At 51.1% G+C, this 144,179-nt stretch overlaps 4 protein-coding genes across 8 annotated transcripts; 2 read left to right on the forward strand and 2 right to left on the reverse strand.

Moving 5' to 3' along the window:
• The first annotated feature begins 54,094 nt into the window (after window positions 1-54,094).
• Window positions 54,095-56,355, forward strand: LOC103091765 (Blood plasma apolipoprotein LAL2). Its single transcript, XM_032975939.2, has one exon. The coding sequence runs from the start codon at window positions 54,277-54,279 to the stop codon at window positions 54,850-54,852; it is 576 nt and encodes a 191-aa protein (XP_032831830.1). The 5' UTR covers window positions 54,095-54,276; the 3' UTR covers window positions 54,853-56,355.
• Window positions 56,356-65,327: 8,972 nt separating this feature from the next.
• LOC116954943 (small conductance calcium-activated potassium channel protein 3-like) lies at window positions 65,328-119,109 on the reverse strand. 4 transcript variants are annotated; one of them, XM_076052722.1, is made up of 10 exons: window positions 117,346-119,109; window positions 108,088-109,315; window positions 100,173-100,268; window positions 91,767-92,185; window positions 76,494-76,635; window positions 73,918-74,031; window positions 71,519-71,646; window positions 69,928-69,997; window positions 69,054-69,414; window positions 65,328-65,725 (listed from the first exon to the last, which is right to left on the reverse strand). In XM_076052722.1, exons 2-10 carry the CDS (start codon window positions 109,285-109,287, stop codon window positions 65,661-65,663), a joined length of 2,595 nt encoding a protein of 864 aa, XP_075908837.1. In that variant the 5' UTR covers window positions 109,288-109,315; window positions 117,346-119,109; the 3' UTR covers window positions 65,328-65,660. The 4 variants fall into 4 exon arrangements, with proteins under 4 accessions (XP_075908837.1, XP_075908838.1, XP_075908836.1 ...); XM_076052723.1 differs by having other exon boundaries at window positions 73,918-74,028; window positions 118,080-119,108; XM_076052721.1 differs by having other exon boundaries at window positions 65,328-65,721; window positions 118,080-119,108.
• LOC116954969 (uncharacterized) lies at window positions 109,365-111,330 on the reverse strand. The gene has a single exon (XM_032975863.2). The coding sequence runs from the start codon at window positions 111,328-111,330 to the stop codon at window positions 109,801-109,803; it is 1,530 nt and encodes a 509-aa protein (XP_032831754.2). The 3' UTR covers window positions 109,365-109,800.
• Window positions 119,110-132,283: 13,174 nt separating the features above from the next.
• On the forward strand, window positions 132,284-140,745 carry MRPL9 (mitochondrial ribosomal protein L9). Of its 2 annotated transcripts, none has more exons than XM_032975931.2 (7): window positions 132,284-132,455; window positions 135,832-135,988; window positions 136,827-136,948; window positions 138,163-138,216; window positions 138,930-139,031; window positions 139,452-139,535; window positions 140,114-140,745. In XM_032975931.2, exons 1-7 carry the CDS (start codon window positions 132,369-132,371, stop codon window positions 140,192-140,194), a joined length of 687 nt encoding a protein of 228 aa, XP_032831822.1. In that variant the 5' UTR covers window positions 132,284-132,368; the 3' UTR covers window positions 140,195-140,745. The 2 variants fall into 2 exon arrangements, with proteins under 2 accessions (XP_032831822.1, XP_032831823.1); XM_032975932.2 differs by lacking the exon at window positions 132,284-132,455 and adding an exon at window positions 132,794-132,856.
• The last annotated feature ends 3,434 nt before the right edge of the window (window positions 140,746-144,179 follow it).

Genomic DNA, 144,179 nt, shown 5'->3' on the forward strand with positions numbered 1-144,179 from the left:
CCACACCCATCGGTGGTGGTCAGGTGCGGGTCACTTCGGTTCCACCGTGCCACGTGCCGCCCGTCGTTTCATAAGGGGGCGTCCATAAATGACGTCACGCACCTGGGAGGGGGGTTTGAGAAATGTGACGTCACATAAAAATGCGCAACTTTAAATAAATATAGACAACACGTTCTACTTAATAAAATAGACTTTTTTTAATACATGTTTTCTCCTACAACATCAGAGTGCAGCGTCACTTTAAATACGCACAAAAATGACAATAGTTTAAAGCGATTTGAAGCATGTTTTATTTGGGGGGGGGGGGGGGGCAGAGCTTTGTGACGTCATATTTGAGGGGGGGGGATCTGTTTGTGACGCCGTGTGACGAAGGGGGGGGGGGTCAAAAATCGTCCAAAATCGCGTGACGTCATTTATGGACGGCCCCTAACACGATTTTTGTCCCTGGGTAGTAAGTGTTATTTTTTAATTGCTCATGCCTACAAAGTCTAGACAATGGCTAGTATTATTCCCCACAAACTTTGCTTTTGTGACCAGGACTCTACGTGAAGGAGAGACACAAACGCACACCACGTTTTCTCATTGAAAATAGGTAAATTTCAAAATATCACTGTCCTGTTCACAAAAGCAAAGTTTGTGGGTAATAATAGCCAGTTTTCTGTACTTTTGAGGCAAAAGCAATTAGGAAAGAACACTTACTACCTAGGAACAAAAAAAAATTGTTACACAGTGTTATGAATGGAGTGGATTATTAACTTTTCTTTTGTGTCCTGGTCACAAAAGCATGGCCAAAAAAAAGTGTTTTTTGTTACACAGTGTTATCATCCTCGGTAAATCAAATCCGAGCAGCTGCCCGCGATTAAAGCGGGGAAGGCCTCAGCGCCGTTTGCCAATGCCATTTAGGCCTGGTTATGAACTTTATTTGGGTAAGTTCACATACCTGTCAACCCATAAGTGTTACCCCGTATTTTAGGTCCGTTAAAATACGGGCATCAACAAAAAATTGTACCTTTGTGTTTCTGTCCTTGTGATGGTGACTTTGTAGGATGAACGTTGAGATTTATCAGGGGCACGGTGTGACCAATAAGGTCTGAATTGGTCTAGAATAAGGTAGGCACTGATAAGGGGTTGACAGGTTTGTGTGTACTGTATACATCACCCCATGCAGAGTCTTCGAGATTGGAGTGGTAAGTATGGCACAGTAAATTCAGTACCATTTAAAGTATAATATTTATTGTTGTCTCATTAGTATGTTTATTTTTGCTCATTTCACAGAGTAAACACATTTAAAACACTCAAAATACTGTATATACCATCTAAAAACATGTCATACAAGAATGTGCGCAAATAAGCTATTTTAAATAACGATTTAGTGATTATCCTGCGTTTTTTTTTTAAATCCAGCGAACCGTCCCCACAAAGCCGCCAGATAAGCAATGATCTCCTGCATGTGAGTGTATGTTGATCTTCTTTCGCACCGCATGTAGACAACCGTGCTAATGGGAAATGCGGAGGGAAGGACAACTAAACACATGAAGCAGCCGTTTTAAAGCTTTCGTGACTGCAGGGATTCACATTCTTGGTTCTTTCGGTAAAGTCACCACGTAGAAGGGAAACAATAAAATAATAAAACATTTGTTGTTTTATTTTTGTTATTTCCCTTGTACGTGACTTCACCGAAGGAACCAAGAACATAAAGCGGCGCTAAAGAAATGAGTTTGTCAATTTAGATTATTATTTAAAAGTGCATCACAGCTCCAGCGGCTTCCTAATATCAGAAGGAATGAGCGTTCCAGACGGCCGCTGAAGCGCATCTATACGTGCCACGCGATTCGGTGTCTGTCTTTGTTAGATGGCTTACACGAGGAATACGACCCGGAGTTCGCGCGATGATAACTTATGGTCCTTGACGAGATCAGCAATGTTACGTATCGTGGCTCATTGCGGAAAGCACTTTGTGTGGAATGAGGGTGACCTTACGAGTGCGACCGTATAATGTATTAGTTCGGCTAACTTCCAGCTCTGAGAAAGCCATCGGTTTGACTGTTGTGCGTTGAACATTACTCTCAGTGGCAGATCGGGTGGGATGAGCGCTGCCCCCCCCCCGCCATGTGTGTGGATCAGAGGGAACTTAAATGTAGTAATAGGTTTTTACCCTTTTATCTGGCACCAAAATTGACACCTTTATGCAAGGCATCATGTTTGCAATAACCACAACACAAGCAGTCAAAATGCAAACAAAAAGAGACAACTCTGATAATGATATGCACTGTCCTTGAAATTGATTGGTCCACACCCGAGACGGCTTTTCTTAGAGCCCAGTCTCCACTGGTGTTGGACCAGAAGACGCCAAAAGGCGTACAACTCAAAAACAGCACACTATCAGAGTATTGAGAGCTCGGGGTAAGCATTTACAGTATGAGACCTCCTTTGCCAGTAACAAGATATAGTAATAGGTTTTTAAAACCTATTGCTATATCTTACTACTGGCAAAGGAGGTCTCATAGTGTAAACAACTTAAATGTAGCTCTGTGATATCCACTTCCGCGAGACATTCAACAACGGGAAGGGTCACGCTGCTCTGTGAAATCCCAATGGATCCTTCCTTTCCTAGGACATCGAAGCATGAGCGGGATTGAAATGCGGGAAAAATACAAACAAACGAAAAGGTAATCATGTAAATATACAACAAAATGAGAAGGTACAGGTGCAACCAGGGCTTAATGTCTCAATATTTTCCAGAATGCTGCTAGGCTGGCTTGGTGTAGGGAGTATCAGCCTAATGCCATACGGCACTACCACGAGAGTGCACGGTACGCCTCTCCATAATAATCCTACATGATCGTATCATATATTCCTATAATCCTGTGAACAGGTTTAAGGCAAAATAAGGCTAGATGGATGCGGCGCACCCAGAGTAATTCTCGGAACAGCGCCCAGAATGTTCCGGCTGAAATGAAGCACCGGGTGTAACAATACATACACAGGCCCGGGTACATGGACAGAGTTACAACTATACACGTGGAACCATAAACGTATCCGACAAGTGTGCAGATGGGAGGTACAATTAGTCGTACACGTGTAAGACCAGATGCTCCCACGCAAGACTGGGCTGTGGGGAGGGGGGGACGTTATGTGTAAGGGGTCAGGTGAACGTATTCACGTTGTGGAAGACAAGTGCCTGTAAAGCCGTGTTGAGTCAGATGCTATGCTTACAATCCACATACACGCACACCTGGACAGGTGGCTGGACTTTGAGCAGGTGAGATTTCACGCCAGCCACCTCACCACCCCTCTCACACCCTTCACTCTGACACCTAGGACACCTATGACCTACCTAAATCAGCGGCCCAATTCCATTAATAACTAACGAGGGTTCACAAAATCCCGACATAATTATGTAAACTTGGCAAAAACGTGAACACTGATCAGCAAATGTCAGCGGTGGTGGTGGGGAGAAGATGGTGATACTGGAGGTGGGGGGGGGTGGCGGTGGCTGTTAGAACATTTTTGCTTTATCTTAAAAAAACATCGGGCCATTTTAGCAACACTGACTGTTACTGACGCATTTCAGTCAATATTTCATTTGGCCTAAAGTCTACATTCCAATGCAGTTGGTGGCCGTTGGTGGGCCACTCTCTGCAGGCGCCACTGGGCTAATGAAGACTAATTCGTCTCAACAACGAGTAGCGGAACAACTCAACATGTCTGTCAATAACACACAAAAAAAGTTTAACTTATTTCATTTAAATGTTATAATCCCTTGTTGAACTTTTTTTAGTCATACTTTTCATAATACGTGTGCCAATTAAAAAATTGTTCAGGGGAGTAACAAAAAAATCAGGCACTATGGGTGTAAAGTGTAGACTTGTTACCCACTCTGTCTTTTTGGTTTCTCGATTTAAATCCAGATTGAAAACTCATTTCTTTAAAACTGCCTTTTGTGCGTGTAGTTTGTTGTCCTTTCCCCGCACCTCCGACTAGCAGAGTTGCCTACGTACGGTGCGAAAGAAGTTCAACATACATATATACAGTAGCCTATGGCCCGTCCAAGGACGTGCGTATTGCAGTAAATCTGAAACTTGCAAGCGAAAAAAAAGCGCGACGTCATATTCATTGCATCCATTGGTGTGCAATTTATAAGGCCGCTGTGATACAAACTTATTTCATTTGAAGGTTACAATCCCTTGTTTATCATGATGTCCTTTGCACTTCATTGTTTCAATAGTGTTTCTGACATCGCGTGACGTGAGGGTTCTGCCTTTGTAGTGAGGGTTATAAGTTATATTATTTGGGTCTTTTGGTAAAGTCACGTAGATAGGTTCAAAGAAAATAACAAAAAACTACGACGTTTCGATCGCAACACAAGCGTTCGTCATTAGGAAGAGGGGGTTAGCTTCTAAAGGCAAACTGTTTATAAAGGTTTGAAATGGGCGTAGCCCAAATATGAGCAGCCAATGATAGTGTCAGTGGTGGCCAGCGACCGTGACGGTGGTGGGTTTTCCACCAATCAAAGGGCTGCCAAATAAAACACACGAACACAATCACCTCGCTCGCGGTTGCTGCTCTGCCGTCTGCCATTAACATGATAATATCTCACATTAACACGCTAATCTCTCACATTAACATGCCAATATCTCACATTAACATGCTGATCTCGCACAGTAACATGCTAATCTCTCACATTAACATGCTAATCTCTCACATTATCATGCTAATATCTCACATTAACATGCTTATCTCTCACATTAACATGCCGATATCTCACATTAACATGCCAATATCTCACATTAACATGCCAATATCTCACATTAACATGCTAATCTCTCACATTGACGTGCTAATCTCTCACATTAACATGCCAATATCTCACATTAACATGCAATCTCTCACATTAACATGCCAATATCTCACATTAACATGCTAATATCTCACATTAACATGCCAATATCTCACATTAACATGCCAATATCTCACATTAACATGCTAATCTCTCACATTAACATGCCAACATCTCACATTAACATGCTAATCTCTCACATTAACATGCCAAAATCTCACATTAACATGCTAATCTCTCACATTAACATGCTAATCTCTCACATCAACATCAGGGCGCTGGCCGTGGAGGCCACTCAACGATCTTACATTAACATGCTAATTTTACTTGGCAGCCCTAAGGCCTGCATCTTAACAAGGACGTAGGCCCTAAGCCAGGTAGGTAATGAGACGATTCGAGAGATCCTTGACGGGACGCCTCAGCTCATTGTGCATCAGGCCAGATGGCGATGATGCTGAGGCCGCAAGATGAGGGATCTAGACAAAGGAAGCAGCGATGGGCGAGGGGTGGCGGACATCAAGGGCATTGGCCGTGATGACCTCTTGACCTCCTTTCCACGAAAGAAAAGATGGAATCTCTTTGCTATCTTTTTTTTCGCGGGGTGGGTTGAGGTATTGATTTGTGGTGGTGATGTGCTGCGGTGGTGGTTATGTGCGGTGATATTGATTTTGTGGCTTGGTGGCGATGTGGTGCAGTGGTGATGTGGCGTTGTATTTGAGATGTTGTTGGTGATGTGTGTGGTGGTGGTGATATGGTGCTGGTGGTGTTGACATGGACTGGGTTAAGTATGAAACGTGCAGTTATTGTAATTACGTCATACTATAATCATCATCATCCTAATGTATAAAACATCATATTCATCAAATATCCTACATCATCAATCTTAACATCATAAACACCATCATTAAACATCCAATTCATCAATATAACAAACATCATCATCACCATCATAATCACATAGAGTATTAAACATCAAATAACGAATATATCTATATTTTTTTAAACATGAATAAAACACCACACACCATTGTGACCATCACCATTCTCATCGTGGCCACATCGTTTGCACTCCAACCCCCCCCCCCCCAGGTCATAGGTCATGAAGAACACGGTTCACGGCGTTGGTCCAACCCCAGGCGGGCACGAGATAAGCCTTATCAGCATGGCCAGCGATGACAAAGGCTTCGCGTGGACTTTATAGATTCATCAACCGGCGCACGCTCATGGGGGGCCCTCTGTGACTCTGTGTCTGGGGAGCAGTGGCTCAGCGTTAAGAAAACTTTACGACGAACCCCGGTGACCCGAGTTGTATTCCCGGCCAAAGCTTACAGCGGTGGCGAGGGCTATCAGAACCTGTTTTTGGCCTCACGTAGGTTGACTGAGGGCTTAAATGAGTACCTCGCCCCCCCGGGGAATAGTCATCGTCTATTGGGAGACAAAGGCTGACGGATGTGGTGCTGGCCACGCTGCTGCCTAGTGCAGCGCGCTGGCCTTAATAGGTGCTCGCTAACCGCACTCGCCCCAACAGTCTATGTAATGTGTACAGGAGTCTTCGTTTCAATGTGTGTCTGTGTGCATGTCTCTGTGTCCCGTGTATGTGGGTGGATGTCTCTCATTGCGTGCGTCTCACATCCACCACGGTGGCAATTGGGCACAGTGGCAATTGGGCACAGGCGTGCACAATAATGTATCCTGGTGGGAACCCAATTTGGCGGAACCAGTGAACCGAAATTCGCCCCTCGAGGAGTCTTCAGAAACAACAGGGTTTTCCCCAAGCAAATTGCTGAGGGAAAGTGGCGACTTGTGTGTAGTCTGCCTTGCATGACCATAACTGCTTAGTCTACTGGGTGCATGTGACAGCTTATTTTTTTTAAGCATAACCCTTAAATATGGGGGACCACAGTGATGGTGATTATTGGGAGAACTCTCTCGTCAGTGTGCCAGGAAAGGTGCTGCCTGGCACTCTGAGGAGACGCTTGCTCTGGGGAGAGTCTCCAATGTCATTGAGGAAGGGGCAGTCCCCTATACAGATGCCATATCTATCTGCTACAGCTAATTTTTCAACAGGACCTACATCTTTGCTTTATTGACCTGGTCAAGGCCTAGGATACTGATAGGATACTGGGTTATTCTTTGTGCTGTTATGGTCCCTGACCCTCTGCTCACAATAATGAAAGACATTGATGATGTTGGGCACCACGAGTCAGCAAGCCTGCGATACTTCACATGCCCTCCACAGTGCACCTAACCACGCACAATCAGCTTCGTGACACCAACAACTAGTGGCAAATATATATTTTTTAATTTGTGTGTGTATATGGGTCCTTGTTTCTAGTGTATATGTGGGTGTCTGTCTTGGTTTATATCTGTCTGGATGAAGGGATCCCCCACACCGTGTCAGTCATGGGGGTTATTTAACTGCAATCAATGCTGGCTAGAGCAGCCCAGAACCAGGTTCAGATATCACTCTCCACTGATATTTGTCTTGGCCAGGAATGAAACTCAGGTGATGGGGTTTATTAGTGCAGTGCACTATCCAATACGCCACCACTGCATCCCCGGCAACACCTAAGTTAAATCTCAAGGCGCTTTTTCAGGAGGGTCCTACGACATCTTGCAATATTTCTACAATTCCATAAATGAGTGTTTGGCCTAACAATCTCAGCCAAGTAATGCTGGGCACTTTGAGCTACGCGTGGGACTTGAACTTTGGACTCAAAACAACCACGTCAGCCACGTCAGCCACGTCAGCCCACGCTGAACCTTTGCTCAGACTAATTACACTCCGTGCCGCGTGTCCAAGACTTGGGACCTCCACCCGGCCACACGATGCATCGCTGACCTTCGCTCCTCCGCCCACCAGCGATAATGAAACTGCTAATTGCTTGGCACCGCAGACCGTGCATGTATATAAACGGTGGGCGCACCAACAGAGAGACATTCAGACTCAGTGAACCGAGCTGAGCCTACCGAGTGCTCAAAGACCAAGAGACGACAAGCACCAAGCAAAACCATGAAGTCCTCCATCGCTTTGCTGCTGTGCGGCCTCGTGCTGGCCTCCACGGTCACCGCCAACATCCTCTTCGACGACCCACCGCCCAAGACCTACCTGGAGCAGATCCGCGAGCGATTGGTGGGACCGAATGAGGCATCCGAGAGCCTGGTGTCACCGTTGGCCGATGCCGCCCGCGAATACGCCCGCCTCTTTGTCGAAGAGTTCCAGACCAAGGCCGTGCCAGCCGGAGAGAGGGCCCGGGAGCTCGCCGCCCAGCTCACCAAGGAGATGCAGGAGCAGGCGGTGCCGCTGCTCAAGAGCACGCAGGAGATCGTGGAGGAGTACGGCCGCTGGCTGACCAAGATGACGCACGAGCAGCTCGCCATCGTCGCCCAGGAGGCCCAGCCGGCGCTCGAGCAGGCCCGGGACTTCGCCGACACCAAGGGCCAGGAGGCGGCGGCGTACGCGCAGTCCATCATGGAGAAGATGGCGCCCACGGTGGAGAAGGCCAAAGTGCTCGCCGAGGAGTACGCCCGCTCGCTGGCCCAGCGCGCCCAGGAGCAGATCGCCGAGCTGATGGCCGTGGAGGATCCCGAGGAGGCGCTGCGGAGGGCTCGCGAGATGGCCGAGGCCAAGCTGAGCGAGGCGCGCGACTTCACGCAGCGCCTGGCCGAGAGGGCGGCACCCGAGGTGGAGAGGGCTCGCGAGTTCGCCGTGGCCAAGGCCCAGGAGGCGCGGGCGTTCGCCAGCGAGCTCATGGAGCGCGCGGTGGCAGCTGGGAAAGGCGAGGAGGCCAGCACGGTGCGCGACGAGGTGATGCAGGTCGCGGCCGGGATCAGCGAGGAGACCTCGCGTCTGCTCAAGGAGCTCGGAGAGATGGAGCAGAGCCTGGTGGCATAAGTTTGACCCTGGCTGAAGAAGGCAGTGGTGCTGCTGCTGGTGGTGGTTATTGACACTGTGTGGCCCACGTATATTAAATTGTCCGTGCATAGATAGAATGTGATTCACCTGTAGCTTCATTTGAACTCTCATTGGGGCCATGATTGTCCAATGACGAAGGGTCAGTGCCTCCTTTCAATTTACTGTGTGGGAAGAATAAAACATTCATAACATCGTCAACATCATCACCACCGCCATCAGTATCACCATTGTCGTCATTGTGGATGTGATCATTGCTGTCATCATCGTAATTGTTGAGAAAGGTTTTACATCATGAAAGTGGCAGCAATAATAATTAACTGTGATTATCAACGTGATATATCATCATCATCATTGCCATCGCCATCACAATCCATCACTAAGAGGACGCCAAATTTAAGTAAACTCGAATAACGTAGCAAATCACCAACATCTGGTCAGAGTACTGGTTGACGTTGTTGATATTTGTAATGTTCTTAATGTTGAAAGCCAATTAAAAGACCAACTGATGATATCAATGAGTAAAACTGCTTGATGTGTGAGTCAATGTGAAGTTAAACGAATTTGATTCTGCATAGATGCTCTTCATACACAATACATTTCACTGTATCCCTAACCCTAAACTTTACACTTGAGGTTAGATCTAACCATAGCCCGAACCCAGACCCTAACCTTATATTCAGCATACCCTGACCTTAACGCAGGAGACCTAATCCTGAACCTTACCCTGGTCCCAACCGTAACCCTAATCCTAGAAATACAGCAACGGGTTTGCTTGTGAATCTCTCAGATGTCAGTGCACCATAAATGCAAGTTTCGTCGTGAAATGTTATTCCTATTTTATTTTGTTGCGATGTCATTAAAAAAGGTTACATTAATAGCGACTGTGTCTTCATTGTTGTCACTGTCAACGTCGTCGGTATTTATTTATCTGGAATCGTTACCCTTTAGCATCTGCCCCCTCCCCCATTCCATTCTTGATCTGTGATGAGCAAAGTTAATATCAGTCATAAAGATCAGGGATCAGAGTTATTTACTTCAGCCCAGTGCGCAGTTAGGCTCCATTTTTAACAGACGTCACAGATCTTAGTGACAATCGTGGTGTATATAGCTCACGAGAAGAACAGCAAGTATCGGTGTGTGCTTTTACACTTTACAGGAATAAGGAACTGGTAGAAAACACAATATAATTAAAAGCATGACTACATTCTTTTACGGAAATAAAATGTAACTTTCCAAAGCAAACACAATCAGCAACCGGGAACATGAAATCTGATTGACGCAGACTCGGGCTCACGTTTCTCTTCCAATTATTTACTACAACTACATTCTAATAAGGGACTCGAGTTTCAGTAATTAAACAGAGTTTTCTCACGGTCTGGCAATGATTGAATTCCCAAGTTCAATGCGAAAGTACTTCCAAATTGAGGGAGCAGCCACTAAGATAAGGCCTTGGTTTCCCCACAGAGCCCCAGCGACACCACAAAACACGCAACAAATATATCACTAAGTCCAGTGTCAATGTGCCCACCAGCCGAGTGGGTGCTCTCCCATACTCCAGCTCGCATTATCCATCTTCACGGAGGAGTGGAAGCAACCTTGAGGAACCGTTCTCTATCACCGCATATAGATGTGCCAAAGCGTTCAGACCCTGCAGCTTCGTCCATCGCTTTTTCCCGCGTTTTGAAAGTAGGTTTGGTCATCTCCTTTCCAGGTCTTTACAATTACCGATCTGACATCAGCACAATAGGTCTGCAGTAAGCGCACACTCTTGATCTAGTTACATCGTGTTTAGTGTCAAGGTTGTGGAACCACACCTTGGAGGAAGGTGAAATCAATACGCTTCACGCTTGGGTAAAGTGGCAGATCACTTTGTTGTATAGCTCTTGAGACAGTTGGAACACAGCCAGAATGCAATGTGTACATGTTTGTCGAATCACATGGGAGAATCTGGGGCGCCCCGGGTCCAATGTAGGGGTGTATTTTGCACGATGGGCACTTGGATGATATCACCGTAGTGAGTTGGAGATGTGAGTGGAAAGATGGATGGATGGAAGGGAAGGGTAGATGGATGGAGAGAGGTGAAATCTACTGTACGTGAGTATGTTTAACTTCTTTTGCACCGTACGTAGCCAACCGTGCTAATAGGAGGTGCGGGGGAAGGACGACAAAATGAACACAAAAAGCAGTTTGAAAGACATCTGAGGTGGAGAGTTGAGTGGAGAGGTGGATAGAGCAGCAGATGGCGAGGTAAATAATCAAGTGGTGAATGTGCCAGATAATTATTCTGTGCGAGTCTGAGGGAGGGGACGATAATCCCTCAACCGATGAACGCCAAACGGACAACCATTCTTTTTCAGATAGTGGCTTCTTTAATACCTTGTTACACTGTACGACTGTCTATACCCTCAAGTACGAGTTATACTGTAAAAGGTGTGGATAGATGTCTGATACTCGTCGAGATTAGGAGCCAATTTTGGAGGCGATAGGGGTTCCGAAGAACCAGGGATGATGAAGATAAAAGCGAACGCTTGATTATTAAATACAGAGACCAATTATGATTAAGTACATAAAATGAAAGTCTACGCTACTGATAGTGGACCAAGATCACGATCTGATAGTTTTTCAGTCAACCCCACACCTGCGTCTATCCCCTGGGGCCAAATGACACTCTACTTGTCCACCTTAATAGAGGGATTTGCAAAAATTGCAAATGCAGAATGGAGCAGCACTGGAAAACCAACACTATTCCAGATTTCTCTCCAGCCTCTTGGTGTGTGGGACATTGCAAGAACGTTCATTAAAGACCTGGGGGTTTTCAAGTGGAAATTCCACATTCCTATAGCAGGGGTCTGTCTTCCTACAGAACAAACATTGTTGACTTCTCTCAAGGTGGCACAATCATCAGGAGTGCTCTCTGACATAACCTTTGGCCTGAGGAATAGAGCCATAAGCATAAATGGAGAAAAGAATGAACCAGCTCAGATTTTCTGACGATTTGTTAATTTATGACTACCAATGAAAACTAACTTTGCGCAATGATTGAAGAACTTAACAAAGAGAGTTACACAGTTGGCCTCGAGATATATTTGACTAAAAGACAAGTTACATAAACAAGTTTGTTAAACATAATCATATGATTGGAGGGATGAAATGGGAAAACACAACATAATATATATGACTATACTTACCAATGTGTAGTGACTGTACTTGTCACTGTATGGTGCCGGGCTTGCGAAGTCACGGCCGGTAACGTTGGGATTACGGGCAGCCCGGGTTATGGGCTGAAGTACCAACTCTAGCGGTGGTTGGGTGAGCGCTGGTTAGCGCGGAGGCATCGCGAGTAATGTGGGGTGCCGACTCCCAGTGAGGGAGAGAGAGGGAGCGTCAGCCAGCCAGGGTTACTCTGGGGCATGATACTATGGCTGACCTGTTGTCACGTGACCAGACAATACTGGAAGGGGGCCACAGATCGACGGTGTCCGAGGGGCGGTCACGTGGTTCCGAGGGGCTCTCGGGAACATTCGAGAAGGAGCTCGAGAAGCCTGGAAGGTGGGTGGGAGCATATAATGAGAGCTCTGTGAGGAGCTCGAGGTTCTTCAAGTGTTGGTGTTCGAAGATCCACGTTGGGGAGAAGAAACCTCTAGCCACGAGGTCCGGGACCCAGCTTGTGGTCCGGACCGGGATAGCGAACCGTGTCTAGTTCTGCCGTAGCGTGGTTAGATGAGGATTCAAGACCCGAGCGTAGGTTGTGTTATGTTATGTATTGTTACGTGAATAAATGGTGTTATTCCCAAGATAACGTCTGCGACTCATAATCTTTGGTTCTTTCGGTAAAGTCACGTAGGTATAAAAATAAAATTAAAATGAAATAAATAAAATCACGACGTTTCGATTGCAACACAAGCAATCATCATCAGGTGGGAAAACCACAGCAAGAAATGTTTTTTGCTGAAGTGGGAGAGTGATACTGCGACTCAGTTGGAGGGATGAAATGGGAAAACACAACAGAATATATATGACTATACTTATCAATGTACTCCGATCCTCTACCAATGTACACCTATCCCTATGTAGTCCTCTACCAATGTAGACCTATATCTATGTAGACCTATATCTATATATAAAAGGGAAATTTGTGAATATGTGTGTCAGTTCGAAATGTTTAGCATACTTCCCAACAAGCAACAAACTAGAAATTTGGCATGAGGGTAGCTTCCTCAGATATGGATATATTTTTCACGGCAAGTGAGCGGTGACGTCACATCTGTGATGTCACCCGCATGCGGCAGCGTCACGCAGTGTGCCTGCTGACGTCACGCATCCCCCCCCCCCAAACCTCCGCGTTGGCCGAGTATTAATCCAAGACAAGAATCCAAGTCCCGGGCGAAGCCGGGTAGTAAAGCTAGTATTACATATATGCAGACCTATACCTATTTTTTTTCTTTGTTTATCATCAAGTAACTTCAAGCTCAAATGAAATGAGCAGAACTGATTTCTGGTGGCAGCCCTGAGCCCGTGGTGGAAATTCCACGTTCCAATTGCAGGATATCTCTCTTTCGGTACAACAAACCCTGTTTACTTCCCGAAAAGTGGCAATATTCATCTGTGAGTCTCAAGACTCGTGTTCAAGGACGGTCCTGTTACATTGGGATGTTTTTATTAAAAAAGTAGTTTTTAATGTGTAAAACGAGTGTTGGGCTTCGCCATGAAGTATACAAGGGCTTGACACTCAACAATGTGTAACCGGGTACCTCACCAACCGAATTGATGTACTGTCATCCTCTGGCTCAAAGAAAATGTTCATGTTTGGGGTGACAAAACAGGAAAACACAGCGGAATAGTTTACACACGGACATTCATAGCTGTGCACACTTAGTGGAATCATTGAAGATGGACGGGGTCCAACATGATGAAACAAAGAGGTGTATGACAGTGGGAAGGAGTGGTGTTTGGAAAACAGAATGTGATAAGAGCAACGTACTGATGTGCTCCAAGAATACATATTTAGATCGGTGCTCATTGGCCACTCTGACATATGGATCGGAAAACATAGACACTAACAAACTAATGGGAATCTGAACTGAAAAGTGCGTGAAGAAGCGGGGCAAGAGCGTATTTGGAACTAGACTGAGCGACAGGAAGAGAACATATAGCTGAGAGAACATATAGCTGAGAGATGGGATTATGGACAATCTACGAGACGAACAGCCGAAGGAGAGAACGTGCTTGAAAGAACTGTGGAGATGGAGCGATAAAACATTCTTGTGTGCAGCAGCCAGCTCACGTGTACCTTTGATCGGACCAATCACACTCCCTGCCGCGTGTGCAAGACTTGGGACTTCCACTCAGTGACACGACGCATCGGCGACCTTTGCTCCTCCACACACCACCTCTCACACCGGCGATAACGAAACTGCTAATTGCTCGAAACTGCCGAAGCGCGTATATAAACAACGGGAGCTCCGAGAGACATCCAGCCACAGCGACCGGTCAATCCTGCCAAGCGCTCCGAGCCTCACAGACGAAACAACGACGACAAGCACGAAGCAAACCATGAAGTCCTCCGTCGCTCTGCTGCTGTGCGGCCTCGTGCTGGCCTCCACGGCCACCGCCAACATCCTCTTCAACGACCCACCGCCCAAGACCTACCTGGAGCAGATCCGCGAGCGATTTGTGGGCTCCGACGATGGCCTGGTCTCGCCGCTGGCTGAAGCCGCCCAAGAATACGCCCGCCTCTTCGTCGAAGAGTTCCAGACCAAGGCCGTGCCAGCCGGAGAGAGGGCCCGGGAGCTCGCCGCCCAGCTCAGCAAGGAGATGCAGGAGCAGGCGGTGCCGCTGCTCAAGAGCACGCAGGAGATCGTGGAGGAGTACGGCCGCTGGCTGACCAAGATGACGCACGAGCAGCTCGCCATCGTCGCCCAGGAGGCCCAGCCGGCGCTCGAGCAGGCCCGGGACTTCGCCGACACCAAGGGCCAGGAGGCGGCGGCGTACGCGCAGTCCATCATGGAGAAGATGGCGCCCACGGTGGAGAAGGCCAAGGTGCTCGCCGAGGAGTACGCCCGCTCGCTGGCCCAGCGCGCCCAGGAGCAGATCGCCGAGCTGATGGCCGTGGAGGATCCCGAGGAGGCGCTACGGAGGGCTCGCGAGATGGCCGAGGCCAAGCTGAGCGAGGCGCGCGACTTCACGCAGCGCCTGACCGAGAGGGCGGCACCTGAGGTGGAAAGGGCTCGCGAGTTCGCCGTGGCCAAGGCCCAGGAGGCTCGGGCCTTCGCCAGCGAGCTCATGGAGCGCGCCGTGGCGGCCGCGCAGGGGGAGGAGGCCAGCAGGGTGCGCGACGAGGTGATGAAGGTCGCCGCCGGGATCAGCGACGAGACCTCGCGACTGCTCAAGCAGCTCGGAGAGATGGAGCAGAGCCTGGTGGCATAAGTACGACTCTGCCTGAAGAAGGCAGCGGTGCTGCTGCTGGTTATTGACACTGTGTGGCACGCGTAAATAAAATTGTCTGTGCATAGATAGAATGTTATTCATCTGTAGCATCATTTGAACTCTCATTGGGGCCATTATTGCCCAATGACTAAGGTGCAGTTCCTCCTATCGATTTACTGTGTGGGAAGAAGAAAACATATTAATGACATCGTAAACATCATCAACACCACCATCATTATCACCATTGTCTTCATTGTGGTTGTGGTCATTGCTCTCATCATGGTAATTGTTGAGAAAGGTTTTACATCATGAAAGTTTAAGCGATAATATTTAACTGTGATTATCAACACGATATATCTTCATCATCATCATTGCCATCGCCACAACTATCCATCACTAAGCGGATGCCAAGTTGAAGTTAACTAGCATAACGTAGCAAATAACCTATGTGGTCAGAGTACCGGTTGACGTTGTTGATGATATTTGTAATGTTCTTAATGTTGAAAGCAAATATAAAGACCAAATGATGATATCAATAAGTAAAACTGCTTAATGTGTGAGTCAATGTGAAGTTAAGCGAACTTTATTCTGCATAGAAGCACGTAATACACAATACATTTTACTATATCCCTTACCTTAAACTTTACAATTGAGGTTAGACTTAACCCTAGCCGGAACCCAGACCTTAAATTCAGCTTACCCTGACCTTAACGCACGAGACCTAATCCTGAATCTCACCCTGGTCCCAACCGTAACCCTAATCCTAGAGGTACAGCAATAGGTTTGCTGGTGAATCTCTCAGGTGTCAGTGCACCATCAATGCAACTCTCGTCGCGAAATGTTATTTTTTTTGCAATGTCATTAAAAAAAGTGAAATTAATAGCGACCGTGTCTTCATTGTCATCACTGTCAACATTGTCGTTGGTATTTATTAATTCGGAATCGTTAGCATTCGTCATACCCCCATCTATCGCCCTGAGAACGATTGTTCAAGGGCGCTTTACAGATTTAAGTTATTGTTATTGTTATCAAGCCGATTTTAGATACAAGGATTCTTGAAAAGAAAATATCAATTTTCTGAATACCCCCTCCCCATTTCACTTCTTGATCTGTGATGAGCAAAGTTAATATCAGTCATAAAGATCAGAGATCAGAGTTTATTTACTTCAGCCGGAAGCGCCCAGTGTGCCGTTAGGCTCCATTTCTCATGGGCGCCCTGCGACAGTTCAGACGTCACAGATCTTAGTTAGTGACAATCGTGGTGTATATAAGTCACGAGAAGAACAGCGAGTGTCGGTACGTGCAAGCGGGAACAATTAAAATCGGATTCCAGCAGACTCGTGCTCACGTTTCTCTTCCAAATATTTACAACAACTACGTCCAAGAAGGGACTCGAGTTCCAGGATTGAACGGAGTTTCTCAAGGTGTGGCGATGATTGAATTCCCAAGTCCAATGCGAAAGCAATTCCAAAGTGAGGAAGCAGCCACAAAAGGCCTTGTTTTTCCTATAGAACACCGGCGACACCAAAAAACTCCCAACTAATATATCCGTGAGTCTGCTGCCAATGTTACGGAGGGTGTAAATTCGGGGATGAAGCAGGAAGGGGAGGAAAAGGAATAACCAGGGTAACCTGAAGTGCACGTAATGGCGACCCTGTGCCATTGAAAAACTCTATGAAATGTAAAAAATTGTACCTGTTATCATTTATTGTTCTCTTATATGTCTAATACGTATGCTGGGTATATACATATATAGTATACCATAAAAAGAACAGATATGCCTCGCCACCGCATGCCCAAGCAGCTTACATTTGATATAGGGGGCTAAACGGGGCAGCACGGGCTGGAGAAGAGATGGGCTGATGTGGTACAGGAGGACGTGGAGCTGAATGGACTTGCCGATGAACGGTACCAGCGGTGTCAACATCGGCCTCTGTGGAATAGGAGGCTTGTGAAGGACGCTATTGGGCAATTGGAAGCAGTGACCCTCCAACAACAGCTGAGGGTAGAGGAGCAACGTTCACAACAACTAGCGGAGCGGTGGGTGGCCAAAAGGCGGCAATTTGGCACAGCAAGGAGCACAGGTGGCGTATCTGCCCGACATCTAGGTCGAATAACACAAAACAACGTGGCTCTATCTTGTAACCTGAGGGAAAGGTGGATGGATGGAGAGAGGTGACAATATACGTGTGTCTGTTGAACTTCAATCGCACCGTACGTAGCCAACTGTGGCAATCGGAGGTGTGAGGGAAGGACGACAAAATGAACACAAAAAGCAGTTCGAAAGACATCTGAGGTGGAGAGTTGAGTGGAGAGGTGGATAGAGAAGCAGATGGTGAGGTATTAATCAGGTGGTGAATGTGCGAAAGAGTTATTCTGTACAAGTCTGAGGGATGAGGACGATAATCGCTCAACCAATGAACGCCAAACGGACAACCGTTCTTTTTCAGATAGTGGCTTCTTTAATAGCTTGTTACACTGTACGACTGTCTATACCCTCAAGTACGAGTTATACTGTAAAAGTTGTGAATAGATGTCTGATACTCGTCGAGATTAGCAGCCAATTTTGGAGGCGATAGGGGTTCCGAAGAATCAGGGATGATGAAGATAAAAGCGAACGCTTGATTATTAAATAGAGAGACCATTTATGATTAAGTACATAAAATGAAAGTCTACGCTACTGACAGTGGATCAAGATCATGGTCTGATAGATTCCCAGTCAACCCCACACCTGCGTCTATCCCTTGGGGCCAAACTACACCCTACTTGCCCACCTTAATAGAGTGATTTGCAAAAATTGCAAATGCAGAATGAAGTAGCACTGGAAAACCAACACAATTCCAGACTTCCCTCCAGCCTCTCGGTGTGTGCGACATTGCAGGAATGTTCATTGAAGACCTGGGGGTATCCAAGTGGAATTCTCACATTCCTATGGCAGGGGTCTGTCCTCCTACAGAGAAAACACTGTTGAGCTCTCCTATACCTATGGGTTCTATACCTATGAGTTCTCCCAACAGCCAGGGGAGTTCTCTGACGTGACCTTTGGCCAGAGGAATCAAGGCATAAACATGAATGGAGAAAAGGATCAAACAGCTCAGATTTGCTGACAATATATTAATTTATGCCTACCAATGAAAACGAATTTCGCGCAATGATTGAAGAACTTAACAAAGACATTCATATTCTTGGTTCTTTCGGTAATGTCACGTAGAATGAAAATAAAATAATAAAAATAAAACAGAACCAAGAAGATGAGTCCCTGCAGTCACGAAAGCTTTAAATCGAAATGTAACAATGAGAATTAACCAGTTGGCCTCCAGATACATTCGACTAAAAGACAAGTTACGTGAACACGTTTGTTAAACATAATCATATGGTTGGAGGGATGCCATGGGAAAATACAACAGAATATATATGGCCATACTTATCAATGTACACCTATCCTCTACCAATGTAGCCCTCTACCAATGTAGCCCTCTACCAATGTAGATCTATGTCTAATGAGACCTATACCCATTCTTTTCTATATAATTAAGTAACTTCAAGCTCAAATGAACTGAACAGAACTGATCTCTGGCGGCAGCCCTGAGCCCGTGGTGAAAATTCCATGTTCCAATTGCAGGTAATATCTCTTTCGGTACCACAAAACCCTGTTGACTTCTCGCAAAGCGGCAATATTAATCTGTGAGTCTCAAGACTCGTATTCAAGGAGGGTCCTGTTACATTGGGATGTTTTGATTAAAAAAGTAGTTTTTAATGTTTAAAACGAGTGTTGGGCTTCGCCATGAAGTATACAAGGGCTTAACACCCAACAATGTGTGACCGGGTACCTCACCAACCTAATTGCTGTACTGTCATCCTCTGGCTAAAAAAAAAATGTTCATGTTTGGGGTGACAAAAAACAGGAAAACACAGCGGAATACTTTACACACGGACATTCATAGCTGTGCACACTTAGTGGAATTATTGAAGATGGACGGGGTCCAACATGATCAAACAAAGAGGTGTATGACAGTGAGAAGGAGTGGTATTTGGAAAACAGAATGTGATAAGAGCAACGTACTGATGTGCTCCAAGAATACATATTTAGATCGGTGCTCATTGCCCACTCTGACATATGGATCGGAAAACATAGACACTAACAAACTAATGGGAATCTGAACTGAATAGTGCGTGAAGAAGCTGGGGCAGGAGCGTATTTGGAACTAGACTGAGCGACAGGAAGAGAACACATAGCTGAGAGAATGTGGGCAAGTTAGAGACATCCTAATGTAAACTCTTAAGAAAAATAAGTATGGCTTGGGCAGCACGGATCATGGCTAGATGGGATTATGGACAATCTACGAGACGAACAGCAGAAGGAGAGAACGTGCTTGAAAGAACTGCGGAGATGGAGCGATGAAATATTCTTGCGTGCAGCAGCCAGCTCACGTGTACCTTTGATCGGACTAATCACACTCCCTGCCGCGTATGCAAGACTTGGGACTTCCACTCAGTGACACGACGCATCGGCGACCTTCGCTCCTCCACACACCACCTCTCACACCGGCGATAACGAACCTGCTAATTGCTCGAAACTGCCGAAGCGCGTATATAAACAACGGGAGCTCCGATAGACATCCAGCCACAGCGACCGGTCAAGCCTGCCAAGCGCTCCGAGCCTCACAGACGAAACAACGACGACAAGCGCGAAGCAAACCATGAAGTCCTCCGTCGCTCTGCTGCTGTGCGGCCTCGTGCTGGCCTCCACGGCCACCGCCAACATCCTCTTCAACGACCCACCGCCCAAGACCTACCTGGAGCAGATCCGCGAGCGATTTGTGGGCTCCGACGATGGCCTGGTCTCGCCGCTGGCTGAAGCCGCCCAAGAATACGCCCGCCTCTTCGTCGAAGAGTTCCAGACCAAGGCCGTGCCAGCCGGAGAGAGGGCCCGGGAGCTCGCCGCCCAGCTCAGCAAGGAGATGCAGGAGCAGGCGGTGCCGCTGCTCAAGAGCACGCAGGAGATCGTGGAGGAGTACGGCCGCTGGCTGACCAAGATGACGCACGAGCAGCTCGCCATCGTCGCCCAGGAGGCCCAGCCGGCGCTCGAGCAGGCCCGGGACTTCGCCGACACCAAGGGCCAGGAGGCGGCGGCGTACGCGCAGTCCATCATGGAGAAGATGGCGCCCACGGTGGAGAAGGCCAAGGTGCTCGCCGAGGAGTACGCCCGCTCGCTGGCCCAGCGCGCCCAGGAGCAGATCGCCGAGCTGATGGCCGTGGAGGATCCCGAGGAGGCGCTGCGGAGGGCTCGCGAGATGGCCGAGGCCAAGCTGAGCGAGGCGCGCGACTTCACGCAGCGCCTGGCCGAGAGGGCGGCACCCGAGGTGGAGAGGGCTCGCGAATTCGCCGTGGCCAAGGCCCAGGAGGCGCGGGCGTTCGCCAGCGAGCTCATGGAGCGCGCCGTGGCGGCCGCGCAGGGGGAGGAGGCCATCAGGGTGCGCGACGAGGTGATGAAGGTCGCCGCCGGGATCAGCGAGGAGACCTCGCGTCTGCTCAAGCAGCTCGGAGAGATGGAGCAGAGCCTGGTGGCATAAATACGACTCTGGCTGAAGAAGGCAGTGGTGCTGCTGCTGGTCATTGACACTGTGTGGCCCACGTAAATAAAATTGTCTGTGCATAGATAGAATGTTATTCATCTGTAGCATCATTTGAACTTTCATTGGGGCCATTATTGCCCAATGACTAAGGTGCAGTTCCTCCTATCGATTTACTGTGTGGGAAGAACAAAACATATTAATGACAACGTAAACATCATCAACACCACCATCATTATCACCATTGTCTTCATTGTGGTTGTGGTCATTGCTGTCATCATGGTAATTGTTGAGAAAGGTTTTACATCATGAAAGTTTAAGCGATAATATTTAACTGTGATTATCAACACGATATATCTTCATCATCATCATTGCCATCGCCACAACTATCCATCACTAAGCGGACGCCAAGTTGAAGTTAACTAGCATAACGTAGCAAATAACCTATGTGGTCAGAGTACTGGTTGACGTTGTTGATGATATTTGTAATGTTCTTAATGTTGAAAGCAAATATAAAGACCAAATGATGATATCAATAAGTAAAACTGCTTAATGTGTGAGTCAATGTGAAGTTAAGCGAACTTTATTCTGCATAGAAGCACTTAATACACAATACATTTTACTATATCCCTTACCTTAAACTTTACACTTGAGGTTAGACTTAACCCTAGCCCGAACCCAGACCTTATATTCAGCCTACCCTGACCTTAACGCACGAGACCTAATCCTGAATCTCACCCTGGTCCCAACCGTAACCCTAATCCTAGAGGTACAGCAATAGGTTTGCTTGTGAATCTCTCAGGTGTCAGTGCACCATCAATGCAACTCTCTTCGCGAAATGTTATTTTTATTTCATTTTTTTGCAATGTCATTAAAAAAAGTGAAATTAATAGCGACCGTGTCTTCATTGTCATCACTGTCAACATTGCCGTTGGTATTTATTAATCCGGAATCGTTAGCATTCGTCATATCCCCATCTATCGCCCTGAGAACGATTGTTTAAGGTCGCTTTATAGATTGAAGTTATTGTTATTGTTATCGGGAAGCCGATTTTAGATACAAGGATTCTTGAAAAGAAAATATCAATTTTCTGAATACCCCCTCCCCATTTCACTTCTTGATCTGTGATGAGCAAAGTTAATATCAGTCATAAAGATCAGAGATCAGAGTTTATTTACTTCAGCCGGAAGCGCCCAGTGTGCCGTTAGGCTCCATTTCTCATGGGCGCCCTGCGACAGTTCAGACGTCACAGATCTTAGTGACAATCGTGGTGTATATAAGTCACGAGAAGAACAGCGAGTGTCGGTACGTGCAAGCGGGAACAATTAAAATCGGATTCAAGCAGACTCGTGCTCACGTTTCTCTTCCAAATATTTACAACAACTACGTCCTAGAAGGGACTCGAGTTCCAGGATTGAACGGAGTTTCTCAAGGTGTGGCGATGATTGAATTCCCAAGTCCAATGCGAAAGCAATTCCAAAGTGAGGAAGCAGCCACAAAAGGCCTTGTTTTTCCTATAGAACACCGGCGACACCAAAAAACACGCAACTAATATATCCGTGAGTCTGCTGGCAATGTTACGGAGGGTGTAAATTCGGGGATGAAGCAGGAAGTTGGAGGAAAAGGAATAACCATGGTAACCTGAAGTGCACGTAATGGCGACCCTGCGCCATTGAAAAACTCTATCAAATGTAAAAAAGTGTACCTGTTCTCATTTATTGTTCTCTTATATGTCTAATACGTATGCTGGGTATATCCATATACATATATAGTATACCATAAAAAAGAACAGATATGCCTCGCCACCGCATGCCCAAGCAGCTTACATTTGATAGAGGGGGCTAAACAGGGCAGCGCAGGCTGGAGAAGAGATGGGCTGATGTGGTACAGGAGGACGTGGAGCTGAATGGACTTGCAGATGAACGGTACCAGCGGTGTCAACATCGGCCTCTTTGGAATAGGAGGCTTGTGAAGGACGCTATTGGGCAATTGGAAGCAGTGACCCTCCAACAACAGCTGAGGGTAGAGGAGCAACGTTCACAACAACTAGCGGAGCGGTGGGTGGCCAAAAGGCGGCAATTTGGCACAGCAAGGAGCACAGGTGGCGTATCTGCCCGTCATCTAGGTCGAATAACCCAAAACAACGTGGCTCTATCTTGTAACCTGAGGGAAAGGTGGATGGATGGAGAGAGGTGACAATATACGTGTGTCTGTTGAACTTCAATCGCACCGTACGTAGCCAACTGTGGCAATCGGAGGTGTGAGGGAAGGACGACAAAATGAACACAAAAAGCAGTTCGAAAGACATCTGAGGTGGAGAGTTGAGTGCAGAGGTGGATAGAGAAGCAGATGGTGAGGTATTAATCAGGTGGTGAATGTGCGAAAGAGTTATTCTGTACGAGTCTAAGGGATGAGGACGATAATCGCTCAACCAATGAACGCCAAACGGACAACCGTTCTTTTTCAGATAGTGGCTTCTTTAATAGCTTGTTACACTGTACGACTGTCTATGCCCTCAAGTACGAGTTATATAGTAAAAGTTGTGGATAGATGTCTGATACTCGTCGAGATTAGCAGCCAATTTTGGAGGCGATAGGGGTTCCGAAGAATCAGGGATGATGAAGATAAAAGCGAACGCTTGATTATTAAATAGAGAGACCACTTATGATTAAGTACATAAAATGAAAGTCTACGCTACTGACAGTGGATCAAGATCATGGTCTGATAGATTCCCAGTCAACCCCACACCTGCGTCTATCCTTTGGGGCCAAACTACACCCTACTTGCCCACCTTAATAGAGTGATTTGCAAAAATTGCAAATGCAGAATGAAGTAGCACTGGAAAACCAACACAATTCCAGACTTCCCTCCAGCCTCTCGGTGTGTGCGACATTGCAGGAATGTTCATTGAAGACCTGGGGGTATCCAAGTGGAAATCTCACATTCCTATGGCAGGGGTCTGTCCTCCTACAGAGCAAACACTGTTGAGCTCTCCTATTACTATGATTTCTATACCTATGAGTTCTCTCAACAGTCAGGGGAGTTCTCTGACGTGACCTTTGGCCAGAGGAATCAAGGAATAAACATGCATGGATAAAAGGAACAACCAGGTCAGATTTGCTGACAATATATTAATTTTTGCCTACCAATGAAAACGAATTTCGTGCAATGATTGAAGAACTTAAGAAAGACATTCATCTTCTTGGTTCTTTCGGTAAAGTCACGTAGAATGAAAATAAAATGATACGAATAAAACAGAACCAAGAAGATGAATCCCTGCAGTCACGAAAGCTTTAAATCGAAATTTAACAAAGAGAATTAAACAGTTGGCCTCGAGATACATTCGACTAAAAGACAAGTTACATAAACAAGTTTCTTATACATAATCATATGGTTGGAGGGATGCCATGGGAAAACACAACAGAATATATATGACCATACTTATCAATGTACACCTATCCTCTACCAATGTAGCCTTCTACCAATGTAGACCTATGTCTATGATGACCTATACCTATTTTCTTCTATATAATTAAGTAACTTCAAGCTCAAATGAACTGAACAGAACTGATCTCTGGTGGCAGCCCTGAGCCCGTGGTGGAAATTCCACGTTCCAATTGCAGGTGATATCACTTTCGGTACCACAAACCCTGTTGACTTCTCGCAAAGCGGAAATATTAATCCGTGAGTCTCAAGACTCGTATTCAAGGAGGGTCCTGTTACATTGGGATGTTTTGATTAAAAAAGTAATTTGTAATGTTTAAAACGAGTGTTGGGCTTCGCCCTGAAGTATACAAGGGCTTGACACTCAACAAAGTGTGACCGGGTACCTCACCAACCGAATTGATGTACTGTCATCCTCTGGCTCAAAGAAAATGTTTGGGGTGACAAAACAGGAAAACACAGCGGAATAGTTTACACACGGACATTCATAGCTGTGCACACTTAGTGGAATTATTGAAGATGGACGGGGTCCAACATGATGAAACAAAGAGGTGTATGACAGTGGGAAGGAGTGGTGTTTGGAAAACAGAATGTGATAAGAACAACGTACTGATGTGCTCCAAGAATACATATTTAGATCGGTGCTCATTGCCCACTCTGACATATGGATCGGTAAACGTAGACACTAACAAACTTATTGGAATCTGAACTGAATAGTGTGTGAAGAAGCTGGGGCAGGAGCGTATTTGGAACTAGACTGAGCGACAGGAAGAGAACATATAGCTGAGAGGATGTGGGCAAGTTAGAGACATCCTAATGTATACTATTAAGAAAAATGAGTATGGCTTGGGCAGCACGGATCATGGCTAGATGGGATTATGGACAATCTACGAGACGAACAGCCGAAGGAGAGAACGTGCTTGAAAGAACTACGGAGATGGAGCGATGAAATATTCTTGTGTGCAGCAGCCAGCTCACGTGTACCTTTGATCGGACTAATCACACTCCCTGCCGCGTGTGCAAGACTTGGGACTTCCACTCAGTGACACGACGCATCGGCGACCTTCGCTCCTCCACACACCACCTCTCACACCGGCGATAACGAAACTGCTAATTGCTCGAAACTGCCGAAGCGCGTATATAAACAACGGGAGCTCCGAGAGACATCCAGCCACAGCGACCGGTCAAGCCTACCAAGCGCTCCGAGCCTCACAGACGAAACAACGACGACAAGCGCGAAGCAAACCATGAAGTCCTCCGTCGCTCTGCTGCTGTGCGGCCTCGTGCTGGCCTCCACGGCCACCGCCAACATCCTCTTCAACGACCCACCGCCCAAGACCTACCTGGAGCAGATCCGCGAGCGATTTGTGGGCTCCGACGATGGCCTGGTCTCGCCGCTGGCTGAAGCCGCCCAAGAATACGCCCGCCTCTTCGTCGAAGAGTTCCAGACCAAGGCCGTGCCAGCCGGAGAGAGGGCCCGGGAGCTCGCCGCCCAGCTCAGCAAGGAGATGCAGGAGCAGGCGGTGCCGCTGCTCAAGAGCACGCAGGAGATCGTGGAGGAGTACGGCCGCTGGCTGACCAAGATGACGCACGAGCAGCTCGCCATCGTCGCCCAGGAGGCCCAGCCGGCGCTCGAGCAGGCCCGGGACTTCGCCGACACCAAGGGCCAGGAGGCGGCGGCGTACGCGCAGTCCATCATGGAGAAGATGGCGCCCACGGTGGAGAAGGCCAAGGTGCTCGCCGAGGAGTACGCCCGCTCGCTGGCCCAGCGCGCCCAGGAGCAGATCGCCGAGCTGATGGTCGTGGAGGATCCCGAGGAGGCGCTGCGGAGGGCTCGCGAGATGGCCGAGGCCAAGCTGAGCGAGGCGCGCGACTTCACGCAGCGTCTGGCCGAGAGGGCGGCACCCGAGGTGGAGAGGGCTCGCGAGTTCGCCGTGGCCAAGGCCCAGGAGGCGCGGGCGTTCGCCAGCGAGCTCATGGAGCGCGCCGTGGCGGCCGCGCAGGGGGAGGAGGCCAGCAGGGTGCGCGACGAGGTGATGAAGGTCGCCGCCGGGATCAGCGAGGAGACGTCGCGACTGCTCAAGCAGCTCGGAGAGATGGAGCAGAGCCTGGTGGCATAAGTACGACCCTGGCTGAAGAAGGCAGCGGTGCTGCTGCTGGTTATTGACACTGTGTGGCACGCGTAAATTTAATTGTCTGTGCATAGATAGAATGTTATTCATCTGTAGCATCATTTGAACTCTCATTGGGGCCATTATTGCCCAATGACTAAGGTGCAGTTCCTCCTATCGATTTACTGTGTGGGAAGAAGAAAACATATTAATGACAACGTAAACATCATCAACACCACCATCATTATCACCATTGTCTTCATTGTGGTTGTGGTCATTGCTGTCATCATGGTAATTGTTGAGAAAGGTTTTACATCATGAAAGTTTAAGCGATAATATTTAACTGTGATTATCAACACGATATATCTTCATCATCATCATTGCCATCGCCACAACTATCCATCACTAAGCGGACGCCAAGTTGAAGTTAACTAGCATAACGTAGCAAATAACCTATGTGGTCAGAGTACTGGTTGACGTTGTTGATGATATTTGTAATGTTCTTAATGTTGAAAGCCAATTTAAAGACCAAATGATGATATCAATAAGTAAAACTGCTTAATGTGTGAGTCAATGTGAAGTTAAGCGGACTTTATTCAGCATAGAAGCACTTAATACACAATACATTTTACCATATCCCTTACCTTAAACTTTACAATTGAGGTTAGACTTAACCCTAGCCGGAACCCAGACCTTAAATTCAGCTTACCCTGACCTTAACGCACGAGACCTAATCCTGAATCTCACCCTGGTCCCAACCGTAACCCTAATCCTAGAGGTACAGCAATAGGTTTGCTGGTGAATCTCTCAGGTGTCAGTGCACCATCAATGCAACTCTCGTCGCGAAATGTTATTTTTATTTTATTTTTTTGCAATGTCATTAAAAAAAGTGAAATTAATAGCGACCGTGTCTTCATTGTCATCGCTGTCAACATTGTCGTTGGTATTTATTAATTCGGAATCGTTAGCATTCGTCATACCCCCATCTATCGCCCTGAGAACGATTGTTCAAGGGCGCTTTATAGATTTAAGTTATTGTTATCGGGAAGCCGATTTTAGATAGAAGGATTCTTGAAAAGAAAATATCAATTTTCTGAATACCCCCTCCCCATTTCACTTCTTGATCTGTGATGAGCAAAGTTAATATCAGTCATAAAGATCAGAGATCAGAGTTTATTTACTTCAGCCGGAAGCGCCCAGTGTGCCGTTAGGCTCCATTTCTCATGGGCGCCCTGCGACAGTTCAGACGTCACAGATCTTAGTTAGTGACAATCGTGGTGTATATAGGTCACGAGAAGAACAGCGAGTGTCGGTTTGTGCAAGCGGAAACAATTAAAATCGGATTCAAGCAGACTCGTGCTCACGTTTCTCTTCCAAATATTTACAACAACTACGTCCAAGAAGGGACTCGAGTTCCAGGATTGAACGGAGTTTCTCAAGGTGTGGCGATGATTGAATTCCCAAGTCCAATGCGAAAGCAATTCCAAAGTGAGGAAGCAGCCACAAAAGGCCTTGTTTTTCCTATAGAACACCGGCGACACCAAAAAACACGCAACTAATATATCCGTGAGTCTGCTGGCAATGTTACGGAGGGTGTAAATTCGGGGATGAAGCAGGAAGTTGGAGGAAAAGGAATAACCATGGTAACCTGAAGTGCACGTAATGGCGACCCTGCGCCATTGAAAAACTCTATCAAATGTAAAAAAGTGTACCTGTTCTCATTTATTGTTCTCTTATATGTCTAATACGTATGCTGGGTATATCCATATATATGTATAGTATACCATAAAAAAGAACAGATATGCCTCGCCACCGCATGCCCAAGCAGCTTATATTTGATAGAGGGGGCTAAACGGGGCAGCGCAGGCTGGAGAAGAGATGGGCTGATGTGGTACAGGAGGACGTGGAGCTGAATGGACTTGCCGATGATCGGTACCAGTGGTGTCACCATCGGCCTCTTTGGAATAGGAGGCTTGTGAAGGACGCTATTGGGCAATTGGAAGCAGTGACCCTCCAACAACAGCTGAGGGTAGAGGAGCAACGTTCACAACAACTAGCGGAGCGGTGGGTGGCCAAAAGGCGGCAATTTGGCACAGCAAGGAGCACAGGTGGCGTATCTGCCCGTCATCTATGTCGAATAACCCAAAACAACGTGGCTCTATCTTGTAACCTGAGGGAAAGGTGGATGGATGGAGAGAGGTGACAATATACGTGTGTCTGTTGAACTTCAATCGCACCGTACGTAGCCAACTGTGGCAATCGGAGGTGTGAGGGAAGGACGACAAAATGAACACAAAAAGCAGTTCGAAAGACATCTGAGGTGGAGAGTTGAGTGGAGAGGTGGATAGAGAAGCAGATGGTGAGGTATTAATCAGGTGGTGAATGTGCGAAAGAGTTATTCTGTACGAGTCTGAGGGATGAGGACGATAATCGCTCAACCAATGAACGCCAAACGGACAACCGTTCTTTTTCAGATAGTGGCTTCTTTAATAGCTTGTTACACTGTACGACTGTCTATGCCCTCAAGTACGAGTTATACTGTAAAAGTTGTGGATAGATGTCTGATACTCGTCGAGATTAGCAGCCAATTTTGGAGGCGATAGGGGTTCCGAAGAATCAGGGATGATGAAGATAAAAGCGAACGCTTGATTATTAAATAGAGAGACCAATTATGATTAAGTACATAAAATGAAAGTCTACGCTACTGACAGTGGATCAAGATCATGGTCTGATAGATTCCCAGTCAACCCCACACCTGCGTCTATCCCTTGGGGCCAAACTACACCCTACTTGCCCACCTTAATAGAGTGATTTGCAAAAATTGCAAATGCAGAATGAAGTAGCACTGGAAAACCAACACAATTCCAGACTTCCCTCCAGCCTCTCGGTGTGTGCGACATTGCAGGAATGTTCATTGAAGACCTGGGGGTATCCAAGTGGAATTCTCACATTCCTATGGCAGGGGTCTGTCCTCCTACAGAGCAAACACTATTGAGCTCTCCTATACCTATGGGTTCTATACCTATGAGTTCTCCCAACAGCCAGGGGAGTTCTCTGACGTGACCTTTGGCCAGAGGAATCAAGGCATAAACATGAATGGAGAAAAGGATCAAACAGCTCAGATTTGCTGATAATATATTAATTTATGCCTACCAATGAAAACGAATTTCGCGCAATGATTGAAGAACTTAACAAAGACATTCATATTCTTGGTTCTTTCGGTAATGTCACGTAGAATGAAAATAAAATAATAAAAATAAAACAGAACCAAGAAGATGAGTCCCTGCAGTCACGAAAGCTTCAAATCGAAATGTAACAAAGAGAATTAACCAGTTGGCCTCCAGATACATTCGACCAAAAGACAAGTTACGTGAACAAGTTTGTTAAACATAATCATATGGTTGGAGGGATGCCATGGGAAAATACAACAGAATATATATGGCCATACTTATCAATGTACACCTATCCTCTACCAATGTAGCCCTCTACCAATGTAGCCCTCTACCAATGTAGACCTATGTCTATGAAGACCTATACCCATTCTTTTCTATATAATTAAGCAACTTCAAGCTCAAATGAACTGAACAGAACTGATCTCTGGCGGCAGCCCTGAGCCCGTGGTGAAAATTCCATGTTCCAATTGCAGGTGATATCTCTTTCGGTACCACAAACCCTGTTGACTTCTCGCAAAGCGGCAATATTAATCTGTGAGTCTCAAGACTCGTATTCAGGGAGGGTCCTGTTACATTGGGATGTTTTGATTAAAAAAGTAGTTTTTAATGTTTAAAACGAGTGTTGGGCTTTGCCATGAAGTATACAAGGGCTTGACACTCAACAATGTGTGACCGGGTACCTCACCAACCTAATTGCTGTACTGTCATCCTCTGGCTAAAAAAAAAATGTTCATGTTTGGGGTGACAAAAAACAGGAAAACACAGCGGAATACTTTACACACGGACATTCATAGCTGTGCACACTTAGTGGAATTATTGAAGATGGACGGGGTCCAACATGATCAAACAAAGAGGTGTATGACAGTGAGAAGGAGTGGTATTTGGAAAACAGAATGTGATAAGAGCAACGTACTGATGTGCTCCAAGAATACATATTTAGATCGGTGCTCATTGCCTACTCTGACATATGGATCGGAAAACATAGCCACTAACAAACTTATTGGAATCTGAACTGAATAGTGCGTGAAGAAGCTGGGGCAGGAGCGTATTTGGAACTAGACTGAGCGACAGGAAGAGAACACATAGCTGAGAGAATGTGGGCAAGTTAGAGACATCCTAATGTAAACTATTAAGAAAAATAAGTATGGCTTGGGCAGCACGGATCATGGCTGGAGGGGATTATGGACAATCTACGAGACGAACAGCCGAAGGAGAGAACGTGCTTGAAAGAACTGCGGATATGGAGCGAAAAAATATGCTTGTGTGCAGTAGCCAGCTCACGTGTACCTTTGATTGGACTAATCACACTCCCTGCCGCGTGTGCAAGACTTGGGACTTCCACTCAGTGACACGACGCATCGGCGACCTTCGCTCCTCCACACACCACCTCTCACACCGGCGATAACGAAACTGCTAATTGCTCGAAACTGCAGAAGCGCGTATATAAACAACGGGAGCTCCGAGAGACATCCAGCCACAGCGACCGGTCAAGCCTGCCAAGCGCTCCGAGCCTCACAGACGAAACAACGACGACAAGCACGAAGCAAACCATGAAGTCCTCCGTCGCTCTGCTGCTGTGCGGCCTCGTGCTGGCCTCCACGGCCACCGCCAACATCCTCTTCAACGACCCACCGCCCAAGACCTACCTGGAGCAGATCCGCGAGCGATTTGTGAGCTCCGACGATGGCCTGGTCTCGCCGCTGGCTGAAGCCGCCCAAGAATACGCCCGCCTCTTCGTCGAAGAGTTCCAGACCAAGGCCGTGCCAGCCGGAGAGAGGGCCCGGGAGCTCGCCGCCCAGCTCAGCAAGGAGATGCAGGAGCAGGCGGTGCCGCTGCTCAAGAGCACGCAGGAGATCGTGGAGGAGTACGGCCGCTGGCTGACCAAGATGACGCACGAGCAGCTCGCCATCGTCGCCCAGGAGGCCCAGCCGGCGCTCGAGCAGGCCCGGGACTTCGCCGACACCAAGGGCCAGGAGGCGGCGGCGTACGCGCAGTCCATCATGGAGAAGATGGCGCCCACGGTGGAGAAGGCCAAGGTGCTCGCCGAGGAGTACGCCCGCTCGCTGGCCCAGCGCGCCCAGGAGCAGATCGCCGAGCTGATGGCCGTGGAGGATCCCGAGGAGGCGCTGCGGAGGGCTCGCGAGATGGCCGAGGCCAAGCTGAGCGAGGCGCGCGACTTCACGCAGCGTCTGGCCGAGAGGGCGGCACCCGAGGTGGAAAGGGCTCGCGAGTTCGCCGTGGCCAAGGCTCAGGAGGCGCGGGCGTTCGCCAGCGAGCTCATGGAGCGCGCCATGGCGGCCGCGCAGGGGGAGGAGGCCACCAGGGTGCGCGACGAGGTGATGAAGGTCGCCGCCGGGATCAGCGAGGAGACCTCGCGTCTGCTCAAGCAGCTCGGAGAGATGGAGCAGAGCCTGGTGGCATAAGTACGACTTTGGCTGAAGAAGGCAGCGGTGCTGCTGCTGGTTATTGACACTGTGTGGCCCACGTAAATAAAATTGTCTGTGCATAGATAGAATGTTATTCATCTGTAGCATCATTTGAACTCTCATTGGGGCCATTATTGCCCAATGACTAAGGTGCAGTTCCTCCTATCGATTTACTGTGTGGGAAGAAGAAAACATATTAATGACATCGTAAACATCATCAACACCACCATCATTATCACCATTGTCTTCATTGTGGTTGTGGTCATTGCTCTCATCATGGTAATTGTTGAGAAAAGTTTTACATCATGAAAGTTTAAGCGATAATATTTAACTGTGATTATCAACACGATATATCTTCATCATCATCATTGCCATCGCCACAACTATCCATCACTAAGCGGACGCCAAGTTGAAGTTAACTAGCATAACGTAGCAAATAACCTATGTGGTCAGAGTACCGGTTGACGTTGTTGATGATATTTGTAATGTTCTTAATGTTGAAAGCAAATATAAAGACCAAATGATGATATCAATAAGTAAAACTGCTTAATGTGTGAGTCAATGTGAAGTTAAGCGAACTTTATTCTGCATAGAAGCACGTAATACACAATACATTTTACTATATCCCTTACCTTAAACTTTACAATTGAGGTTAGACTTAACCCTAGCCGGAACCCAGACCTTAAATTCAGCTTACCCTGACCTTAACGCACGAGACCTAATCCTGAATCTCACCCTGGTCCCAACCGTAACCCTAATCCTAGAGGTACAGCAATAGGTTTGCTGGTGAATCTCTCAGGTGTCAGTGCACCATCAATGCAACTCTCGTCGCGAAATGTTATTTTTTTTGCAATGTCATTAAAAAAAGTGAAATTAATAGCGACCGTGTCTTCATTGTCATCACTGTCAACATTGTCGTTGGTATTTATTAATTCGGAATCGTTAGCATTCGTCATACCCCCATCTATCGCCCTGAGAACGATTGTTCAAGGGCGCTTTACAGATTTAAGTTATTGTTATTGTTATCAAGCCGATTTTAGATACAAGGATTCTTGAAAAGAAAATATCAATTTTCTGAATACCCCCTCCCCATTTCACTTCTTGATCTGTGATGAGCAAAGTTAATATCAGTCATAAAGATCAGAGATCAGAGTTTATTTACTTCAGCAGGAAGCGCCCAGTGTGCCGTTAGGCTGATTTCTCATGGGCGCCCTGCGACAGTTCAGACGTCACAGATCTTAGTTAGTGACAATCGTGGTGTATATAGGTCACGAGAAGGACAGCGAGTGTCGGTTTGTGCAAGCGGAAACAATTAAAATCGGATTCAAGCAGACTCGTGCTCACGTTTCTCTTCCAAATATTTACTACGACTATGTCCGAGAAGGGACTCGAGTACCAGGATTGAACGGAGTTTCTCAAGGTGTGGCGATGATTGAATTCCCAAGTCCAATGCGAAAGCAATTCCAAAGTGAGGAAGCAGCCACAAAAGGCCTTGTTTTTCCTATAGAACACCGGCGACACCAAAAAACACCCAACTAATATATCCGTGAGTCTGCTGCCAATGTTACGGAGGGTGTAAATTCGGGGATGAAGCAGGAAGTTGGAGGAAAAGGAATAACCATGGTAACCTGAAGTGCACGTAATGGCGACCCTGCACCATTGAAAAACTCTATCAAATGTAAAAAAGTGTACCTGTTCTCATTTATTGTTCTCTTATATGTCTAATACGTATGCTGGGTATATCCATATACATATATAGTATACCATAAAAAAGAACAGATATGCCTCGCCACCGCATGCCCAAGCAGCTTACATTTGATAGAGGGGGCTAAACGGGGCAGCGCAGGCTGGAGAAGAGATGGGCTGATGTGGTACAGGAGGACGTGGAGCTGAATGGACTTGCCGATGAACGGTACCAGCGGTGTCAACATCGGCCTATTTGGAATAGGAGGCTTGTGAAGGACGCTATTGGGCAATTGGAAGCAGTGACCCTCCAACAACAGCTGAGGGTAGAGGAGCAACGTTCACAACAACTAGCGGAGCGGTGGGTGGCCAAAAGGCGGCAATTTGGCACAGCAAGGAGCACAGGTGGCGTATCTGCCCGTCATCTAGGTCGAATAACCCAAAACAACGTGGCTCTATCTTGTAACCTGAGGGAAAGGTGGATGGATGGAGAGAGGTGACAATATACGTGTGTATGTTGAACTTCAATCGCACCGTACGTAGCCAACTGTGGCAATCGGAGGTGCGAGGGAAGGACGACAAAATGAACACAAAAAGCAGTTCGAAAGACATCTGAGGTGGAGAGTTGAGTGGAGAGGTGGATAGAGAAGCAGATGGTGAGGTATTAATCAGGTAGTGAATGTGCGAAAGAGTTATTCTGTACGAGTCTGAGGGATGAGGACGATAATCGCTCAACCAATGAACGCCAAATGGACAACCGTTCTTTTTCAGATAGTGGCTTCTTTAATAGCTTGTTACACTGTTCGACTGTCTATGCCCTCAAGTACGAGTTATACTGTAAAAGTTGTGGATAGATGTCTGATACTCGTCGAGATTAGCAGCCAATTTTGGAGGCGATAGGGGTTCCGAAGAATCAGGGATGATGAAGATAAAAGCGAACGCTTGATTATTAAATAGAGAGACCAATTATGATTAAGTACATAAAATGAAAGTCTACGCTACTGACAGTGGATCAAGATCATGGTCCGATAGATTCCCAGTCAACCCCACACCTGCGTCTATCCTTTGGGGCCAAACTACACCCTACTTGCCCACCTTAATAGAGTGATTTGCAAAAAATTGCAAATGCAGAATGAAGTAGCACTGGAAAACCAACACAATTCCAGACTTCCCTCCAGCCTCTCGGTGTGTGCGACATTGCAGGAATGTTCATTGAAGACCTGGGGGTATCCAAGTGGAAATCTCACATTCCTATGGCAGGGGTCTGTCCTCCTACAGAGCAAACACTGTTGAGCTCTCCTATTACTATGAGTTCTATACCTATGAGTTCTCTCAACAGTCAGGGGAGTTCTCTGACGTGACCTTTGGCCAGAGGAATCAAGGAATAAACATGCATGGAGAAAAGGATCAACCAGGTCAGATTTGCTGACAATATATTAATTTTTGCCTACCAATGCAAACGAATTTCGTGCAATGATTGAAGAACTTAACAAAGACATTCATCTTCTTGGATCTTTCGGTAAAGTCACGTAGAATGAAAATAAAACGATAAAAATAAAACAGAACCAAGAAGATGAATCCCTGCAGTCACGAAAGCTTTAAATCGAAATTTAACAAAGAGAATTAAACAGTTGGCCTCGAGATACATTCGAATAAAAGACAAGTTACGTAAACAAGTTTCTTATACATAATCATATGGTTGGAGGGATGCCATGGGAAAACACAACAGAATATATATGACCATACTTATCAATGTACACCTATCCTCTACCAATGTAGCCTTCTACCAATGTAGACCTATGTCTATGATGACCTATACCTATTTTCTTCTATATAATTAAGTAACTTCAAGCTCAAATGAACTGAACAGAACTGATCTCTGGTGGCAGCCCTGAGCCCGTGGTGGAAATTCCACGTTCCAATTGCAGGTGATATCACTTTCGGTACCACAAACCCTGTTGACTTCTCGCAAAGCGGAAATATTAATCCGTGAGTCTCAAGACTCGTATTCAAGGAGGGTCCTGTTACATTGGGATGTTTTGATTAAAAAAGTAATTTTTAATGTTTAAAACGAGTGTTGGGCTTCGCCCTGAAGTATACAAGGGCTTGACACTCAACAATGTGTGACCGGGTACCTCACCAACCGTATTGATGTACTGTCATCCTCTGGCTCTAAGAAAATGTTTGGGGTGACAAAACAGGAAAACACAGCGGAATAGTTTACACACGGACATTCATAGCTGTGCACACTTAGTGGAATTATTGAAGATGGATGGGGTCCAACATGATGAAACAAAGAGGTGTATGACAGTGGGAAGGAGTGGTGTTTGGAAAACAGAATGTGATGAGAGCAAAATACTGATGTGCTCCAAGAATACATGTTTAGATCGGTGCTCATTGGCCACTCTGACATATGGATTGGAAAACATAGACACTAACAAACTAATGGGAATCTGAACTGAAAAGTGCGTGAAGAAGCGGGGCAAGAGCGTATTTGGAACTAGACTGAGCGACAGGAAGAGAACATATAGCTGAGAGAATGTGGGCAAGTTAGAGACATCCTAATGTAAACTATTAGGGAAAAATAAGCATGACTTGGGCAGCACGGATCATGGCTAGATGGGATTATGGCCAATCTACGAGACGAACAGCCGAAGGAGAGAACGTGCTTGAAAGAACTGCGGAGATGGAGCGATGAAATATTCTTGTGTGCAGTAGCCAGCTCACGTGTACCTTTGATCGGACTAATCACACTCCCTGCCGCGTGTGCAAGACTTGGGACTTCCACTCAGTGACACGACGCATCGGCGACCTTCGCTCCTCCACACACCACCTCTCACACCGGCGATAACGAAACTGCTAATTGCTCGAAACTGCCGAAGCGCGTATATAAACAACGGGAGCTCCGATAGACATCCAGCCACAGCGACCGGTCAAGCCTACCAAGCGCTCCGAGCCTCACAGACGAAACAACGACGACAAGCGCGAAGAAAACCATGAAGGCCTCCATCGCTCTGCTGCTGTGCGGCCTCGTGCTGGCCTCCACGGCCACCGCCAACATCCTCTTCAACGACCCACCGCCCAAGACCTACCTGGAGCAGATCCGCGAGCGATTTGTGGGCTCCGACGATGGCCTGGTCTCGCCGCTGGCTGAGGCCGCCCAAGAATACGCCCGCCTCTTCGTCGAAGAGTTCCAGACCAAGGCCGTGCCAGCCGGAGAGAGGGCCCGGGAGCTCGCCGCCCAGCTCAGCAAGGAGATGCAGGAGCAGGCGGTGCCGCTGCTCAAGAGCACGCAGGAGATCGTGGAGGAGTACGGCCGCTGGCTGACCAAGATGACGCACGAGCAGCTCGCCATCGTCGCCCAGGAGGCCCAGCCGGCGCTCGAGCAGGCCCGGGACTTCGCCGACACCAAGGGCCAGGAGGCGGCGGCGTACGCGCAGTCCATCATGGAGAAGATGGCCCCCACGGTGGAGAAGGCCAAGGTGCTCGCCGAGGAGTACGCCCGCTCGCTGGCCCAGCGCGCCCAGGAGCAGATCGCCGAGCTGATGGCCGTGGAGGATCCCGAGGAGGCGCTGCGGAGGGCTCGCGAGATGGCCGAGGCCAAGCTGAGCGAGGCGCGCGACTTCACTCAGCGCCTGGCCGAGAGGGCGGCACCCGAGGTGGAGAGGGCTCGCGAGTTCGCCGTGGCCAAGGCCCAGGAGGCGCGGGCGTTCGCCAGCGAGCTCATGGAGCGCGCCGTGGCGGCCGCGCAGGGGGAGGAGGCCATCAGGGTGCGCGACGAGGTGATGAAGGTCGCCGCCGGGATCAGCGAGGAGACCTCGCGTCTGCTCAAGCAGCTCGGAGAGATGGAGCAGAGCCTGGTGGCATAAATACGACTCTGGCTGAAGAAGGCAGTGGTGCTGCTGCTGGTCATTGACACTGTGTGGCCCACGTAAATAAAATTGTCTGTGCATAGATAGAATGTTATTCATCTGTAGCATCATTTGAACTCTCATTGGGGCCATTATTGCCCAATGACTAAGGTGCAGTTCCTCCTATCGATTTACTGTGTGGGAAGAACAAAACATATTAATGACAACGTAAACATCATCAACACCACCATCATTATCACCATTGTCTTCATTGTGGTTGTGGTCATTGCTGTCATCATGGTAATTGTTGAGAAAGGTTTTACATCATGAAAGTTTAAGCGATAATATTTAACTGTGATTATCAACACGATATATCTTCATCATCATCATTGCCATCGCCACAACTATCCATCACTAAGCGGACGCCAAGTTGAAGTTAACTAGCATAACGTAGCAAATAACCTATGTGGTCAGAGTACTGGTTGACGTTGTTGATGATATTTGTAATGTTCTTAATGTTGAAAGCAAATATAAAGACCAAATGATGATATCAATAAGTAAAACTGCTTAATGTGTGAGTCAATGTGAAGTTAAGCGAACTTTATTCTGCATAGAAGCACTTAATACACAATACATTTTACTATATCCCTTACCTTAAACTTTACACTTGAGGTTAGACTTAACCCTAGCCCGAACCCAGACCTTATATTCAGCCTACCCTGACCTTAACGCACGAGACCTAATCCTGAATCTCACCCTGGTCCCAACCGTAACCCTAATCCTAGAGGTACAGCAATAGGTTTGCTTGTGAATCTCTCAGGTGTCAGTGCACCATCAATGCAACTCTCTTCGCGAAATGTTATTTTTATTTCATTTTTTTGCAATGTCATTAAAAAAAGTGAAATTAATAGCGACCGTGTCTTCATTGTCATCACTGTCAACATTGCCGTTGGTATTTATTAATCCGGAATCGTTAGCATTCGTCATATCCCCATCTATCGCCCTGAGAACGATTGTTTAAGGTCGCTTTATAGATTGAAGTTATTGTTATTGTTATCGGGAAGCCGATTTTAGATACAAGGATTCTTGAAAAGAAAATATCAATTTTCTGAATACCCCCTCCCCATTTCACTTCTTGATCTGTGATGAGCAAAGTTAATATCAGTCATAAAGATCAGAGATCAGAGTTTATTTACTTCAGCAGGAAGCGCCCAGTGTGCCGTTAGGATCCATTTCTCATGGGCGCTCTGCGACAGTTCAGATTTCACAGATCTTAGTTAGTGACAATCGTGGTGTATATAGGTCACGAGAAGAACAGCGAGTGTCGGTATGTGCAAGCGGGAACAATTAAAATCGGATTCAAGCAGACTCGCGCTCACGTTACTCTTCCAAATATTTACTACAACTACGTCCAAGAAGGGACTCGAGTTCCAGGATTGAACGGAGTTTCTCAAGGTGTGGCGATGATTGAATTCCCAAGTCCAATGCGAAAGCAATTCCAAAGTGAGGAAGCAGCCACAAAAAGGCCTTGTTTTTTCTATAGAACACCGGCGACACCACAAAACACGCAACTAATATATCCGTGAGTCTGCTGGCAATGTTACGGAGGGTGTAAATTTGGGGATGAAGCAGGAAGTGGAGGAAAAGGAATAACCAGGGTAACCTGAAGTGCACGTAATGGCGACCCTGCGCCATTGAAAAGCTCTATCAAATGTAAAAAAGTGTACCTGTTCTCATGTATTGTTCTCTTATATGTCTAATACGTATGCTGGGTATATCCATATACATATATAGTATACCATAAAAAAGAACAGATATGCCTCGCCACCGCATGCCCAAGCTGCTTACATTTGACATAGGGGGCTAAACGGGGCAGCGCGGGCTGGAGAAGAGATGGGCTGATGTGGTACTGGAGGATGTGGAGCTGAATGGACTTGCCGATGAACGGTACCAGCGGTGTCACCATCGGCGTCTGTGGAGGCGGAGGCTCGTGAAGGACGCTATTGGGCAATTCGAAGCAGTGACCCTCCAACAACAACTGAGGGTAGAGGAGCAACGTTCACAACAACTAGCGGAGCACTTGGTGGCCAACACGCCGCAATTTGGCACAGCAAGGAGCACAGGTGGCGTATCTGCCCGTCATCTAGGTCGAATAACCCAAAACAACGTGGCTCTATCTTGTAACCTGAGGGAAAGGTGGATGGATGGAGAGAGGTGACAATATACGTGTGTCTGTTGAACTTCAATCGCACCGTACGTAGCCAACTGTGGCAATCGGAGGTGCGGGGGAAGGACGACAAAATAAACATAAAAACCAGTTCGAAAGACATCTGAGGTGGAGAGTTGAGTGGAGAGGTGGATAGAGAAGCAGATGGTGAGGTAAATAATCAAGTGGTGAATGTGCGAAAGAGTTATTCTTTACGAGTCTGAGGGATGAAGACGATAATCCCTCAACCGATGAACGCCAAACAGACAACCATTCTTTTTCAGAAAGTGGCTCCTTTAATACCTTGTTACACTGTACGACTGTCTATACCCTCAAGTACGAGTTATACTGTAAAAGGTGTGGATAGATGACTGATACTCGTCGAAATGAGGAGCCAATTTTGGAGGCCATAGGGGTTCCGAAGAACCAGGGATGATGAAGATAAAATCGAACGAATGCTTGATTATTAAATACAGAGACCATTTATGATTAAGTACATAAAATGAAAGTCTACGCTACTGACAGTGGATCAAGATCATGGTCTGATAGATTCCCAGTCAACCCCACACCTGCGTCTATCCCCTGGGGCCAAACTACACCCTACTTGTCCACCTTAATAGAGTGATTTGCAAAAATTGCAAATGCAGAATGAAGTAGCACTGGAAAACCAACACAATTGCAGACTTCCCTCCAGCCTCTCGGTGTGTGCGACCCATCGTATCCACTACAACCCATCGTATCCACGATCAACTCCCCTACCTATAAGCTGGCACGTTTTCTGTCGGATACCTTGATACCTTTCACTGGCAAAACCTCCTCAGCAGTACTTAACTCAAACCAATTGGTTTCTATGGTCAAGGACGTTGTACTGTCCCCTGACGATATCCTTGTCAGCTTCGATGTGGTCTCCTTGTTCACCAAGGTCCCGGTACCTGATTCCATTGAAATAATTGAAAATTTGGTACAACATGGACTAAACCCCTAGGTACCTACGCTGGTCAGGCACTGCCTCACCAACACCTACTTTACTTGGAATGGTTCCTTCTACAAGCAAAATGAGGGTACTCCCATGGGTTCCCCCTTGTCACCAGTGATAGCCAATGTTTTCATGGAGAAATTTGAATCAAACGCCATCCAGACTTCCACCCTCAGACCTTCCCTGTGGAAGAGATATGTGGATGACACTTTCGTCATTTGGCCACATGGCCTCCCAGCTCTGAACATTTTCCTACACCACATCAATTCCAGACATCCCGCCATCAAATTCACCATGGAAGTGGAGAAAGATGGCAAGCTACCATTCTTGGATGTTCTGTTTGAGAGGAGACCTGATGGCTCATTTGGGCATTCTGTCTACAGGAAACCCACCCACACAGATTCCTACTTGAAACCTGATTCCCACCACCACCCAGCTCAGAAGAATTCTCTCATCAAAACTTTATACCATAGGGCTCATTGCATTTCGGACCAACACCACCTAACCAGTGAATTAAAACATGTACACCTGGCCCTCAAAAGGAATGGATACTCTGACCGTACCATCCGCCAAGCTGTTTCTCCCTCCATACAAAAACAACCACTTGATACTCCGGTCAAAACCATCACACTACCATATATAGCAGGCGTTACTAAAAAGATTTCTAAAATTCTAAACAAACACAAGATCCAGGTCCGGTTCAATACAGTACACAAAATTCGTGATCTGATCCCATCCGTGAAGGATGTCATTCCTGACTTACAGTACCCCAGGGTTTACAAATTGAGTTGTGCCTGCGGTGATTGCTATATCGGGGAGACGAAGCGACATGTCTCTGACCGAATTCGTGAGCACAAATCAGATTTGAAACACGGCAGAACGAATTCTTCTGCCGTAGCTGATCACTGTTACAACGCTGTGGGTGATCACGATATAATTTTCTCCGATACCAAGGTTCTTTGCAAACCCACAGGTTTTTATCAGAGATTTGTTCATGAGGCAATTCAGATCTACAAACACAGACACAATTTCAACCGAGAAGATGGTTTCAAATTAAGCAACCATTGGAAAGATGTTCTAAATCGAACTAAACATTAAACTAATTTTCAATGGTACAGTATATTTTTTCAAGCAGTGGTACCCCAAACTTTCACAGCTCTTAAAATTCCCTTTTCACACCATCAATATGTAAACTCCCCCTCCCCCCCTCGCTGAACTGCACATGTTCACCCCCTCTACACCGTTCATCATGCTAAGTCCGCCAATTAAATGCAAATTTTGATGCTAATTCCTTTGTCAAGGCACTTTAATTCCTCTCACACAGCTTAAAGGTCGCGGTCTGAGTGTGGCTGTGTTCACTCCAGCGCTGTCCTCGAGACAGTCTGGTCCCTTCACCTGATGAAGGCCACTTGTGTTGTGGCCGAAACAACGTGATTTTTCTTGTTTCATTTTTTACCTACATGACTTTACCGAATAGAACCAAAGAGTATGGATCCTTGCAGTCACGAAAGCTTCAAATCTAGAATTGCAGGAATGTTCATTGAAGACCTGGGGGTATCCAAGTGGAAATCTCACATTCCTATGGCAGGGGTCTGTCCTCCTACAGAGCAAAGACTGTTGAGCTCTCCTATTACTATGAGTTCTATACCTATGAGTTCTCTCAACAGTCAGGGGAGTTCTCTGACGTGACCTTTGGCCAGAGGAATCAAGGAATAAACATGAATGGAGAAAAGGATCAACCAGGTCAGATTTGCTGACAAAATATTAATTTATGCCTACCAATGAAAACGAATTTCACGCAATGATTGAAGAACTTAACAAAGACATTCATCTTCTTGGTTCTTTCGGTAAAGTCACGTAGAATGAAAATAAAATGATAAAAATAAAACAACCAAGAAGATGAATCCCTGCAGTCACGAAAGCTTTAAATCGAAATTTAACAAAGATAATTAAACAGTTGGCCTCGAGATACATTCGACTAAAAGACAAGTTACGTAAACAAGTTTCTTATACATAATGATATGGTTGGAGGGATGCCATGGGAAAACACAACAGAATATATATGACCATACTTATCAATGTACACCTATCTTCTACCAATGTAGCCCTCTACCAATGTAGACCTATGTCAATGAAGACCTAACCTATTTTCTTCTCTATAATTAAGTAACTTCAAGCTCAAATGAACTGAACAGAACTGATCTCTGGTGGCAGCCCTGAGCCCGTGGTGGAAATTCCACGTTCCAATTGCAGGTGATATCTCTTTCGGTACCACAAACCCTGTTGAATTCTCGCAAAGCGGAAATATTAATCCGTGAGTCTCAAGACTCGTATTCAAGGAGGGTCCTGTTACATTGGGATGTTTTGATTAAAAAAGTAGTTTTTAATGTTTAAAACGAGTGTTGGGCTTCGCCCTGAAGTATACAAGGGCTTGACACTCAACAATGTGTGACCGGGTACCTCACCAACCGAATTGATGTACTGTCATCCTCTGGCTCAAAGAAAATGTTTGGGGTGACAAAACAGGAAAACACAGCGGAATAGTTTACACACGGACATTCATAGCTGTGCACACTTGGTGGAATTATTGAAGATGGACGGGGTCCAACATGATGAAACAAAGAGGTGTATGACAGTGGGAAGGAGTGGTGTTTGGAAAACAGAATGTGATAAGAGCAACGTACTGATGTGCTCCAAGAATACAAATTTAGATTGGTGCTCATTGGCCACTCTGACATATGGATCGGAAAACATAGACACTAACAAACTAATGGGAATCTGAACTGAAAAGTGCGTGAAGAAGTGGGGCAAGAGCGTATTTGGAACTAGACTGAGCGACAGGAAGAGAACATATAGCTGAGAGAATATGGGCAAGTTAGAGACATCCTAATGTAAACTATTAAGAAAAATAAGTATGGCTTGGGCAGCACGGATCATGGCTAGATGGGATTATGGCCAATCTACGAGACGAACAGCCGAAGGAGAGAACGTGCTTGAAAGAACTGCGGAGATGGAGCGATGAAATATTCTTGTGTGCAGTAGCCAGCTCACGTGTACCTTTGATCGGACTAATCACACTCCCTGCCGCGTGTGCAAGACTTGGGACTTCCACTCAGTGACACGACGCATCGGCGACCTTCGCTCCTCCACACACCACCTCTCACACCGGCGATAACGAAACTGCTAATTGCTCGAAACTGCCGAAGCGCGTATATAAACAACGGGAGCTCCGAGAGACATCCAGCCACAGCGACCGGTCAAGCCTACCAAGCGCTCCGAGCCTCACAGACGAAACAACGACGACAAGCGCGAAGAAAACCATGAAGTCCTCCGTCGCTCTGCTGCTGTGCGGCCTCGTGCTGGCCTCCACGGCCACCGCCAACATCCTCTTCAACGACCCACCGCCAAAGACCTACCTGGAGCAGATCCGCGAGCGATTTGTGGGCTCCGACGATGGCCTGGTCTCGCCGCTGGCTGAGGCCGCCCAAGAATACACCCGCCTCTTCGTCGAACAGTTCCAGACCAAGGCCGTGCCAGCCGGAGAGAGGGCCCGGGAGCTCGCCGCCCAGCTCAGCAAGGAGATGCAGGAGCAGGCGGTGCCGCTGCTCAAGAGCACGCAGGAGATCGTGGAGGAGTACGGCCGCTGGCTGACCAAGATGACGCACGAGCAGCTCGCCATCGTCGCCCAGGAGGCCCAGCCGGCGCTCGAGCAGGCCCGGGACTTCGCCGACACCAAGGGCCAGGAGGCGGCGGCGTACGCGCAGTCCATCATGGAGAAGATGGCGCCCACGGTGGAGAAGGCCAAGGTGCTCGCCGAGGAGTACGCCCGCTCGCTGGCCCAGCGCGCCCAGGAGCAGATCGCCGAGCTGATGGCCGTGGAGGATCCCGAGGAGGCGCTGCGGAGGGCTCGCGAGATGGCCGAGGCCAAGCTGAGCGAGGCGCGCGACTTCACGCAGCGCCTGGCCGAGAGGGCGGCACCCGAGGTGGAGAGGGCTCGCGAGTTCGCCGTGGCCAAGGCCCAGGAGGCGCGGGCGTTCGCCAGCGAGCTCATGGAGCGCGCCGTGGCGGCCGCGCAGGGGGAGGAGGCCACCAGGGTGCGCGACGAGGTGATGAAGGTCGCCGCCGGGATCAGCGAGGAGACCTCGCGACTGCTCAAGCAGCTCGGAGAGATGGAGCAGAGCCTGGTGGCATAAGTACGACTCTGGCTGAAGAAGGCAGCGGTGCTGCTGTTGCTGGTGGTGGTTGTTGACACTGTGTGGCCCGCGTGAGCCATATTTTCCATGCATTGAGATAATTGCATTTACCTTTAAAATAACACCTTGTTTTAACACACACGTCGGATCATTTTACCACTCATTGGGGTCGGTGCCTCTCACGAAGTCGCGAGAAATTGTTGCGAGAAGAATAAGTGTGTTTATGACATCGCTAACATCACCACCACCACCGCCATCATTATCAGCATCGTCGTCGTCGTGGTCATTACTGTCGTCATCGCAATTGTTGAGAACTATTTAAGAATCATGAAAACGGCACTGATAAAAAATGATACGCGTCGATCAATGTGATGTATCATCATAATCACCATTATTATCATCATCCATAACGAAGAGAAAGGTGTTAAATAGAACAAATCTAGCATATTGTGTAGCACGTGCTCAAGGCATTTGTTGAGACTGTTCATGTTGATGTTTTTAATGATATTGTTGTTCATGATAAAAGCCAATTAAAAGACTTACTGATTAAATCAATGAGTGAAACTGCTTGATGTGTGAGTCACTGTGAAGTATTATTGATTCTGCATCGATGCCCTTGATACACTATTGATTTCGTTTTATTCCAAGCACTAATCCTATCCTGATAATTTAGACCAAACCCTGACCTAACCCTATTACTAGCCCTGATCCAAACCCATGAGATCTCATCCTGGCTCTTAATACAGAATACAATTCATTGTATCCCTAACCCTCAATTTGACACTTACGGTTAGACGTAACTAAAGCGCGAACCCAGACCCTAACCCTATATTCAGCTTACCCTGACCTTAACGCATTAGACCTAATCGTGACCCTTAACCTGGTCCCAAACGTAACCCTAATCCTCGGGGATACAGCAACTGGTTTGCTTGTGAAACTCCAGAATGTTAGTTTACTGGCAATGCCAAGTCATCCGTTAAACTCAAGTCTCGTCGTGAAATGTTATTTCTATTTTATTTAGTTGAAATGTAATAATAATAAAAAAACGGCATGTTAAATGAAAAACTACCTCGCCTTCTTGTGAGTTTCATCGTCAGAGTGGTTGTTTGTGTTTGTGTCCGATCGTTACGATCGACCTCCCCGCATCGTGAGATAGAAATTCATTACAGGGAAACATCAAACAAAACTAAAATATTTATCCAAAGCTGTAAATAAGCAAAGTTATATCAGTACAAGAGGTGAACCTTCTGCAATGCGCATGTCATCCTGATTTTACGTTTGTGTTACATTGTAGTTTTATGCACACGGAGGTATTTGGTAATATACAATCTTTGAAAACATAAAAAGGAACAATATAGATCAGGCAGCGCATACAAAGGTTGAGACATCACGTTGACTATGCACTTGTGTCCATATATGTATTCCTGTATAATTATACTCATCCTGAGAGATTTAAACATTCGTGTTGATTATAATGAAATGCCTACTGCAGTCAACTTAACTTTGTTAACTGAGGCTGGGCTTTGCACAGGTCGTCAACGTGCCCATTCATAGCAGTGAACACACCCGTGATCTTATTGTAACCCTTCGTCGTCGAATAGAATGCATATCAAGTTCAGAGTTCGTATTTTCAGACAAGTAACTATTATCAGCCAAATTGATATTTTCTATAAGCACATCACTAGTGAAGAGCAAAGTAATCACATATCACTCTTTGGTTCTTTCGCTAAAGTCACGTAGAAAGAAAATAAATTAAATAATAGAGTACGACGTTTCGATTGCAACACAAGCAACCGTCATCAGGTAGAACTAAATTTGAGAGAGAGACGAAACACAGACACGGAGACACACAGACAGACTGGCGGAGAGAGACAACACAGAGACAGACAGAGAGAGACACACACAACATAGACACACAAAGACCCAATGCCTCTGTGTCGAGGCTTTAAATAGAGAGAGAGAGGGGGGGGGCAGAGAGAGAGAGAGGTGGGTCTGCTGGAGCAGCTGCTGGAGCAGAGAAATTAGCATGTCAATGAAAGACCCCACAAGACTGGTACATTTTAGAGAGAGTTGTGTGGAAATCCGCCACTATTCAGGTGATCATTACTACACATCTCGCCTCCACTATAGGAAAGGCAGTGTATCCACTATAGGAGTGACAGTATATCTACTATATTCTTAGCTCTTTTGGTAAAGTCACGTTGAAGGGAAACAATAAAATAATAAACTATATATAAAACAATAAAAATTCTCACGACGTTTTGACCATAACACAAACGGTCATCATCAGGTGGATATAGGAGTGTTGTGTTATGGTCGACACGTCGTGAGAATTTTTATTGTTTTATATATATATATTTTTTATTATTTTATTGTTTCCCTTCAACGTGACTTTACCGAAAGAGCTAAGAATATGAATTACTGCAGTCACGAAAGCTTTAAATCAAAAGTATATCTACTATAGGAGTGGCAGTATATCCACTATAGGAGTGGTAGTATATCCACTATAGGAGTGGCAGTTTCTCCACTATAGGAGTGGCAGTATATACACTATAGGAGTGGCAGTATATCCACTATAGGAGTGGCAGTATATACACTATAGGAGTGGCAGTATATCTACTATAGGAGTGGGAGTGCATCCACTATAGGAGTGGCAGTATATCCACTATAGGAGTGGCAGTGTATCCACTATAGGAGTGTTAGTATATCAACTATAGGAGTGACAGTATATCCACTATAGTAGTGGCAGTATATCCATTATAGGAGTGGCAGTGTATGCACTATAGGAGTGGTAGTATATCCACTATAGGAGTGTCAGTATATCTTGAGGATGTGGTTGGGGTGGTAGACCTCTAAAACTCCACTCTGGTTGGGATTATGGATGAGGTTTCCCCCATCATCACATGCCCAGAACGCTAGTCTACGAAAATGCAGCTGGCACACTGCTGAAATTAGGATGGCCTAAACACATGGTGGTTAACTTGAAAGGGTGTGGAGACACTCAGCAAGTGTTGGGGCTACATTAATTTGGCTGAAACGTAAAAGGTGCCTTGGCTGTCAGCTAACATTATACAAGAATGGATCACTATTCTCACATGATCAATTCCCGTAGTAATAGCCCATAGTCCATAATGAAGTTTTTTTGGGTTTGATCGCATGAATATAGATGTGTCGATTGGTCGCAAAGGCTACGTGATAACCTATCGTGATAACCCAAGGATTGCAGCCTCACGAGAATCAGAATCAGAATATGTATTTATACTGGAGGAATCCGATGGACTATAAATCTCTTTTTCACAGATGTCCAGTTGGGGCGGGCAAGAACGTTACAAAAACAAACACTACACAAAAACACGATAGGAGTGCAAAGCACAAGAAAGGTAAAAAAAAATAACCCAAAACACATACAAATGCAACTAAACTCTTCCCATCCTACCCGGCAAAGCCCACTGAGGCATTCACTTTTTTTTCAGAAGCAACCCGGCCACGAATGATAGCTCAACAAAGTGGCCCATCGTTTGGACATTTACAGCACCAAAATCATCAAAATAATCTGAATGCACGTGCCTAAATGTGAAGGGAAAAACCGGAGCACCCGGATAAAAATGCCATGCAATCACGGGGAGAACGTGCAAACTCAAAAATATACAGGCGTCAGGGTCGGGATGGAATACCCGACCTCCTGCATACCAGGCTGGGAAGATAACATCTGCCTCTTTAATAAAAAAATGAAGTATATTAGTTAAAATAGCATAATCAATTCCCAAGCTTCGGAAAGGCAGTAAAACAACAACAAAAAACAGTCCCAGACCACACCGAGACAACGCACAGCAACCTCAATAAAAATTGTACGTTCAAATTGAACTCTCAATACATTTCTATTCTTAGTTTTTTCGGTAAAGTCACGTTGAAGAGAAACAACAAATTATATATATTTTGTTATTTTGTTGTTTCTCTTCAACGTGACTTTACCGAAAAAACTAAGAATATGAATTACTGCAGTCACGAAAGCTTTAAATCAAAATCTCAATACATTGTTAAGGATTAAATGTCAGAGATGGTAACGGTGCGGGGAGACGTTTATCCAGCAGCGGATTTTACAAAGGGCTGTAAATTACGAGTTCAATTTAAGCTCACAACTTGACGATATTTTGTGACCAAATGTCTGCTTTCGAGCCCTTCCAAAAAGATCATGCGAAATTACATCAGACACTCGGCGACGATGATCAATAACTTAGACGTATATGTTGAAAACAGCCGTTGGCGCAGAGGGCAGAATGCTGAGTTGACACTGCTGATGCCTGGGTTCGATTGCATGTCACAGCCACCTGTGTTTAAACTGGCTTCCAGTCACCAACGACCGCACAAAAAAGATGAAACAATCCATCATGCAAACATTTGGTTCCGCCACCAAGTTTGATTCAATTCAAGCTCTGGGAAAACTTTTTTTCAAGTTTGAATGTCACGTGGCGAACATTCCTCCCTGTGGCAAAGTGGGTGGGAAGGTGCTGCCCTCTAGTGCCGTAAAGGAGTTATTTGAGATCTCAGAAGAAGTTCTGCGATATCTACTTCTGCGGATCGCTCTTTAATGTGGATGTGGAGTGATGCGATGCCCCACAATACTTCTACTTCGATTTTTCATCTCAGGACACGACGCCGATAGTACATTCAGATTAAAAGTGTGGAAAAAGACAAAAAATGAAATAAAGTTGGCAACCCTGCGCTGGGTGGTGGAAATTCCCCATTCCTCTGGCAGGGTCTATTGTAGTATAGAACAAACACCGTTGACTTCTCCCAAAGGTGGTATGAGCCTCACTGAGTCTCAAGACTGTTTTTTTCAGGAGGGTTTTGCAACATTGGGAAGTTGAGCCTTTGGCCACCGAAATTCCAGCACCTGTGAAGGGCTTCTCGGCTATTCACGCCTCGCCCATCGCCACCGCTGATGCCCTCCCCCCCACCTCCCACGTGTGCAGATACTACGGACTCTATAGTAGATACTACTGACTCTATAGTAGATACTACGGACTCTATAGTAGATACTACGGACTCTATAGCAGATACTACTGACTCTACAGTAGATAATACGGACTCTATAGTAGATACTACTGACTCTATAGTAGATACTACTGACTCGATAGTAGATACTACGGACTCTATAGTAGATACTACTGACTCTATATCAGATACTACTGACTCTATGGTAGATACTACTGACTCTATAGCAGATACTACTGACTCTATAGTAGACACTACTGACTCTATAGTAGATACTACTGACTCTATAGTAGATACTACTGACTCTACAGTAGATACTACTGACTCTATAGTAGATACTACGGACTCTTTAGTAGACACTACTGACTCTATAGTAGATACTACTGACTCTATAGTAGATACAACGGACTTTATAGCAGATACTACTGACTCTAAAGTAGACACTACTGACTCTATAGTAGACACGACTTACTCTATAGCAGATACTACTGACTCTATAGTAGACACTACTGACTCTATAGTAGACACGACTTACTCTATAGTAGATACTACTGACTCTATAGTAGATACTACGGACTCTATAGTAGATACTACTGACTCTGTAGCAGATACTACTGACTCTATAGCAGATACTACTGACTCTACAGTAGATACTACGGACTCTATAGTAGATACTACGGACTCTATAGTAGATACTACGGACTCTATAGCAGATACTACTGACTCTATAGTAGATACTACTGACTCTATAGTAGATACTACTGACTCTATAGTAGATACTACGGACTCTATAGTAGATACTACGGGCTCTATAGCAGATACTACTGACTCTACAGTAGATAATACGGACTCTATAGTAGATACTACTGACTCTATAGTAGATACTACTGACTCTATAGTAGATACTACTGACTCTATAGTAGATACTACGGACTCTATAGTAGATACTACGGACTCTATAGCAGATACTACTGACTCTACAGTAGATAATACGGACTCTATAGTAGATACTACTGACTCTATAGTAGATACTACTGACTCTATAGTAGATACTACGGACTCTATAGTAGATACTACTGACTCTATAGCAGATACTACTGACTCTATAGTAGATACTACTGACTCTATAGTAGATACTACTGACTCTACAGTAGATACTACGGACTCTACAGTACATACTACGGACTCTATAGTAGATACTACTGACTCTATAGTAGACACTATTGACTCTATAGTAGATACTACTGACTCTATAGCAGATACTACGGACTCTACAGTAGATACTACGGACTCTATAGCAGATACTACTGACTCTCTAGTAGATACTACTGACTCTGACTCTACAGTAGATACTGCTGACTATATAGTAGATACTACTGACTCTATAGTAGATACTACTGACTCTATAGTAGATACTACTGACTCAATAGTAGATACTACTGACTCAATAGTAGATACTACTGAATCTATAGTAGATACTACTGACTCTATAGTATATACTACTGACTCTATGGTAGATACTACTGACTCTACAGTAGATACTACGGACTCCATAGAAGATACTACTGACTCTATAGTAGATACTCCTGACTCTATAGTAGATACTACGGACTTTATAGCAGATACTACGGACTCTATAGTAGATACAACTGACTCTATAGTAGATAATACTGACTCTATAGCAGATACTACGGACTCTATAGTAGATACTGACTCTATAGTAGATACTACTGACTCTATAGTAGATACCACTGACTCTATAGTAGATACTACTGACTCTATAGTAGATACTACTGACTCTATAGTAGATACTACTGACTCTATAGTAGATACTACTGACTCTATAGTAGATAGTACTAATATCTACTATAGAGTTTTTGTGCATCTGTGTGTGTCCGATATAGGTGCTCGCTAATATCACTTGCCCCAACAGTCTGTTAAGGCTATAGGGGGGGATCCTTGTCTTCGTCCGTTATGTATTTACTTGGGGAGTGGTGGTTGTGGTTAGCGCGCCGCGTGACGAATCCAGCAACCTGAGAAAGATTCCCTCTCACAAACGATAACAGTGGCGAATAATGAACCGATCCTGGGCCTCCCCTAGGTCAACTCAGCCTAGAAATATAGTACCTGATGCAGGGTGTAAAGATCAGCACTGGGGAGTCAGTGCCTGTCAAAGGCTGTACGTGCGCACGTGCAGACGCACGCACACGCGCGCGCGCGCGCGTGTGCGTATTTGTCCATGTCAAAATGTTTGTCTATTTGCCCTTTTGTGTGTTTGTCTGGGACAAAATGAAAGGCAGCGAGATTATGCATCTGCCCGTGCCAAAGTCCTTTATTTAACCATGCTAGGGCCCAATGAGATTATCTCGTTTGCAATGGAGGGAACGGTGTGTCCTTGATTACATAAGAACTTGTCAACATTTTATCTCGAATTTTTTTTTTTTACACGCGGCCTTTGGTCAATCCGCTTTTGGATGGAGGCCTCTTCCCCCCATCCCATGCCGCGTCAATCATCGTTGGGGAATCGGGGATTGTTTGACCAGACTTCATCACCCCGGTCAGTGCGGGTGTAGCTGCTGAAAGATGAATGGTTCACCGTGGCCTGCAATTCACCATCGCCCATCGCACCGAAATGTATGCGTTACCTATGAATCAATTAAACCTGCAGCGGCAGGAGTCCATTGGAGCTCTGTCGTCCCGACAGTGTTTTTGTTTCTTCACCTGAAGAAGGCCGCTTGTGTTGTGGCCGAAACGTCGTGAGAATTTTCTTGTTTTATTTTATTCTCATTTTACGTTGACTTTACCGAAAGAACCAAAGAAGAGGAGTCGAACTACATTTTGATTTAAAGCTTTCGTGACTGCAGTAATTCATATTCTTAGCTCTTTCGGTAAAGTCACGTTGAAGGGAAACAATAAAATAAAAAATATATATGAAACAATAAAAAATACTATATATTTTATTATTTTATTGTTTCCCTTCAACGTGACTTTACCGAAAGAGCTAAGAATATGAATAGGAGTCGAACTGTTCGCTTCGTTACACACCTGGTCAGGTGGCAATTGTATGCACATACCTCCAGAGACGCAAAATAAAATGCCTGCAGCCTAAATGTTTGTTTCTGGTCCTTCCCTATGTTGACCCGACCATAAATGAGAACCTGGCTGTGGTAAATTTCGATTTAAAGCTTTCGTGACTGCAATGATTCATCTTCTTTGGTTCTTTCGGTAAAGTCACGTAGAATGAGAATAAAATAATAAATTGATCAAATAAAATAACACAATAATATTCTCACGACGTTTCGGCCACAACACAAGCGGCCTTCATCAGGTGAAGGGACGAGACTGTCTGGTAGGACAGCGCTGGAGTGAAAGAGCCACGTTCAGATCACGGCCTTTAAGCCTCAACTTTAGCACCACGGATATTCACCTGATGAAGGCCGCTTGTGTTGTGGCCGAAACGTCGTGAGAATATTATTGTGTTATTTTATTTTATCAATTAATTATTTTATTCTCATTCTACGTGACTTTACCGAAAGAACTGGCTGTGGTAATTTTAGATCACCTCTGGGCAACACAAAGGAGACCGTGCATGGTGCATGGCCACACACCCGGCCACTCGTGTGCTTTATCCGGGCTTTATCGGTGCTCATGGGAGCTGTACGAACTCGGTGACCCCGAGTTCGTTTCAGGCTTACGGCCAACACCGGTGTGACGATTATCTGAACCGGTCCCGGGCATCCCCTAGGTCGACTCAGCTCCAAACGAGTACCTGGTGCAGTGAGTAAACATCGCCACTCGGGAGACAAAGGCGGCCGGGCGTGGTGCTGGCCACCCAGCCCCTTGTGCTCCAGTGTAGGCCATCATAGGTGCTCACAAACAGCACTTTCCCCAAAAAGGGCTGCCAAGGATATACGGGGGGATCTATGTCTTGCGCCTGTGTATGCCTTTTTTTCTGTTGTTGTTGTGCATGCATGCATGCATGTCTGAGTATGTATGCACGAATGTCAGCGCATGCATGTACGCATTCTGCACTCATGTCCAAATGTACCTTGACCATGTCCTGTCAATGCAATCTCAGCTCCTCGTGTCTCCGTGTCCACAAAAGTCCTGGCTTGCTCCCGCTGGCCGGTATCCAAGCGGCAGGCAGCCAGACCTCTAGCTACCTCCTCTTTGTCTCGGCCCTGTGTGAGGACAATTATGAGGTGGGGGCTTGGGGGTGGAAGGAGGGATTGGTCAACACGTGGAGCTGGTGGACCAGCCGATCCCTATAAAAGCACTCACCACCGCCACCACTCTCCACTCTTGCTCTCCGGCAGCCAACGAGACCCCCCCCCTCCTCTCTCTCTTCTGCACGCAGACAGTTGCCCGCTGTCAAAAAGAAAGGAGGGACCGGAACGCCGCCAACCACCATCACCACCATCACCACCACCAGCAGCAGCCCAAGACCTACGAGCGTGGCCACCATGCTGTCGACGAAGATGACCCACGCAGCGGGGCTCCTCCTGCTCGTGCTGACGGCCTACGTGCAAGCCGACGAGACGCAGCTGGTGCCGGCCACGGGCAAGACGTACCTGGAGACGGCCCTCGAGAGGCTGCATAGCTACGGCGAGGCGGTCAGCGGCGACAAAGCTGACGGCATCATGACCGAGGCCCGCGAGCTCGTGGAGCAATTCATGGAGGAGTTCCAGGCGAAGGCGCTGCCCGAGGGTGTCACGACGCACAAGCTCGCCGAGGAAATGGCCGAGGCGGCCAACGCCAAGCTGGTGCCCATCCTGCAGGCGGCCAAGGCCGGCATCGAGCGCGTCACGGCGCACCTGCACGAGTCGGCGCCGCTCATCATCAAGGTGCGCGGCTTCATCGAGTCCAAGCGCGGCGTGATGTGGGCCTACCTGGCGGCGCTGGCTGAGCGGGCGAAGAAGGCCAAGCTGGACGACACCCTCAAGGGCGTGCGAGATGGCTTGACGGCCCTCACCTTGTCCAGCATTGGACTGATGAAGGAGGTGAAGGAGATCGCGAGCGCGCCGCCACCCGCTCAATGAGAAGTCCCCGCCGAGGAGAGTCGGGGTGGTGGTGGTGGTGGTGGGGTCATGGCAAGCCGTGCGTTGCTGCCAACTCCCGGGGTGGAGAAGGTTTAGTTGGTAGTGGAGCCCTTTCCCTGTTTCTTACGTGCTGCTCTTTAAGACGACAAAAAAAATATATACGTGAGGTCATTTACTGGAGTGTGGGTTGGGGGGCATTTTTTTTTGTTCTTGCCGTAAATGCTTCTTCGGGTTGTTTTGTGGGACAGCTTGAAGTGCAGGCGGGGGGATTGCCCTCCAGAGATGTTATCGAGGTCACCTGGGGAAAAAAAAAATGTTTGAGCGGACTGCCGGGAAAGTTTCGACTGCTTTGAAATATTCTTTAAAAGTCTGCGTGAATCTTTTTTTTTTAATTCAGTTGTCCACAATTTCACCTTCATCACGTGTGTGTGTGTCTGTGTGAGGGGGGGGGTCTTTTTTTTTCTTTCGAGTTTGCATGTTCGATGATAAATTTAACAACGACAAAACAACTTAACGATCCTTTGTCATGGATTTCAGCTCGAGTTCATGCTTGGATTTTGAGATTTATTTTTTCTTTCATCTTTTAAGTTTGCTTTGTTTTTTTTTGGGGGGGGGGGTATCTGCGACTAACATGTGGTGTCATCCTTTGGTAGTAGTAACGAACGAATTGATAATATCTGGTCTGCGGCCTTTGGTGAATATTATGTCCGGCTCCTTGGAACCGGGGGGCAAGAGAGGCGTAGTTGACAAGCGCTTTGTGGGAAGTCGATTTTAGTTTGGTTTTACGAGAATGATTTATAAGAGATCTCTTGCGCTAAACTCGTATTTCTTCTTCCCTTTAAGTACTCGTAAAACGTGCAACGGGACGCTTTCGTGATCGGGTGGCGAGAAAGGGGACAGCTTTACGCCTTTTTTTTGGTGGTCGGAACGTAACACAAATCTACAATTAGATTATTTTAATTAAAAAAATATATGACCGTTTCCCGCCAAAAAAAGATGCTGACCAACCTTCACGCCGCAAATAAGCACCTGTATGTAACATTTTCACCGCTGTATCTGCATACACGTTCGCGCGACTAATAACGAGTTAGTGTAAAATACAGTGCACGTAAAACAAATGATGTGACCAGATAATAAGACGCGGAATTTGCTTTGGCGGTATCTGTAGGAATGCCTCCACTAGAGCTCAAAATGTCACCTTCGCGTTATTCCTGAGGTAACATCGAGTTTATTTTTTTCATTTTACTTTCAAGACTTAACCTTGTTATTAATCGTGCGAAATGACTTGACGGTGTTCGTCCCAAAGGGAATTACGGTATAAAATACATTGTTTTAAAAACAGAAAACGTTTTATTTTACACGAGCATGCATGCCGCCCCATTTACCGTTGTTAGTCAACAAGTCCAATCTCGTGTTTTACTTTTGTCTTGCAGACACAAATAATTGTGGTGTTTAAAGCCATGACTTCATGTTCAATCGAATAAAAAATTGTGATCGGTGAAAGTGAGAGATTTGTATCAATTTCATCATCGTGGGAAAAGAAAAAAAACTAACATTTTATACCCGATTAAATATTTGTTTTTTTATATATATAAAACAAAAATACACAAACAACATACAAAGACAAAGTTCGCCCCTTACAGCCTTAACAACTTGAAACAGGTGAACGCTGTTTCAAGTCCGGCACGGTAACACACGAGCGCCTTTGTCTCCCCCACACGCTGATGTTAATCTACGGACGGGGAAACAGAAACTAAACTAAACATTTTTATTTAAAGCTTTCGTGACTGCAGGGATTCATATTCGTGGTTCTTTTGGTAAAGTCATCACGTAGAAGGGAAACAGTAAAATAATAAAAATATAAAACAATAAAATTCTCACGACGTTTCGACTGCAACACAAGCAATCGTCATCAGGTGTGAAAACCACAGCAAGAAAATTGAAAACCACAGCAAGAACATTTGAAAATTTCAAATTTTCTTGCTGTGGTGTTCACACCTGATGACGATTGCTTGTGTTGCAGTCGAAATGTCGTGAGAATTTTATTGTTTTATATTTTTATTATTATTTTATTCTTTCCCTTCTACGTGATGACTTTACCGAAAGAACCAAGGACATAAACTGAACATATTTAAGGCCGAGTCGACCTAGGAGAGACGCCGCCCTTAGAACCGCGATATCCATCGCCACTGATGTGTGTTTCGCCTTGACCGCTAGCGAAAGTGCCCTAATCACTGCACCACCACTCACCAACCATCCCACTCACACACAAAGGTAAAGGCTCCCTCCCCGCATACTCTTTGGTTATTTTTGCTAAAGTCACGTAGGTATAAAATAAAATACATCACGACGTTTCGGGCGCAACAGCAAGCGTCCGTCATCAGTCTGGACCGCCACGGTCCGCTGCTAGAGGCAGACTGCTTTAAAACGGACGCTTGGTGTTGCGCCCGAAACGTCGTGATTCGTTTGATTCTTCTACCCACGTGACTTTACCGAAAGAACCAAAGAGTATGGATTCCTGCAGTCACGAAAGCTTCAAATCAAGATTGTCGTCACTGGTGGTGGCCGTGAGCGGGAACCGAACTCGGATCGCCGGTGTGAGCAGCACGTTGTGTGGAGAGAGAAAAAAAACGGATGACCTGGAGAAAAATCCACGCCATCACGGTGAGAGAGAGAGACACGCAAACTCCAAATATACAGCAATATACAGCAGCAGCAGGCGTCATGGTCGGGATTGAACCCATGACCTCCTGTACACCAGGCGAGGTAGTTAACATCTCCTAGCCACCGTGATGATGATGATGAGTGAGAGACACGCAAACTCCAAATATACAGCAGCAGGCGTCATGGTCGGGATTGAACCCACGAGCTCCTGTACACCAGGCGAGGTAGTTAACATCTCATAGCCACCCTGATGATGATGAGAGAGAGAGAGACACGCAAACTCCAAATATACAGCAGCAGCAGGCGTCAGGGTCGGGATTGAACCCATGACCTCCTGTACACCAGGCGAGGAAGTTAACATCTCCTAGCCACCGTGATGATGAGAGAGAGACACGCAAACTCCAAATATACAGCAATATACAGCAGCAGCAGGCGTCAGGGTCGGGGTTGAACCCACGAGCTCCTGTAGACCAGGCGAGGTAGTTAACATCTCCTAGCCACCGTGATGATGATGATGAGAGAGAGACACGCAAACACCAAATATACAGCAGCAGCAGGCGTCAGGGTCGGGATCGAACTCACGACCTCCTGTATACCAGGCGAGGTAGTTAACATCTCACCACTCCCGGGAGTACGACCACCGCTGAGATGGAGCGATGAGTTCAGCTCGCGTGCAGGCGCCAGGTGGATCGTCGCATACCCACGCGGAGTCGTGAAGAGATGGCGACGGCCTGGAAGAGACCTTCATCTAGCAGTGGACGATGGATCCCTGATGAATTGAGGCTAATTCATTGTTGGAGGAGCGGCTTGATTGTCAGCGCACCGCGCTACAAGCCTCCGCCACCTGAGTTCGATTATGGCGAGCGGCATCCGCACCGCTCCAGACCCAAACGAGTCCGTTCACCAACCAACCCGTACTGACCGGCGTGGTGAAGTATGGTCAAACTCAAGCAAGCTCCATTCCCCCACGCGCACGGTGTGGTATTCTGGGGGGGGGGGGGGGAGCATTCATCCATCCAGCAGTGGAATGACATCGATAGAGTCTGCGCAATGAATTGCAACAATCGATAAGCCAGTAAATTATTGTAACGACTGGCTCGGTGCACTATTGTCAATGCATTTAATTAGGGCGAGAGCGGTTTCAATTAAGCAACAGCCACATCAGAGCCCCCCAACTCCCCTCCGCTAGCCCCCCCCACTCCCCCCCCCCTGCTAGCCCCCCCCCTTCATTTACCCCCCCCCCCGATCGTGCCGGATAATAAGACGCACCCCAAACACTTGTGCCCGCTTGTCAATGGAGGTCTATGTAACCAAGACAAAGAAACCCCGTATAGCCTCTGAACAGACCGCTGGGGAAAGTGACCTATCAAAGCCAGCACGGCATCCGATGGGGTTATGGGGTCAACATCGCGCCGGGTTCTCAATTGAGTCGACCTCGTGGCCATCAGGAACCTCTCTGAGAGAAGCACACATACACAAACCCTGGGCTTCAACTCACAGCCTCAGTGGTCCAATGGCCCAGTGTCACTGGCAGGCCATTATGAACATCTCTGAGACCCAGGTTTCTAACCCAGCACAGCGGTGGTCACTGGCTTAGTGTCACCGACACGGCCATTATGAACCTCTCTGAGTCACAGGTCTCTAACCCAGCACAGCGGTGGTCACTGGCTCAGTGTCACCGACACGGCCATTATGAACATCTCTGAGTCCCAGGTCTCTAACCCAGCACAGCGGTGGTCACTGGCTCAGTGTCACCGACACGGCCATTATGCACCTCTCTGAGACCCAGGTCTCTAACCCAGCTCAGCGGTGGTCACTGGCTTAGTGTCACCGACACGGCCATTATGAACCTCTCTGAGTCCCAGGTCTCTAACCCAGCACAGCGGTGGTCACTGGCTCAGTGTCACCGACACGGCCATTATGAACATCTCTGAGTCCCAGGTCTCTAACCAAGCACAGCGGTGGTCACTGGCTCAGTGTCACCGACACGGCCATTATGAACCTCTCTGAGACCCAGGTCTCTAACCCAGCACAGCGGTGGTCACTGGCTCAGTGTCACCGACACGGCCATTATGAACCTCTCTGAGTCCCAGGTCTCTAACCCAGCACAGCGGTGGTCACTGGCTCAGTGTCACCGAGACGGCCATTATGAACCTCTCTGAGACCCAGGTCTCTAACCCAGCACAGCGGTGGTCACTGGCTCAGTGTCACCGACACGGCCATTATGAACATCTCTGAGACCCAGGTCTCTAACTCAGCACAGCGGTGGTCACTGGCTCAGTGTCACCGACACGGCCATTATGAACATCTCTGAGACCCAGGTCTCTAACCCAGGACAGCGGTGGTCACTGGCTCAGTGTCACCGACACGGCCATTATGAACATCTCTGAGACCCAGGTCTCTAACCCAGCACAGCGGTGGTCACTGGCTCAGTGTCACCGACACGGCCATTATGAACATCTTTGAGACCCGGGTCTCTAACTCAGCACAGCGGTGGTCACTGGCTCAGTGTCACCGACACGGCCATTATGAACATCTCTGAGACCCAGGTCTCTAACCCAGCACAGCGGTGGTCACTGGCTCAGTGTCACCGAGACGGACATTATGAACCTCTCTGAGACCCAGGTCTCTAACCCAGCACAGCGGTGGTCACTGGCTCAGTGTCACCGACACGGTCATTTCGAATTCCTCTGAGCCCACTTGCCACGGCCAGACAATGGAGCCGCGGCCATTCAGTGATTAATTATGATTAAACGCCAACGAAATGAAAGGGACTGCGTTCCTGCAACCCAGGCCTGCTCACCCCATGCATCACTTGGAGCCCCAGTGGGCGGTGTGTGCCCGAGTCGCGTGATGAATGCTGCATCTAAACAAGGTAAAAGCTGGCTCTAAAAATACACTAATCGATTAAAAACCTCGTTTTCACGTGCGGGTGAGTTGATGGTCTCGATCCGGTCGCCGGCGAATTTCATGGAGACGCGTGTGCGTCTACGTTGACCCGTAGACTCAGAGCAAAATACAGCAGGATATGTATGCCCAATGCCTATGTACCCTCTACCAATGTAAACCTATACCTTTGTATACCTATATACAGTATAAATGTAGACCTGTATCTAAGTATACCTATACTTAGCCAGGATTATGTATTCCCATAACTTGGCAGAGCTCTCCCTTTGTAGACCTATGCCTATTTATTTTACGTTAATGATTAAGTCACTTCAAGGGCATCAAAGTGGCTCTTGTTCAAACTAACGTCGGGGCAGAACCCATCTCCGTTGGTAACCCTGTGCGAGCGGTGGAAATTCCCCATTCCTATGACGGGGCCTTCATTGATTTTTCGACGTACGTTTAACTCGCGTGCAGAAGCTGGATGGACTCATTGCGGAATCGCGAGACCTTTGAGAGACGGGCGACAGCTTGGGAGAGGCCGTCATCCAGCAGCGGATCGATCACGGCCGACGACGAACGCCGCCATGGATGGCGCCGTGGTTTGCGCGCACTGCGCCATGAAGCCGGCGAATTGAGGGGTTGACTTTCGGCCACGGCAGACATCATCAGTGACGGGTGACATCTGAAGCGGTCCTCACGCCCACCACCACAGCTCCCCCACCCCGCCACCAACCCACGCCTTCACCAAAATCGCACTCAAGTACGGTCGAACAACCACTCATGAACCACAAGATGCGAGGAGGTTCTTCCTCAAATGTTTCTTGCCGTTGGTTTTCACACCTGATGATGACCGTTTGTGTTATGGTCGAAACGTCGTGAGAATTTTTATTGTTTTATATTTATTTTATTATTTTATTGTTTCCCTTCAACGTGACTTTACCGAAAGAGCTAAGAATATGAATAAGGGGCAGTAGGTTATCACTTGTCAAAGACGTTCACAGCGTCGCGCGCTTTCAGACGGCCGCTTCTGCGGCCGTCTGGAACGCTCTTCATTCCGATAATTAGGAAGCCACGAGAGCTATGCACTTTGAAGTAATCTGAATTGAAAAGTAATTTATTTAGTACTGCTTTTTGTGTTTAGTTTGTTATCCTTCCCCCGCACCTCCGATTTGCACGGTTGGCTACGTAGGGTGTGAAAGAAATTGCCCCCCTGGGTAACTGAATGTTACATGAGCAGTGTCAAGTTAGTCGAAGGGTCGAAGTTTGAGGAATCTTTTACCGGCGAATTACTCAATTGGGGCACAACACGCAGGAACATCTGAAATGACTCGTCAGGCTCAGCGAGGGTCTCCCTGGGTACCTGAATGTTATAGGAGCACAGTACTGACTTTGCGAATGGAATGACACAACGGAGAAACACGAGTGGAATAACAATTTGAGCAGCAACCAAAAAAAGAAACCAGCCGAGTGTTTTTTTTCTTCAGAAAAGTATTTATTTATTAATTATATAATTAATAACAATTGTAATAATTTATGACATTTATTGTATGAAGTATCGTGGTGTTTAGTGTACAATAAGGCTGCAGTATTTTTTATTTATATATATATAAAACAACAGCTGCCACTCAAACCGGAGGCGCCACGTTCCCGGACAAAAACAATTTCCGCTGGGTTGCAAACCGCGCGCGCGTGCCACCCGTGTCGCGCGCGCGTGCCACCCGCGTGTGCACGTGCCACCCTCTCATGAGCGCGCGTGCCACCCGCGGCGCTTGCGCGCACGCTGATGGGCGCCACGCTCGCTCGTGCCGCTCGGCGGATATGCGTGGCGCCCCCATTCGGGAGGTGCCGCTTGAGCGCTGATTTTTTTGGAGGAGAAAAAAAATTAAACAAAAATAAAAAAAAATATCGAACTTCGCACTTGGGAATGCTCTCGGAACAAACGTCGGCTTGAGCGTCGCGTGGCTTCGACAGGCCGAAGCTGGACGCGCCCGTTCGAACTTTAGACCCTGATCGCTTGCGGGAGACACGAATACACGTTGATAAAGGCGTGAAATCTGGAAAGAGGTGGATTTAATTTCGGCTCGGGCGAGTTCTGCACGATTGTTAGTCTTTCAGTGCCGCTTTGTGGCAAGTCGGCAGCAGATAGGATTGGAGATGAACAGTCCCCCTGCCACGTGAATGTGGATCTTCCACCACTGGCTCCAGGGTCAGCATGATATATTCGCACTGCACCTCCCCCCCTTGAGTTTTTGGATTTTCTAATGAATCCTAAGTGTCTGTAAATCATCCAAGTTTGGCACTGCCCTGACCACCGACCTAGACACCTGCTATAACCACCGATATGGCCGAGAATATCGCCACCAACAGGGCTATCGCAACCTACATGGCCATAAGTATCGCACTTAACATGACCGCCACCAACTGGCACGACTATGGCCACCACCACCAAGATGACCAATAATTTGACCAACAACGTAGCAACAGGCACCAATATGGCCGCCGCCGCCGCCGCCACCACCGATGCGGCCACGGACACGGCGAGTATTGTGCTCAATACCACCAACATGGCCACTGACGCCAACATGGCCACCGACACCAATATGGCCGCCGCCACCACCACGGGCAACGCTGCCATCGGTGTGGCTGTGAGACTGGACGGACGTTTTGATTGCGCGCGCATAATTATATTTGGGTGCATTTTTTTTTAGAAAAGTGATGGAATTGATTCAATGCGGCGTTACTTTCAATTCAAGTAACAAAAGGCCTTGGGTGTATCTCGTCATGGCCGTTACGTTTACACCGGGATCACAAACACAGTACACTACTCAAAACGAAATACATACAGCAAAGTACTGAACACGTGTCTCCATGTGCGTCTCTGTGTTGTGTTCTGTGTTTGTCTATGTGTGCGCGTGCACGTGTATAAGCACATGAAGTCGTGCGTTTCCGTATTACGTAAGTGACATTAGTCTGTGTTGTGATACAGTATGTGCGAGTTCACGTTAGGTAGGTGTACGTGTTCGTAGGTATGTCTGTTGCCAGCACACAGTTGGCACAATCGGGGGCACTGGTGGTCTACCTGCCAGTCATCTCAGTCAACCCGTAACACCTGGGTCTGTCTCATGTCCATCTGCTACAGGCAGATGTGTAGGGAAATTCAACAGGACCTACATCTCTGTTTTATTGACCTGGTCAAGGCCAATGATACCATCATGAGGCCAGGGCTCTGGATTATTTTTCGTACTTTCGGGGTCCATGACCCTCTGCTCACAATCATAAGTATCTTCATGTTGGTAAAGGTGCTTGGCCAAGAATCAGGGCCATATCCTGTTCACCTTGGGGTACGACAGAAATGCCCTCTCTCCCTTACATTATTTAACGTATTTTTTACCATGTAGGTTTAGAACCATTCCATAGCTGTAACAAAGAAATGTCCATCTGGTACGAACACAATGGGAGGCTGATCAATGCCCTGGAGCGGTCACGGGATGGCTCTCTAATGATCAACCAATGTATGCTGATGATCTGGTAATTGAGAAGGCATTGGAGACTCTGCCGCTGAACCTGGAGCATGCTTTAAATGTGCCGACTGGCCTGCCTATGATCCATCCTGGGTTCAACCATGCGGGATTGTGTGAGCTCACAGATCCTTGAAAGATCTGGACAGTTCCATCAGTGAGCTCCTCTGGCGAGCGAGGCTGCGTTGGTTCGGTCATGCTGCCCACACTGGACAGCCAAAGCACCAAGCACTGCGGCGACATCACCACCATTACGTGTCCATGCATGCGTGTACCTATGCGTGTCTCCGTGTGTCTGTAATTGCCCCGACAGCCTACACAGGCTGTATGTTCGTGTTTGTTCATGTATCCGCGCGCGCGTGCGTGCGTCTGCGCACACGACAGATCATTTAAGGCTCTGCGAATGTTGCACGAATGGAGGAACTCAGCGGTGTGTTCTGGTCCACAAGAAACGAGAGACTTTGTAGTCTTCATTTTGGCTCCATTACAGTCCTCCTCCTACTTCTCTTTGCTGCTTGTTAACGACATTTAGTTTGAGGCAATTTCCTCGACGTCTTTTCCATGTCGGGAAAAATACAGTTCTCAAATAACAATGATCAGAACAGTGGTAATAATAACGATGATGATGATGATACTGAGTTGAGCTTTAACGCCATTCCATCTCGCGCGATCCCTCGCGCCGACCACATAACGGAGTCGAACCCGTGGCCTCCTTGCTTGTGCGGTGGAGGGAGTTGCTCGCCTCTGCCCGTCTGGTTGCCCTGGGTCGTTGCGCCTGTTGCCGGTAGATGATGATGATGCGGGAGACGATGCAGGAGACGATGCAGGAGATGTGAAGAGCGTCGCTGTTTCTCACGAGATGCTCTCGTACAGTGGGGGCAACATGGAGTGCGAGGGTGTCGCCGGGCCGCTGCCACCACCGCCAAGATGGCCGCCGCCACTGCCATCAAGATGGCCACCGGTACCAAGATGGCCACGAGCGCCACCACCAAGATGGCCGCGGGCGCCAAGATGGCCACCGGGGCCACCACTGCCACCACTGCCACCAAGATGGCTGCTGGCACCAAGATGGCCGCGGGCGCCGGCGCCTCCACCGACCTGGCCGCCGTCCCCCCGAGCGCCGCGACCGACGACGCCAAAATGGCCGCCGGCACCAAGATGGCGGCCAGAGCCAAGATGGCCGCCAGCGCTGACATCAATGTGGCCGTCGGTGCTGACACCGCCAGCTCTGGTGACGCCACCGTGCCCGGAGTTGATTTCGTCACCTGCACAAACGCAGGCCCACACAAGGGCTCCTCCGTCTGTCTGTCCATCTGTAAGTCCCTGTGTGTATGTGTGTGTGTAAGTCAGTCCATCTCTTTATGGGTCTCTAAGTCCGTGTGTTTGTCTGTCTCCCTGTCCATCTGTAAGTCTGTGTGCGTGTTTCCAATTCAGTTCGTCTGTGTGCCTGTCTGAGTTTCTGTATGTTCCTGTGCATGTTTTATCGTAAACGCGTCAGTCTGGAAATCTGTCTTTAGGTCTGTGTATCTGTCTGTATGTCTGTCAGTACATCTGCCATCTGATTGTCTATATACAGTATGTATTTTTCTCTGTCCGAAACTGTGTTTGTCTACCTATCTGTGTGCCTGTCCATAACTGTGCGTCTAAGTCTGCCAGTGTGTCAGTCAATTCAGTACGGCCGAGTGTTAATATGTTTCTGTAGGTCTGTGTGTGTCTGTCGAAGTCTTGGTCAGTCAGTCACTCTGCCCGTCCATTTGTAAGTCTGTCCCAGGGTATGTACGTCTGTACGTCTGTAAGTCTGTCTGGTCGTCAAAGCCGTGGGATCATTAGAAATGTGGAACATCGTCAGCATCATCTTCACAACAATGAATGACACATATGATTAAATCACTCAGTTGGGATTACACAGAGGGCAGCAATCATCGCCCCCTGCTGGCAGACTAATACCCATAATACAGGTTTTTTGGGTTAGATTGTGTAAATATGTGTCATTAAACCCGCCACCACCCGACACAGCCAACTAGTAAGGGTTGTCACGCAGACAGAATGTGCCAATTCGTCACTAGTACAGCACACCGGTGTGTTGGAGAGCCAAGCCACAACATTTACAATCATGAGTGCGACATTTTGCCAGTCATTTTATAATAATACAACCACGCTTATAACATGACCATTTCTAATGGACACTGTTTCCATCAAAATCCTGCAGTTGTATCGTATTCATGAGAAGTTCCAGAAAGTAAGACGCATTCCAAAGCTGTGCTCGTGGGGCGGTAAAGTCACGCCGCATATTCCTCAAACATTGTCCGTTTCTTCTAGATTTGAAATTTTCGTGACCGCAAAGATCCTTATTCTTTGGTTCTTTCGGTAAAGTCACTGTAGGTGAAAAAATAAAATAAACTTGTCCTTTTACTCTCGAACACTTAGCAGGATCCATCATCGTCAAGCAAAGTCTTTTGAGACTCAGTGAGGCTTTTCTGGGTACATATGCGGAGCGTTAATTATGATAAACACGACGTTTCGTCAGTAATTACAACCGGATTCATCAGGCGACAGCCAGATTTGTGGAGAAATCGTCCTGTTTCGTTGCCTTAAATAGAGGGGTAGATGTGATGACATCACTTGAGCGCTCATCTTGCGCGAAGTGAGGGAGGGGGGGGTTAATGAATGCTTATAAATGACTATGGGGTATCTACTATGGGTATCCATTGCATAATCCATGTGCATTATGCAAGCCCATTCTTGTACCTCTTGTCGATTGTGTGTACTAAAATAGCCGTACCAACGGTAATCCTTATTGAAGTATTGCAGCCTCTCCTCGGTTCTTTCGGTAAAGTCACGTGAAATGGAAATAAAATAATAAAAATAAAACATAATCAAATACAATTCTCGTGACATTTCGGGCCACAACACAAGTAGCCTTCTTCAGGTGAAGAGACAGGACTGTCCAGAAGACAGCGCTCGAGTGAGCACTGCCAAGCTTGGACGGCGCCTTTTAAGCTGTGTGGGAGGAATTAACATATGAATGAGCGTGTTAATATGAGAGACGTGACTCGCAATGGAGGAGGGGGTTGATAAAGAAAAGAGGAGCGTCAAGGTGCGCTGTTCTGTCCTCTGTTGCTTTATAACTATGCTATAAACTGGACTACTATACAATATAATATTATACCTTGGTATAATATCATATCCATAAACAAATTCCACCTTCGAATGCGTTACTACCCTCTACTTAATACATTTCACACGACGGTCAATGGTATGGTTTATAGCATGTTGTATAATAATAAACAGTATAACATTGTAATGTTTAACATAATTCATAAGGCAAAATATAGTATCGTAATTGTATAGTGAATATACAGCAGTGTGGTATACAGTAGGGTTGGTAGAATAATACATAGTGTAATATTACAAGTCTAATATTTTACAGTCTAAAGTAGAGGGTAGTGTATAGTAACGCATTGTATAATTCGAAAGTGGAATTTGTTTATGGATATGATATTATACCAAGGTATAATATTATATTGTATAGTAGTCCAGTTTATAGCATAGTTATAAAGCAACACAGGACAGAAGAACAGCGCATATAATGAGAGACGTGACTCGGAACGAGTCACGTCTCTCATATTAACATGCTAATTCATATGTTAATTCCTCCCACACAGCTTAAAAGGCGCCCGTCCAAGCTTGGCAGTGCTCACTCGAGCGCTGTCTTCTGGACAGTCCTGTCTCTTCACCTGAAGAAGGCTACTTGTGTTGTGGCCCGAAACGTCGTGAGAATTTTATTTTATTATGTTTTATTTTTATTATTTTTCCATTTTACGTGACTTTACCGAAAGAACCAAGCAGATGAATCTCTGCAGTCACGAAAGTATTGCAGCCTGTATAGGCATGCATCTAAACAATGTTTTATTATTTCACGATTCGCTTCCAAGCATCCCTAACTCTGTAGCTATCCAAACAGTTACAATTATTAATTTTTTTATACTCTTTGGTTCTATTCGGTAAAGTCACGTAGGTAAAAAATAAAACAACAAGTGGCCTTCTTCTTGTGTTGTGGCCGAAACGTCGTGATTTTTGTTGTTTTATTTTTTACCTACGTGACTTTACCGAATAGAACCAAAGAGTATGGATCCTTGCAGTCACGAAAACTTCAAATCTAGAATATTTAAATTTTCTAACTTTCGATAGATTCTCTAATTAGTCTTGGCCAGTCGTAACTAGTTTCGCACAAAACTTTAACATTATCAAAATTAATTGAGTGTCCTTGTTGGTATGCGTCTTCTGCTACTGCTGACAGTTGTATTTGGGAGTATTAAATATTTATTTGGTGTTCTTTTAGTCTCGTTTTGATCATTCGTCCTGTTTGCCCAACATAGCATTTGCCACAAGTGCAATTAATCCGGTGCACACCTTCTGTTGATATCTTCGGTAACACATCTTTTGTACCAAAATATTAATTTCTGTATTTTATGTACCGTGCCAAATCTGACTCGGATGTTTTGTTTTTCCAAACATCTGGCTAGTTTATCAGTTACATCCGCAATGTACGGTGTTTCCATAGTTTTAATGACTTTGTCAGTGTCAATGCTCGTGTTATTTGATGAGGTTTTGGCATTCAATGCCCTGTTGATTTGTGCATGATTGTAACCGTTCAATTGGTGCTCTTCTTTAACATGTTTAATTTCACTTCTCAGACTACCACCATCTGATATTTTCTTAGCACCGATGTACGAGTGTCTTGATGAGAGCGGATTTCTGTGCATTTTCTTTCGGTTAACGCTTTGTGTAATTTCACCCTTCCGACCGCGTCCGAGCAGAATATCCAGAAATGGTAGAGTTTTGTCACGATTTTTTAGATGATTTAGAAATTCGTTAAGTATATCTATTCCGTGTGGCCAAGCCACCAATGTGTCATCCACATATCTAAAGCAAGCGGAGGGTTTCAGTGTGCTTCCAGCTATTGCTTTTGTTTCAAAATCTTCCACGTACAAATTCGCTGAGCCGCTCCTTGCATGCTGACCAATACCAGTTTGCCGCCCGCTACACGAGGAACTCTCACGAACAGAGCGAAGTCCGACAACCCCCCCATCCGGGCGTCTCCACCTCACGTTGCCTGGCGTCACTCACCGCTGCCGCTGCTGCTGCTGCTGCCGCTACCGCTGGTGCCGCTGACGTTCCGCGGCGGAGTCGGCTGCTGCTGCTGCTGCTGCTGCCGTTTGCTGATCGGAGCGACGGGGGGCACGGCCGGGGAGGCCCCTCCGCCGGGGACCGCCGCGGCGGTGGGGGCGGTGGGGGCGGTGTTGGCGGTGGGGGCGGTGGGAAGGTGAAAGGGGTATTGAGTGGCCAGGAGCCGGGCGAGCAGCGCGGGAAGCGCGTGGACGCTCTCGGCCAGCGCGTCCACCTTGCCCTCGAGAGCCGCCACGCGCTTCTCCGTGTCCTCGCTGCGTTCGTGCAGCTCCGACACCATGTCGTACATCACGTTCTGCGTCTACGCGGGGACAACGCGGAGACAGCGTGTCGTACATCACGTTGTGTGTCTACACGGGGACAACGTGTCGTACATCACGTTCTGCGTCTACGCGGAGACAGCGTGTCGTACATCACGTTGTGTGTCTACACGGAGACAAGGCAGAGACACCGTGTTGTACATCACGTTCTGCGTCTACACGGGAACAATGCGGAGACACCGTGTTGTACATCACGTTGTGCGTCTACACAGAGACACCACGGAGACAGCGTGTTGTACATCACGTTGTGTGTCTACACGGAGACAAGGCGGAGACAGCGTGTTGTACATCACGTTGTGTGTCTACACGGAGACAAGGCGGAGACACCGTGTCGTACATCACGTTGTGCGTCTACACAGAGACACCACAGAGACAGCGTGTCGTACATCACGTTGTGTGTCTATGCAGAGAAAACAGGTTGTGTGTGTACACGGGGACAACGCTGGAGACACGTGGAGATAGAGTTAGAGAGACACACGGGGACACGGGCTCACCTTGGCCAGGTCGATGAGGGTGTTGGCCTGGTCGTTCAGCTTCCTCTGCTCCATCTTGACGCTGCGCAGTCTGAGATCGACAGAGCCACACACTCACCACTCACTCACTCATACACTCACACACCACACACTCACCACTCACTTACCACTCACTCATACACTCACACACCACACACTCACCACTCACTCACTCACTCACCACACACTCACCACTCACTCACACACTCACTCATACACTCACACACTCACCACTCACTCACCACTCACTCACCACTCACTCACACACTCACACACTCACCACACACTCACCACTCACTCACACACTCACTCACACACTCACCACACACTCACCACTCACTCACCACACACTCACCACTCACTCACACACTCGCTCACACACTCACCACTCACTCATACACTCACCACACTCACCACTCACTCACACACTCACCACTCACTCACCACTCACTTATACACTCACCACTCACTCACCACTCACTCACCACTCACCAGACTCACCACTCACTCACTCATACACTCACTCACTCACCACTCACTCACCACTACCATCAACACCCCACAGTGTCTCACTTACACCGCCCTGGTGAGTTACTCAACACTGGGACTAGTCCTAACACTGGGCCTTGTCCCAACACTGGGACTAGTCTAGCCCTAGCCTGACCATTAGTCCTAGCCCTAGTCTGAGCATTAGTCCTAGCCCCTAGTCTGACCATTAGTCCTAGCCCCTAGTCTGACCATTAGTCCTAGTCGTAGTCTGACCATTAGTCCTAGCCCCTAGTCTGAGCATTAGTCCTAGCCCTAGTCTGACTATTAGTCCTAGCCCTAGTCTGACCATTAGTCCTAGCCCTAGTCTGACCATTAGTCCTAGCCCCTAGTCTAACCATTAGTCCTAGCCCCTAGTCTGACCATTAGTCCTAGCCCCTAGTCTGAGCATTAGTCCTAGCCCCTAGTCTGACCATTAGTCCTAGCCCTAGTCTGACCACTAGTCCTAGCCCCTAGTCTGACCATTAGTCCTAGCCCTAGTCTGACCACTAGTCCTAGCCCCTAGTCTGACCATTAGTCCTAGCCCTAGTCTGACCACTAGTCCTAGCCCCTAGTCTGACTATTAGTCCTAGCCCTAGTCTGAGCATTAGTCCTAGCCCCTAGTCTGACCATTAGTCCTAGCCCCTAGTCTGACCATTAGTCCTAGCCCCTAGTCTGACCATTAGTCCTAGCCCCTAGTCTGACCATTAGTCCTAGCCCCTAGTCTGACCATTAGTCCTAGCCCCTAGTCTGACCAGTAGTCCTAGCCCTAGTCTGACCATTAGTCCTAGCCCCTAGTCTGACCATTAGTCCTAGCCCCTAGTCTGACCATTAGTCCTAGCCCCTAGTCTGAGCATTAGTCCTAGCCCCTAGTCTGACCATTAGTCCTAGCCCCTAGCAGTAGCCCGAGCATTAGTCTTGGGATGAGTTCAAACCATGGCTTCAGCCCTAGCACTCACAACCATCATCATCATTGTTGTCCTCACACCTACCCTTGTACCCCCCCCCAAGCCCCCGCCCCCCCGCCCCCCCCCCGCCCCCCACGTACTGGTGGATCGCCTGCAGGAACTTGCGCTGGTGCTTGCGCACGCGCGAGTGGTCGATCTTCTTCACGAGCTTCGTGTGCTTGTAGATGAGCCACGTCTCGCGCAGCACGTTGGCCGCCGCGTTCTTCACCTGCGTCAGCACGCAGCACGGGGTTCATCGGCACCGGTCGTCGTCGCCGCCGCGGTGAGGCCGCGGCGAAACCCGCGATGCGCGTGGCGAGGTTGTGGCAGGTGTGGGGAGCGGTGGTGCAGCGGTTAGCGCTACGCTGCGCTACGAACCCGGCGACACGGGTTCGATTCCCGCTCACGGCCAACACCCGGTGTGACGATTATCTGAACCGGTCCCGGGCCTCCCCTAGGTCGACTCAGCCTCAAATGAGTACCTGGTGCGGTGTGTAAACATCGCCACTGGGGAGACAAAGGCGGCCGGGCGTGGTGCTGGCCACCCACCCCCTCGTGTGCCGTGCCGGCCTTCATTAGGTGCCGCTCGCTAACAGCACTTGCCCCTACAGTCTGTTAAGGCTATATGGGGGATCTTTATTTTTTCTTTTTTTGTGGTGGTGGTGGTCTCACCCGCCTGGTGAGTGCGGTGAGATTGTGCTGGGGCTGTGGCGAGTGAGGTGGTGGTGGTGGTGCTGAGGTTGTGGTGAGTGGTGGTGAGTGTGGTGGTGAGCTCACGCGCTTGGGTGAGCTGCGTGTCCGTCATGAAGTTGTGCACGTGCTTTCCACGCCATTGACGAACGAGATTGTGGTGAGCATGGCGGTGAGGTTGTGTTGAGCGTGGTGAGTGGTGGTGAGCATGGTGGTGGCGGTGAGCTCACCCACTTGGTGAGCTGCGTGTCCATCATGAAGTTGTGCACGTGCTTCTCCGCCTTGACGAGCGAGGTCGTGGTGAGTGTGGTGGTGGAAGTGGTGAGGTTGTGGTGGGCGTGGTGAGTGGTGGTGGTGGTGAGCTCACCCGCTTGGTGAGCTGCGTGTCCATCATGAAGTTGTGCACGTGCTTCTCCGCCTTGGTGAGCGAGGTTGTGGTGAGTGTGGTGGTGGAAGTGGTGAGGTTGTGGTGGGCGTGGTGAGTGGTGGTAGTGGTGAGCTCACCCGCTTGGTGAGCTGCGTGTCCATCATGAAGTTGTGCACGTGCTTCTCCGCCTTGACGAGCGAGGTTGTGGTGAGTATGGTGGTGGAAGTGGTGAGGTTGTGGTGGGCGTGGTGAGTGGTGGTGGTGAGCTCACCCGCTTGGTGAGCTGCGTGTCCATCATGAAGTTGTGCACGTGCTTCTCCGCCTTGACGAGCGAGGTTGTGGTGAGTGTGGTGGTGAAAGTGGTGAGGTTGTGGTGGGCGTGGTGAGTGGTGGTGGTGAGCTCACCCGCTTGGTGAGCTGCGTGTCCATCATGAAGTTGTGCACGTGCTTCTCCGCCTTGACGAGCGAGGTCGTGGTGAGTGTGGTGGTGGAAGTGGTGAGGTTGTGGTGGGCGTGGTGAATGGTGGTGGTGAGCTCACCCGCTTGGTGAGCTGCGTGTCCATCATGAAGTTGTGCACGTGCTTCTCCGCCTTGACGAGCGAGGTTGTGGTGAGTGTGGTGGTGGAAGCGGTGAGGTTGTGGTGGGCGTGGTGAGTGGTGGTAGTGGTGAGCTCACCCGCTTGGTGAGCTGCGTGTCCATCATGAAGTTGTGCACGTGCTTCTCCGCCTTGACGAGCGAGGTTGTGGTGAGTGTGGTGGTGAAAGTGGTGAGGTTGTGGTGGGCGTGGTGAGTGGTGGTAGTGGTGAGCTCACCCGCTTGGTGAGCTGCGTGTCCATCATGAAGTTGTGCACGTGCTTCTCCACCTTGACGAGCGAGGTTGTGGTGAGTGTGGTGGTGGAAGTGGTGAGGTTGTGGTGGGCGTGGTGAGTGGTGGTGGTGAGCTCACCCGCTTGGTGAGCTGCGTGTCCATCATGAAGTTGTGCACGTGCTTCTCCGCCTTGACGAGCGAGGTTGTGGTGAATGTGGTGGTGGAAGTGGTGAGGTTGTGGTGGGCGTGGTGAGTGGTGGTGGTGAGCTCACCCGCTTGGTGAGCTGCGTGTCCATCATGAAGTTGTGCACGTGCTTCTCCGCCTTGACGAGCGAGGTTGTGGTGAATGTGGTGGTGGGCGTGGTGAGTGGTGGTGGTGAGCTCACCCGCTTGGTGAGCTGCGTGTCCATCATGAAGTTGTGCACGTGCTTCTCCGCCTTGACGAGCGAGGTTGTGGTGAATGTGGTGGTGGGCGTGGTGAGTGGTGGTGGTGAGCTCACCCGCTTGGTGAGCTGCGTGTCCATCATGAAGTTGTGCACGTGCTTCTCCGCCTTGACGAGCGAGGTCGTGGTGAGTGTGGTGGTGGAAGTGGTGAGGTGGTGGTGGGCGTGGTGAGTGGTGGTGGTGAGCTCACCCGCTTGGTGAGCTGCGTGTCCATCATGAAGTTGTGCACGTGCTTCTCCGCCTTGGTGAGCTCCAGCTTGCGGGCAACTACGGCCACGACGAGCGCGGTGCAGCCAGCGCCCTGCTCCATCACCACCACCACCCACGTCACCGTCATCACCGGCGTCGTCGTCATCACCGCCGGCGTCGTCATCACCGCCACCACCACCACCACCACCCACGTCACCGTCATCACCGGCGTCGTCGTCATCACCGCCGGCGTCGTCATCACCGCCACCACCACCACCACCACCCACGTCACCGTCATCACCGCCGTCATAGTCATCACCGCCGGCGTCGTCATCACCGCCACCACCACCACCACCACCACCCACGTCACCGTCATCACCGGCGTCGTCGTCATCACCGCCGGCGTCGTCATCACCGCCACCACCACCACCACCACCACCCACGTCACCGTCATCACCGCCGTCGTCATCACCGCCACCACCACCACCATCACCCACGTCACCGTCATCACCCACGTCACCGTCATCACCGCCGTCATCGTCATCACCGCCACCACCACCACCACCACCACCCACGTCACCGTCATCACCGGCGTCGTCGTCATCACCGCCACCACCACCACCACCCACGTCACCGTCATCACCGGCGTCTTCATCATCACCGCCGTCATCGTCATCACCGCCACCACCACCACCATCACCCACGTCACCGTCATCACCGCCGTCATCGTCATCACCACCACCACCACCCACGTCACCGTCATCATCGGCGTCATCGGCACCACCACCACCCACGTCACGGTCATCACCGGCGTCGTAACCATTGTCATCACTGTCATTTGGATTGGTGAAATCATCATTATCAAAATCAATTTCATCATCAGCGTCATCATCATCATCAATCACCCTCAGCCGGGCGGAAAAGGCCACGCCCGTGGCTGCTGTAACCCAGCGCTGTGGAGGCAGAAAGCCAGGGTTGGTGGATCACCGCAACAGATGTCGAGGAGAAGACGCACCCCTGGATCGCCGGGATAAAGAAGTACAGCAACGTGCAGAGCAATAGCATCTGCCCCTCGTGCATGGGATAGAGCGTTGCCCCCTTGCACGAATAGGTGTTCTCCGGCTCTTCCCGTTTCCTCCGATGTGTATAAACGCTCGTCAATGGACTGAAAAAATCGCACCTCCCGTGTGTCGCGGATTGCGCAGCGGTGTGAGATGCAGTTTGCATGACTGATGCTTCGATGCAAAAATATATCATCATCATCAACAGTATCATATCAACAGTGGTCATCTCTGTCATCGCCAATATCAGTTTAATCATCATTATCACCACCAACATCATCAGCATCAGCATCTGTGTTATAATCAGTGCCATCATAACCATCATTACCACCATCATCATCATGTGTCGAAATGACGATTATCATGAGTTGAGTGTGTGGGTGGGTGAGTGAGGATAGTGAGTGAGTGAATAGGTGAGGTGAGGCGAGTGAGTGGGTGAGTGAGCAAATGGATAAGCAAGGCAGTGAGTGAGTGAGTGAGCGAGCGAGCGAGGTGAGTGAGCAAGTGTGGGGTGAGCAAGGGCGCAGATGGGTGAGTGAGTGAGTGAATAGAAGAGCGAGTGGCCGGGTGAATGGGCGGGTAAGCGGTTGAGTCGGTGAGTGTGCAAGTGATCATGCGAGTGAGCAAGTGGGTAGGCAAGTGAATGGTTGAGCGAGTGCATCGGTGGGTGGGTGAACGGGTGGGCGGGCGGACGGGTGGGTGGGTGAGCGGGTGGGTGAGCGGGTGGGTGGGCATTAGGGCGAGCGGGTGGGTGAGCGGGTGGGTGAGCGGACGGGCGAGAGGGCGAGTGGGTGGGTGGCCGAGCGGGTGGATGAGCGGGTGGGCGGGCAGGCGGGTGGGTGGTTGAGCGGGTGGGTGGGCAGGCGGGTGGGCGGGTGAGCGGGTTGGTGAGCGGGCGGGTGGGAGGGCGAGCTGGTTGGGTGGTCGAACGGGTGGGTGGGTGAACGGGTGGGTGGGCGAGCGGGTGGGTGAGCGAGCGGGTGGGTGGGCGAGCGGGTGGGTGGGCGAGCGGGTGGGTGCGCGAGCGGGTGGGTGGGCGAGCGGGTGGGTGGGTGAGCGGGTGGGTGGGTGAGTGGGTGGGTGGGTGAGCGGGTGGGTGGGTGAGCGGGTGGGTGGGCGAGCGGGTGGGTGGGCGAGCGGGTGGGTGGGCGAGCAGGTGGGTGGGCGAATGGGTGGGTGGGAGAACGGGTGGGTGGGCGAGCGGGTGGGTGGGCGAGCGGGTGGGTGCGTGAGCGGGTGAGTGGGTGAGCGGGTGGGTGGGTGAGCGGGTGGGTGGGTGAATGGGTGGGTGGGTGAGCGGGTGGGTGGGTGAGCGGGTGGGCGAGTGGGTGAGCGGGTGGGCGGGGGGGTGGGCGGGTGGGTGAGCGGTTGGGCGGGCGGGCGAGTGAGTGGGTGAGCGGTTGGGCGGGTGGGTGGGTGGGTGAGCGGGTGGGTGAGTGGGTGAGCGGTTGGGTGAGTGGGTGAGCGGTTGGGTGGGCGGGCTTGTGGGTGAGCAAGCAGGCGAGAGACTGCTCACCATGATGCCAGTAAGCAGACACACCCCGCGGCCACAGTAGGTGTGTGGCACCATGTCCCCGTAGCCGATGGAGAGGAAAGTGATGGATATGAGCCACATGGCGCCCAGGAAGTTGCTCGTTACGTCCTGCGGGTCGTGGTACCTGGGGGTAACATCATCGACATCGTCATCGTCGTCATAACTAACATCGCCAGCATCAACATCGGCATCATCAATGTCATCATCATCATCACTAACATCACCAGCATCAACATCAGAATAATCAATATCAATATTGTGGATTCTCTCTCCAACACACCGGTTAGTGCTGTACTAGTAACAAATTGGAACGTTTTGTTTACATGACAAACCTTACTAATTGGCTGTCGGGTGGTGGCGGGTTTAACGACACATTTATATTTACGCAATCTAACCCAATATGTACATGCACGTACATGGCCAACCGTATTGATCGGAGGTGCGGGGGAAGGACAACAAACTAAACACAAATAGCAATTCTAAAGAAATGGGTTTCTGTGTGATTCTATGGGTCTCTGTGCGAGTCTATGGGTCTCTGTGCGAGTCTATGGGTCTCTGAACGAGTCTATGGATCTCTGTGTGAGTCTATGGGTCTCTGTGTGAGTCTATGGGTCTCTGTGCGAGTCTATGGGTCTCTGTGTGATTCTATGGGTCTCTGTGCGAGTCTATGGGTCTCTGTGCGAGTCTATGGGTCTCTGAACGAGTCTATGGATCTCTGTGTGAGTCTATGGGTCTCTGTGTGAGTCTATGGGTCTCTGTGCGAGTCTATGGGTCTCTGTACGAGTCTATGGGTCTCTGTGCGAGTCTATGGATCTCTGTGTGAGTCTAGGGGTCTCTCTGTGAGTCTATGGATCTCTGTGTGAGTCTATGGATCTCTGTGTGAGACTATGGGTTTCTATGTGAGTCTATGGGTCTCTGTGTGAGTCTATGGGTCTCTGTGCGAGTCTATGGGTCTCTGTGTGAGTCTATGGGTCTCTGTGTGTGTCTATGGATCTCTGTGTGAGTCTACGGGTCATTGTGCGAGTCTATGGGTCTCTGCGTGAGTCTATAGGTCTCTGTTTGAGTCTATGGGTCTCTGTGTGAGCCTATGGGTCTCTGTGCGAGTCTATGGGTCTCTGTGTGAGTCTATGGGTCTCTGTGTGAGTCTATGGGTCTCTGTGCGAGCATATGGGTCTCTGTGCGAGTCTATGGGTCTCTGTGCGAGTCTATGGGTCTCTGTGTGAGCCTACGGGTCTATCTGAGTTCATGTAGGTATGTTTAACTTCTTTCGCACCGTACCCATCGGAGGTGCGGGGCACACAAAGAGTCACAGCTGATCCCGCGCTCCCCTCTACCCTTAAAGCAACCCCAACGGCCAGCGTGGTGAAGTACTGTCAGACGACCTCCCGTGATCGACGCGGCGCTTGGAGGCCTTCATCCAGCAGTGGATAGAGAGAGTGCCTGGAGTTAACGACATAATCTCCCTCTATTTGTAGGCGAACCCTGGCCACAGCCTCCACCGCGGTCAATTCCTTCGCGTGGCTCTCACTTAAATCCCCCCCCGTCGCCGCCGCCTCCTCCAAACATCAAAGGTGATTAAATATCGGCATTTTGAGTGGGCTTCAAAATCAATTAAATCGTTAACCTGGCTCTGGCGCGGAGGGCTGCAAGTCGTGTTTAAACATTGAGCGACGTCAGTGTGGTCTCGCCGGTACCATCATCATCAGCAGCCATCGTCACCGTAACCATCATCAGCCACCGTCACCATCATCAGCCATCGTCACCGTAACCATCATCAGCCATCGTCACCGTAACCATCATCAGCCATCGTCACCGTAACCATCATCAGCCATCGTCACCGTAACCATCATCAGCCATCGTCACCGTAACCATCATCAGCCATCGTTACCGTCGCCATCATCAGCCACCGTCACCATCATCAGCCATCGTCACCATTATCAGCCATCGTCATCGTTCATCAGCCATCGTCACCATCATCAGCCATCAGCCACCGTCACAATCAGCACCATTATAGCACAGTGGGAAAGAAGTTCAACATCCATTCGTACAGCCGTACAATTCCCACCGCGGTATTAACCGGGGCGGCCGCCGGGCTCGAACCGCGAACCTCCGCCACGAGCGGCCGCGATCGATCCACTGCTGGATGACGCCCCTCCCCCCCCCCTTAAACGATCCCGCGACGGCCGGGCTCGCTGGCTCGCGAGAGCCGATTTCATCGCTCCGTCTCCGGCAAAGCGTCGCGGCAGGCCGGCAGGCGGCCGGGTCACCGATGCGGTCACAGAAAAGAACGAGGAAGTGAAACTACAGGCATAAGAATAAGTTTTACTCTTACTGGCCTTAAGACAGATGCGTTAAGGGTGTTCAAACACCAAACTAAAATCTTTTGCGAGGAATCACGTTTGCATTAACCACGCATGCTTTGTGTGTGAACATGCAAGCAAAAACCACGCGCTCTGGTAGTACACGATGGTGCATTGTCTTTGAAGCTGATTGGTCCGCACCAGAGACAGCATTCTTTAGAGCCTCGTCTCAAACGGTGTCAGACCCAGAGGACGCCAAGAGGCGAACAGCACAGAGACGATGCCGCTGTCAGGGCATTGAGAGCTCGGGGTTGAACAGCTACACCATGGGACCTTCCTATGAAACGGAAGAAAAACAGTGAGCGCCAATCTATTCCAGACTTAACTAAGTCACTGAAATCGAAGAACAAGCGCGAATGGATGCAAGAATATGTATGAAATACATGCCTTGGGGGCAAACATCCACTTTGTAAAATATGTATTGTCTTAATTAACAGCAGAGGTGTTGGAATGTTTTTTTTTAATTTGTAACGTCTGGGCAAATAGGCGTGATTGCTATAGGTGCAAAAAGCCGGTTTCCTTGCGAGAAAAAATTAAACAGCTGCTCATTTGGAAAGGCTCAACATGTATTATCCTACTTGTGTTGGTGTAACAACGTAGGTATACAATAAAAATCACGAATTAAAGTCACGACGTTTCGGGCGCAACACAAGCGCCCTTCATCAGCAGTTGTTTCTCGCTGTGGTTGTCCCACCCGATGACGGACGCTTGTGCTGCGCACCGAAACGTCGTGACTTTAATTTATTTTATACCCACGTGACTTTACCGAAAGAACCAAAGAGTACGTATCCCTGCAGGCGCGGGGACACTTCTAATCTAGATTGGTGTAACAACAACAAAAATGGTACCATTGAAGTTTTGCCACCTTGGTTGGTACCGATAGCTGATCCAGCCCAAATGACTCTTCCTGCCAGTATCAATTCCACCATGGCTACTTCCAGATTCGTAACAACCGACACAAATGAAGCCCGCCAGACACGGGAGGCTTTCACGAATCAATATCATTGAGATAAATAAATAAAAACCTCCACCCGTCATCCATTTCCCTGCTGGCTGGTGTCGTCTTCGCCACGGCGAGAGAGAGGCGTGGGGTTGACGTTCCCTATGAATAGCTGCGGGGATGAGGGGTTGTCCCAGAAACTCGAAGTTGGCATGACAGCTGGTTTGCGATCGCCTATTAATAGCCGAGAAGAGCACTTGGGGTCAGAGGTTTCCTCCCCACACACACACACACACGTACACACACACGTACATACACACACACGTACACACACACACACACACGTACACACAAACTCACACAGGTACACACACACGTACACACACACACACGTACACACACACGTACACACAAACACACACGTACACACACACACAGGTACACACACACACAAACATGTACATACACACACACGTACACACACACACACGTACACACACACAAACACGTACACACACACACGTACACACACACACGTACACACACACGTACACACACACACGTACACACACACACACGTACACACACACACGTACACACACACACAGGTACACACACAAACACGTACAGACACACGTACACACACACGTACACACACACACGTACACACACACGTACACACACACGTACACGTACACACACACGTACACACACACACGTACACACACACGTACACACACACGTACACGTACACACACACGTACACACACACACGTACACAAAACAAAGACCCCCCCCCCAACACGTGAAGCCCGTGACAGACTGTTAGTGCCAAGTGCTGTTCGCGAGTCTCAGCCTATGAATGCTGTGGCACACGACGGCTGTTGGGTGGCCAGCAACCCCGCCCGGGCCGCCTTTGTCTCCCCCCCCCCGTGTCGATGTTTGTATACACAGCGCACCAGGTGCTCATTTGAGGCCGAGCCGACCTAGGGGAGGCCCAGGACCGGTGCAGATAATGGAACCCGGGGGCGGGTCGGGTTTGGAGCGCCGCGCGCTAACCACTGCGCCACCGCTCCCCACACGCGTACACAAAGACAAAGACCCCCGTGTAGCCTTACCATACGGTTGGGGGCAAGTGCTTGTGGGCAAGCACCTATGAAGGCTGGCACAGGACACGAGGGGTTGGGTGGCCAGCACCAAAGATAAAGACAAAGATCCCCCGTGTAGCCTTAACAGAGTGTAGGGGGCAAGTGCTGTTAGCGAGCAGCACCTATGAAGGCCGGCACGGCGCACGAGGGGGTGGGTGGCCAGCACCACGCCCGACCGCCTTTGTCTCCCCTAGTGGCGATGGTTACTACACACAGCACCAGGTACTCATTTGAGGCCGAGTCGACCTAGGGGAGGCCCAGGACCGGTTCGAATAATCGTCGCCGGTGTTGGCCGTGAGCCGGAATCGAACCCAGATCGCCGGGTTCGTAGCGCAGCGTAGCGCTAACCGCTGTACCACCGCTCCCCAGGGTGTTCAAACACACACCCCCTACTTAGAACATACCCAAGTCACGCACAGACAGAGAGACAGGTGTGTTTGTTTGTGTTCACGCGCTTGAATCGTGCGCCAATGCAGCTGTGTTTGTGTACATGAGTGGCAGGCAGTGTCGGATGAAGCTAGGTGCGGGGTCTGTAGTATACGTTAGTTATAAAGGGGCCCTAAATATAAAAGTGAAAACACAATTTTTTTACTTGCACAGTAAAGTCATTGTGTTTTTTTTTCATTTGCTATAAAGACAGATAATACGACGAATCGCTAACATCGGACTCAGATTGTAAATGTTGTGGCTTGGCTCTCCAACACACCGGTGTGTGTGCTGTACTAGTATACTACACTATACACTACTATGCACTACACTATACACTACACTATACACTACTATACACTACACTATACACTACTATGCATGACACTACACTATACACTACTGTACACTACACTATACACTACTATTCACTACACTATACACTTCACTATACACTACACTATACACTACTATGCACTACACTATACACTACACTATACACTACTATGCACTACACTATACACTACTATACACTACACTATACACTACACTATACACTACTATGCACTACACTATACACTACACTATACACTGCTATGCACTATACTATACACTACACTATACACTACTATGCACTACACTATACACTATACTATACACTACACTATACACTAGTGCTGTACTAGTGCCGAATTGGCCACATGCTGTTTACGTGACAAACCTTGCTAGTTGGCTGTGTCGGGTGGTGGACGGGTTGAACGACACACATTTATATATTTACGCGATCTGAACCCCCCAAAAAGAACCTGTTTTATGGATAATATCCACATGTTCCTTCCGTGTGGGTGAGAGTGTCTGTCCCTTGGCAGGCTTAATCCGAGTGCTCCGTTTTCAAACCCCCCGCCCCCCCCCCACTCATTAAGTAGCCAAAAACATCTTAATATGTAGAGAACTGCAGAGCGACTGTCGGTAGCGCCGGTAGCCATCCAGTCTCGCGTCCGTGGCTCCTACTCATGAATAAGGGACCGTCCATAAATGACGTCACGCGATTTGGGACGATTTTTGACCAACCTCCCACCTCAAATATGACGTCACAAAGCTCTGCCTCCCCCCCCCAAATAAAACGTGCTTCAAATCACTTTAAACTATTGTTATTGTAGCGCGTATTTAATGTGGCGCTGCACTCTGATGTTGTAGGAGAAAACATTTATTAAAAAGTCTATTTAATTAAGTAGAACGTATCGTCTATATTTATTTAAAGTTGCGCATTTTGATGTGACGTCACATTTCTCAAACCCCCGCCCCCCTCGTCACAAATGTCTGACACCCCCCCCCCCCCCAGGTGCGTGACGTCATTTATGGACGAAACCCTAAAACTAAACGTTATACATTGTCTCTATTACCGCACTGCCGCCACCACCATCATCATCACCACCACCACAACCACCACCGCCGCTACCAACCACCACCACAATGATTATTTCTCATATCGTTACCACCATCATCACCATCACCGTTATCGCTGCCATCATCATCACCATCATCACCAACGCCGTCGTCATTGTTGGAGGTCTGTAAATGAGCGCCCGCTATGAATAGCCCTGAACCTCAAACGTCAGCGACCCCCCCTCCTCCTCCCCTCCCCTCTCCTCCTCCTCCTCCCCCTTCTCCTCCCCGCAGACTCAGAATGAGAATTAGCGGCGGAGACGGTGAGATTGGGTTTCAGTGGAACGTGAGCGGGACACGCGGACGCCCGATCGTTCTCAAAGTGTACCCCAAAAAAAAAACTCCACCCATCGCTCAGTGAGACCCCCCCCCTCCTCCCCTGCTGACACGTTCGCAACGCGTACCCCCCCCCCACCCCCAAAAAACCAACTCGATAAGCAGGGGACGCCTCGTTGGAACATTTTCCATAGTGTACACCAAAGACGAATGCCTTCATTTGGGACGAGGGCGATTATTCTCAAAGCCCCCAAAAAACCACCTCAGCTACTCAGGGACAAGCCCACTGGAGCATTCTCAGAGTGTACCCCGGGAAACACGTGATGGCAAACCGCTGGAATGTTCTCGAAATGCACCCGAGAGCGGGCACACAGCGTCACCCGGGCAGCGGTAGGGCAACGGACGCCCCGTCAACCCGGTGCTGCGGAGAGGCAGCTGGCGGGGGGGGGGGGGGGGGGAGGGGGGGGTTGGTGGATCACCGCGCAGATTGTCGCGAGGCTCCCTCCCCGTGAGCGCGGCGTCGGTGAGGATCCGTAACCCCTGGCTCGCCGGGAGAAGGCGGCACAGCACAAAGAACGTGGAACCCCACCGTGTGTCCCGCCTCTACGGGATAGAGCGTTTCTCCCTTGCGGGCGGGCGCGTGCGCGCGCGAGGGTTTTTTTTTCCCTCCGGGTGCTCCGGTTTCCTCCCACGTGTAGAAACTCCTCTCGTTAACTACTTCCCCGTTCCGATGACGTACGTGTAAAAACTAAATATTCTCGATCGGCGCGTCTTCGGGGTCGGAAGACGCGCCGGGGCCCCCGCGAGGCCGTGCGGGGAGGTGGCGTGTGGCACAGTTTTGGGTGCCAGCTGTCGGTGGAGTGTGCGACGGCCGTGCCGCCACTCTTCTCCGCGGTGAGTAACAGTGCCCCTAAAGGCGACGGCGCTGCTGCGACTCTCTCTAAAAAATATATATAATAATAAAAAACGTAGGCCGCTTGAGCACGTTCCGAGATTCAGCCGTGAGGACGGGACACCCTCACCCCGCGGCTCGCAGACTGTCTCGGACGCGGGAAAGGGTTCCTTGGCCGCCTTAATGTCGGGTGCCACAGTGGCTAGGAGATTTCGATTTAAAGCTTTCGTGACTGCAAGGATTCATCTTCTTTGGTTCTTTCGGTAAAATCACGTAGAATGAGAATAAAACAATAAATTGATAAAATAAAATAACACAATAATATTCTCACGACGTTTCGGCCACAACACAAGCGGCCTTCATCAGGTGAAGGGACGAGACTGTCTGGAGGACAGCGCTGGAGCTAAAAAGCCACGCTCAGATCGCGACCTTTGCTGAAGTTGAGGCTTAAAGGTCGCGATCTGAGCGTGGCTTTTTCGCTCCAGCGCTGTCCTCCAGACAGTCTCGTCCCTTCACCTGATGAAGGCCGCTTGTGTTGTGGCCGAAACGTCGTGAGAATATTATTGTGTTATTTTATTTCATCAATTTATTATTTTATTCTCATTCTACGTGATTTTACCGAAAGAACCAAAGAAGATGAATCCTTGCAGTCACGACAGCTTTAAATCGAAATCTCCTAGCCACTGTGGCACCCGACATTAAGGCGGCCAAGGAACCCTTTCCCGCGTCCGAGACAGTCTGCGAGCCGCGGGGTGAGGGTGTCCCGTCCTCACGGCTGAATCTCGGAACGTGTGCAAGCGGCCTACGTTTTTTATTATTATATATATCTTTTTTAGAGAGAGTCGCAGCAGCGCCGTCGCCTTTAGGGGCACTGTTACTCACCGCGGAGAAGAGTGGCGGCACGGCCGTCGCACACTCCACCGACAGCTAACTCAATCACTGCACCTAAAATGAGTTAAATGATGACGTCACCCTGCTGCTCTATTTAAGACCGGGAGCAAGCGAGGGCTTTACCATTCTTGCGAATTGCCCGATGATGCTGGATGTAATTACCAGCGAAACGTCGTACTCAAACTGTCAATGTTGTGGATTCACTCTTCAACACACCGGTGGGCTAAAGTAGTGAACTATTTGTCTTTTGTCAACGTGACACTTTTTTGCTGATTGGCCGTGTCGGGTGGTGGAGGGTTACGACACATTTATAAATAACGCGATCTAACCCAAAAAACCTTTATTATGAATAATATTGGTCGCGAAAGCCTACGTGTTAAACTGATGCTCGCCCGTTTACAGCTTTGAGCCAGGCAGTATAAATTCCCCATTCCTATGACAGCATAATGCACATGCATAATGTACGTTGACTCATTAATCACCCCCCCCCCCCCCCCACTTTGCGTAAGAAGAGCGCACAAGAGTGGTCACCACACCCACGCCTCTATTTCAGGAACTAAACAGGTGGACTCCTCCACAAATCTGGGCCGTCGCCTGATGAAGCTGGTTGTAATTACTGCTGAAACGTCGTACTCAGATTGTAAACGTTGTGGCTTGGCTCTCCAACACACCGGTTAGTGCTGTACTAGTATACTACACTATACACTACTATAAACTACACTATACACTACACACTAGTGCTGTACTAGTGACGAATTGGCCACGTTCTGCTTACGTGACAAACCCTTACCAGTTGGCTGTGTCGGGTGGTTGCGGGTTTACCGAAACATTTTAATATTTACACGATCTAACCCCAAAAAAAACCCTCTATTATGGATGACATTGGTCGCGAAAGCCTCCCAGGTGTTAAACCGGGGTGAGTGTATCCATAGGATAACCATTCTCGATCTTCCCCACAAAGCGGTATTTCGTTTTAGCGAGCCCCGATGGATGATGGGCTGAGCCAACACCTCCCACCCACACCCCCCCCCCTCCCCCCAAGCCCAGCCTGGCATTGAACTCATGCCCTTCCCCTTGCGAGCCACTCGCTCTACAGCTGAGCCACCTCACAGGCTACCAGCCACCGATAACGTCCACTGGCAGCATTCTCAACGCCGCAGCAATCGGTGACACCAACAATAACACCACACCTACAAGGGGATAACACCGCACCTACAAGGGGATAACACCGCACCCACAAGGGGATATCACCACACCCACAAGGGGATAACACCGCACCCACAAGGGGATAACACCGCACCAACAAGGGGATAACACCGCACCCACAAGGGGATATCACCGCACCAACGAGGGGATAACACCACACCTACAAGGGGATAACACCGCACCTACAAGGGGATAACACCACACCCACAAGGGGATAACACCGCACCCACAAGGGGATAACACCGCACCAACGAGGGGATAACACCGCACCTACAAGGGGATAACACCACACCCACAAGGGGATATCACCACACCCACAAGGGGATAACACCGCACCCACAAGGGGATATCACCGCACCCACAAGGGGATAACACCGCACCTACAAGGGGATAACACCGCACCAACAAGGGGATAACACCACACCCACAAGGGGATAACACCGCACCTACAAGGGGATAACACCACACCCACGAGGGGATAACACCGCACCTACAAGGGGATAACACCGCACCAACAAGGGGATAACACCACACCAACGAGGGGATAACACCGCACCAACAAGGGGATAACACCGCACCTATAAGGGGATAACACCACACCCACAAGGGGATAACACCACACCCACAAGGCGATAACACCACACCCACAAGGGGATAACACCACACCCACAAGGGGATAACACCACACCCACAAGGGGATAACACCACACCCACAAGGGGATATCACCGCACCCACAAGGGGATAACACCACACCCACAAGGCGATAACACCGCACCCACAAGGGGATAACACCACACCCACAAGGGGATAACACCGCACCTACAAGGGGATAACACCACACCCACAAGGGGATAACACCGCACCCACAAGGGGATAACACCACACCCACAAGGGGATAACACCGCACCAACGAGGGGATAACACCGCACCGACGAGGGGATAACACCGCACCAACGAGGGGATATCACCGCACCCACAAGGGGATAACACCGCACCCACAAGGGGATAACACCGCACCAACGAGGGGATAACACCGCACCTACAAGGGGATATCACCGCACCAACAAGGGGATATCACCGCACCCACAAGGGGATAACACCGCACCCACAAGGGGATAACACCGCACCAACAAGGGGATAACACCGCACCTACAAGGGGATAACACCACACCAACAAGGGGATATCACCACACCAACAAGGGGATAACACTGCACCCACAAGGGGATATCACCACACCAACAAGGGGATAACACCGCACCAACAAGGGGATATCACCACACCTACAAGGGGATAACACCGCACCCACAAAGGGATAACACCGCACCAACAAGGGCATAACACCGCACCCACAAGGGGATAACACCGCACCCACAAGGGGATGTCACCGCACCCACAAGGGGATAACACCGCACCAACGAGGGGATAACACCACACCCACAAGGGGTTAACACCGCACCAACGAGGGGATAACACCGCACCCACAAGGGGATAACACCGCACCTACAAGGGGATATCACCGCACCCACAAGGGGATAACACCGCACCCACGAGGGGATATAAAACCACATGAACAAGAAGACAACGTTCACAACACTGCATTTGCTGCTGGGTTGGTCGTCAATACGTCCAATGGGAGTTTAGCGCTCGGAGTAGGTTTCACTCCTCACTCACCCTGGGCCACGCAGCCTCACCCCTCACTCACCCTGGACCACGGCCTCACCCCTCACCCTGGACCACGTGGCCTCACCCCTCACTCACCCTGGACCACGCGGCCTCACCCCTCACTCACCCTGGACCACGCGGCCTCACCTCTCACTCACCCTGGACCACGGGATAACCCCTCACTCACCCTGGACTACGGCCTCACCCCTCACTCACCCTGGACCACGCAGCCTCACCCCTCACTCACTCTGGACCACGCGGCATCACCCCTCACTCACCCTGGGCCACGCGGCCTCACCCCTCGCTCACCCTGGACCACGGCCTCACCCCTCACTCACCCCCACCTGGACCACGGCCTTACCCCTCGCTCACCCTGGACCACGGCCTCACCTCTCGTACTCACCCCCCCTCACCCCCTCCCCCCCCTGGACCACGGTCTCACCCCTTGCTCACCCTGGACCACGGCCTCACCTCTCGCACGCACCCCCCCTCGCTCACCCTGGACCACGGCCTCACCTCTCGCACGCACCCCCCCTCGCTCACCCTGGACCACGGCCTCACCTCTCGCACGCACCCCCCCTCGCTCACCCTGGACCACGGCCTCACCTCTCGCACGCACCCCCCCTCGCTCACCCTGGACCACGGCCTCACCTCTCGCACGCACCCCCCCTCGCTCACCCTGGACCACGGCCTCACCTCTCGCACGCGCCCCCCCTCGCTCACCCTGGACCACGGCCTCACCTCTCGCACGCGCCCCCCTCGCTCACCCTGGACCACGGCCTCACCCCTCACTCACCCTGGACCACGGCCTCACCTCTCGCACGCACCCCCCCTCGCTCACCCTGGGCCACGGCCTCACCCCTCACTCACCCTGGACCACGGCCTCACCTCTCGCACGCACCCCCCCTCGCTCACCCTGGACCACGGGATCACCCCTCGCTCACCCTGGACCACGGGATCACCCCTCGCTCACCCTGGACCACGGCCTCACCTCTCGCACGCACCCCCCCTCGCTCACCCTGGACCACGGCCTCACCTCTCGCACGCACCCCCCCTCGCTCACCCTGGACCACGGCCTCACCTCTCGCACGCGCCCCCCCTCGCTCACCCTGGACCACGGCCTCACCTCTCGCACGCGCCCCCCCTCGCTCACCCTGGACCACGGCCTCACCCCTCACTCACCCTGGACCACGGCCTCACCTCTCGCACGCACCCCCCCTCGCTCACCCTGGGCCACGGCCTCACCCCTCACTCACCCTGGACCACGGCCTCACCTCTCGCACGCACCCCCCCTCGCTCACCCTGGACCACGGGATCACCCCTCGCTCACCCTGGACCACGGGATCACCCCTCGCTCACCCTGGACCACGGCCTCACCTCTCGCACGCACCCCCCCTCGCTCACCCTGGACCACGGCCTCACCTCTCGCACGCACCCCCCCTCGCTCACCCTGGACCACGGCCTCACCTCTCGCACGCGCCCCCCCTCGCTCACCCTGGACCACGGCCTCACCTCTCGCACGCGCCCCCCCTCGCTCACCCTGGACCACGGCCTCACCTCTCGCACTCACCCCCCCTCACCCCCCCCTGGACCACGGCCTCACCCCTCGCTCACCCTGGACCACGGCCTCACCTCTCGCACGCGCCCCCCCTCGCTCACCCTGGACCACGGCCTCACCTCTCGCACTCACCCCCCCTCACCCCCCCTGGACCACGGCCTCACCCCTCGCTCACCCTGGACCACGGCCTCACCTCTCGCACGCGCCCCCCCTCGCTCACCCTGGACCACGGCCTCACCTCTCGCACGCGCCCCCCCTCGCTCACCCTGGACCACGGCCTCACCTCTCGCACGCGCCCCCCCTCGCTCACCCTGGACCACGGCCTCACCTCTCGCACGCGCCCCCCCTCGCTCACCCTGGACCACGGCCTCACCTCTCGCACGCGCCCCCCCTCGCTCACCCTGGACCACGGCCTCACCTCTCGCACGCGCCCCCCCTCGCTCACCCTGGACCACGGCCTCACCCCTCACTCACCCTGGACCACGGCCTCACCTCTCGCACGCACCCCCCCTCGCTCACCCTGGGCCACGGCCTCACCCCTCACTCACCCTGGACCACGGCCTCACCTCTCGCACGCACCCCCCCTCGCTCACCCTGGACCACGGGATCACCCCTCGCTCACCCTGGACCACGGGATCACCCCTCGCTCACCCTGGACCACGGCCTCACCTCTCGCACGCACCCCCCCTCGCTCACCCTGGACCACGGCCTCACCTCTCGCACGCACCCCCCCTCGCTCACCCTGGACCACGGCCTCACCTCTCGCACGCGCCCCCCCTCGCTCACCCTGGACCACGGCCTCACCTCTCGCACGCGCCCCCCCTCGCTCACCCTGGACCACGGCCTCACCTCTCGCACTCACCCCCCCTCACCCCCCCCTGGACCACGGCCTCACCCCTCGCTCACCCTGGACCACGGCCTCACCTCTCGCACGCGCCCCCCCTCGCTCACCCTGGACCACGGCCTCACCTCTCGCACTCACCCCCCCTCACCCCCCCCTGGACCACGGCCTCACCCCTCGCTCACCCTGGACCACGGCCTCACCTCTCGCACGCGCCCCCCCTCGCTCACCCTGGACCACGGCCTCACCTCTCGCACGCGCCCCCCCTCGCTCACCCTGGACCACGGCCTCACCTCTCGCACGCGCCCCCCCTCGCTCACCCTGGACCACGGCCTCACCTCTCGCACGCGCCCCCCCTCGCTCACCCTGGACCACGGCCTCACCTCTCGCACGCGCCCCCCCTCGCTCACCCTGGACCACGGCCTCACCTCTCGCACGCGCCCCCCCTCGCTCACCCTGGACCACGGCCTCACCTCTCGCACGCGCCCCCCCTCGCTCACCCTGGACCACGGCCTCACCTCTTGCACGCGCCCCCCCTCGCTCACCCTGGACCACGGCCTCACCCCTCACTCACCCTGGACCACGGCCTCACCTCTCGCACGCACCCCCCCTCGCTCACCCTGGGCCACGGCCTCACCCCTCACTCACCCTGGACCACGGCCTCACCTCTCGCACGCACCCCCCCTCGCTCACCCTGGACCACGGGATCACCCCTCGCTCACCCTGGACCACGGGATCACCCCTCGCTCACCCTGGACCACGGCCTCACCTCTCGCACGCACCCCCCCTCGCTCACCCTGGACCACGGCCTCACCTCTCGCACGCACCCCCCCTCGCTCACCCTGGACCACGGCCTCACCTCTCGCACGCGCCCCCCCTCGCTCACCCTGGACCACGGCCTCACCTCTCGCACGCGCCCCCCCTCGCTCACCCTGGACCACGGCCTCACCTCTCGCACTCACCCCCCCTCACCCCCCCCTGGACCACGGCCTCACCCCTCGCTCACCCTGGACCACGGCCTCACCTCTCGCACGCGCCCCCCCTCGCTCACCCTGGACCACGGCCTCACCTCTCGCACTCACCCCCCCTCACCCCCCCCTGGACCACGGCCTCACCCCTCGCTCACCCTGGACCACGGCCTCACCTCTCGCACGCGCCCCCCCTCGCTCACCCTGGACCACGGCCTCACCTCTCGCACGCGCCCCCCCTCGCTCACCCTGGACCACGGCCTCACCTCTCGCACGCGCCCCCCCTCGCTCACCCTGGACCACGGCCTCACCTCTCGCACGCGCCCCCCCTCGCTCACCCTGGACCACGGCCTCACCTCTCGCACGCGCCCCCCCTCGCTCACCCTGGACCACGGCCTCACCTCTCGCACGCGCCCCCCCTCGCTCACCCTGGACCACGGCCTCACCTCTCGCACGCGCCCCCCCTCGCTCACCCTGGACCACGGCCTCACCTCTCGCACGCGCCCCCCCTCGCTCACCCTGGACCACGGCCTCACCCCTCACTCACCCTGGACCACGGCCTCACCTCTCGCACGCACCCCCCCTCGCTCACCCTGGGCCACGGCCTCACCCCTCACTCACCCTGGACCACGACCTCACCTCTCGCACGCGCGCACCGTCCACGCGGCGATGATCCACAGCGAGATGCTGAATACGAGCAGCACGGTGCCGGGGCAGATGGTCATGAGCGTCTTCATGACGAAGCGCGTGTTGAAGTTGATCTTGTTGAGGGCGCCGATGCTGCGTGACGACGCGTCCGTGAACAGCTTGCTGTGGAGCAGCATGACCCGCGCGATCAGGTAGAGCCGCAGGAACATGGGGATGGAGAGGACGATGTCGACGTCGGCCGTGGTCACCGACTGCGCGTAGGAGAAGGCGAGTCGCGCCGTCCACACGAACGTGTAGCGCCCGGGCACCGGGTGGATGGCCGATACGCAGAGCTCGAGGGCGATGAAGAAGATGCGCTCGGAGCTCATGGCGATGCGCCAGTCGTCCGCACCGTTGTCTACCATGAACAGCTGAGCCGGGGAGGGGGTGGGGGGGGGGGGAGGGACGAGTTAGCGGGCGGTTGAGCAGAACAAAAACGAAAATCCCAAATCCCCCCCCCCCCCCCCCCCCCACCACGCGGTGTGGTCTGCGACAGACAGTCGCGGGGCAAGAGCTAAAACTTTCGTTTAACGTCACAAGCCATGCTAATTGGCCGTGTCGGGCGGTGGCAGGGTTTGACGACACATTTATATTTGCCCGATCTAACCCAAAATAATAAATAAATAAACTTTATTAGGAACGCGCTGCCGCTGAGCCGCATCACAGCCCCCGATTATTCTTTTTTTTTATATTTTTTTCCTTCTCCGAACCCAGGAAAGCCACACCGAGTCCGAACACTCTCTTTAATGGGATAGCGCGTCGTCCCTTGGCATGCGCGGGCTTAATCCGAGTGCTCCGTTTTCAACCCCCCACGTCTGAACACTCATTAACTAGCCGAAAACATCTTAATATGTAGAGAACTGCGCAGCGACTGTCTGTAGCGCCGGTAGCCATCCAGTCTCGTGTCCGTGGCTCCCACTCAGCGGCCGCGAGATGCAAATTGCACGAACGACGATCCCATGAATTTCCGCTCACGGCCAACACCGGCGACGATTATCAGAACCGGTACTGGGCTTCCCCTAGGTCGACCCAGCCTCAAATGAGTACCCGGTGCGGTGTGTAAACATCGCCATTGGGGAGACAAAGGTGCTGGCCACCCACCCCCTTGTGTCCTGTGCCGGCCTTCACAGGTGCCACTTGCTAACAGCACTTGCCCCTACAGTCTGTTAAGGCTACACGGGGGATCTTTGTCTTTGTTTTTTTTAAAGGACTGGTTGGAAACGGAGAACTCAGAGGGAACCCATGGAGAACAGGGAGGAGACGCACCATACAGGAAAAAAAAATAAAAAAAAACTATTTTTATTTTACCAGGTTAGGCCCACTGAGCTAAGTAGCTATTTTTTTGGCTGTCACAAATGATAGCTCAATGAAGTGGCTCTTCATCATCGCGTGGAAATTGATGCCAACACTCCGAACGAGTGGCGACGTTGATTCTTAAACGTGGATTGGGTAACCGGACGGACCCAGAGAAAATTCCACGCGACCACGGGGAGAGAGACACCGCAAACTCCTGTTAGCGAGTAGCACCCGGCCACCTTTGCCTCCCCATTGCCGATGTTTACACACCGCACCAGGTACTCATTTGAGGCTGAGTCGACCTAGGGGAAGCCCAGGAGCGGTTCAAATAATCGCCACCGGACGCTTGTGGCCTTGAGCGGGAATCGAACTCGGGTCGTAGCCGGGGTTTGTAGCGCGGCGCGCCCAACCACGACCAGTTCAGCAAAGTTGGTGGACACGCACGCACGCGTCCACCCACACCGGGTGAAGTCCACCATCCGCGAGAGTCGACCATTGGGAGGCTCCACCATGGGCAGTGTTCACCAGGGGCAGAGCGCTCGGTGTTTATGCTCGGGGGGAATTTCCTGCTTTAAAAAGACAATTTTTTCAAGACCGTCGGAAATTTCCCGCGCCTCCGATTAGCACGGCTGTCGACGTACGGCGCCAAAGAAGTTCAACATACAAACTACACATAGACTACCAGTAGCCATAGACTAACACTACCCATAGACTCAACACTACACCATAGACTACCACTACACATAGACTACCAGTAGCCATAGACTAACACTACCCATAGACTCAACACTACACCATAGACTAACACTACACATAGACTACCAGTAGCCATAGACTACCAGTAGCCATAGACTCAATACTGCATCATAGACTCAACACTACACATAGACTCAACACTACACATAGCCTACCAGTAGTCATAGACTACCAGTAGCCATAGACTCAACACTACACCATAGACTACCACTACACATAGACTACCACTATACATAGACTACCAGTAGCCATAGACCAACACTACCCATAGACTCAACACTACACCATAGACTACCACTACACATAGACTACCAGTAGCCATAGACTCAACACTGCACCATAGACTCAACACTACCCATTGACTCAACACTGCACCTTAGACTACCAGTAGCCATAGACGACCACTACGCATAGACTACTAGTAGCCGTAGACTAAACACTACACCATAGACTACCAGTAGCTATAGACTACCAGTAGCCATAGACTACCACTACACATAGACTACCAGTAGCCATAGACCAACACTACCCATAGACTCAACACTACACCATAGACTACCAGTAGCCATAGACTACCAGTAGCCATAGACTCAACACTGCACCATAGACTCAACACTACACATAGACTACCAGTAGCCATAGACTACCAGTAGCCATAGACTCAACACTGCACCATAGACTACCAGTAGCCATATACTACCACTACACATAGACTATCAGTAACCATAGACTCAACACTGCACCTTAGACTACCAGTAGCCATAGACTACCACTACGCATAGACTACTAGTAGCCATAGACTCAACACTACACCATAGACTACCAGTAGCCATAGACTACCAGTAGCCATAGACTCAACACTGCCCATAGACTCAACACTGCCCATAGGCTCAACACTGCACCTCCGATTAGCCCGGTTGGCTTCGGTGGGTGCTTACTTGCGTAAAGTGGTGGAGAGGGTGGGGGTAAAGGGGGTGAGACGGTGGGTGGATGGGTAGGTGGGTGGATGGGTAGGTGGGTGGATGGGTAGGTGGGTGGGTGGATGAGTAGGTGGGTGGATGGGTAGGTGGGTGGAGGTAGGTGGATGGGTAGGTGTGTGGATGAGCGAGCAAGCACATTGGAGGATGGATTAGTGGGTGGGTCAGGTAGGTGATTGGTAGTAAGTTCATCTATAAACGCTAAACTCTCATAACCTAGGTCATCACAAGTGCACACGAAGGTAGGTTGGTACATTGGTGAGTGGGTGGGTGAATAGATAGGTGATTAGGTAGGTGGGTAGGTGTGTAGATTGGTTACGTGAACTAGCAAGCAAGTTGGTGTATGCGTGAGTGATTGGGTAGGTGGGTGTGTGGGTGGGTGGGGGCGGGTGGGGGAGTGAGTTGGTGGTTGGGTTGTGGATTTGGGTGGTAATTGTGTGAAAGAGTGCTTGGCTGGATTGGTGAGTGTGTGGATGAGCGAGTGGGTGGGTTTTGAGAGCGAGTGTGTGGATGAGCGAGTGTGTGAATAAGCGAATGTGTGCATGGGTGGGTTGGGAGAGCGAGTGTGTGGATGAGCGAGTGGGTGATTTAGCGAATGTGTGCATGGGTGGGTTGGGAGAGCGAGTGTGTGGATGAGCGAGTGGGTGATTTAGCGAATGTGTGCATGGGTGGGTTGGGAGAGCGAGTGTGTGGATGGGCGAGTGCGTGGATGAGCGAGCGAGTGCTCGGTTGAACTTAAGCGTAGGTGGGTGGGTGGACGGGCAGGCGAGCAAGCGGGTGGCAGGACGAGTGAACGAGCGAGTCGGCGGCCGAGCGGTTGTGCGGGTTTGAGTGGGCAGTTGAGCGAGTTGGTGGACGCGCGCGTGTCCACCCCGGACCTCATCAAAGCCCCCCGCGCGGCCGTTTCGCCGGTGAAAAGGCACCCGCGGGCAGTAATGAGACGAAACAGCAACGCGCCGATTCGTCACGGTAATGCGATCGGCAATCGAGAGGGGAGCTTTTTCCGCACCCAGGGACGCGTAAATTGCGCGCGCGTAGCGGCGGCGTGGCGCAATTAATTTCGGCCGCGAGCGGAAATTAATTGCGGCACGCAGGTTTCTTAGAAGTACGTTCCATGGCGATTTATTTGGTCGCGTTTGAAAAATCCGAGGCGACGGTGCGACCCGAACGGCGAGCAGCTCTCCTCCGTACACGTGACGCGACGCAGATAGGGCCCACTGGCCGAAACGTCGCACCGGTTACATGCGAAAGGCCCATTGACCGAAACGTCGCACCGGTTACATACAAAGGGCGCATTCCCTATGAAGGCACCACAGTGTGGTTATTGATACGGCACGCGGTCGGGTTTGAGTTGTTGTTGTTGTGCACCACGGCCGAGTCGCAGCAGCAGCAGCGTTGCTTGACCTTCAACAGTGCGACTTCACCACCCTGATGGTGGTGGCGATGATGGTGGTGGCGGTGATGATGATGGAGGTGATGATGATGGCAGTTGTGGTGATAATGATGATGGTGGTGGTGGTGGTGATGATAATGATGGTGGTGATGATGATGGTGGTTGTGGTGATGATGATGGTGGTTGTGGTGATGATGATGGCGGTGATGATACTGATGGTGGTGATGGTGGTGATGATGATGATGATAACGATGCACACACACAATGGGAGACTCTGTTTACCACCCCAGAGCAGAACCACGGAGCCGAGTCACGTGGACTGGGTACCCGACTCGCAACACACGGAGCAGGGCGAGGAGTTGGGGGTGGGGCGGGGGGCATCGTCACAGCAGACGCGATTCACCACTCGGCTGCTCCCGGTGGCAAAATCGCCTGGCTCATCACCTCGACGTGAGGTCGCAGCCGCTGCTGTACATCAACACGAAGAGGACGACGGATATCTACAGACTCACACTGAGACCCAGAGACTCACACTGTGACCCATAGACTCACACAGAGCCCAGAGACTCACACAGAGACCCATAGACTCACACAGACACCCATAGACTCACGCAGACACTCATCGACTCACCCAGACCCAGAGACTCACCCAGTGACCCATAGACTCACACTGTGACCCATAGACTCAAACTGTGACCCAGAGACTCACACAGAGACCCAGAGACTCCCACAGAGACCCAGAGACTCACACTGTGACCCATAGACTCACACAGAGACCCAGAGACTCACACTGTGACCCATAGACTCACACTGAGACCCAGAGACTCACACTGTGACCCATAGACTCACACTGTGACCCATAGACTCACACAGAGACCCAGAGACTCACACAGCGACCCATAGACTCACACAGACACTCATCGACTCACCCAGACCCAGAGACTCACCCAGAGACCCAGAGACTCCCACAGAGACCCAGACTCACACAGAGACCCAGAGACTCACACAGAGACCCAGACTCACACTGTGACCCATAGACTCAAACTGTGACCCAGAGACTCACACAGAGACCCAGAGACTCCCACAGAGACCCAGACTCACACAGAGACCCAGAGACTCCCACAGAGACCCAGACTCACACAGAGACCCATAGACTCACACAGAGACCTATAAACTCAGACAGAGACCCATAGACTCACACAGAGACTCATAGACTCACCCAAACCCATAGACTCACACAGATACCTATAGACTCCCACAGAGACCCATAGACTCACACTGGAACCCATAGACTCACACAGAGAACCATCAACTCACACAGAGACTCATAGACTCACACAGAGCCTCATAGACTCACACAGAGACCCATAGACTCACACAGAGACACCCATAGACTCACACAGAGACCCATAGACTCACACAGAGACCCATAGACTCACACAGAGACCTATAGACTCGCACAGAGACCCATAGACTCACACAGAGACCTATAGACTCACACAGAGACCCATAGACTCACACAGAGACCCATAGACTTATACAGATACCTATAGACTCATACAGAGACCCATAGACTCACACAGAGACCCATAGACTCACACAGAGACACCCATAGACTCACACAGAGACCCATAGACTCACACAGAGACCCATAGACTCACACAGAGACCCATAGACTCACACAGAGACACCCATAGACTCACACAGAGCCTCATAGACTCACACAGAGACCCATAGACTCACACAGAGACACCCATAGACTCACACAGAGACCCATAGACTCACACAGAGACCTGTACGGAGGCATCATCACGGGAGCATCATCACAGCACCACGCCGCTGTTCCTGGGACAATCGTCTGGCTCATCAACCACCACCACCACCACCCCGATGTAGAATTACAGTTGTTGCTCTAACATCAACATCAGCGGGCGTGTGAAGAGGAATGCCCCTGCCCATGCAAGCAGCGGCACATCACCGCATCATTTCATCCACGAAAATTGGGGCGGTGGCGGCGGTCGTGGCTGCGTTGCTGCACGTGGCTGCCCGTCATCCAGCACTCTGGAGGCAGCGGCGAGAGACGATGGATCGCACACACGGATGTTGTTGTGAAACTCCCTTCCCGTGGGTGGGCGTCGAGGAGGAGCCGTACCCCTGGCTCTGCCAGGATATGGCGGTAGAGCAGACGGTGTGGACCCCACGTGTTCCATCCGTTACGGGGTACAGCGTTTCCCCCTCGCACGCGCGGGGTTTTTTTCCGGGTGCTCCGGCGTCCTCCCACGTGCAAACTCTCAATAACCTCTTTCCCATATTCTTGGCTCTTTCGGTAAAGTCACGTTGAAGGGAAACAATAAAATAATAAAATATCTATATAAAGCAACATATATTTGTATTATTTTATCGTTTCCCTTCTACGTGGTGACTTTACCGAAAGAACCAAGAATGTGAATCGCTGCAGTCACGAAAGCTTTGAATCAAAATGTAACCTCTTTCCCATTCCGACAGAGTAAGACGCGTAACTTCATCGGTACGCCTCCAGGTCGGTAGACGTTCCGAAGCTCCCCGCAAGGCCATGCGGGGAGGGGCGTGTGGCGCAGTTCGGGCGCCAAGCTCTCGCGGAGGAGAAGGCGGTTCTCAAAAGTGTGTGGGCTAATATCCATCTGTTACATCTGCGCGAGTTCGAGCGTTCCCGCCCCCCCCCCCCCTCTAATAAAGAGACGCTCACCCCAAGCCCAACGTCCAGCCAAACTGTAATTGAAAAAAGTAAGCCAAGGCCTCCTATTGGCGGAAAGGGGCTTCCACGACTGTTGGTCGGGAGGCGGTGGGTTGAAGAGATTGGAGGGAATGAATGCGAGCGGGGGAAACAAGAGCGGAGCCTGGAGGCGAGGAGGAGGAGGAGGAGGACGACGGGGATTTGGCTGCGGGGAAAAAAAGAGAAAAAAACAGCGAGGGAAGATTCGAGAAAGAGGGCTCAAGAAGAATAGAAGGAGGGAGCACTCGGGGAGTGGGTGGGGGGCGTCCGAGGGAAGGGACGAGCTTCAGAACTAAGAGCGAAGCACACGGCGCTAGCGTCGTCGCTGTGTCTGTGATAAAGAGGCTCCTAGCGTAGAGCCGTCGGAGTGACTTCACGTGCATGGGACCCTCCTCGACGGCCACCCACGGGTGAAGGATTTTCGGGCGAGGTCTGCGAGCGATCCTCCGACCCTCGCTGCTGCTGCTGCTGGACTAGAGGCAGCAGCTTGCAGCAGCAGCAGCAGCAGCGTGGCCACCACGGCCGCCCCTCTCTCAACTCGAAGGCCGTGAGCTGTCACCGCGAGCTGTTACCGTGCCTGCGTGCGGCTCTGTGAGTCCCGTGGGAGGTGGGGGAAGAGTTGACATCTGGGGGGGGGGGGGGAGGGTGGGGGGGGGGTGGTGGTGGGGGTGGTGTGGGTGGGGGTCTCGGCGAGAGGGGGCCGGTGTCCTTGAAGGGCGAGAGACGCGGAGCGACGGGGTCTGGGGACCGGTGACAGATATAGCAGAGGCGGCGGTCACACGTGCACGTCGCTCAAGGGCACAGCGCGCGCACGGACACGCCATCGAGCGCCGGAAAACACGCGTGGACACTCGCACAGGTCTACGCTCCGTCCCGTCGAGAGAAACTGCTTTGGGGAGCGCGGTGGCTGGGCACGCGGTGGCTGGGCACGCGGGGCCGCGCGACCCGGCAGCCTCGCCCGCCGGAGGCACTCACCGATGGGACCGCGTCCCGACCTTTCAAGGATCTGCGAGCTGCGCGCGCGCCGCGCACACTCTCCAGGCTGGTTAAACACGGCGCCGCTCCCCACAAAGAACGCAGAAACGACGAGGGCCGTTCGCCACCAAAAGCGTCGGCGACGTCACCGGCGCGGGGCTTGTGCCAGGCTGGGTGCACGCACCCGCGCGCGGTCTAACGCGAGGTACCTGCACTTCCCGCGCGTGGTACAGGATGATGAGGCCCAGCAGGATGATGGTCGAGAGGCTGATGAGACACTTGAGGGCCAGCGAATACAGGGACGCCTGCAAAGCACGCAGAGACCAAACCCCACACACAATGATCCCCACCCCCCTGCCCCCCCGGATAGCCCGGTCACAAACGACGGCACCGGTGCAACAACCCCCCCGCCCCCCCCCCCCCCCCCCATCGCGCGAGCGTCCGTTCTGCACCAAACCCTGGTACACGGGCTAAGGGGGCGTCCATAAATGACGTCACGCGATTTTGAACGATTTTTTACCCCCCCCCCTCCCCCTCGTCACGCGGCGTCACAACAAAAAATCAGAACCCCCCCTCAAATATGACGTCACAAAGCTCTGCCCCCCCTCCTCCTCCACCCCCCCCCCCCAAAATAAAACATGCTTCAAATCGCTTTAAACTATTGTCATTGTAGCGCGCAATTAATGCGGCGCTGCACTCTGATGTTGTATAGGAGAAAACATTTATTAAAGTCAATTTAATTAAGCAGAACGTGTCGTCTATATCGGGGCCGTCACATTTCTCAAACCTCCGCCCTCCCCCCCCCATCGTCACACATCGTCACAAATGTCTGACCCCGCCCCCCCCCCCCCAGGTGCGTGACGTCATTTATGGACGGCCCCTAAGTGTGGACGGCGGAGGCAGTCGTTATGGGGTCGTCGTCCACCGTCACATCGCCGTTCCATTTTCGAATGGAACGTTGCGTTTTAGGGCACTTGGCTGCTACCAGCATCCACGCAATGACGAGCCCACTTCGCTGAGCCCTCATTTGTGATGGCAAGGTTGCTTCTGAAAAAAAAAATGAGCTGTAACGCTCAGTGGGACTTACCCGGTAAAATAAAAAATAAATTTTGTTTAGTTTTGTTTAATACTCGAGTGGATGGGTTCGTAGCACAGCACGCTATCCACTGCGCCACCGTCCCCGCACAAAGACAAAGATCCCCCGTGTAGCCTTAACAGACTGTAGGGGCAAGTGCTTTTAGGGAGCACCTGTAAAGACTGGCACGGCACACGAGGGGGTGGGTGGCCAGCACCACGACCGACCGCCTTTGTCTCCCCAGCGGCGATGTTTACACACCGCACCAGGTACTCATTTGAGGCTGAGTCGACATTAGGGAGACCCAGGACCGGTTCAGATAATCGTCACTGGCTTTGGCCGTGAGCGGGAATCGAATTCGGGTCGCCGGTTTCGTAGCGCAGCGTAGCGCTGACCGCTACACCACCGCTCCCCACTCACACCGACACACACACACGTCCTCCCGACACACGTGTGCAAACCTTCTAGGGGACCCCCATAAAGATTGACACTCCGTGTTCCAGCGCATCGTAACTCAAGGCGAGCGGCCGTCTGGAACTCGCTCAGCGGACCTTACCTGGTAAAAAGAAAAATAATTAGCTCAACCCAATTACTCTTGCCACCCCTCCCCCCCGCCCACCCCTGACCGCACGGAAGCAAAGTCGCGAAGATTTCGGAGAACGCTAATTGATTTAAAGGGGGTGGGCGTGGGGGGGGGGACTAGCGTCATGAGCGATGACCGGGTCAGTCACCGTGGGACCCCAAGCAATGGCCAAGCCAGGATATTCAGGTAGAGCGGGCCAACCCCCTCCAGCAATGAAGAATGATAGAGGAGTTGTTCGTGAGTAAAGGACTTGTCCCTTGCTTTTTATTCGACGCGTGTGCGGCGATGGCTCGGCCATCGACCGAGGTGTCGAATTGCGAACCGCGTTGTTAGCGATCGGCGTCGCGCTCGCTGAAGGTGTCGATGCCTTCAGGGAAGTCGTGGACTCTGTAGACGCAACTGCGCACAATTCTGCGAGTCGCTTATAACCGCGTTGCCGTTACTTAATGCCAATTATGGACTCAGGCTATTGTCCCATCATCTCACAGAGCCCCCGGCACGTAATAATATGCTACACGGTGGCAGTGGGGGCCGCAAAATGCCGATGTATTACGAATAAACCCCAATGATCCGATCGAAATGAGGGATTTCGATTTTAGAGATTTCGATCGGATCATTGGGGGGGGGGGGGGGGGGGGGCACGTGCCACCCCCACTAGCTCGGCCAGTGGCCCCCAAGGTCGTCCGTGGTGGCTGTGCAAGGCCTGGGGCAAACCTCCTACCACGTGGGACCCCCCCCTCCGCCCCCTTCGAATCTCTGTGGGCATCTCAGCTACCGCTCCTCTGCTGGCTTTTGTCACACTTGTCCACCAGAACACGAGAGAGAGAGACAGATAGACAGAGAGAACGGTCGTCTCAACGGACGACCGTTCCTCTCCTTAATGCTTTTAGTGTCTTCGCGGCTTCCCCGGTGCTCAGCTATGGGGGCCGACCGTTGTTGAGCTCTGTGCGTGCGCCAGGCCCCCCCTTGGACACGATTGTGTTGTCGTCATGGCTCGGGAGTTTCGCCTTAATGCCCGATGGCTCGCAAGATTTATCTCCGGGGTCAGAATCTTGACTTGGACGGGAGGTATCCGGTGAGCCACGATGCCAGGGTGGTGGTGTCCGTGCTATCGCGTTGCCTTGCCTGGGTCAATTTGTGGACGCACTAAATGAACTTTCAACAACAAACACAATTGCGATGAGACGGAGATTAGGTCCTCAGGTTCTCCAGGGCAAGTGCGTGACTTTGGACGGGTTTCAGTATGGCCATAGACGGGGCTTAAATTCCATCTTCCGCGAAGGTCAGAAACCTGGGTGTTATCCCAGACCCCTGTTTTGACATTTGAGGCCCACGTATATTATATTACCAAAATAGCATATCCATTTGACTCGACTAAGACCTAAGCTGACACTTCCTGATGCCGAGAGGCTGGCGCATGTCTTTATTTCATCCAGACTGGATTACTGCAATGCCTTGCTTGCTGGCGTTTTAAATAGACACCAGTATGTTTAAGACTCGGCAGCCCGGATTTTAACCAGATCTAAATCGTGTGATCACATCACTCCTCTCCTTTCACCCCCTTGCAGCTACACTACGACTGCTGGGTGATAATGATGCTGAAGATGGTGATGATGGTGATGATGATAATAATAATGGTGGTGATGATGATGGTGAAGATGGTGATGATGATAATAATGGTGATGATGATGATGATGTTGAAGATGGTGATGATGATGATGATGATAATAATGGTGATGATGATGGTGATGATGATGGTGAAGATGGTGATGATGGTGGTGGTGAAGATGATGTGTAATCATAGCGATGAAGATGATGATGGTGATGATGCTCACGACAAGGGCCCTGCCATGCCACTGACCTCCTGATAGTCTTTACTCCTCATTCCTGTTCCTCTCACTCCTCACTCCTGCTCATCTCTCCCTTCACTCACTCCTACTCACCTCACTCACTCCCCACTCACTCCTCACTCACTCCTCACTCACTCCTACTCACCTCACTCACTCCTCACTCACCTCACTCACTCCTACTCACCTCACTCCTCACTCACTCCTACTCACCTCACTCACTCCTGCTCACTCCTCACTCACTCCTACTAACCTCACTCCTACTCACCACACTCACTCCTACTCACCTCACTCACTCCTCACTCCTACTCACCTCACTCACTCCTCACTCCTAATCATCTCACTCACTCCTACTCACCTCACTCACTCCTCACTCACTCTTACTCACTCACTCACCCTACTCACCTCACTCACTCCTACTCACCTCACTCACTCCTACTCACCTCACTCACTCCTCACTCACTCCTACTCACCTCACTCACTCCTACTCACCTCACTCACTCCTACTCACCTCACTCACTCTTACTCACTCCCTCACTCACTCCTACTCACTCCTACTCACCTCACTCACTCACTCCTCACTCCTACTCACCTCACTCACTCCTACTCACCTCACTCACTCCTACTCACCTCACTCACTCCTACTCACCTCACTCACTCCTACTCACCTCACTCACTCCTACTCACTCCTCACTCACTCCTACTCACCTCACTCACTCCTACTCACCTCACTCACTCCTACTCACCTCACTCACTCCTACTCACCACACTCACTCATACTCACCTCACTCACTGCTACTCACCTCACTCACTCCTCACTCATTTACTCACTCCTACTCACCTCACTCACTCACTCCTCACTCACTCCTACTCACCTCTCTCACTCCTACTCACATCACTCACTCACTCACTCCTACTCACCTCACTCACTCCTCACTCACTCCTAATCACCTCACTCACTCCTACTCACCTCACTCACTCCTCACTCACTTCTACTCACCTCACTCACTCTTACTCACTCCTACTCACTCCTACTCACCTCACTCACTCACTCCCCACTCCTACTCACCTCACTCACTCCTACTCACCTCACTCACTTCTACTCACCTCACTCACTCCTACTCACCTCACTCACTCCTCACTCATCTCACTCACTCTTACTCACCTCACTCACTCCTACTCACCTCACTCACTCCTACTCACCTCACTCACTCCTACTCACCTCACTCCTCACTCACTCCTACTCACCTCACTCACTCCTACTCACCTCACTCACTCCTACTCACCTCACTCACTCTTACTCACTCCTCACTCACTCCTACTCACTCCTACTCACCTCACTCACTCACTCCTCACTCCTACTCACCTCACTCACTCCTACTCACCTCACTCACTCCTACTCACCTCACTCACTCCTACTCACCTCACTCACTCCTACTCACCTCACTCACTCCTACTCACCTCACTCACTCCTACTCACCTCACTCACTCACTCCTCACTCACTCCTACTCACCTCTCTCACTCCTACTCACATCACTCACTCACTCACTCACTCCTACTCACCTCACTCACTCCTCACTCACTCCTACTCACCTCAGTCACTCCTACTCACCTCACTCACTCCTACTCACTTCTACTCACCTCACTCACTCACTCCCCACTCCTACTCACCTCACTCACTCCTACTCACCTCACTCACTCCTACTCACCTCACTCACTCCTACTCACCTCACTCACTCCTACTCACCACACTCCTCACTCACTTCACTCACTCCTACTTACTCCTCACTCACTCCTACTCACCTCACTCACTCCTACTCACCTCACTCACTCCTACTCACCTCACTCACTTCTCACTCACTCCTACTCACCCCACTCACTCCTACTCACTCCTCACTCACTCCTACTCACCTCACTCACTCCTACTCACTCCTACTCACCTCACTCACTCTACTCACCTCACTCACTCCTCACTCACTTCACTCACTCCTACTCACCTCACTCACTCCTACTCACCTCACTCACTCCTCACTGACTCCTACTCACCTCACTCACTCTACTCACCTCACTCACTCCTCACTCACCTCACTCACTCCTACTCACCTCACTCACTCCTACTCACCTTACTCACTCCTACTCACCTCACTCACTCACTCCTCACTCCTACTCACCTCACTCACTCCTACTCACCTCACTCACTCCTACTCACCTCACTCACTCCTCACTCACCTCACTCACTCCTCACTCACCTCACTCACTCCTCACTCACTCCTCACTCACTCCTCACTCACTCCTACTCACCTCACTCACCTCACACACTCCTCACTCACTCCTCACTCACTCCTCACTCACACCTCACTCACTCCCCACTCACTCCCTCACTCACTCCTACTCACTCACTCACTCCTACTCACCTCACTCGCTCACTCCTACTCACCTCACTCACTCACCTCACTCACTCCTCACTCACTCCTACTCACCTCACTCATTCCTACTCACCTCACTCCCTCACTCACCTCACTCACTCCTCACTCACTCCTACTCACCTCACTCACTCCTACTCACTCCTCACTCACTCCTACTCACCTCACTCCTCACTCACTCACTCCTCACTCACTCCTCACTCACTCCTCACTCACCTCACTCACTCCTACTCACCTAATTCACTCCTACTCACCTCACTCACTCCTCACTCACTCCTACTCACTCCTACTCACCTCACTCACTCCTACTCACCTCACTCACTCCTACTCACCTCACTCACTCCTACTCACCTCACTGCTCACTCACTCCTACTCACCTCACTCACTCCTACTCACCTCACTCACTCTTACTCACTCCTCACTCACTCCTACTCACTCCTACTCACCTCACTCACTCACTCCTCACTCCTACTCACCTCACTCACTCCTACTCACCTCACTCACTCCTACTCACCTCACTCACTCCTACTCACCTCACTCACTCCTACTCACCTCACTCACTCACTCCTACTCACCTCACTCACTCCTACTCCTCTCACTCACTCCTACTCACCTCACTCACTCCTACTCACCTCACTCACTCCTACTCACCTCACTCACTCCTCACTCACTCCTACTCACCTCACTCACTCCTCACTCACTCCTCACTCACTCCTACTCACCTCACTCACTCCTACTCACCTCACTCACTCCTCACTCACTCCTACTCACCTCACTCACTCCTCACTCACTCCTCACTCACTCCTACTCACCTCACTCACTCACTCCTCACTCACTCCTACTCACCTCACTTCTACTCACCTCACTCACTCCTCACTCACTCCTCACTCACTCCTCACTCACTCCTCACTCACTCCTACTCACTCCTCACTCACTCCTACTCACCTCACTCACCTCACTCACTCCTACTCACCTCACTCACTCCTCACTCACTCCTCACTCACTCCTCACTCACTCCTCACTCACTCCTACTCACTCACTCCTACTCACCTCACTCACCTCACTCACTCCTACTCACCTCACTCACTCCTACTCACCTCACTCACTCCTCACTCACCTCACTCACTCCCTACTCACCTCACTCACTCCTACTCACCTCACTCACTCCTACTCACCTCACTCACTCCTACTCACCTCACTCACTCCTCACTCACTCCTCACTCACCTCACTCACTCCTCACTCACTCCTCACTCACTCCTCACTCACTCCTCTCACCTCACTCACCTCACTCACTCCTCACTCACTCCTCACTCACACCTCACTCACTCACTCCTCACTCACTCCTCACTCACTCCTCACTCACTCCTACTCACTCACTCACTCCTACTCACCTCACTCACTCACCTCACTCACTCCTCACTCACTCCTACTCACCTCACTCACTCCTACTCACCTCACTCCTCACTCACCTCACTCACTCCTCACTCACTCCTCACTCACGCCTACTCACCTCACTCACTCCTACTCACTCACTCCTACTCACCTCACTCCTCACTCACTCACTCACTCCTCACTCACTCACTCCTCACTCACTCCTCACTCACCTCACTCACTCCTACTCACCTCACTGCTCACTCACTCCTACTCACCTCACTCACTCCTCACTCACTCACTCCTCACTCACTCCTCACTTACTCCTCACTCACTCCTACTCACTCACTCACTCCTACTCACCTCACTCACTCACTCCTACTCACCTCACTCACTCACCTCACTCACTCCTCACTCACTCCTACTCACCTCACTCACTCCTACTCACCTCACTCCTCACTCACCTCACTCACTCCTCACTCACTCCTCACTCACTCCTACTCACCTCACTCACTCCTACTCACTCCTCACTCACTCCTACTCACCTCACTCCTCACTCACTCACTCCTCACTCACTCACTCACTCACTCCTCACTCACTCCTCACTCACTCCTCACTCACTCCTACTCACCTCACTCACTCCTACTCACCTCACTGCTCACTCACTCCTACTCACCTCACTCACTCCTACTCACCTCACTCACTCCTCACTCACTCCTACTCACCTCACTCACTCCTACTCACTCCTACTCACCTCACTCACACCTCACTCACTCACCTCACTCACTCCTCACTCACTCCTCACCCCCCGCCCTCCGCCCACCTTGTCGTAGACGGACCACGACAGCTCGGTCTCGATGACCATGACGACGATGCCGAACATGCCGAAGATTAGGGCGTAGTCGCTCAGCCTCTTCCGCTTCTCGAACAGCGCCCGCCGGTGGCCCAGCTTGTAGCCGATGTTCTGCGTCTTCTTCTTGTTGTTGTTGCTGCTGCTGCTGCACGCCTTCGCCGTCGAGCCCGTGGAGCACCGCGCCGGCGGCAACGGCGGCGGCGGCGGCGGCGCGGGAGGCAGAAGAGGCGGCGGAGGAGGAGGTGGAGTATTGGGTGGCGGTGGATGCTGCTGCTGCTGCTGCTGTTGATGATGATGCTGCTGCTGCTGTTGTTGATGATGCTGCTGCTGGTGGTGGTGTTGATGATGTGGCAGCGGCGGCGGAGGAGGAGGAGGCGGCGGCGGAGGAGGAGGAGGTAGTGACAGCGGAGACTGGCGGTGGAGCGACTGCGCGCCGCCCTGCAAGGAGGGACTTCTCAGCACCCCCGACGCGGACAGCGACGGTTCACATACGGGCCTCGACACCACGATCTCGGGCGTCTGCTGCTGCTGCTGCTGCTGGTGGTGGTGGTAGTGGTGGTGGTGGCAGTGACCCTGCAGGGGCTGCGGACTCCTCGCCGAGACGGCCGCGTCGCCGCCGTGGTCTCCCTCCTGCCCTCCCTGCAGGCTTCTCCGGGACGTGCTCAGGTGGCTCAGCGGCTTGACCACCCCGCCATTGTACTTGCAGCTGCTCATCGCGATCTCGGTGAAGGCGTTGCTCTCCCGCCGCACGCTGCCCGTCGGGCTCGACGCCCTGCTCAGCTGGTGATGCTGCTGCTGCGGCTGCTGCGGCTGCTGCGGCTGCTGCTGCTGCGGCTGCTTGGCGGTGCAGGCGCTGCACGAGAACTTCTGCAGCAGCGGGGACAGCGAAGCGTCCGTCTCAGGGCACGAGCAGCCGCTGAGGTTGACGCTCAGCTGACTGCCGTGCGGAGAGCAACAGTGACCCTGCATCAGGCAATGCTGCAGCTGCTGCTGCTGCTGCTGCTGGTGGTGGTGGAGGTGATGGTGTCCCGGGAAGGTCCCGTGTCTGGGGAGACCCCCTGCGGAGAAGGGGCCCTGGCCGTGGAGGCAGGGGTCCAAGGCCAGCCGAAACCTCGCGTCCTGAAAGTCGGTGCAGGAGGGGCTCGAGGAGCGTGCCTTCGTAAACTCCATGTTCCTCGTGAGGGGCCAGGACGGTCAGCTGTGGGCGGGGCCGGGGGAGGGAGGGAGGTAGGGAGGGAGGGGGGGGGTTGGGCAGAGAGGAGATGGTCGGTGGAAGGCAAAATAACATCCAACGCAACCACGACAACCAGAACCACGCACGGCCACAACCGACACCATCGCCACCTCCACCACTCGGGGGGTGGGGGGGTGGGGGGCTGCGTTAAAGCGATGGCTCCCAGGGGCTGCAACCCGGGACCCTGAGGGTGGCGAGGCCCACCCCTAACGCGACGCGCAGGTTTTCACGCCGGCTCACACGCAATGGCGGAGCACGATGGTGAACCCAGAGGTCGTCTGGTGATCGGTCCGGCGACTCGTCGGGCCGGTGGAAGGTCGAGAGTTCATCATCCCCCCCTGGGGGGGGGGGGTCATTAAAATAAGTACCAGTTTGTGGGGAGGTTAACAGCAGTTATCCTAACCTCGCCCACCCCGACAATCCCATGCTATAGGAATGTGGAATTTCCATCACGGGCACTGCAGGAGCTGTGTAGATGAGACAACCACCGATCGCCTCTCAATGCTCAAGTGAACGGTGGGAGGGGGGGGGGGGGTCTCCCACCGACTTCGGTCATTGTCAAGAGCCGCGGCGCTACCGGCAACGAGCGGTGGTAGCGGAGACGCTACCGGAGACGCTACCGGTGACGCTGCCGGTGACGCTACCGGAGACGCTACCGGTGACGCTACCAGAGACGCTACCAGAGACGCTACCGGTGATGCTAGCGGTGACGCTAGCGGTGACGCTACCAGAGACGCTACCGGAGACGCTACCGGAGACGCTACCGGTGACGCTACCGGAGACGCTACCGGTGAAGCTACCGGAGACGCTACCGGAGACGCTACCGGTGACACTACCGGTGACGCTACCGGTGACGCTACCAGAGACGCTACCGGAGACGCTACCGGTGACGCTGCCGGTGACGCTACTGGAGACGCTACCGGAGACACTACCGGAGATGCTACCGGTGAAGCTAGCGGTGACGCTACCGGAGACGCTAGCAGTGACGCTACCGGAGACGCTACCGGTGACGCTAGCGGTGACGCTACCGGTGACGCTGCCGGTGACGCTACCGGAGACGCTACCGGTGACGCTAGCGGTGACGCTACCGGAGACGCTAGCGGTGACGCTACCGGAGACGCTACCGGTGACGCTAGCGGTGACGCTACCGGTGACGCTGCCGGTGACGCTACCGGAGACGCTACCGGTGACGCTAGCGGTGACGCTACCGGAGACGCTACCGGTGACGCTACCGGAGAGGCTAGCGGTGACGCTACCGGAGACGCTAGCGGTGACGCTACCGGAGACGCTACCGGTGACGCTAGCGGTGACGCTACCGGAGACGCTAGCGGTGACGCTACCGGAGACGCTAGCGGTGACGCTAGCAGTGACGCTAGCGGTGACGCTAGCGGTGACGCTACTGGAGACGCTACCCGTGACGCTACCGGAGACGCTACCGGAGACGCTAGCGGTGACGCTAGCGGTGACGCTACCCGTGACGCTACCGGAGACGCTACTGGAGACGCTAGCGGTGACGCTACCGGAGACGCTACCCGTGACGCTACCGGAGACGCTACCGGTGACGCTAGCGGTGACGCTACCGGTGACCCTAGCGGTGACGCTACCGGAGACGCTACCGGTGACGCTACCGGAGACGCTACCGGAGACGCTACCGGTGACGCTAGCGGTGATGCTACCGGAGACGCTACCGGTGACGCTAGCGGTGACGCTAGCGGTGACGCTACCGGAGACGCTACCGGAGACGCTACCCGTGACGCTACCGGAGACGCTACCGGAGACGCTACCCGTGACGCTACCGGAGACGCTACCGGAGACGCTAGCGGTGACACGCGAGTTTCCTTTTTAAAACTTTGATTTCGCCTTTGCGGTCCAGTACTTTGCGTTTGAACGAACAGCAGCAGTGGCAGCTCCCGGGCGGTGGATAACCGCCTCCTGTCCGACATCGCGGCACAGTAGGTTGGTGGAAAATAAACAGCCATAGGGAGCAAGGATTTACGGTACACAGAGGGCCCCCCAATCCCCCCAAAGCTGTACCAACCTCGGCCCCCCACTTAAACCTAACCCGGGCCCTGTTAACGCCGCCGCCGGCAACACAGCCGGCGGCCCACGCCACGAATGCCACCACCTCGAACGCCATCGATACAATCGCTGGCAACAACACCACCGATACTTGCAACCGCTGACACCACCAGCACCACCAGCAGCAGCAACAACAACAACAGCAGTAGCCGCCGCCGTTCACCATTAAGTGGAGGTGACGTCCCCACGGCGCTTGAGCCATGCTAGGTGCACTTTGGGTTGAGAGGTCACAGTCCCAGGCGCCCATGGGTTGACTGATTGTGGTGACTGGCAGATCCATCAACTTTGCTACCCAGAGCGCCGATTTGCTGCGCTTTATCCGCACGGCGCTTCGCTCGTTGTTGTGAGCGTCGCTCCTATGCCCCCCGTTGTTGCTGGAGGGCGTCTGCCTCCAAAGGCAAAGATCCCCCGTATAGCCTTAACAGACTGTAGGGACAAGTGCTGTTAGCGAGCACCTATGAAGGCCGGAACGGTACACGAGGGGGTGGGTGGCCAGCACCACGCCCGGTCGCCTTTGTCTCCCGAGTGGCGATGTTTACACCGCACCAGTTACTCATTTGAGGCTGAGTTGAGCTAGGGGAGGCCCACGACCGGTTCAGATAATCGTCACTGGTGTTGGCCGTACACGGACCCCCTACTCACCCACACAGACCCACACAAAGAGCCACACATACACAGACCCCTACTCACACACACAATTACCCACACACACAGAGACCCACTCACCCATTCACCCACACAGACACTTAACCACACAGACTCACACATACACATAGACCCACTCACCCACACACACATAGAGACCCTCACATACACAGACCCTCACTCACCCACGCACACACAAAGACACACCCGCACACACACAAAGACACACACACAGACACTCATCCACACACACAGAGACCCTCACATACACAGACCCTCACACACACATACAAAGACACACCCACACACACACAGACACGTATCCACACACAGAGAGACCCACACAGAGACCCCCACACACACACAAAGACACACCCGCACACACACAAAGACACACACACACAGACACTCATCCACACACACAAAGACCCTCACATACACAGACCCTCACACACACACACAAAGACACACACACACAGACACGTATCCACACACAGAGAGACTCACACAGAGACCCCCACGCACACAACACACCCTGCCTCTGGAGAGCAACAGCAGCTGTTGGTGGCAGTCTCGGCTGATGAATGGGAATGAGTGCTCGAAATGAATTACAAAGAAGACTCCAGTCACGACAGATGAACCCCGCACCCTCTCTGCCCCCCCGCCTCGCCCTCCACCACATCCACAATCTTCGCGATGGATGAGTATGAGACGGCGGAGTAAGTATTTCTCGCCATATCGCACACGTGACACGCGAAGCCGTTGGCCTCAACGTTGGTCCAGCGGATCCGACCACATGCCAACGTTGGCCTAACGTTGGCCCAACGGTTCTAACCACATGCCAACGTTGGCCTAACGTTGGCCCAACGGTTCTAACCACATGCCAACGTTGGCTCAACGTTGGTCCAAAGGTTTCCAACCACAAACAACGTTGGCCCCAACGTTGGTCTAGCGGCTCCAACCACATGCCAACGTTGACCCAACGTTGGCCCCAACGTTGGCCCCAACGTTGGTTCAGCAGCTCCAACCACATGCCAACGTTGGCCTAACGTTGGCCCAACGGTTATAACCACATGCCAACGTTGGCTCAACGTTGGCTCAACGTTGGTCCAAAGGTTTCCAACCACAACCAACCAACGTTGGCCCCAACGTTGGTCCAGCGGCTCCAACCACGTGCCAACGTTGGCTCAACGTTTGCGTGTTTACTGGTGCACTGCCGATGTCAAATACGGAATTGGCGCAGTGACATCGCATCAAGATCGTGAGAAGAGGAGGTGGTAGCGACAAGGTGGAGGGAGGGGGGATGGGGATGGGGGGGGGGGAGGCATTCATCCAGCAGTGGATTGGCCATGGCTGAAGGTGACGCCGATGATGTTGTTAAGGCTTACACGTACAGGTACGTGGTGTCAGTCCACTGTCCCAGCTCCTTGCTCGGTTCGGGGTGTGCTCGTTTACTTGACCATACTTCACCAAACGCTCGGCCGCACGTGTTGCCGACAGGGGGAGGCGCGAGCGTCAACAGACGCGGGAGCACAGGGAGTACAGCACAACAGTGGGAGTTGCCGTCACCGCCGCCGCCGCTGTGCACATTTACCGCTTAGCGCAGGCGCACAAAGACAAAGATCCCCCGTGTAGCCTCAGCAGACTTGTGGGGGCAAGTGCTGTTAGCGAACGCCGATGAAGGCCGGCACGGCACACGAGGGGTTGGGTGGCCAGCACCACGCCCGGCCGCTTTTGTCTCCCCCAGTGGCGATGTTTACACACACCGCACCAGGTAACTCATTTGAGGCCGAGTCGACCTAGGGGAGGCCCGGGACCGGTTCGGATAATCGTCACTGGGTGTTGGTGGCCGTGAGCGGGAATCGAACCCGGGTCGCCAGGTTCATATGGCAGCGTAGCGCCGACCGCTGGACCCAACACACACACCGCACACACGACGCCTACCACCGAGCGGCAACTCCAGCAACCCTGTTCATGCACAAGGCGGTGGTGCGTCAACGTGAACGATCTCGCCGTCGTCAACGTGAACGATCTCGCCATCGTCAACGTGAACAATCTCGCCGTCATCGTGAATAATCTCGCCGTCGTCAACGCGAACGATCTCGCCATCGTCAACGTGAACAATCTCGCCGTCATCGTGAACAATCTCGCCGTCGTCATCGTGAACGATCTCGCCGTCCTCATCGTGAACAAACTCGCCGTCGTCAACGTGAACGATCTCGCCGTCGTCATCGTGAACGATCTCGCCACCGTCATCGTGAACGATCTCGCCGTCGTCAACGTGAACGATCTCGCCGTCGTCGTGAACGATCTCGCCATCGTCAACGTGAACAATCTCGCCGTCATCGTGAACAATCTCGCCGTCGTCAACGTGAACGACCTCGCCGTCGTCATCGTGAACGATCTCGCCGTCGTCAACGTGAACGATCTCGCCGTCATCGTCAACAATCTCGCCATCGTCATCGTGAACGATCTCGCCGTCGTCAACGTGAACGATCTCGCCGTCATCGTCAACAATCTCGCCATCGTCAACGTGAACGATCTCGCCATCGTCAACGTGAACGATCTCGCCGTCAATGATCTCGCCATCGTCATCGTGAACGATCTCGCCGCCGTCAACGTGAACGATCTCGCCGTCGTCAACGTGAACGATCTCGCCGTCGTCATCGTGAACGATCTCGCTGTCGTCAACGTGAACGATCTCGCCGTCGTCATCGTGAACGATCTCGCCGTCGTCAACGTGAACGATCTCGCCGTCGTCGTGAACGATCTCGCCATCGTCAACGTGAACAATCTCGCCGTCATCGTGAACAATCTCGCCGTCGTCAACGTGAACGACCTCGCCGTCGTCATCGTGAACGATCTCGCCGTCGTCAACGTGAACGATCTCGCCGTCATCGTCAACAATCTCGCCATCGTCATCGTGAACGATCTCGCCATCATCAACGTGAACGATCTCGCCATCGTCAACGTGAACGATCTCGCCGTCAATGATCTCGCCATCGTCATCGTGAACGATCTCGCCGCCGTCAACGTGAACGATCTCGCCGTCGTCAACGTGAACGATCTCGCCGTCGTCATCGTGAACGATCTCGCTGTCGTCAACGTGAACGATCTCGCCGTCGTCATCGTGAACGATCTCGCCGTCGTCATCATGAACGATCTCGCCGCTGTCAACGCGAACGATCTCGCCGTCGTCAACGTGAACGATCTCGCCGTCGTCAACGTGAACAATCTCGCCGTCGTCGTGAACGATCTCGCCGTCGTCATCGTGAACGATCTCGCCGCCGTCAACGCGAATGATCTCGCCGCCGTCAACGCGAACGATCTCCCCGTCGTCATCGTGAACGATCTCCCCGTCGTCAACGTGAACGATCTCGCCGTCGTCATCGTGAACGATCTCGCCATCGTCAACGTGAACGATCTCGCCGTCGTCATCGTGAACGATCTCGCCGTCGTCATCGTGAACGATCTCGCCGTCGTCAACGTGAACGATCTCGCCGTCGTCATCGTGAACGATCTCGCCGTCGTCATCGTGAACGATTTCGCCATCGTCAATGTGAACGATCTCGCCGTCGTCATCGTGAACGATCTCGCCGTCGTCATCGTGAACAATCTCGCCGCCGTCAACGTGAACGATCTCGCCGTCGTCATCGTGAACGATCTCCCCGTCGTCAACGTGAACGATCTCGCCGTCGTCAACGTGAACGACCTCGCCGTCGTCATCGTGAACGATCTCGCCGTCGTCATCGTGAACGATCTCGCCATCGTCAATGTGAACGATCTCGCCGTCGTCATCGTGAACGATCTCGCCGTCGTCATCGTGAACGATCTCGCCGCCGTCATCGTGAATGATCTCCCCGTCGTCATCGTGAACGATCTCCCCATCGTCAACGTGAACGATCTCGCCGTCGTCATCGTGAACGATCTCGCCATCGTCATCGTGAACGATCTCGCCGCCGTCAACGCGAACGATCTCGCCGCCGTCAACGCGAACGATCTCCCCGTCGTCATCGTGAACGATCTCCCCGTCGTCAACGTGAACGATCTCGCCGTCGTCATCGTGAACGATCTCCCCGTCGTCAACGTGAACGATCTCGCCGTCGTCATCGTGAACGATCTCGCCGTCGTCATCGTGAACGATCTCGCTGCCGCTGCAACGCTCGCGCGATGGCGCCCGCCGATGACAGCTGTGAGCGGAATGAAGAAATGCACTTCTGTGTCGAGCGACGGCTCCTCGGAACGCAGATGCTCTTCGTCGCCCGGGGCCCGAGTGGGCAAACTAAAAATTACGATGATGATGACGATGTGTCTTTGCCGCTGGATGCGATGCGATGCAATCCGGAGTGGGGGGTGGATTTGAGGATCTTCCTCGCAAGTGAGCCCAGTCACGCCCTGTTGAATCAGCAAGCTTCATCCCATCGCCACACCATCATCATCATCATCACCATCGCCATCATCATCATCACTACCACCACCATCACCACCATCGCCTCCGCCGCCACCGGCTTCAAGTGTCTAAACTGAAAGCGGTTTAAAAAAATACGATGATGATGATTTTGGTGACGGTGATAATGTTGGTGATGATGTTAGTGATGATGATGTTGATATTGGTGGCGATGATGTTGGTGTGTGTGCGTGTGTTCTTAGCGCGCGCTTCTGATGATGATGTTGGTGATGATAATGTTAGTGATGGTGTTGGTGTGTGTGCGTGTGTTCTTCGCGCGTGCTTCTGATGATGGTGGGGATGATGATGATGATGATGTTGCTGATGATGATATTGGTGATGATGATGGTGTGTGTGCGTGTGTTCTTCGCGCACGCTTCTGATGATGGTCGGGATAATGATGATGATGTTGGTGATGATGTTGGTTATGATTTTGGTGATGGTGTTGGTGTGTGTGCGTGTGTTCTTCGCGCGCACTTCTGATGATGATGATGGTCGGGATGATGATGATGTTGCTGATGATGATGATGTTCGTGATGATGATGATGTTGGTGATGATTGATGGTGTGTGTGCGTGTGTACTTGCGCCGCGCGTCTGTCTGTTGCTTCCGATGATGTCGATGATGATGATGACGTTGGCGATGATGTTTGGTGGTCGTGGCAGTGATGGCGATGATGTACTGTTGCGCGCTTCGTCAGTTGATGATGTAGTGTTACAATTACGGGTGATAGTCGTGATGATGATGATTATGATGGTGATTATGATGATGTTGGTGATGATGGTGGTGTGTATTCTTACGCACCCGCTGTGTGCTGTGCCTACCTTTTGAAAATGGTGATGGTGGTCGTGATGGTGTCTGCTTGTGCTCATGCAAGCAGGTTGTATGTCTTCTGAATGTGACGACGATGTTGTTGTTGTTGATGGTAATTACTGCGTTACCACGGTGGTGATGGTGGTGGTGATGAACGAGTGTGGTGCAGGCGATGTTGGTAATGTTGGCCCAAGACAGCGGTGTGTGAATGTGATTCTGCATTTGGCTCAGCGCAAATGTGTAGTGTGTGTATATATGTGTGTGTGTGTACGTGTGTGTATACGTGTGTGTGTGTACGTGCGTATGTATATGTGTGTATATGTGTGTATACGTGTGTATGTGTGTACGTGTGTGTATATGTGTGTATACGTGTGTATGTATATGTGTGTGTGTACGCGTGTATGTATATGTGTGTATATGTGTGTGTGTATATGTGTGTATGTATATGTGTGTGTATATGTGTGTATGTATATGTGTGTGTATATGTGTGCGTGTACGTGTGTATGTATATGTGTGTGTATATATGTGTATGTGTGTGTGTATATATGTGTGTATGTATATATGTGTGTGTATATGTGTGTGTATATGTGTGTGTATGTATATGTGTGTGTGTATATGTGTGTGTATATATGTGTGTATGTATATGTGTGTATATATGTGTATGTATATGTGTGTATATGTGTGTCAGTGTAGTCGTGTTGGAGGAGGAGCGGTGGCGCAGTGGTCAGCGCGCTGCGCTACGAACCGGGCCTCGCCGAGTTCGATTCCCGCTCGCGGTCAACGCCGGTGACGCCGAGCCGGTCCTGCCGCGTCCCCCCAAGGTCGACTCAGCCTCAAATCAGCACCCCGTGCTGCGGGTAAACATCGCCACGTCGGGCGGCAAGGGTCTGTCGGGCGTCATGGACGAACACCACCACCTCGACGCCGCCCTTCATCGGCGCTGCTCTCGACCGCCACTTGCACCGAGCAGTCTGCTCGAGGCGATACTGGGATCTTTGTCTTGTGTGTCAGGGTGCGTACGCGCGTGCGTGCGCGTGCGTGTGTGTGCGCGCGTGTGTGTGTGCGCGCGTGTGTGTGTGCGCGCGTGTGTGTGTGCGCGCGTGTGTGTGTGCGCGCGTGTGTGTGTGCGCGCGTGTGTGTGTGCGCGCGTGTGTGTGTGCGCGCGTGTGTGTGTGCGCGCGTGTGTGTATGCGCGCGTGTGCGCGTGCGTGTGTGCGCGTGCGTGTGTGGAACAGGATTCCCATTGGCTGGGAGAGACCAATGCTCGGAATAGGCCAAGTGCAAGAGTGGGCTTTGTGGTTTTCGAGTGCAGACACACACACATTGTGTGTGTCTGTGTATGTGTCTGTGTGCGTGGGGGGGGGGCGGTAGTGTAGCGGTTAGCACGCTGCGCTATGCACCTGGCGACGGCCAACACCAGTGACGATTATCTGAACCGGTCCCGGGCCTCCCCTAGGTCGACTCAGCCTCAAATGAGTACCTGGTGCGGTGTGTAAACATTGTACCGTTCCGGCCTTCATAGGTGCTCGCTAACAGCACTTGCCCCTACAGTCTGTTACAGGCTACACGGGGGATCTTTGTCTTTGGGGGGGAGCGGTAGTGTAGCGGTTAGCGCGTTGCTCACGGCCAACACCGGTGACGAAGATCTGAACCGGGTCCTAGGTCGGCTCAGCCTCGAATGAGTACTTGTAAACATCGCCACTGGGGGGAGACAAAGGCGGTCGGGCGTGGTGCTGGCCACCCACCCCCTCGTGTGCCGTGTCGGTCTTTATAGGTGCTCTTTAACAGCACTTGCCCCTACAGTCTGTCTTAGTGTATGTCAAGGCGCTCGCTAACAGCGCTTGCCCCGACAGTCCGTTGCTTAAGGCTATAACGTGAAGGGGGGGGGGGGGATATTCGTCTGTGTGAATAAAATTTTTTTTTAAAATATTCCATTGCTGGTAACCGAATTGGGGAAAATAACCGCTAAAAACCGGTTACCGGTTCTTTTGCCCTCCCAACCATCCTCGTCCACCGCACTTGCCCGCGGTAGAAGAAGAGAGGAGAAGGAGGAGGAGGGCCCGCCGAGGCTACACGGGGCTCCTTTGCCCCGCTTCTGTGACGTCTCCCCGCGCCACCCACGTGGCCCCGCGCCTCCCACGTGGCCTCGCGCCTCCCAGCCCGCCGCCACCTGCCTCGCTGACGACGGAGGAGGCCCACGTGTCACGCTGCCTGTCGCGTCCAATTATAAATAAAGCAGCCTCTCTTCCTCCCCTCCCTCTCTCTCCTCCTCCTCCTACCGACCTCCCTCCCTCCCGGAAATTCCACGTTCCCATGGCGGCGACCAAGTACCAATCGTCCGTTTCTTTTTTGTTTGTTTACACTTATTTGTCCAGGAGAGCCGAACGCCGAGTGGGCGAGGCTCTTTTACCAGGAGCCTCTTCATGGCTGTTGGGTTTCTTGTTCTTTTTTTGTAAGATGTTTTCTGGCCCCAAATTATTCCTGACGAATTTTGTGTTTTATATTCACTATACCAGCTGGGATAAAACCTGGAGAAACCCTCCGCCCCCCTCCCCCCCCCTCTCCTCCACCAACGCCACGTGCGAGGGGGAAACACTCTATCCCCGCACAGATGGAAACAGACGCCAGCCCCATTTACTGTGCTGCCCTTCCGGCGACACAATGAATGGGCAATCTCTTCTATGGCCACGGCAAGGGGGTTTCGCCACCACCAACCCTCGCTGCTGCCTCTACGGTAACTGGGCAAGATGCGTGTGGGTCCATACTCTTTGGTTATATTCGGTAAAGTCACGTAGGTAAAAAAATAAAACAACAAAAATCACTAGAAACGTCGTGTTTTTTGTTGTTTTATTTTTTACCCACGTGACTTTACCGAATAGAACCAAAGAGTATGGATCCTTGCAGTCACGAAAGCTTCAAATCTAGAAATGCGTGTGGGTCTCCACTGTTGGCTTGCCGCGAAGTGGAACCTTGCGTCTTAGCGATCTTGCTGCTACTGCGCTGACGATGATGGTCAGACAATACAGATGGTGATGTTAAATGATGCCATGGTGATGGCGACGATCGATGGTGATGCGCACGATGGATACGGTGATGCTACTGATGATGATCGTTATGTTGGGACTGATGATGAGCAGGATGACACTGCTACTGCTCATGATAAGGCTGCTATGATTATAACGCTCTGGTGATTATGATGACGAAGTATATCGTTGATTACCTTACTGATCATGATAAATATGATGCAATAGACATCATGAGGCCTCCTTTGCCAGTAGCAAAATATAATAATAGGTATTTTTTTACCCTTTTTTCTGGCAACAAAACTTAAACCTCTTTACGAGGAATCATGTTCACATTAACCACTACCTGCAGTCAGAATGCAAACAAAAAACACACTCTGATAATGTATGCATTGTCCTTGAAATTGATTGGTCCACACCAGAAAACAGCTTTTCTTAAAGCCTAGTCTCATATGGTGCTCGACCAGATGATGCATTCTGACTGCAGGTAATGTGGTTAATGTGAACATGATTCCTCGTAAAAAGGTTTCAGTTTTGTTGCCAGAAAAAAGGGCAATTTTTTTTTATTATGATGCAATAGATGGTGAAACTGTAGTTTGCTGCTGGTGACTATGATGGTGATGCTGCTGTAATAATGATAATGTTGCTACTGGTTTCTAGAATTATGATGTGATGGCTAATTATGATGCTATCATGCTCATGATAATGACGACGACGACGATCGTGATGATAACGATACGATGATTTAATTTTTGATTTAAAGCTTTCGTGACTGCAGGGATTCATATTCTTGGTTCTTTCGGTAAAGTCACCACGTAGAAGGGAAACGATAAAATAATAAAAATATGAAACAATAAAATTCTCACGACGTTTCGACTGCAACACAAGCAATCGTCATCAGGTGTGAAAACTGAGCAAGAAAATTTGAAAAAAGTGGCGGTTTTTTTTTAACGTTAGCAACCACGCTACTTTTTTCAAATATTATTGCTGTGGTTATCACACCTGATGACGATTGCTCGCGTTGCAGTCGAAACGTCGTGAGAATTTTATTGTTTTATATTTTTTTATTTTATCGTGTCCCTTCTACGTGGTGACTTTACCGAAAGAACCAAGAATACGATGATTTAAGTTGGAATAATAATGGACCGGCCGTGTTTGTCTCCCCAGAGTGGACTTGAGAATATGTCTGGGTAGTTTGGCCTGTGGAAAAGGTGGCATCCCGAACCCAACCAGCCCAACCACCTTTACCACCTCTCTGGGTTTGACCCGGAATTGTTGGTATCTGTGGTGTCGATTTGAAATCTGTGAAACTACTGGACATCTGTGAAAAAGAGCTTTTTTGTTGCTCATCGGATTCCTCCAGTATAAATACATGTTCTGATTCTGATTGATTTGCATCGATATCTGTAAACGATATTGCCGTGTTGGACTTTATCGATGATACAGATTTTTTTTTATGTAGGGCCCTATGTGTGCCGGGACGATTCAGAAGATTTCCAAGAGTGAGCGAGGTGGGTCACCAAAATGACAAATGCGATAGCAATAATAAGACGAAGTACAGAAATGAAGCAAATATATACATCGGTGGGAAAAAAACCCGCGTTTTTATAGCGCGTAAACAAACCGCGTTAACAAGACAAATGGTCATCAGTGGACAAACATACTCAATATTATATTTAAAAATAGATATTTTAGCGATTTTTTTTTGTTTCGGACCATTAAACAAAAAATAATACCGTTTTAAAATGAAGTTATCAGCTCATCCAAGACCGTGATCATCCCCATATAGTCAGCGAGCATCTATTGAGGCCGGCACGGCAGACGAGGAAGTGGGTGGCCAGCATCACATTTAGTCGCCTTTGTCCCCCCCCCCCCAGAACTTATGTGTACACACCACACCGGTTAGCGGTGCCCGTATAAGGCCTCACTTACTCGACTTAATCGAGGCCCAGGTCCGATTCAGACACTTATCTGCTGCAAATGTCCACGTGATAAGCCACTTCCGTGAGCTCTAATTTGTGATGGCCAGGTGGCTTCTGAAACAGAGCAACGTAGCTCAGTGGGCCTTAGGGGCCATCCACTTAGTATCATTTAGTATCATTTAGTATTATTTAGTATTATTTAGTATTATTTAGTATTATTTCAGTATTATTTAGTATTATTTAGTATTTTTTCAGTATTATTTAGGATTATTTAGGATTATTTAGTATTATTAAGTATTATTTAGTATTATTTAGTATTTTTTCAGTATTATTTAGGATTATTTAGTAATATTTAGTATTATTTCAGTATTATTTAGTATTATTTAGTATTATTTAGTATTATTTTGTTTTTTTTAGTATTATTTAGTATTATTTAGTATTATTTAGTATTATTTTGTATTTTTTAGTATTATTTAGTATTATTTAGTATTATTTAGTATTATTTCAGTATTATTTAGTATTATTTAGTATTATTTAGTATAATTTAGTATTATTTAGTATTATTTCAGTATTATTTTGTATTATTTTGTATTATTTAGTATTATTTTGTATTATTTTGTATTATTTCAATATTATTTAGTATTATTTAGTATTATTTTGTATTATTTAGTATTATTTCAGTATTATTTAGTATTATTTAGTATTATTTTGTATTATTTCAGTATTATTTAGTATTATTTAGTATTATTTAGTATTGTTTAGTATTATTTAGTATTATTTAGTATTATTAAGTATGATTTAGTATTATTTAGTATTGTTTAGTATTATTTAGTATTATTTAGTATTATTTAGTATTATTTTGTTTTTTTTAGTATTATTTAGTATTATTTCAGTATTATTTAGTATTATTTCAGTATTATTTAGGATTATTTAGTATTATTTCAGTACGTACGCATGGAGGTGGGAGGAGGGGGGTTAACCCAAATGCGTACGCTTGTGTATGGGGGGGGGGGGTTACTGACAATGGACGAATAGGAAACGTGGGGGTTGGGGGGGGGGGTAAAGCCTCGATAATAATTTGTCGACACTGGCCTTCAAATGAGTTAGATAGTCCGGCGGTGGACGTTCTGTTTGCTTCAACACGTTCATATTATTAATCCTTGATCGTTTCTGTGTGGATTCAGCATCGGCCGTTCTATACGATTCGGGGGTGGGGGTGGGGGGGGGTGCGTCAGGCGTGGGGGGGGGGGAGGTTATAAAAAGTCCGCGTGCGTACAGGGAAGGTGGGGGGGGGTCAAGTTTTGACAGATTTTTGCGCAACTACTCAATAGATTGCCCCTTACCTGGCACTGTAAGAAAAATGCAACTTGGTGTTTAGAGTTAAATTCGCCACCGCCGTTAGCCGTGAGCGGTAAGCGAACTCGCATCGCACGATTTTGTGGCACAGCGCGCTAACCACCACCACGTCACCGCTCACCTCATCACACCTCATCATCACACGTACATCGTGCACCATCATCTGGCTTCAAGGCCTCCACACCCTCTGCACTGCCCATCTCCTACAGCTGGGAGGCCCCGTAGGGGACACCGTGGGCTGCATCTTCGCGTGATCCGCTAACCCCCTGTAAATGTCAAGTGCCCGTGGCGGGCTGATGCTAAGACGCTGGGTGCAATGGCCTTGCGTGTTCTCATTCGCTCTGACATTTGATCTATAATTGATGCGATGACCTGCAAGGGGGTTTATTTTAGAATGTTCTGTTTTATTTATTCCACTTTAAAAGTGCGCCTTTTAGAAGGGCGCGCACGCGCGTCTTTTAATGGGGGAGTGGTGGCGCAGTGGTTAGCGCACTACGCTACGGACACGGCGACCCGGTTTGGGATTCCCGCTCACGGCCCAGCATCGGTGACGATCATTACGCCTCCCCTAGGTTGACTCAGCCTTAAATAAATATCTGGTGCTGTTTATGTAAACATCAGCATTGGGGAGACAAAGGCGGCCGGGCGTGGTAGCTGGCCCACACAACCCCCTCGCGTGCCGTACCGACCCTTGATAGGTGCTACCCACCAACAGCACTTGTCCCAACAGTCTGGCGAAGGCTTTACGGGGGAGCTTTGGTTTTATGTCTTCCCGCTGACGGAATGCCCTACAAGGACCATGTTTCTAGACTAACACAATGATAGAAACAAGCCCTATCAGTGCCCTGCCTTACTACAGACCAATTCAGACCTTATTGGTCACCCCGTGCCCTTTACAAATCTCAACGTTCAGCCTACAAAGTCCCATCGCAAGGGGGAAACACAAACGAATAAGCAATTTTCTGTTTGCCCGGATTGAAACGGCTGGCTGTAGGCCGTATGGACATGAAAACTCAATTTACCTGTACAAGCATACGGAGTAAACCGTGATGGGTTGACAGGTGTGGATTTAGTAACGCGTCCCATACACACACACACGTTGGTCCGTGGAAATTATTTAACACGAAGTAAAACGCGTTCTTATATTCATCAAAGAGTCCCCTTCATGCTCTGATGTTGCCAAAAAAATCTTTTGAGAAAATTGGCCCATGTTATCTCTGGCTTAAGTCCCTCCTAATGGGCCAAGGGGAAGGCTCGCGGATCACGTTGGATCAACTTTGTGAGAGTTACTGGAAATCCGAGTTTTAGGCGGGCGGACGGACAGACCCACATAGACGATGCTCTCAAAACTTAGTTGAAGAATTGTGAGAGTGGATTCCGTTCCGTCAATCCACTGCTGGATGCAGAGCGTGGGTGTGGGAGGGGGGTATTTGACCGGTCGTGTTGCACGAATGATGCCGTTGCTAAACATAAGGCGCGCGTTCTCAGGAGGGCCGTGTGACCGCTGGCGTGTTTCACAAATTTGTTTAATGTATCTTTTTTTTTTGTAACGCGGAGAGACACAAATATGTGGGTTAAGGAGTGACCTATTCTTTGAGTCTTTCGGTGAAGTCACATAGATAGGTTAATTTTTTGTGTTATTTTCTTTGAACCTATCTACGTGACTTTACCGAAAAACCCAAAGAATATGAATTCCTGCAGTCACGAAAGCTTCAAGTGAAGATTTAAGAAGTGACCTGTCGCCTAAAACAGCGGTGCCCAACCTTTTTGGCACCAGGGACCGGTTTCGTGGAAGACATTTTTTTTTTCATTGGGTCTTTCCCCCTTTTCAAAGAAGCTCTCCAGCTACGCTTTGTTTTGTACTCATTGTGGCTACTAGGGGTTAGAGCTTGTGGGCTTACTCATTGTGACTACTAGGGGTTAGAGCTTGTGGGCTTACTCATTGTGGCTACTGGGGGGTTAGAGCTTGTGGGCTTACTCATTGTGGCTACTAGGGGTTAGAGCTTGTGGGCTTACTCATTGTGGCTACTAGGGGTTAGAGCTTGTGGGCTTACTCATTGTGGCTACTAGGGGTTAGAGCTTGTGGGCTTACTCATTGTGGCTACTAGGGGTTAGAGCTTGTGGGCTTACTCATTGTGGCTACTAGGGGTTAGCTTGTGGGCTTACTCATTGTGGCTACTAGGGGTTAGAGCTTGTGGGCTTACTCCTTGTGGCTACTAGGGGTTAGAGCTTGTGGGCTTACTCATTGTGGCTACTAGGGGGTTAGAGTTTGTGGGCTTACTCCTTGTGGCTACTAGGGGTTAGAGCTTGTGGGCTTACTCATTGTGGCTACTAGGGGTTAGAGCTTGTGGGCTTACTCATTGTGGCTACTAGGGGTTAGAGCTTGTGGGCTTACTCATTGTGGCTACTAGGGGTCAGCTTGTGGGCTTACTCATTGTGGCTACTAGGGGTTAGAGCTTGTGGGCTTACTCATTGTGGCTACTAGGGGGTTAGAGCTTGTGGGCTTACTCATTGTGGCTACTAGGGGTTAGAGCTTGTGGGCTTACTCATTGTGGCTACTAGGGGTTAGAGCTTGTGGGCTTACTCATTGTGGCTACTAGGGGTTAGAGCTTGTGGGCTTACTCATTGTGGCTACTAGGGGGTTAGAGCTTGTGGGCTTACTCATTGTGGCTACTAGGGGTTAGAGCTTGTGGGCTTACTCATTGTGGCTACTAGGGGTTAGAGTTTGTGGGCTTACTCCTTGTGGCTACTAGGGGTTAGAGCTTGTGGGCTTACTCATTGTGGCTACTAGGGGTTAGAGCTTGTGGGCTTACCAACACTGTGACTGAGACAAGTGCGTGGTGCGGGAAAGAGGCGCTGATGGAAGTGGTGAATAATAAAATAATTGGCGGGCTACGTGCGAACTCATCGCTCTCGCCTCTTGCTGCTGTGCGACCCGGTTCCTAACGGGCCACGGACCGGGGGTTGGGGACCCCTGGCCGAAAACATTTAAAAGGATTTCGATTTAAAGCTTTCGTGACTGCAAGGATTCATCGTCCTTTGGTTCTTTCTTTCGCCGAAACGTCGTGAGAATTTTACTGTTTTATTTTATTATTTTATTCTCATTCTACGTGACTTTACCGAAAGAACCAAAGAGTAAATTTTGATTTGTGTTATGGTCGAAACGTCGTGACAATTTTTATTGTTTTATATATATTTTATTATTTTATTGTTTCCCTTCAACGTGACTTTACCGAAAGAGCTAAGAATATGAACCAAAGAGTATTTAATAGGATGTTGCTGCCACCTGGTGGCCCACGCGTGTAACCACACTCGCCCGTTCTGTATTCCGCTCTCGTCTGTGGCCTCGCTGATCTCGCGTTCAAGGAGATTGAGCCGTCATCGTCGGGTCGTCATTCTCCCAGCAGCAACAACAACAACAGCAGCAGCGGCGGCGGCAGCGGCTTTCGGCTTAAGCCATCGAACGAAGACGGCGGTCGCACCGCGTCGCGCGGCGCTTTCAGATGCGCTTCTGCTGGCCGTCTGGAACGCTCTCCCCTTCCGATATTAGGAAGCTACTGGCAGCATTCTCCCAGCAGCAACAACAGCAGCAGCAGCGGCAGCGGCTTTCGGCTTAAGCCATCGAACGAAGACGGCGGTCGCACCGCGTCGCGCGGCGCTTTCAGATGCGCTTCTGCTGGCCGTCTGGAACGCTCTCCCCTTCCGATATTAGGAAGCTACTGGCAGCATTCTCCCAGCAGCAACAACAGCAGCAGCAGCGGCAGCGGCTTTCGGCTTAAGCCATCGAACGAAGACGGCGGTCGCACCGCGTCGCGCGGCGCTTTCAGATGCGCTTCTGCTGGCCGTCTGGAACGCTCTCCCCTTCCGATATTAGGAAGCTACTGGCAGCATTCTCCCAGCAGCAACAACAGCAGCAGCAGCGGCAGCGGCTTTCGGCTTAAGCCATCGAACGAAGACGGCGGTCGCACCGCGTCGCGCGGCGCTTTCAGATGCGCTTCTGCTGGCCGTCTGGAACGCTCTCCCCTTCCGATATTAGGAAGCTACTGGCAGCATTCTCCCAGCAGCAACAACAGCAGCAGCGGCGGCTGCGACTTTCGGCTTAAGCCATCGAACGAAGACGGCGGTCGCACCGCGTCGCGCGGCGCTTTCAGATGCGCTTCTGCTGGCCGTCTGGAACGCTCTCCCCTTCCGATATTAGGAAGCTACTGGCAGCATTCTCCCAGCAGCAACAACAACAACAGCAGCAGCGGCGGCTGCGGCTTTCGGCTTAAGTCATCGAACGAAGACTGCGGTCGCACCGCGTCGCGCGGCGCTTTCAGATGCGCTTCTGCTGGCCGTCTGGAACGCTCTCCCCTTCCGATATTAGGAAGCTACTGGCAGCATTCTCCCAGCAGCAACAACAACAACAGCAGCAGCGGCGGCTGCGACTTTCGGCTTAAGCCATCGAACGAAGACGGCGGTCGCACCGCGTCGCGCGGCGCTTTCAGATGCGCTTCTGCTGGCCGTCTGGAACGCTCTCCCCTTCCGATATTAGGAAGCTACTGGCAGCATTCTCCCAGCAGCAACAACAACAACAGCAGCAGCGGCGGCTGCGACTTTCGGCTTAAGCCATCGAACGAAGACTGCGGTCGCACCGCGTCGCGCGGCGCTTTCAGATGCGCTTCTGCTGGCCGTCTGGAACGCTCTCCCCTTCCGATATTAGGAAGCTACTGGCAGCATTCTCCCAGCAACAACAGCAGCAGCGGCGGCAGCGGCGGCTGCGGCTTTCGGCTTAAGCCATCGAACGAAGACTGCGGTCGCACCGCGTCGCGCGGCGCTTTCAGATGCGCTTCTGCTGGCCGTCTGGAACGCTCTCCCCTTCCGATATTAGGAAGCTACTGGCAGCATTCTCCCAGCAACAACAACAACAACAGCAGCAGCAGCAGCAGCGGCGGCTGCTGCGGCTTTCGGCTTAAGCCATCGAACGAAGACTGCGGTCGCACCGCGTCGCGCGGCGCTTTCAGATGCGCTTCTGCTGGCCGTCTGGAACGCTCTCCCCTTCCGATATTAGGAAGCTACTGGCAGCATTCTCCCAGCAACAACAACAGCAGCAGCAGCGGCAGCGGCGGCTGCGGCTTTCGGCTTAAGCCATCGAAGACGGCGGTCGCACCGCGTCGCGCGGCGCTTTCAGATGCGCTTCCGCTGGCCGTCTGGAACGCTCGCCCCTTCCGATATTAGGAAGCTACTGGCAGCTGTGCCAGTGACGGATTAGCGTAGTAGCAAAAGTAGCTACACATGCTAGGGGCCCCGCACTTTTAAGGGCCCCGCGCTGAACGCTTTAAAGATATCAATCCCGGTTCAGTGATTCCGCACTTGCTCTATTACTACAGTACTATACCGCCTTTAACTTTTACAAACGACTGGGTGTTTAAGGTTAGCGATTTGTCGTATTATCTGGCTGTATATCAAATGAATAAATAGAATAACTTTACTATGCAAGTTACAAATGTGTGTTTTAATATTTATGTTTTTTTTTTATTTAGGGCCCCTTTATAACATCATGCTACAGGCCCCGCACTAGCTTAATCCGGTATTGAGCTGTACAACTTTTAAATCAGCATCTGGATGAACAAACTCGATTCTTTAGAAACTGCTTTTTGTGTTTAGTTTGTTGTACTCCCCCCGCACCTTCCGATTAGCACGGTTGGCCACGTACGGTGCGAAATAGGGTCGACACACACACATACAGATGCCAATGTCGAGGTCTGCTGGCCACGATCAGAGAGGGCTTCGGCACAGAGAGAGAGAGAGTTCGTGTCGTTGTTCCTCCTCCGTTGAAGGAGCGCAGACCGTAGTGAGATCCATAGTTTGTGTGGCACGACCACAATCGCACTACGGAACGAGGCTTGTCTTTAATGGATCTGTATGTCTCTATGTGTCTCTATGGGTTTACTATATGGTCTATAGTTTGCTTTACCTGGCCACAATCGCACTATTAATGTGGCTCGACTTTAATGGATATCTGTGGGTCTCCGTGTGTCTCAATGGGTTTACAATATGGTCTATAGTTTGGGTTTCGTGGCCACAATCGCACTATTAATGTGGCTCGTCTTTAATGGATCTCTGTGGGTCTCCGTATGTCTCAATGGGTTTACAATATGGTCTATAGTTTGGGTTTCGTGGCCATAATCACACTATGAATTTGGCTTGTCTTTAATGTGTCTCTCAGGGTCTCTGTCTCTATATGGGTCTCTTTTAGTCTGTGGGTTTACAATATGGTCAATAGTTTGGCTTGCATGGCCACAATCGCACCACTGTGGCTTGTCTTTAATTGATCTATATGGGTCTCTGTATGTCTCTCTGGGTCTCTGTGGGTTTACTATATGGTCCATAGTTTGGGTTGCATGGTCACAATCTTACCCCCGTTGCTTGTGGCTTTATTTTCCCATTCATGAAGGAGATGCACGCATCGGCCTGCTGCTGATGTTCTGATGATGCGGGTGATGGTGACACCACCGGCGTCTTCGGGGATGACGAATGTGAAAGCCAGGAGGAGGTGCGATGATGATGTTTGGATCTCGAACGAGGTGTTTATTATTCTGGGCGTCTGTGATGTTTCACCAACATATGAATATAGACAATTCATACCTGTCAACCCTTAGCAGTGCCCTACCTTATTACAGGCCAATTCAGACCTTATTGGTCACCCTGTGCCCTTATAAATCTCAACGTTCATCCTACAAAGCCCGTATTGTTGGATAAACTCAATTTCCCTGTACAAGAATACGGGTACACCGTATGGGTTGACAGTTATGACAATTATTCTGTGAAGGATCATCGCTTCGAAACGGCGCCTATAATACATGTGCGAATTTTATTTTACGGGCACGGAGTGGCCAGAGGGTATTTGGCCGAATTCGTAGAGTTTAATGCTTTGTAGACTTTAATTCATAGGAGAGAGTTCTCACCATAAGTAATGAGTAGAGAGTTGAATCCGTAGTGACTTAGTGTCATAAGTAACGAGCCCGGGGCAGGCAGGGGGTGCCCCCCGCCCCCCCCATTTTTAATGGAAATCCTTTAATTTACGTTCCATCTTTTATTTTAAATGTAATTAGGCTAATAGTACCATACCGCCCAGGTGCGACCGAGCGAGACAAATCACACACGAGAGATGATGTTCCGTTAATGCAAACGCCACTGGTGGAGAAGTTAACCTCGTGGTGTGACTCGGAGGCAGGCCGAGCTTAGCCAGGCCAGACGTGGCTTAGCTTGGCCTGACCTAGCCAGGCCTGGATTAGCCTAGGCAGACCTGGTCTAGCCATTATAACAATAAGTCTCTGTTTCGATTTAAAGCTTTCGTGACTGCAAGGATTCATCTTCTTTGGTTCTTTCGGTAAAGTCACGTAGAATGAGAATAAAATAATAAATTAATAAAATAACACAATATTTTGTTAACACATTTTTTATGTGTTATTTTATTTTATTAATGTATTATTGTATTCTAATTCTACGTGTCTTTACCGAAAGAACCAAAGAAATTAAGTCTCTGCCTAGGCAGGCCTGGTCTAGCCATTATAACATTGACTCACTGCCTAGGCAGGCCTGGCTTAGCCTAGCTAGGCAGGCCTGGCCTAGCCTGGCTTAGCCTAGCCAGTCCTGGCCTAACCATTATAACACTAACTCTCTACCTAGGCAGGCCTGGCCTAGCCATTGTAACACTAATTGCCTAGGCAGGCCTGGCCTAGCCATTATAACACTAACTCTCTACTAGCCAGTCCTGGCCTAACCATTATAACACTAACTCTCTACCTAGGCAGGCCTGGCCTAGCCATTATAACACTAACTCTCTACCTAGGCAGGCCTGGCCTAGCCATTATAACACTCTCTACCTAGCCAGTACTGGCCTAACCATTATAACACTCTCTACCTAGCCAGTACTGGCCTAACCATTATAACACTAACTTTCTACCTAGCCAGTCCTGGCCTAGCCATTGTAACACTAACTCTCTACTAGCCAGTCCTGGCCTAGCCATTATAACAATAACTTTCTACCTAGCCAGTCCTGGCCTAGCCATTGCAACACTAACTGCCTAGGCAGTCCTGGCCTAACCATTATAACACTCTCTACCTAGGCAGGCTGGCCTAGCCATTATAACACTAACTTTCTACCTAGCCAGTCCTGGCCTAACCATTATAACACTAACTCTCTACCTAGCCAGTCCTGGCCTAGCCATTATAACACTAACTTTCTACCTAGCCAGTCCTGGCCTAGCCATTGCAACACTAACTGCCTAGGCAGTCCTGGCCTAGCCATTATAACACTAACTCTCTACTAGCCAGTCCTGGCCTAGCCATTATAACACTAACTCTCTACCTAGCCAGTCGTGGCCTAGCCATTGCAACACTAACAAACTGCCTAGGCAGGCCTGGCCTAACCTAGACAGGCCTCGCCTAGCCAAGCCAGGCCCGGCCTAACTAAGCCAGGCCTTGCCTAGCCAAGCCAGGCCCGGCCCGGCCTAACTAAGCCACGCCTCGCCTAGCCCCCCGGGCCCGGCCCGGCCTAACTAAGCCACGCCTTGCCTAGCCAAGCCAGGCCCGGCCCGGCCTAACTAAGCCACGCCTTGCCTAGCCCCCCGGGCCCGGCCTAACTAAGCCACGCCTCGCCTAGCCCTCCGGGCCCGGCCTAACTAAGCCACGCCTTGCCTAGCCCCCCGGGCCCGACCTCCGAGCCCCGCATCTCCGCAGAGCCCGGCCATGTCGCCCCTGTTCGCCTGCCGACTCCTCGCCCCGCTGCTCACACGCGCGGCACGGCGCGGGCAGTTCGCTCAGCAGTGCCCCAGGGTGAGAGCGCCGCGGCCTCGGGGATCGAGAATTAAATAGATTGACACAAAAAAGGGGGCAATGTTTTAATCGTGAGGGTTTACAATTAATGATTGACAACAAAAAAAATAGTCGACAAATTCGGGTCGCCTAGGCCTGCCAGCTTAGAGTCGAGGTGACCGCGAGCGTTTAAATTTATACTTTGAAAAACAAAATCCGTGAGCTTTGATGTTACGTTCGTTTCACTCGTAGCCGTGTGACGTTCGCGAAAGTGTTTCTTGTTGTTCTTGTTGTTGTGCGTGAGAGTTAACGTGGGGCCTTGCGGTGGGGAGGGAGAAGAATGGCAGCTACGGCTCCAGGCGGGGGTCGAGCCGATGCCCTCTGCGTGGTCGGCGCACGTGGCCGTGGTGTTGATACTGCCGGTGTGGTGATGGTGATGTGGTGATGGTGTGGTGATAGTGTGGTGATGTGGTGTGGTGTTGATACTGCCGGTGTGGTGATGGTGATAGTGTGGTGTTGATACTGCCGGTGTGGTGATGGTGATAGTGTGGTGATGTGGTGTGGTGATGGTGTGGTGATAGTGTGGTGATGTGGTGTGGTGTTGATACTGCCGGTGTGGTGATTGTGTGGTGATAGTGTGGTGTGGTGATGGTGATAGTGTGGTGATGTGGTGTGGTGTTGATACTGCCGGTGTGGTGATAGTGTGGTGATGTGGTGTGGTGTTGATACTGCCGGTGTGGTGATGATGTGGTGTGGTGTTGATACTGCCGGTGTGGTGTGGTGTTGATACTGCCGGTGTGCGGTGGTGTGATGATGGTGTGGTGATGTGGTGATAGTGTGGTGATGGTGTGGTGATGTGGTGATAGTGTTGTGTTGATACTGCCGGTGTGGTGATGTTGTGATAGTGTGGTGATGGTGTGGTGATGTTGTGGTGTGGTGATAGTGTGGTGATAGTGTGGTGTTGATACTGCCGGTGTGGTGATGGTGTGGTGATAGTGTGGTGTTGGTGTGGTGATGTTGTGGTGTGGTGATAGTGTGGTGATAGTGTTGTGTTGATACTGCCGGTGTGGTGATGGTGTGGTGATAGTGTGGTGATAGTGTGGTGTTGATACTGCCGGTGTGGTGATGGTGTGGTGATAGTGTGGTGATGGTGTGGTGATAGTGTGGTGTGGTGATGGTGTGGTGTGGTGATAGTGTGGTGATAGTGTGGTGTTGATACTGCCGGTGTGGTGATGTTGTGGTGATGGTGATAGTGTGGTGATGGTGTGGTGATAGTGTGGTGATGTGGTGTGGTGTTGATACTGCCGGTGTGGTGTTGTTGTGGTGATAGTGTGGTGTTGATACTGCCGGTGTGGTGATGGTGTGGTGATGGTGTGGTGTGGTGATAGTGTGGTGTTGATACTGCCGGTGTGGTGATGGTGTGGTGCCTGTGTGGTGTTGATACTGTCGGTGTGGTGATGTTGTGGTGATAGTGTGGTGATGTGGTGTGGTGTTGATACTTCCGATGTGGTGTGGTGTGGTGATAGTGTGGTGCCTGTGTGGTGTTGAGACTGCCGGTGTGGTGATGTTGTGGTGTGGTGATAGTGTTGATACTGCCTGTGTGGTGATGGTGTGGTGATGGTGTGGTGATGGTGTGGTGATAGTGTGGTGATAGTGTGGTGATGTTGTGGTGATGTTGTGGTGTTGTTGTGGTGATAGTGTGGTGATGGTGTGGTGATGTTGTGGTGATGTTGTGGTGATAGTGTGGTGATGGTGTGGTGATGTTGTGGTGATGTTGTGGTGATGTGGTGATAGTATGGTGATGTTGTGGTGATAGTGTGGTGATGTTGTGGTGATAGTGTGGTGATAGTGTGGTGATGTTGTGGTGATGTTGTGGTGATAGTGTGGTGCCTGTGTGGTGCCTGTGTGGTGATAGTGTGGTGATAGTGTGGTGATGTTGTGGTGATAGTGTGGTGCTAGTGTGGTGATGTTGTGGTGATGTTGTGGTGTTGTTGTGGTGATAGTGTGGTGATGGTGTGGTGATGTTGTGGTGATGTTGTGGTGATGTTGTGGTGATAGTGTGGTGATGGTGTGGTGATGTTGTGGTGATGTGGTGATAGTATGGTGATGTTGTGGTGGTAGTGTGGTGATGGTGTGGTGATAGTGTGGTGATGGTGTGGTGATGGTGTGGTGATAGTGTGGTGATGGTGTGGTGATGGTGTGGTGTCTGTGTGAATGGTGTGGTGTCTGTGTGGTGAATGGTGTATGTGTGGTGCCTGTGTAGTGAATGGTGTGGCGTCTGTGTGGTGTGGTGCCACCAGTGTGAATGGTGTGGTGTCTGTGTGGTGAATGGTGTCTGTGTGGTGAATGGTGTATGTGTGGTGCCTGTGTGGTGAATGGTGTGGTGTCTCTGTGGCGTGGTGCTACCAGTGTGAATGGTGTGGTGTCTGTGTGGTGAATGGTGTGGCGTCTGTGTGGCGTGGTGCTAACAGTGTGGTGTCTGTGACGTGGTGGCACCAGTGTGGTGAATGTTGTTGTGTCTAGCGTAGTTTGGTGTCAATCTGGCGTCTTACTGGCTTCATGTGGGATGTGGCATTATGCTTTATTTATCTTTTCTTATCTGCGTGGTATGGAATGGAGTAAAGGATGACTGGTGTTGTTCCGATGGCATTTGAAGTGTTACTGCTCTGGGGTGGTGTGGTATTTGAAGTGTTTCTGCTCTGGGATTGTGTGGTAATTTAAGTGTTTCTGCTCTGGGATTGTGTGGTAATTGAAGTGTTTCTGCTCTGGGATTGTGTGGTAATTGAAGTGTTTCTGCTCTGGGTTGGTGTGGTAATTGCTTGTGTCTTGGTGTAGTGTGGCGTCAGTTTGTTATTACGGTTGCTGAGCAGAGGCCAAGAGGGTCATAATGTCAAGCAGCCAGCAACAAACAGCACTGTCAGAGTTGCAATGGATAATCGTTAACAAGTGTCTTGAATTGAGCAAGATTAAAAACACATTTCGTACGTAATGTAAATATAAAAGGGCTTGCAGAGAGCGATGATAGGAGACTATTCCGGAGTGGAGTCGTGCGCGGGAAGAAGCAGAAGGAGAAGTGTTTGTGAACTGCCCGGTTTGGTGGTTCAGCACAGCGTGTGCCGCCTTAACTCGGTGTGGTGTGCCGTGGTGTGCCGTGGTGGTTTGGAACATGACCCGTGTGTGCCTTGACATGGTGTGTGTGGTTGGTGTGGCACCTGCCCAGCGTGTGCCCTAACCGGCGTGGCGGAGCACGCACCGCTGAACTTCTTTCGCACCGCACGTCGACCGACCGCGCGGAATCGGAGATGCGGGGGGGACGCGTAGCGGTCGTGTGGCTTAAACTGGTGCGCCCCGCCGCGGCCGCCGCTCTGCCACGACCCGACCCCCCCACCCCCGGCAGACGCTGGTGATCGTGGAGCGCTGGTGGCCGGTGCCGCTGGCGAAGCTCGGCAAGCCCCCGCGCCTCACGTCGCGCCACCGCGTCTACCGCTTCGTGGAGGATACCAAGACGCGGCCCAAGGACCTCCTGGAGCTCATCCTGACGCGCCGGGTCCCCGGTGAGACCCCGAGTCCCAAGACTCGCACTCAGGAAAGGGGGGACGGGGGGGGGTGGCGGGTCCGTGGACCGGAGCAGAAATCGGTACCCGCTAAATTTGGTGTAACGTCAGGAGCAGCCGATACAATTTATACGGCCAGTCGGAGTGAATTATTTGATAAGTGGGGGGGTGGGTTGGGGGGTTATCGTACAGTTGGCTGTTATTTGGCTGCATGATGGAAATTGGAACCCGCTAGAGATTTGTACGTGCGTTGAACTTCTTTCGCGCACCGTACTCACAAGTGAAATATCTGGTGGGGCGCTCTTGGACTAAGGGAGTGTTCCGCCACGCTGGAATATTTGGCCATGAATCCCATTAATGAATGAATTCCATTAATTAATAATGTAGAGCACCCACCACAGGTTTATACGAGAGGGTGACATTCAAAGCTCCGCACAGATACATGTAGTCCATTGCTGTACTGCCACCTTCATGGTGATGAGGTGTTGACGGTCATCGCGATCAAGTGGTGGAGAAGGGGGGGTCAAACCTGCGGTGAGACTGTGCTGGGCATCGGCATCGTCATCGCCACCACCACCGTCATTATTGGCAACGTTGTCATCCTCATCAATATCATCATTGCCATCGTCGTCATCGTCGTTGCCATCACCATCATAGCAGCAACATCGTCGTCAGCATCGATGTCATCATCTCGGCGGCAGCAGCAGCAGCAGCCCGGTCGCCAGAACTCACAGCACCACCGCGTGCGAGGCCACCAGCGCTTGCTTGCACCCACGATGTACTTGGTCCCCGTCACGGGAACGTGGAATGTGGACGTCGCGGTTCGTCGCCGCTGCAGGCTACGGGCACCGCGGGGACGTGGTGCGCGTGTCGAAGCCGTTTGGGCGGAACAAGCTGCTCGCGACCGGCCAGGCGGTGTATGCCTCGCCCGAGAACCTGCGCCTCTTCCAGGAGGAGAAGGTGAGCGAGGGCGAGCGGCTGAGTGGGTGAGCGGGCGAGCGGCTGAGCGGGTGAGCGGGCGAGCGGGTGAGTGGGTGAGCGGGCGAGCGGCTGAGCGGGTGTGGGCGAGCGGGTGAGCGGCTGAGCGGGTGAGCAGGTGTGGGCGAGCGGGTGAGCGGGTGTGGGCGAGCGGCTGAGTGGGTGAGCGGGCGAGCGGCTGAGTGGGTGAGCGGGCGAGCGGCTGAGCGGGTGTGGGCGAGCGGCTGAGCGGGTGTGGGCAAGCGGGTGAGCGGGTGTGGGCGAGCGGGTGAGCGGGTGAGCGGCTGAGCGGGTGTGGGCAAGCGGGTGAGCGGGTGTGGGCGAGCGGGTGAGCGGGTGAGCGGCTGAGCGGGTGTGGACGTGCGTGCGAGCGGCAGTCCGGCGGTGTGCGCCTCCCGCTACGAACCCGCCGACCTGAGTTCGATTCCCGCTCACGGCTGCCAACACCGGTGACGAATATCTGAACCGCTCCTGGGCCTCCCCTAGGTCGGCTCAGCCTCAAATGGGTACCTGTTGCGGTGTGTAATCATCGCCACGAGGGAGACAAAGGCGTCTGGCCACACCATTCCTTTATGTGTTGTGTCGGGCTTCATAGGTGCTCGCTAACAGCACTTTCCCCAACAGTTTGTTAAGGCTTTTTGGGGGATCTTTATCTTTTGTGTGTGAGAGAGAGCAACTGGGTGGGCGAGTACGGGCGAGTGTGTGAGTGGTTGAGTATTAGGGTGATTATGGGTGAGTGAGTACGGGTGAGTGCGTTAGTGTATGAGTGAGTATGAGTGAGTGGGTTAGTGTAAGGTTGAGTGTGTGAGTGGGTGAGTGTAAGGGTGAGTGTAAGGGTGAGTATGGGTAAGTGTGTGAGTGTAAGGCTGAGTGTGTGAGTGGGTGAGTGTAAGGGTGAGTATGGGTGAGTATGTGAGTGGGTGAGTGTGTGAGTGGGTGAGTATGGGTGAGTGTAAGGGTGAGTGGGTGAGTGTAAGGGTGAGTGTAAGGGTGAGTATGGGTGAGTGTAAGGGTGAGTATGGGTGAATGTAAGGGTGAGTATGGGTGAGTGTGTGAGTGTAAGGCTGAGTGTGTGAGTGGGTGAGTGTAAGGGTGAGTATGGGTGAGTGTAAGGGTGAGTATGGGTGAGTGGACTGATCTGTGCTTTTACTTTTGGGACCCCTCCCCACTCCCCCCGCAACTCCCCTCCCCCTCAGCTTAACCCGGCCACAGCCAAAGAGGACACGACGCAGACCTGGACAGCGCTGCAGGTGAGACGTCGGCTTGGGGTACGGTGGGGGGTGGGGGCGCTGGGAGGCGGAGCCAAACATGTCCGTCAGGGTCACGTGGAGAATACCGGACCCCATCCAATTATATAGACAGCTCAGCCACGCACTGCCATCTCCTGGCAACCTCGTCAGCCCCTGGCATGTTGGGAGTCTCTTCTTCGTGGGTGACGGTGATGACGATCGCTGCACGATCCACCAACTCCTTCCTCCAAGGGGCTGCCTAATAGACCCCTCCCTCTGCCCTCCGCTCCCTCCCTCCGCTCCCTCTGCCCTCTGCCCTCTGCCCTCCCTCCCTCTGCCCTCCCGCCCTCTGCCCTCCCGCCCTCTGCCCTCCCTCCCTCTGCCCTCCTGCCCTCTGCCCTCCCTCCCTCTGCCCTCCCTCCCTCTGCCCTCCCTCCCTCTGCTCTCCCTCCATCACGTCCCTCCCTCCCTCCGCTCCTTTTTTTTTGACGATTGGAGGAAACAAGAAGATGCTCGGTGTTGGCGGCACTTTGCTTCGTTCATCATTTCGTTTATTTTTTTTCAATGCTTTGCTTTGTGTGCTCCCCCCCTCCCCTTTTTAAATGAAAGATTTCACAAAAGATTTCACGCTCTGCTCTCCTCCTTCTTACCCCTTCCCTCTCTCTGTACCCCCTCTCTCTCTACCCCCTCTCTCCCTCCTCTATGTCTATGTTCCCCCTTCCCCCCCCCCTTAGACCATGGAGCATCTGAAGAGCTCTCGCTTTGAGGTGCAGATAAAAGCGGACGCCGAGTGGCAGCTGACGGAGGAGATCGTGCAACGACGGTTCGAGAGAAACGTGGGTGCCTCACGCTCCCCCTGCACTGCCCCGATAAGTCCCAGTCAGGGCAAAGTCCCAGTCCATTAGCCGAGCGGATGGCCAGCGGTTATTGCCGTTCGGCTCGCGACCGAAAGGTCGCGAGGTCAAATGCCGGTCGGAGGTCGACTCGACCGATCATTCTTCCAGGACCAATACATTGAGTACCGAAGATACACAATCCCTGCCACGTGAATGTGGAATTTCCACCACTGGGCTCCGAGCCGTCGACAGGAAGCCGATCGCCACCCCACATTCCCACCGTGACTTTGCTTAGGGCGGCAGTGCCGCGCTGCGCCGATGATTCCTAAGGATATAGAAAACCCACTGTCTACACCGCACTTTGCCATATGACCTATGAATCTATGACGTTGACCCGTTTCTCCCGTCGGATGATTCCAGCTGGGAGTCTTCGTGGCGTCCCACGCCCTCAAGCTGCCGGACGAGCCAATCACGCGCTTCGGGGAGTACTGGTGCGAGGTCACGGTAAGGTCACGCGCGCTGCCCACGCAATCAGCTGACCTGTCCGTTCGGGCACCAGTGGCGCGCTGTGGATTCGGGGCGATCTGACTTTTTGCGCTTTGTGTTGCAAGTGAGTTTCCTTAACCTGGTGAAATCACAGACTTTGAACTCAGAACCTCACCAATGCTTGCTCCATTGGATCTGACACGGCCATTATGAACCTCCTGAGAGAGGCACATAGGCAGCCCCAGGATCTCGGAGACGCCGGCTCGGTCACTCTAACTCGGCCATTGTGAACCCACCGATACCCTGACTCATTGGGTGAACCAAATATTTATCATTGCCCCCTGGTGCCAGCGTCCCTGACACAGCCGTTATGGACCCCACAAAAGATACCCACCCCTGCCCCCCACCCCCCCCCCCCCCCCCTTTAGAGTTGGAGCTCGGGACACGGCAATTTTGAATCCACCGAGAGCCCTCGGGGGTTGAACCCATCGTCTGGGCGGTGCCGGCTCACCGTACTCAACATTATGAGCCAGCCGCGCAGCCCACGCGCGCCTCCCCCGCTCTGCGTTTTACTCGCTCGCGTGTTTCTCCCGCAGTTCAACGGCCTCGACACGGTGCGCGTCCCCATGCACGTGGTGCCGTTTGTGCCGGCATCCGAGCAAGGCCAGCGGGATTAGCGTCGAGAGCAGCAGCAGCAGCACCACCAAGAGCAGCAGCAGCAGCAGCAGCATCGATGCCAACAGCAGCATCAGGAGCATTGTTATCAACAGTAGCAGAAGCCGCATCAACAGCGGTAGCATCAGCAGCATCATCATGATCAACAGCAGCAGCAGCAGCATCAACAGCATCAGTAACCAACAGCAGAAGCAGAAGCGGAAACACAAACACCAGAAGCAGCAGCAGCAGCAGCTCGTACAGCAGCGAGATCACCCAACGACGTCAACATCAGCAGCAGCATCAGCGAGTTGGAGGAGATTCCTCCCCCCAGGATCTCTCTCTTCAACTCGTCCGTCCAACTTTGACCGCTGCCTCCCGGAGAGCCGAGCAGACTTCCCGAGAATCCCGATTCAATCTCTGAACCTGGTGCGTGCGTGCGTGCGAGCGAGCGAGCGTGGTCGATCAGCGGGGGGCGTCGGGCATCTCTCTCCCAGTGCTCGTGTAAGAGTGACGACGAGATTTGTAGATAATAATAAGAACAATAAAACAAATACCACACATCGCCAACAAATGTGACGAGTGGCCCCGTTGAACGCTGCTTTCACGCCGGCGGCGTCACGTAACGTGGATTATTGCATCGCAAGATTGCGAGACGCGGCGGCCGCTTGGGGGTGGGCCTTCATCAAGCAGTGGATCGATCACGGTCGATGATGACGATGATGACGATTAATCGCAGTGGCCATTAAAGATCCCGTGATGTCATTAAAAATAAATTCGGACACTGCGGAAAAGCCGCGCCCAGCGTGGTGGCACTGCCGATGACGTCACCAAGCCCCACCCATCACCTCCCGTCCAGCGGCACGTGTGGGGGGAAAGAGGCGAGGCTTTTTGTCCCTCTTTTTTTTTCCCCCCCCGAACTGTTTTCGTGCCGTCCGATCGGTCGACCAACGGAACCGATAATCGGATTACTCGAGTAATCGGATTACTCGAGTAATCGGGATTACATTCCAGTTGAGGAGGCGGGTATCTTCACCAACCCCCGCTGACCGGCGTGGTGAGGTACGTTCACGTCCCGACGCCCAGTGACGACGCAGCCGGAACAACACCATCAATGTTCAACGCCATCAATGTTCAGCGCCATCAATGTACCTTTTTTCAAAGCCCTTTGTCGATCCACTGCTGGATGAAGGCCTCCCTCCCGCCCCCACCCCCCCCCCCCATTTGCCGCGTTGGTCATGGGGATTGTTTGGCCATACTTCACCAGTGGGGCACAGACATCCACCAGACCACATGGGGCTGCAGATGAACAGCTCGTTTGACTGGCCTAAGGCCAGTGGATCTGAAACAGCAGCAGGTCCATGCCAGATGGGTGTAGGTATTGTGATGGTACCTGTGGGTGGATTGTATCACCCAGGTAGGTTGGTTGACCGTACCAGGTTTGTAGGTGACGTGATGGTACCTGCGGGTGAATGGTATCACCCATGTAGGTTGGTTGACCGTACCAGGTGTGTAGGTGACGTGATGGTACCTGTGGGTGGGTGGTATCACCCATGTAGGTTGGTTGACCGTACCAGGTGTGTAGGTGACGTGATGGTACCTGTGGGTGGGTGGTATCACCCATGTAGGTTGGTTGACCGTACCAGGTGTGTAGGTCACGTGATGGTACCTGCGGGTGGATGGTATCACCCATGTAGGTTGGTTGACCGTACCAGGTTTGTAGGTGACGTGATGGTACCTGCGGGTGGATGGTATCACCCATGTAGGTTGGTTGACCGTACCAGGTGTGTAGGTGACGTGGTGCTACCTGTGGGTGAATGATATCACCCATGTAGGTTGGTTGACCGTACCAGGTGTGTAGGTGACGTGATGGTACCTGTGGGTGGGTGGTATCACCCATGTAGGTTGGTTGACCGTACCAGGTGTGTAGGTGACGTGGTGCTACCTGTGGGTGGATGGCATCACCCATGTAGGTTGGTTGACGTACCAGGTGTGTAGGTGACGTGGTGCTACCTGTGGGTGGATGGCATCACCCATGTAGGTTGGTTGACCGTACCAGGTTTGTAGGTGACGTGATGGTACCTGCGGGTGGATGGTATCACCCATGTAGGTTGGTTGACCGTACCAGGTTTGTAGGTGACGTGATGGTACCTGCGGGTGGATGGTATCACCCATGTAGGTTGGTTGACCGTACCAGGTGTGTAGGTGACGTGATGGTACCTGTGGGTGAATGGCATCACCCATGTAGGTTGGTTGACCGTACCAGGTGTGTAGGTGACGTGATGGTACCTGTGGGTGAATGGTATCACCCATGTAGGTTGGTTGACCGTACCGGGTGTGTAGGTGACGTGATGGTACCTGCGGGTGGATGGTATCACCCATGTAGGTTGGTTGACGTACCAGGTGTGTAGGTGACGTGGTGCTACCTGTGGGTGGATGGCATCACCCATGTAGGTTGGTTGACCGTACCAGGTGTGTAGGTGACGTGATGGTACCTGTGGGTGAATGGTATCACCCATGTAGGTTGGTTGACGTACCAGGTGTGTAGGTGACGTGGTGCTACCTGTGGGTGGATGGCATCACCCATGTAGGTTGGTTGACCGTACCAGGTGTGTAGGTGACGTGGTGCTACCTGTGGGTGGATGGCATCACCCATGTAGGTTGGTTGACCGTACCAGGTGTGTAGGTGACGTGATGGTACCTGTGGGTGAATGGTATCACCCATGTAGGTTGGTTGACGTACCAGGTGTGTAGGTGACGTGGTGCTACCTGTGGGTGGATGGCATCACCCATGTAGGTTGGTTGACCGTACCAGGTGTGTAGGTGACGTGGTGCTACCTGTGGGTGGATGGCATCACCCATGTAGGTTGGTTGACGTACCAGGTGTGTAGGTGACGTGGTGCTACCTGTGGGTGGATGGCATCACCCATGTAGGTTGGTTGACGTACCAGGTGTGTAGGTGACGTGGTGCTACCTGTGGGTGGATGGCATCACCCATGTAGGTTGGTTGACGTACCAGGTGTGTAGGTGACGTGATGGTACCTGTGGGTGAATGGTATCACCCATGTAGGTTGGTTGACCGTACCAGGTGTGTAGGTGACGTGGTGCTACCTGTGGGTGGATGGCATCACCCATGTAGGTTGGTTGACCGTACCAGGTGTGTAGGTGACGTGATGGTACCTGTGGGTGGATGGTATCACCCATGTAGGTTGGTTGACCGTACCAGGTTTGTAGGTGACGTGATGGTACCTGCGGGTGGATGGTATCACCCATGTAGGTTGGTTGACCGTACCAGGTGTGTAGGTGACGTGATGGTACCTGTGGGTGAATGGCATCACCCATGTAGGTTGGTTGACCGTACCAGGTGTGTAGGTGACGTGATGGTACCTGTGGGTGAATGGTATCACCCATGTAGGTTGGTTGACCGTACCAGGTTTGTAGGTGACGTGATGGTACCTGCGGGTGAATGGTATCACCCATGTAGGTTGGTTGACCGTACCGGGTGTGTAGGTGACGTGATGGTACCTGCGGGTGGATGGTATCACCCATGTAGGTTGGTTGACGTACCAGGTGTGTAGGTGACGTGGTGCTACCTGTGGGTGGATGGCATCACCCATGTAGGTTGGTTGACCGTACCAGGTGTGTAGGTGACGTGATGGTACCTGTGGGTGAATGGTATCACCCATGTAGGTTGGTTGACGTACCAGGTGTGTAGGTGACGTGGTGCTACCTGTGGGTGGATGGCATCACCCATGTAGGTTGGTTGACCGTACCAGGTTTGTAGGTGACGTGATGGTACCTGCGGGTGAATGGTATCACCCATGTAGGTTGGTTGACCGTACCGGGTGTGTAGGTGACGTGATGGTACCTGCGGGTGGATGGTATCACCCATGTAGGTTGGTTGACGTACCAGGTGTGTAGGTGACGTGGTGCTACCTGTGGGTGGATGGCATCACCCATGTAGGTTGGTTGACCGTACCAGGTGTGTAGGTGACGTGATGGTACCTG

Source organism: Petromyzon marinus, chromosome 57, assembly GCF_048934315.1.
Source record: "Petromyzon marinus isolate PM22_M1 ecotype Great Lakes invasive population chromosome 57, UKy_Petmar_22M1.pri1.0, whole genome shotgun sequence".
Taxonomy (NCBI): Eukaryota; Metazoa; Chordata; class Hyperoartia; order Petromyzontiformes; family Petromyzontidae; genus Petromyzon; species Petromyzon marinus.

What these genes read in the sequence shown, in the direction of transcription:
- LOC103091765 (XM_032975939.2), top strand. Translation starts at nt 54,277, where the DNA reads ATGCTGTCGACGAAGATGACCCACGCAGCGGGGCTCCTCCTGCTCGTG.
- LOC116954943 (XM_076052722.1), bottom strand. Translation starts at nt 109,287, where the DNA reads ATGGAGTTTACGAAGGCACGCTCCTCGAGCCCCTCCTGCACCGACTTT. An exon ending in ACGGTGCGCGCGTGCGAGAG is followed by an intron (nt 76,636 to 91,766) that starts GTGAGGTCGTGG and finishes TGTTACCCCCAG; the next exon opens with GTACCACGACCCGCAGGACG. An exon ending in CCCTCATCGACCTGGCCAAG is followed by an intron (nt 69,415 to 69,927) that starts GTGAGCCCGTGT and finishes GTCCCCGCGTAG; the next exon opens with ACGCAGAACGTGATGTACGA.
- LOC116954969 (XM_032975863.2), bottom strand. Translation starts at nt 111,330, where the DNA reads ATGGCTGTTTATTTTCCACCAACCTACTGTGCCGCGATGTCGGACAGG.
- MRPL9 (XM_032975931.2), top strand. Translation starts at nt 132,369, where the DNA reads ATGTCGCCCCTGTTCGCCTGCCGACTCCTCGCCCCGCTGCTCACACGC. An exon ending in CCTGACGCGCCGGGTCCCCG is followed by an intron (nt 135,989 to 136,826) that starts GTGAGACCCCGA and finishes TCGCCGCTGCAG; the next exon opens with GCTACGGGCACCGCGGGGAC. An exon ending in AGTACTGGTGCGAGGTCACG is followed by an intron (nt 139,536 to 140,113) that starts GTAAGGTCACGC and finishes TTTCTCCCGCAG; the next exon opens with TTCAACGGCCTCGACACGGT.